Below are 144179 nucleotides of genomic sequence, written 5' to 3'. Positions count from 1 at the left end.
ATAATATAATGTGACATTAATTTGAGGAGAGAAATAATTATCGAGGAAAGACGGAGAATATTTTATAACCCTGTTATTGGTAACAGCTCGTATCCAAGGTGGGAATCAGGGGGCTCAAGCCCCCCTTCAGAAAATTTTCAGTTTACCCTAGATAAAATTAGGTTTTTGGCTTCTTGAATAATATGGTGATAATTTGAGAGAGATAATTATCTAGGCAAGACGGAGAATGTTCTATAAGCCTGTTATTGTTAATAGCGCGTATCCAAGGTAGGGATCAGGTGGTTCGAGCCCCCCCCCCCCGCTCCCCAAGGAAATTTTTCAGTTTACACTGATAAAATTAGGTTTTTGACTTCTTGAATAATGTGACGATAATTTAAGGAGAGGAATAATTATCGAGACAAGGCGGAGAATGTTCTATAACCCTGTTATTGTTAATAGTGCGTATTCAAGGTGGGCATTGCCACCACTGGCCTTAAACATACAATTGTGATACCCCTTTAAAAAATGGTGTTCATCCGCCGCCCCGAAAGGATTTCCTGGATACGTGTCTGCTGCTTCCAATAAAATATCACTGCAATCTCCGCGTTCTTCTTCTTCTGTCTTTTCTTTGGCGCCGTCAATAGATTCAACACGTTGTTTTTTTATATATATTTGTCACATATTTGTTTTAATTAGTATTCTGCTCGTTCCGACACCTGAACGCGGCAGCTACGGTTCAAAGGGCAGTGTTGTTACACCGGAAGAAGTCTCAGAAATGGCAGGCTTCAGAAGTTAACTCATCCAAATTAAATTAAACAGGTATGTACTATCTCTAAATTTAAATCATAGTTCACAAATAATTTGATTAAAAGTTTTAAAAGTATCTGTTTTATTTAATAGCGTATTAATTGGTGCATTCTTCTCCAGCATAGCCATAGGCAGTGACCACACTACGGGGGGGGGGGGGGGCAGGAACGCCCCCCAATTCTCGTTCGACAATTTCTCTCTCTCTCTCTATCTGCCCCCAGTAAAACGACAAAATAAATAAATGAATGAATGCTCTTTTATCCAAAATATGCATTTTTGTGTCGTATGTGACGGAATAATAAAAATGATTGCCCCGGGAAAATATGATTTACCCCTCCATCTTTTCTATTGCGCCGTCACTAGCTACAACATATTTTGATTTCTATTGTTCCCACATATTTATTTTAATTTTAGTATTGTGAATCATATTCCACTATGTTACCTCACCCCCACCCCACACACACGTACGACTTCAGTTGTAAGTTTTAGACTAAGCTTGTCAAATATCCACTTATATCTTTGTATTCTTGAGCCATTTTAAAAAAAATCATTTCGCCCCTTCTTCTGGACTATTTCATAGGAATGTTTTACCACTGAAAGTCCCTTTGCATATCGAGATCCGGGGCTATAGCCTTCCCAAGCCAGCGTCCCTTCCAAATACTCTCTTGGTCTAATGAAAGACAAATATATGTATTTCTACGAAATATTAATTTGACTTGGCAGTTTCTCTTTTCGAACAGGAATAAGTTTTAAATTTTAATAGCTTATAAATTTACACTAGCAATTTTTAGTAAAGGTTTTGCGTAAACCTAAAAGTACATTTAGAGACTGCAAGGTCAACTCCCGATATTTCAGATATATTAATAATTTTCATCACAACGTCTCGCATATTAAAACATAGATGCCAATTTCTGTTTATTTCCTTGTAATGCTGACCTCCGTGGCGAAGTGGTTAGCACAACGCTTTACGATGCGAAGTGCCCCCATGTTCGAATCCCCGCCCGGGCATGGGTCTACTCTCCTTTCTTCAATTTCATCATATGATCACGCATCCTCATCTTTGCGATTAGCCATATGTGACAGATAAGCGAAGTAAAATAAACTAAGTCTATTAATCAATTATTTTTTTAAACTCTTTAATTCTTCTTTAGCATGCCACGTTTTTGTTAAAATTATATTACGATTTGTAAAATGACGAAATTCTAAAGGAGAACACGCAACTTTCTTTGTAGCGTATCGGTCAGAAAGTTTCAGGAATATGGATTTTCAAAATACATTTTTTCACATGTACTTTGCCCTCTTTTAAAAGTAGCGCGTTTTCAATTATGTTACTAATCATTAAAAGGATGCCTCAATACCATCTTGGAGGATGACAATTATTATTTTCCCCCTCCTAAAAGTAATAATATACTTTCGCTCTCTGAATCTCCCATGTAAATGCTAGGGGCCGTCTGCTTCAGCCGAGCTCACTGCTTCTCCGGTGACGTCACGCGTTCGTGCAAGATCGGCAATCTTCGGATGGCTTTACCTAATCTCTATATTCCTTGGCCTTTGTATTCGAACTTCTTATAAATACGGAACTCGTATTGTTGGTAGTCAACGTTTGTGACCCTGGTCAGGGAACACCTTTTCTTATTCTGTGGTCACGGATTAATTTTCGGTTCTCTGGTCAGAGGCTGAAAAGAGAAAAGGAAGTTGGATACTTAACTGGATATCGACAGAACCTAGTGGGAAGAAGGATTGTCGATTGCTTGTAGAATCTTGGTCAAGATCTATAAGTAGATTGAGAACCTTTGACCCAGAATTACGAGGGACCTTTCATCGAGAACTGAAGCAGCCGGATTAACCCGAACTTTGAGCCGAGGAGACTCAAGCCCCGAAGAGATACTGAGCGTGAAGCCGAGGCTCAATAGACCCAAAAAACCAAGTACGATCCAGGGCGGATCGTGACATAGTGTATTTAGTAGTAGTACCTAACGAAGAATAGACCAAATACATTCATTTCTCACTCTAATCTTTATTTCGGAGCGTCTACTGTTCAATTGAGGTTTCTATTAAATTCTTATTTTCTCCTCCATTATTATATTAAAAAAACGTATTAGTATAAAAGTCACGACGCCGGGAGTCCCGGGTTTAAATCCGGCCTGAGCATGGGTGTTCTTTGTGAGTGTCCCTTTACCATGTCATCACTCATCCTCAATGTCTCGATCAGCCAAACGTGGCAGAATAGGGGAAGTAAAATAAAACCAGATTACTTTTGACGTCAAATTTTTTACCCGGTGGTCCAAATGTCCCAGAACAGTCACATATCGTGAGAAATACACATCAAATCGGAAAACGAAAAAATACATGTTTAATAAGTGAAAGAAAGCTATTCAACGATATCACACTTGATTCCTTTGAAATTTTAAATGGAAACCCCCATTTTGTATTATAGAATCGGAAAGAGGACTTCATTCCGAGTCCAACGAGCTATCAACCATCCTCCTTGCTCAATTAGGGACGGAAATATGGCGATTTTAAATTTTCGCAGAGAGAAAAAAAAAATCAGAGGCTCTGCCCCTAATTGAGCTAGAGTGAAAGTGATTGCAGATTCGGAATCTGCACGTCAAGACCTTTCAATAGAGTATATGGAAATACTACCATATACGAAAATTTAAAATCGATATATATCTCCGTTCCTAATTGAGCTAGGAGGATGGTTGATACTCGTTGGACTCGGAATGAAGTCCTCTTACCGATTCTACAATACAAAATGGGGGTTTCCCCCGCCTCACCCCCAGGGGGCGGGGGCGGGGGTGGGGAATCAAGTGTGATATCGTTGAATACCTTTCTTTCATTTATTAAACACGTATTTTTTCGTTTTCCGATTCGATGTGTATTTCTCACGATATGTGACTGTTCCGGGACTTTTGGACCACCCGGTATAAATTAGTTAACTGGCTGTTGACATCCACGTCATCTTCAAAAATTATATTTTAATACCAAGAAGGATATGTTACAGTTCAATCAACTTTCTTATTATGGCAAATACCATTCAACAATATATCAAATCCATGTGTGGTAAATTTCTGCATTAAACACGATGAAACAGTCAGAAATTGTAGAGACTTACTTTGATTTCTCAATGGCATTTAACCAGTTTCTGCCTTTAGTTCATCTCTACCAAGATGAGAACAACTGCAAACTCGCAAATTAAGGTGGACAGTCATTTGTTTTCTCCTTTACCTTTCCCTTCGTTTGAGCCCGAATGATCTCGATGTTGCCATGTGTCACTTGGTATTGAATGAAGGCGACGATGAAGTTTTAAGAGGTCCGCACATTTTGACAACGCAGGAACAAGATTGCATGGAAAGCAGCTGATTGCATTTCCCATGCTCCTTGCGTTCTCTTATGGTTGAAAATTCAACGATAGCTCCAGAGCGGGTTTCTCTCTTTGGCAGAACAGTAGGAATTAATTAGATGTATTAAATAATTATATTGGAGACTGTTGTGTATGTACACACACATACACACATATACTATATATATATATATATATATATATATATACATACATTCATTCATTCATACACACACACACACACACACACACACACACACACACACATATATATATATATATATATATATATATATATATATAAACTAACTCTAGTTTTCTTAAATCCGAAGGCTTATGGCTGCAGCAACACTAGCCTTCCATCTATCCCTATACTTGGCAAGATCAATTCAATCTTTTCCATCCTTATCGATATCCTTTAGGTCCATCTCAACGTTATCCCTCCATCTTCGTCTTGGCCTTCCTTCAGGTTTGCCAACAAGAATCCCGTGAACTCTTCTTTCCTCTCCCATTCGTGCCACCTGGCCTGCCAACCTAAGTCTTCTTGATTTAATTATTCTAATAATATCTGGTCATTAATGCAAATTACGTAGTTGAAAATTATGAAACTTTATTCACTCACCTGTCTCCTCATCCCTTATAGGTCCTAATATTTTTCTAAGGATTTTATTTTCAAATATTCTTAATTTATTTTCCTCTTTTAATGGTAGTTGGTAGATTAACAATTTTCTTTTATAATATAGGTATTAACGTTAAAACACTCCATGATTGTTTTTGGATGAAGAAGTATGACCACATATTTCACATATACTTACCTTCTTTTCGTTCTTTTCTTTACAGCCACATAGGATCTTTTGGAATAGTATACCCATATCTAATGGAATTCCTAACGAAGGAAAAGCAGGGGAAAATAGTACCTTCTACAAGGTTATTTTACGCTTCAGGAGAAATTATGGCTTGCGGTAAGATTCTTGTAAAGGATTCGAGAGGAACAGAAGTAAATCAATCGAAAAATCAAACAATCGAAGTTCAAGAAAAGCAATATGTTTAACCTTCTATATCTCAGAATTAAATAAAGCTGATATCATACATTTTAGTCCGAAAGATACGTATATAAGATATTAATTTAATTCTAGATTTCTTTCCCGATTGCTCGTGCAATTGACTACTTAGGTAGACAATGGAACCTTTTCATATTTAATATCTTTAGTCAAACCTTCGATCTTTCAGAATTAAATAATGCTAGAAACATGCAATTTAGTGTACCGAAATCTATATTAGGTAATCAAATTAATTCGCGCAAACAGTCAAACCATTCGATATTCAATATCTTTATTGATATCTGTCTGTCAATGGGAGTGAAATATCCACAAGTCTTATTCTTAACAAATAAAAGTAGGAATATAGTGTGGGTAAAATGCCTATAAGTTTTAAAACGCTAGTTATTTCGATTTCCTTATTTAGGAAACTTCAAATTTTTGTGAGATGAAATCCCATTCAAATGCTATTTAATTACAATATTCAAATTCCAATTTTTGTTATTATAGGAAGAGGTTCAGTCAGTAACTTTTCTCCCACTGAACCCAGTTTATACATGCAACTCGTGTACGTAATCGTACGATTCGCCTTGTAATCAAGGGAGGAGGTACATAGTGGTTGGGATCCCACTTTAAACTGTAGGTCCAGTCCCGATTAACCTTACTGTGCATAAGGTGGACTTAAAACAATCAATAAAAAAATGTGTACAATGAAAAGAACAAAGACTAAATAAAGAAAATGAAAACACCCACAAAAAGAAAAAAGAAAAGGTACAAACACACATACATACTAAACATTTCTGAGCAGGATATTCACACAAGGATGTTGAAATTGATATTCATACTTGTGAGGTAAGATAGAACAATGATAAATATAATATGTTAAATGATTTGTCAAGGATTGCCGAGGCTCGTATGCAGTTTAAGATGTATTGTGTTTTGCTATTCAAAGGAGTTTGAAAAGAGATATTGCTCATCTAACAGTATGTAACTCTAGTTCATTCATAAATATATTAGGATTGGGAGGGTTAGAGAGTAAATTCCATTTTTTGCCGCTGAAAATGTAAAAGACGATTTGAAAAGTTCCAGTGAGTGTTTGAAGAACTCAAGTTTCGCTTTTCTTCTTGTTTCCCCTTTGCATTTTCCTTCTGGTTTTTAGCTTCTCAAAGATTTTTTTTTGCAAAAGATTCTGCATAAAACAGCAGAAATGGACCTTAGCCCTTTCCGGACAAGCGACGGGTATAGCCCGTCCTTCACTATAAATTTCCATCGTAAATTCACTGCAGGCTATGATTGCACTGAGACTTTTCTGCACATGTGTTCTAACCACCTCTCTCAAACTCTTACCAATAAATGTCACAATTTCTTCGTTGCTGTACCGATTCGGATTTCGCAGTCAAAGATGGTTTCGATCCTAATAGAAAATTTTAAAGTCATTTTCATGAATTAATTTTATAACACCTATTCAAAATTAGTTGTCAGTAACTATTATGCAATATAATATATTCCTTCAAAAAATTATTACAGAAAAAAATGATCATAAATGTGAGAAAATTTTAATGAAATAAAACATATTATGTATCTGTGAAAAGATAAAGTGTTGTAGATTTTAGACAACATGCTAAATGATAACACACTAAACAACATATTTTTGATTTTTTGAAAAACTACAAAAAAAAAAGTCTCATGGGGAAATCTCGATATTCTACTTCCCTTCCGGCAAGGGCAGTTCGTGAACTGGAGGTATGTCTCGTACCAAAATTTCTGCATGCTAAACACACCTCCATTTTTTTTCAGGATTGGCGTGGCTCATAATACCTCAAACATGGAGATTCAGAATAGCAGACTTTTCCTTTAACTCTTGGAGGTTATTTCTCTTGGTTTCCGGGACCCCAAGCTTTGTTCTGTCGTGTGCGCTACTCACCCTGCCCGAGACCCCATGGTTTCTCTTCGATTCTGGGGAAGGCGACAAGGCTTTGGACGTGTTACGAAAGATGTACAGACTCAACACAGGGAAGAACGAGGAGACATATCCGGTTCGTATTTTTTTTTTTTTTTGCCTTTGTCGAACAAATCTACAATTAAGTGCAATATTAACTTATTTATTCCCATTGGTACAATCACAGACACTTTTGGATTGTAACGATTAGGATGCTGCAGGAAGAGCATTTCACTCAAGCGAATTGAGACCTTCTTCGCTCGAGCAAATATCGCTCGAACAGGCAAAACGAGCTACATACGCTCGAAGCTCAGTAGTACACGTATAACCGTAATTTGTCTGCGATAGTGGACCCACCAAATATGGCTCGCAAAAGACGCAGTGAAATTGAAACTTAAGTATCCATAGTCATTATGTTCATGCTAAAATATAGTTTAGACTATTTTATCAATACAGTGATAAATGAAAATGAAACAGATGGCTGTGGGCTGAAACTGGCAGGATGGTATTTAACATATATGTGTATACGATTATTAACGCATTGTAAACGCTCGAGCATGATAGAATCGAACAAGTGGAAGCGAACGAAAGTGGTTCTATGCAGTACTCTAGTAACGATTCTATTGAAATTAGATGTACACAAAATATATAAAAAATAAGCAACTGCCTTTTCTGAAGGTAATTGATGTACTGAGCGAGTTAGGGTAGTGTTTAGTGTGGTGGATCCGTATGCAAGAGACTGCGGTTTGAAACAAACTCCATTGTCAGAAGTTACCGTAAATTTACAATATTACACCGTCAAAATTTAATAGTCTACCTGCTAATTTACAAAGGTAACATTATCGTATGAGTGAAACGGATTCCTTCAAATTTACAGGAGAAAGTACTTACGGAAATCATTTTCTTTAGCGTTGTGGAAGTTCCTGAATGTAGATTTTTATCCATTTTAATGTGAATGCGTGTTGTTTTCTGCGAAAATCTCTGTCCGACACGCTGTTTCTGCTCCCGCCATTTGCTTTCTGCACGAGAGTGCAATGTTCCGTGTGTTAAGATGATGCAACCCCGTAGCCAGTGTTTCAGCCTCGCCGTGTTTTGACTAGAACATGACGTGTCGAGTATTTTTAATATATATTTTTTTAACTATGCTTGCCTAACCTAACTTAACGTAACCTAACCTTACGGAAAATGGTTTTTGGGGCTAACGTGAATGGTTTTTGGGGCTAAGGTGAATGGATTTTGGGGCTAACGTGAATGGTTTTTGGGGCTAACGTCAATGGTTTGTGGGGCTAACGTCAATGGTTTGTGAGGCTAACGTCAATGGTTTGCGACGTATTAGCATAATTTCAAATCCGGGCACGAAAGTAGATATTTTCCGGTGAACGAGGCTGCAACACTGCATAAATCGACAAAACACTCTCAGAACGCCCTCTAAACCAGTACGCTATCACGGCCATAATGTGTTACAGATTCGAAACAACAAGTAACAGTAAGTACTCGTAAATCTAAGAAATAGACATTGATATGCATTATTTCACTTTAGGAAATGTTCCACATTTCTAAAATAACACGTTAGCAATGTAAAGAAGTCCGAAATATATGATTCGTAGATGTTTCCCTCATACGATAATAGTACCTTTACAAAAACGGAACACGACCGTTTCTAATTAGCCTTGAATATTTTATCATGGATAAAGATAGATTATGATTTTAATTGCAGTTCCGTGTACCATAAATACATTTAAATAAATACATACATTTAAATACATAAATTACATGACACAAGATGTAATGTCATGTCCATGATATGATAATTGTGTTCAAGAAATCTGATATTTCTCTCCATTAGGTGAATATGCTACGTTTGAAAATACCAGAATCAAAATGTGATTCTTCTGATGAATTACGGGGAGTTAAAAGGTTCTTGAAACTCTCCAAGGAATTACTCACTTATAAATACCTGAGGATTGTCGTCATCATTTGCATAATATCATTTTCACTAACTGGAAGGTACGTGTTTTGGATATTAATTTATTGAAGATTTTTTACATATTATATGTGTAACGAATGTGAGTGTTTGAGGTTTTATATTTGTAATTAAGAATTTAAAATGTTTTGTTATTTCAAATAATGTTCAGAATATCACAGACAACTGTAGTTCGACAGGTAAAATTGTTGTTGGAACTTGATTTGAAATGCGTCATAATCTGTTGGTCATGACGTCATTCTTTCAACTTGCCAGAGGAAATGTATGAACCCGCCTGAATATTTTCAACTAACAACGTGTTGGGTTGGAGAAACAAAAGAAGGGGAGGAATCAACAAGAACTTGGTAACGATGAGAATTCAAGAACAGTTTTCGGTTTTCGAGTTTTCTTCTAGCCGATAACTTGAAAGTAAGAAACTATAGTTCAAATCACAAACCCTGACACCTTCTGTAAACAAAACCACCTGCATGCAGAAAGCATTGCAAACTCATAGAAGTAAAATAATCCACACGAAAATCCAGCGTTGTTACAGGATTCATTACGTAAGGTAAAACAATGGCAAATTTGTAGTATGGGATACGCTGCCGCAAATGACATCTCACTTTAAACCCAATGCTCTTTCTTTTGTACTTATTGCTTCACCTTTATGATTAACTCTTTGCACCAGTAATCAGTTCCCATAAATTTGGCTTCTTTCTTTGCATGCGAATTGAATATATTTTACTTGCATTTCTTTAGACAAAATGATATAACATGGTAATGTATATTTCTAAGGATGATATAGATAGGAGTGTATTTGAAATTTGTTTGTAGATTTTATGTAAATTGTATCTTATGTAAATAAAATATATACTGGGCATAAACAGCCATATGCATTGCTGTAAGTCCAATAAATATATTGATGATGATGACAAAGAAAGTTCGTAAATTTATTGCGGTTGGAAACTTTGACAAACATCCTAATAACGATTTTTGTTCCGCCATATATAGTGCACTTCGTAAAATAACTTGGTGACATGGCAAGGCAAGATAAGTGTGAACATTTTGTAGTAATATGCATTGTAACTTTCAATGAGCTTAGAGATTTGTGTACATAATGATATTTTATAACATTGGTTATTTTCTAAAAATAATCATGTGAACAGCAAGGAAGTAGTGAAACTTAGTATTATTGCCTGACTTATCCTTAGAAAAATAACATGCCGAGTTCTGTGCGTGCGGGAAAGTCTCAGTGTTCTCCGAGCTTGTTTTCAAAACACCAGCAAGGACAGCATTTGAAAAGGGGTGAGAAACAGATTCTACTCAATATTTATGTAACGTTCTGTCAGTGGTATCCTGAGAAACCAGTAAATGAAGTGGTTAAGTTGGTATCCTAGTGCAGTGGTGTGTCAGTGTCTGCAGTTTTAAGGGTTATGAAAGAGAGAATGACCGGGAGAGTAACAATGTATGCGGCTGCATATTCGTCTGATGTTTTGAGAACGGGTTCTCACATTCAGAGGCTCTCATATAAAATGAATAGGTCCGGCGAACTATGAGTGTAACAGCAGATGATTGCGGTCATGGATCAGCTGACGCGGAGAGAAACATCGAATCGGTGAGACCGTTTGTTTACAGAAGGTGTCAGGGTTTGTGATTTAGACCTTAATTATGTAATTAAACTTTCGCGACTTGTGAGTGAATTGCGCAACGTTAGTTTGAATGCTCTTGGGCTTTACAAATTAGTGTTTTGGAAATTTTATGAGAATTAGGCATCTTTTCTGGCTTCAAGAGCGACAGATTATCTAAGGTTTGTAAGCTTATATATCGAAGAATGCATATGCATGTGTGAACATACTACAGTGTCTAATTTCAGATATTAGTGTTGTGTTTCTTGTTACCCAGCAAGCCCTGATGAGTTAGAAAGAGTCTCATGTTCCCGACGCAAGGGGCAGCGGACTAACTTTGTGACGTGTTCAACTGGAGGACGTTGCACACGAGTGGAAAACAAATTGCAGGGCAGACTGTAAACAGTTCAAATTTACATAAGGCATGAACTGTTATTTACAAAACGACCTCAAGGCTGCAACAATAATCAAGTGAGCTTCAAAACGTCATTTTTGTTATTTTAAAGATGGCGCCTCCTATACACACTTGCACACTTGTCCTCTGTTAGCCTAAAACTTACAGACATTTATCGTCAAATGAAAATTCAATATTTCTGTGCACGCTTACGTCACCAGCAAGTTTAATAATGGAGGAGACAGGTCGACAATGGACTCAGTTCACAGGCAGATGAGTGGAAAGGCCTTCGCAGGGGCTCATAAGTGACTAAAATTTGAAAATATTTGTAGATCAGCAAAAAGTCTGTGCTAGAATGCAGCAAACTTGTGTATCCCGCATACAGAATCTACAAGAAACAAAAACGAATTGAGGCTTTCATTTGACTCTCCCGAGTGTGTCCAGGCTTTTGATGTCATCCCGCATAATAAAAGGTAAATTCGGTTGTTTAAGTTAACTAAATCTCTTCTCTTCATGTGCGGATATCAACCAATACATACACATCTTGTAATTTTAGCAACGACACCCTCAAGCAGTGGTATCCGGAATTTTTCGACCGAGTCTCGAAATACGAGGCAACTGACACCCACTCAGCGGTGGCGCTGTGCGATTTGATGGTTTCCGTGGCCAATGACAGCAATGCCTCTCCGTGTGGACACGAAATCAAAGACTCCACATTCGTCAATGTAATGTTGACATTGATAGCGAGTATACCCGGAAGTCTCTTCCTAATTCTAGGTGCAGTTAAGCTAGGAGTAAATCGACTACTAGGTGAGTACTCTGTTTCATTGTTGTTCTTCATTTCTCTTCAGTATGCGCTATATATAACACCTTCATTTTTGCAAATGAGATAACATCGAAAAAATGTAATTGCTGCAAGAAAATGCTTATGTATATGCAGTGGCATGTTTTGAACACATCTTTCATCACGAAATAAAGCGAATTTGGCTATCTAGAATTTCAACACATTTTCAGCTTAAAAACAGAATAATACCTTGAAAATCCATCATTCTATTATTTTAGACTACGCAAGTATAACGCGCATGTTTCCTATTTTTTTTCCAAAATAATACTATATAGCGTGTGCTAAAGATGAAATATTGCCAAAAGTAACATGAAACCACATGTAAATGTGTATCACACGATCTTTCATCTTCTATGGGAAAATTTTGCATCACCGAGGAAAGTGGTGGGGATCAGACGGGAGATCGAGTGCGCACCTACCGTCACACCGGAGCCGTAACGTCGGTAATTGTCGAACGGAAATGTTTTGCGTTACCGAGCAAAGTGGCGCGGTTCTTGCGGAGATCGAATGTGCATCTACCGTCATACTGGAGACATAATATTGGAATATTGCGATTGAAATTCCATGATTATATATATTATTTATTTTGCTATTGGATTTATTTTACCTATTGGGATGCAATATTTACAATGTGGAATATTGGCCTGAATGATTTCTTAAGGGTTGTTTACAATGAAATTTATACTTATTTTTTCAACAATAAGCAGGATTTAAAAGTAACGTAAGTTTTCAGAGACTAGTGGATAATCTACGAAAACTGTTATAATTTTGCATAATTGCTCCAGTCATATCGTTTGTGTGTGCGTAACACTTGTGATATTTCTTTAGAACATACATTCCATGTAAAAAAAAACACTTTGATCCTGCAATAAACATTCTGAAACAATGCCACATTTGTCTTTATTGTTGTTCATATTTGTGTAAGTTTTGTTTGTAAATAATTTTGTTTTCTCTCTGCCTCTCAGCCAAATAAATTACTATAATATTACCATACTTATCATCGTATGAAGGGAAGGAGAATGCTTATTTTGTTTATAGAGCACATACTTTAAAAAATGAGTACTGCATTTAAAAGTCTTTTTTAATTTACAGTTGTCTCTCTGCTGGGATGCAGTGCCGCCATATTGGGATTGACATTTGCATTTTCTACTGTAGGTATGGTGTTATCGGCATGCATCACTACGGCAATGCAAACAATAGCATTAGGAATCATGCCTTGTGTGATAGTTCAGCTCCTGCCACCTCAGTTATGGTAAGTTGGTTTTCCTTACTCTATTTCTACATGCAACCTGAACGTTCTGATGATTTTAACTCTCAAAAATCTGAAAAATATAAAAACATAGAGAACATATATAAATTAGCAAGTATTCTATCTAAAACGCATTTAAATAAATATTTGTGAATTCATGACAATACATTATCATGCAATGTTAATTGGGCAGTATCTATTGTCCAGTGCTTTATGCTATACTCATTCTAACACTTCATTTCAAGAGAGCACCTCGTCTCTCGTCTTCAGGTGAAATTTATTTTGCCGGTGGTGGGAATCGAACCTACGACAGACCTTTGATTTTACTACAAATCCGGTCCGCTAACAAACTACTCTTTAGCTTGGCCACACTGACCTGAGCGCTCGCATCTTAAAAGGTGATAAAGAAAAAAAAAAAAGGAAAAAAGGTTGACCCACGTGTCTCTGCCGCGCGCTGCTCAACACAACGCGAGAATCAATGTCACTAATGGAACAGACAGAAAAATCACTACAGTGTGCCGAGGCACAGCTGTTAGGTAGAAAAATGAAACTAGAGAGCTCTTTCTAACGTTGAGTCTTAAACGTCATGCATTATAACCAGGGCTGGGATTAATATATAATAACAAGTGGCGTTATGTACATACGAACTTAAACTTGTGATTACGTGGCCTAGGTTTCATCTTAATCGGCCCATTTTTCTTTCTTTTGTTGCAGAGTAAATATGCCCGCTCCATTGACATTGTGCACCAAGAAATGAAAAAGGACAGTGATCCGATTTCTCTGGTATGAAGGTGTGTTAGGGGCTGAATTTCATCGCAGGTTTTCAGATCAATACGCAGACAGCGCTCTATCGCGTAGAAGCGTGTATGAGTGGATCGAGATGTTTAAAAATGGCCGGACAAGCGTGAAGATTCAACAAACTCGAGAGATTTCATGACGAAATAAAGAGTGACCATCAATAAGGTGGCATGTTCTCTGCAAATTAGTCATTGATCTCCCGTGCATAGGAGGCTATGTTCTTCCTTGGTGCACACTGCCAGAACAGCAGCCATGTTTACTTTGCAACAAAAGAAAGAAAAATCGAGCGATTAAGATCAAACCTCGGCCACTTAACCACAAGGGTACCAGGCACGCAAGCGCTGAAGGCAGTGCGGCCAACCTAAAGAAAGTTATGGAGAAAATGCGGACAAATTTTTACCTTCCGTCGGGTGTGTGTATATATGTATACACACACACACACACACACACACACACATACATATATATATATATATATATATATATATATATATATATATACACACACACACACACTATACGTGTGTGTTTCTGTATGTTTATAAAATGATTTCTTTTGCCAAAAATGACGGATATACGTTGGATATAAAGTCAAAGGTGGCATATACATTTCACGAATTTTCTTCACATATTTAACATGAAGTTTGCAATTGCCATTCTGGCATTTCTTATCGGAACATGTTGTCAAAATGAACATTCATGTTTCAAGTGTATTCTAAACAGTTGTGAAAGTGTAATAATGTTTTATTCGAACAGTTATTTACGCTCATTATGCGCGTACATGCTTGCTAAGTGGTCAACACATTTATTTTTATTATTATTTATTTAGTGCCCTGGGAGTGTCTTTATACGTTGTAATCGGTCTGTTGGGTGCAGTTCTTGGTAACGTCGTCGTATCGATGCTCCTTGATCAATATTGCGAAGTTCCGTTCTGGATATTTTCTGCCCTTTTCTTGGGTAAGTTGGTGTACATGCAGGATACATTTTTCTTTGTAGCTGGTCAGTGGTGATTGATTCATATTGAATATTTAATAATAATAATAATAATAATAATAATAAACCAATCTTATTCCAGATTAATTATTATTAGTAGTATAATATTCTCGGAGAGACATGAGTGAATGAATATCCAGTAAAACTATTTATCATTATCCTTTTTATTTTCATACAGATATACTAGTCGCATTTACAGTTGGCGGCTGACCTTAATGGCTACTTCTGGCTCTCCGTCCCCCAATCGTCTTCGGGAATGTGTGGGGACAATTTCCCCTTTATCTAGAATCGATTTACGTCCAAGGTTGGGGGGAGCATTGCCCCTCCCGTGGTTGCGTCACTGAATAGCGACGCTTGAAAAAAGAGCGTTCTTGAATTATATAGCTACAGCTCAACCAAGGCGAGAAGAACCCCTACAACTCGCGAACTAAAGTCGACAGTCATTTGTTTTCTCATCTAGCTTTCCCTTCGTTTGGACCCGAGTGTCTCGTGTTGACATATTCGTATTTATATCCCTTCAGTGGCGACGATTAGGGCAGGATAGAACAGCGCGTCCACAGTTTTTGCCACTTTTGCGTCCGCAGTATTCTAAACCTTATCTATGAGGGAAAGTAAATTGTCTTTGCCCCAACCTCCACTGTGCCCCTTCCATTCTTCGTTGTCGGAAATTTCAAGAACGTTAGATAGTAGGCTATGTATGTCCCTGCTTCCGCAGGAAAGTTAAAAACAATATATATGTTGCTAACAAAATAAAATAAATTTCAGTACACTATGCTGGTCGAATTTCCAGCTGGCGGAAGCAGCGAAACAGCGATCAGTTGAATCTTCTTCGACTGACATCGGACATTTTCGAGTCACAAATCACCGAACGCTGTTCGCAGTTCGAAACAAATGAACGTTGGAACCACATGTTGCCAAACGTACTGAAAAGCGAGAGAGTTATCCGACAACGATATCGTCAACACCAGAAATCAACGTAGGTTAATGGTACGACTGCACACGTGGTCCTACAACAATGAAGTTTCCGGAACGACCACTCGCACGCCGGTATGGAACTGGCAAAAACAGAAGTAGGTGTGGCAACGTTGCTTCGGGAGTGCAATGTTACCACTACAGCTTTCCCTTCGCAACTGAGTTTGTTACCATCCCCCTCCATACAAATAAAAATGCACTTCGTAAAATTCTTTTGATCGCTTCGCTCCCAATGCTACTTTTCTTAACGATGATCCGTGATTCGACAACCCTGAAAGGGTCTTGACCTATCTCCCGACCGCCAGTCTCCCTCCCACAGTCCTTCCTAGAGGTGTGGAGATCTTCAACCGGTAATGGGGTGACGTGGGATCAACACTTCGAACCCTCAGCCGTTATAGGAGAGTTCCGAGACCGTGTTGCCCTACTCACTCGCAGCTCCCCAATTTCCTCACGATTGTGGGTTGCCACCGGTCCTATACACAGGCCTAGAACACAGAGACTGAACCCAGGCGGACTCGAATCATGCCGTCCCGCAGTCAAAGTCCAAAGCACAGCGCCTTAGACCGCAGGGCCACGGAGGAGAGCACCTACTTCCCTTAGTCTTATCAAGTTCAGAGCCATAGGTAGGGGGCTCTTTTTTCTAAACGAAATAAAGTTGGAAGAGAGAGAATGCCATGGCGACCCGTGAAATTATTTGCGCCATATTAAATAAATGTTGTTTCCAGTTTGTAAAAAATGTATATATATGTATATATAAATGTAATATATATATATTTAAAAATCTTCTATCATTGTTTTGTGGGATGGCAATTGATTTTGTCTTAAATGCATAAACAATTATTTTGAAGGAAAGGAGTGCGCACATTTGATAGACAATTTATATTATTTTTAATGTTGGTTTATTATGAGGTGAACAAATGGATTATGTAATGTAGTAAAATAATATATATGTGTGGCCGCGGTGGCTCAGTCGGAAAAAAAAAGTCGGTAACGCGTCTGACTACCATGCTCAAGGGCACGGGTTCGATCCCCGGCTGGTTCAAATCTGGGAAATTTTCTAACGTTGGAAGCGGCCCCGGCGACCACCCATCGTCGCGGTCAGGGGTGTGATGCTGATCATATTACCCCCACAGGGGAGCGTTTTATCTTTTTTTATATTGTATATGTATTAAAGAAAATTTAAATACGTACACAATTTAGTGTTATATGTATTTTCTTATTTAACGTCGCTCCATATTTCTTTAAAAAATACAGTTTGTGTTCTTGTTTTCCATTTTTAATGTGACATTGAACGTTTTGAAAAAAAATACTCCAAATCCTTTGTTCCAACACAAATGCTTTAGCTCCGCCTTCCACCTCTTTTTTTGCATAATTTACGAGGATAATTATGTCTTTGATACTACTACTAATATTTATTATTATAACATTATTATTGTTGTTGTTGGTACGTTTATTCTGGTACTTGCCCCACCCCAGACAAAAATTCGTGTTTGCTCCTCTGTCGCTTTTGTGCCGGAAATGTGACCTCTGAAACCCGGTAATAAACCTACACGAAACGACGATTCGAAAATGCATGAAATGCAATTTTCTCTCTAGCACAGCTAGGTTTCTTGACACACTTTCAACATCAAACGCTCTGTTTCTAGTTTTCGTCCCAACTGTTTTTTGAATCATTGTTTCCCCGTCGGTAAATATTTAATGAGAGAGAGAAAGCGAGAAAAAACGGGAGAGGCAGAGAGGGTAGGGGGGGGGGAGAAGAGAGCCCCAATTACAACTCCTTTTAAACAGAAATTTAATTATTCCCATGAAACATTTATTTGTGCGAAGGCCATGGAAATCTTCTGGTGTGGAAAAAAACGAATAACTGGAATATAAAACAAGCAGACCCAGTAAAAAGGCTGTTTGCTGTACACCATCGTATAGTATCAAATTACAGAATCACCTTCCTAATACATGATGGCACATATTGAATGCTCCCAGCTAACTCATTTTCATGTCCCCTTGTGTACATTAGGCAGCCGATCTCCGTGGCGGAGTGGTTATCACAGAGCGCTACAACGCCAGGAGTCTTGGGTTTGAATCCCTGCATGGGCATTGGTGTTCCTTGTAAATGTCTCTTCATTAATTTCATCATATCATCACTCATCGTAGCGATTAGTGGCTGAGAAGTGAAGTATAATATACCAAATCAATCAGCTAGTCAATACTGTACAGGAGTTTCAGATTTAATAATTGTGGTCCAAACTTTCTAACTAAATAAAGAGAAAAAAATACATTTGCGAGATATTTTACTTTAGTTATCTTGAACACACGCATGAAGAATTTCAAAACAAACATAGAACACTCAATGAAGACTTTGTTCTTTTGTAATTAATAGCATTTTTCTGTCTACTTGCAACGATACCATCAAAGATATACTCACATATAAATTAGTTGTTGTGGTGGCTTCTATGTCAAAAATTAGAACACCTAAATATAACAATAACACCTTGCGTTATGGACTTATAACTATGTAATATAATATAATATAATATAATATTATAAAACCATATTTCAACGTTTATGATGATTTATTTAACATAACATTAACAATTTTGAACAAATTATTGACCGAGTATAAATAGTCACGGCTTGGAGAATGGGATGGTTGGAGTGACCCCAATCCCTCTTTAACCCCTTAAGTGTGGATGGCGTATATGAAGTACATATATGCCAACATATTGTGTATTACTGTATGTTGGTATTATTGTATAAGTATTTGTGTATTATTGTATTTGTATTTGTGTATCATTTGTCGTGAAATATGAAAGCTCTTGTATAGATAAAAACTTTATAAAAGAAAAAGGCATGCAAATATTGGTGTATTATTTCAATAAACTTTGTTCAACTGAATTTGACGAAAAAACCCTATATTTTCCAGTAGGGACTTGTTCAACAAATTCCACACTTAAACTATAAATCCAGTCCGATTAGCCAAACTGAGTATAATGTGGACTTCAATCATAGTTTGCCAAATATTTAAATAGTCCATTCGCATGTGTTACTTTTGTATTTCATTTTTAAAACCATTAAATTTGTACCATAAAATTTGATTCCATTACAAACTTCTCTGATATTACAAATACATATATTTTATCTTACAGGCAGTGCAACCATAACCTTCGCTCTTCCTAAGACATATTCAGATAAATAAGTATTGTGAATTCAGAATAGTGTATTATTTTACTCTTTTTGTAAAAAAAAAGCTGTTAGGTTAGTAGTGACAAATTTAATGTGTAATTTTAATAAAATTGTATACGATTTTTTTTAGCTGCTCCATAATTAATTGTGCTTGCGTGAAAAATAATGTACATGAACTTTTGTATATATTTTAATCGTTCGGTTGTTATTTTTAAATATAATATAATATAACAATAATGATAATATTATAAGATAATAGTTCGAGAAATTAATGTGATGTTACATATTATTAGGATATACTTACTATTCCTAATATCCTTCATTTAAAGTACGGTTAAATATAAAAATAGTCTATTTTTAATCTTAATTATTTGAAATTATAACTTAACAAATATACGGCAAGAATAGTGTGTAAAGACAATAACAATAATATGGTTAACATGCCATACATATCAAAGGATAAATTTGCCTAGGGTATTCCTGAAACTTTTCTATGTAGGCTTGGTTTAAAATACGCAAAAGTATAATAAAATTTGATGATGAATCATCTAATTTTAAGACATTTTCGAACATACAAATAGTTAATTTGTCTGTTAACTTCATTTGTAAATAACGAAATAAATTTAATGCCGACACAAAATGTTTATGATCATTTCTTGATAAACCTATGTATTGAACGTATAATACGCAGTACAGTGCAAACAATAATTTGGTTTGTAAAGATAATATTTTAGATTATTTTATCTCGGTTTTCTATCATTCTCAAGACCTCCCAGATGGCGCAGTGGTAGCGTCGTCGCCTTTTAAGCAAGGGGTCCCGGGTTCGATTCCCGGTGGAGGCACATAGTGGTTCGGATCCCACTTTAAACTGTAGGTCCAGTGCATAAAGTGGACTTAAAACAACAAATCAATCCAATCAAATCAATATATCATTCTCATAGATTATCTCGAGGTTTGAAGAAATGGTTTCCACATAGAAGCATAATCATCTTTGTCTCAGGTTCTTAACCAAGGAACCATGATTGCTAATCATTAGAGCCCGGAAGTTTGGCAAAATGGCTCTTTTTATCTACTGCATATATTGATAAAATTTTTCCGGATATACGTTTTTTATGTTGTTTCGAATGTTTTAGAAGCCTTTTCATTTTGCCTATTTTGCCTATTTGGGACCCCACTGCCTATTTTTAATTATAATGCCTTTCTTTGCCTTTTTCAATGAAATTTGAACATTTTCTTTTAAAAAAAATGTGTAAAAAATTATTTTTCTCCCAAAAAACTTTGTTGGCATTTATTTTTCTTCCGTTTATTATGTGAATAATTTTCGCCTTATTTAAGTAATATTGAACTCACGTATGTTTCAACATTGCTGAAGGAGAAAAGTGTTTTTAAAAAAATAGTATTTCATGCTGAGTTAAGATATTGCCTTTCCGTTAACATGTCCTTGTGAATGATTGACTGCTGAAAACCTGTTGCAGAACACCTGCACAATTACGTCATCACGTCCAGCGTCCGTGTCAGGAGGTTATTGACAAGAAACAGCACTAATGCCCAAGGGCCTTTGCATGGATTTCAAAATCAAGTTCTCTATCTTTAGTTTAGTCCTGCACTTTGGAGGGAAAGGATCGTGTAGTTGTCATCATGCCTTTCTGGAAAGTGGAAAACAAGTCACTGAGGAAATTCCTGGAGAAATACACTAAAGAAACGGTGCCGTCGGAATCTACGCTGCGGAAAACATATTTAAACATCTGCTACGAAGAAGCTCTGCAAAGAATTCGTGCTGAAGTTGGTGGAAAGAAGGTTTGGATTTAAACAGATGAAAGTACTGACGCTATGGGACGCTGAATAGCCAACGTCATCATAGGAACTATGGAACCAACATGCGGAGAATCCTCGTCATTTCTTCTCACATCAGAACAAGTAGAGAGAGCCAATGGTTCGTCAATAGCTCAGTTATTCTCAAATTCCCTACTTCTGCTCTGGCCAGATGGTGTACATCATGATGACATGTTACTTTTATCAGTGATGCAGCTCCCTATATAAAGAAGACTGCCATAGCATTGAAAATACTCTTCCCGAACATGCTTCATATCACATTTGTAGCCCACGCAATGCACAGAATCGCCTAAAAAGTTAGAGTGTTGCACCCAGAAGTGGACAGGTTGATTTCGAACGCAAAGAAGATATCTGAAATCTCCCTCTCGAACCCGAACATTTCAGGAAGTTGCACCTGAGCTTAGTTTACCTCCGCAACCAGTCTTGACGAGATGGGGAACCTTGATATCAGCAGCTATATATTATGCTAACCACCTTGAAAAAATCAATGAGCTGATCGATGCTCTTCCAGAAAATGAAGCGGCTTCAATTCGTGAAGTGAAAAAACTCCTGTGCTATTCAGAACTGAAGAATGAACTGTCGTTTATTTTTGCACATTATGGTGCATTGCCAGAGACAATTACAAAGCTAGAAAAAAGAGGTGAGACTCTTGTAGCATCCATGAAAATCTTCGAGGAATCTATGCAGCAGATGATGGAAGTGTCAGGAGAAAAGGGGTCAGCTGTTGTGGAAAAGTGCAAATGGGTAGTCAGTGCAAATGATGACTTGAAACAATTGAAAACAATTTGTGATATTCTAAAAGGTGAAAATGCTGTTATCGAAATGAGTCCAGCTACATTTGCTTGTTTTATGTATGCTTCATTAACATTTTGCCAGAAATTATAGATAAAAGTAAGTGACTTTCAAATGTGCCTTTTTCAGTTTATTTGGCTTTTTTCCCATTTTTAGTGCCTATTTTCCACATTATAAATACCTTTTTGCCTGCCTATTTTGACGAAAATAAATGCCTGAACTTCCGGGCTCTACTAATCATATTAAAGTGATTCGGGGGAGATTCGGTCCTCCTCCGTGGCCGTGTGGTCTAAGGCTCTGTGCTTTGGGCTCCGACTGTGGGACAGCATGGGTTCGAGTCCGCCTGGGTTCTGTCTCTGGGTTCTCGGATTGTGTATAGGGCCGGTGGCAATCCACCATTATGATTATATTGGGGAGCTACGAGTGAGTAGCGTAACCCGGTGTTCGGAAATCTCCTACAACAGCTGGGTGTTCAACGTGCTGATCCCACGTCACCTCACTTCTTTATTGAAGATCTCCACACCTCTAGGTAGGATTGTGGGAGGGAGACTGGCAGTCAGGATATAGGCCAGGCCTTTTCGAGGGCTGTCGAGCCATGTGTTATTATTTATGGGGATATTAGCGTTTCAGCAATGAAATGAAAGTTTGCTAATCCATTGTATTGGTAACAAAAAAAAGGCGCATTTTGTACTTGTTCTTGAATTTTTACATTAATGTCATGCAAACATAATGCATTTTATTTAGGTAGGTAAGGCACGTCCCTATTTCATTCGTAAGCACATATTTTATTCCATATTTTAACAAATAATTTTATAGTGTATAGAAATTCGTTTCTGAAGATGACTTTAGAGGACATAAGTGAAAATCCGGAATGCTACTGACCGGAATCCTCGAGGTGGGGAGGGGGAGGGGAGAGCTGGACCCAACAAAGCAGTATGTAACAGTACATCATAATAATAATGTGCTGTGCACTGTACTGCCGTACGGTTCCAAAAGCTCCAAAGGTATTTCAGAGAGTATTTTCAAGTACAGAGTTCCGGATTGAAATCCAGGCCTGGACATGAGGGTTCTTTGTGGGTGTCCTTCCATGAATTTCATCATATCATCACTCATCCTCATCATCGCAATCAGCCAAAAGTGGCACAAAAGCGATGAAAAATAAACCCAATCAATCAAGCACGAGGAGGAAAACGGAAACTGAGCCTTGGAATCTAATTTTGGAAGACACGTTATTGGAAGTCGCAAGAATTCAAGACTTTAAAAGAAATTTTAGAAATCCACTTTAATAATAATAACCCATGGCTCGACAGCCCTCGAAAGGGCCTGACTGCCAGTCTCCCTCCCGCGATCCTGCCTAGAGGTGTGGAGATCTTCAATAAAGAAATGAGGTGACTTGGGGTCAGCACGTCGAACCCCCAGCCGTTGTAGAAGATTTCCGAGACCGGGTTACGCTACTCACTCGTAGCTCCCCAATTTCCTCACGATGGTGGGTTGCCACCGGCCCTATACACATCCCGAGAACTCAAGAAATCCACTTTGTTTCTTACATAATAGATTCATGTATAGTAATGTAATTAGTAATATAGAACGAAATTGTATAGACTTATACATTTCTGCTCCCCCCCCCTTCCCCCGATTCCTTACGCACTATTGCGTTGCAAATTGTCTCGGGGCACCGAGAAAAATGATACCATTCTGGGACTGTCCCGGAAAGTCCGGGACGTGCAGCAACCCTACGTTATCAGGCTGTGTATCTTGACAGTTTTTTCTACACTCAAGTGTTTCTATTAATTTTACAGTTTTCAGAAACTAAAAGCAAATAAGCATAAATTTAAAAGTACCTTTTACTAAAAGCTCAACCACACTGAAAAAAATGTGTGTAAATTGCTTAAAAATTAAGAAGGAAGGACCAGGATTCGATCACAAAATCACTGAGCATTTGAAGGAAAGAAAACTTGGCAACACAACGCTTTAACCAATTACTCCACGATTCACTACTTCCAATTGCGTTTGACAAACTTTGTAACGTTGGTAAATTTCCAATCTGCTGTTTGTTTACATCCTATAGTTTAGCTGTTATACCTGTATTTCTGCTACACTTGGGAAATAACAGTTTTTGAACATTTAAGAATTTCCAATTATCTGTAAATAACAAGGAATCTTAGTTCCATTACGTCAAAGTTGCAATGAAAACAGTACTGGAGAAGCAACGTTTAAATCGCATCCGTCATCTCTCTCTTACAATGTTACTTAAAACTAAATATCGACTTACTAACTATTTAGTAGAATTATCGGTAAACCCCGTACCATCTAACTGTAGACCAGGCGAACGAGAACAAGTCTCTGCGCAAGTTGTGACGCAAGTTGTGACGCGAGTTGGCTCCACCAATGAACACTTGATAGGAAATGGGATTGCGTAATGGGCGACGGGAGTTACCCGATTTCTTCGAGGAAATCTGTAAGCGTTGCAAACTTTTGAAAAGGATAATACCGTACGCACATGGCAAACGGACCGTATTTTTGTCTCCGGGTCCGTACGTTTTGTGTAAGAATTTCTTAGGGAAATATTAGGGACAAAATTGCAAGTGCAAATTTTGACAAGCTATTTAGCATACGGACTAAAGTCTGGGCCGTACGTCCGTACATGCCATGAAATTTCCGTACATGTACGGTCAGGGCCGTACGGTTGACAACGCTGCGCCTTCACCACTCGATTTCCCTCCTCCTCCTCTGCCGTTATGCGCTGCCCTACTCCACAGTTAGCTGGGACAGGCTATAGCTTGCAGTCAAATTTCAGCATAAAGTTAGTGATGCGTTCATGACTTGCCCATATAATGGATGTGTGTGCCATCTATACGCATTATTCTGAACTAAAACTAAACTTCAAGTAAACAGGGTACGAGAAATATATATATAAAAAAAATATCCAGAAGGGGAAAGGAAATGAAAGCTAGAAGAGAAAGTGCAGAAAATAGAGAAGACTGACAGAAAAGATAGATAATAAGACAGAAAAGAGAGCGAATAGGGAGGGAATAACAGAAAAGAAAGAAAATTAGAGAGAGAGAGAGAGAGAGAGAGAGAGAGAGAGAGAGTGAAAGGGCTGAAAATAAAAGAAGGAAATTGTTAAAGAACTAAACAAAGGAGAGAGAGAGGGGGCTAACATATTTCGACATGTTTCTGTCCATTGTTTACAAGTAATATAATTTCTTAATGCAAAATAATCTTATATTCCTTTTTCATTCTTTCATACTTTTTATTCTGCATCCTGTGTTATTTTAAGGAATGAAATTATGTTGGTGCGAAACAGGCAATGCCCTCTGCTTATTGACGTCTTTATTTCAATTCAATATCATCATATTGTGGTGATGGACAATTCGCCTACTGTTTCATTTGCCGTTGAGTTTATACCTACCTATCAATTCAATCAGAAGCACTGATGATGCGAGCCCACAGTTCTGTTAGATCACTCGGTAATGGAGGGAAGAAACACTAAATCCTGCACATTATCCCCCACCAAAAAAGTAACACGGAGCGTTGAGAGCATGACAGCAGTTGTTGATCATCATTTCCACAACGACTGATCCACTGGTTTGTTAGATGAATTACCGGACATCGCCGTGGAAGTGGGGCGGAGCACCATCCAACTGTCTTGTCTCCAACTGTGGCATGAGCCAATTTTCTAACATGTCAAAATACCCGTGTCCTGTAATGGTTTGTTCGCTGAAGAAGAAGGGGCTGTAAACTCTAAATTTTGAGATTGCAAAAATAAGCATTGAGTTTCGGAAAGTCACGAATATGTTCAACGACGCCATGGGAAACAGGAAGCCCCATAACTTGTGTCACAAAACTTGTTGAGAAATTCTTTCCTTCGTTGAAAATAACGTTTGAATAGCCATCCTATCGCGCTCTAGTGGAAAGCTTTGGGCAATCAGATGAATCCATATTCAAGGTAAAAGTCTACTGACTTATCATTTTAATTTGTAGGGTAAGTTTACGAGTGACGCAGGTGCTCGACTCCTTTGACACTTTTATTACTAACCATGGCCTTTATTATCCTATAAATATAGGAACAAACATTATATTCCATGAACTCTCAGAAAAGCCTCAAATTTCGCCTACATTGTTTTTTGAAGTAGAACTAGAGATAACGAAAAATATGCACACAATCTCTTTGAACGAGAGAAGTATATTATTTTGAAAATTATTTTAACAGATAGACTTGCATGCTTGATAGAAAGTACTCTTTCACCCGTGGCAAAATGCGTAACTACAGCAATCTCTTCAATAACAGGCTTCTAGGTAATTTTCCTTCGTGCACCCGATATCTCTACAGATTTTTGAGGCCACCCTTTTCCCTTAAAGAGGCACAGCAAAATAAGTAAATAATGATTGACTCCTGCAAATCGTCATATGAGGATCAGGGGAACGTATCTCCAAAAATGCGATTCTCGGTTTTATTTAAGTTATCTACTCTGAAAAGCTCTATTTGCAGTCAAACTTCACTTCTGATCCTTAGCATTAAGGAGGAGTGTCGTATCTCCAATTTCAGTCGGACATATTCGTAAGAATACAGCATTTCCTCTCTCCTGTAAAATTGATAGATTTGAGTGTGCGAATTAACAGGGGGATGCCGGAGATACCCGCTCCCCCACACAAAATGTTATCCCCTGCAAAAGGAAATTATTTATATCCCTGCCAGGGATGTTTTTTTTCTCCCTCAAAGAAACTGATATTGAAACCAAACATTATACCTTATAAGGGCCGAGAAAGCCTTGCGTTGAGTTTATGGTCCGTACAAGGGCCGAAAGAATCTTTGGTTGAATTTATGGTTCTTAGAAGGGCCGAAGGGTTCCTTGCAAGGAAGATGTTACCACGGTCCATTAATGGTCCAGTCATTAAAGATGTCCTTGCTGAAAAGTATGCAACCTTGTGAATTAAAGGCAGCATTCTGAAACTGACTAACCTTACCGAGTCCGCTAAGTTTTCATGGCATAGTGCTGATGTTTCACATACATTAAAGTGTTCACAAGAAACTTGTGAGTAGGTTTGATGGACATTACTTTTGATCTTGACAATATAAATTTGGTCAAGTATTCGGTGTTACTAGTTTGATAGTTCTTTTTGTGTTTACGTTTGGGTTCCCTTAGATATATAAATTACTTAGTGTTTCTAAATTACTTGTAAATGTTATCATAAGATTTAATGATCTAGGTTAAAACCAAGGCAATAATTTAGTTTACTTACTGTGATAATATACACAAATTTGCATACCCCAAAAAAAACCTACCTCTCGAAATGAAATCAGAAATACGCCACTGAATGGGTATCCACCCCTCCCCCCAAAGCAAAAAGTTAATTCGCACAGTCGGCTAGGTCTCGAAATGGACCGGATCGCAGTTCCGGTTCCTGAAAATCTGTAACCTTCTCGTTCCGTCTCGTCAGAAAAGGCAACAGACCGTTCCGTTGTTTATGTACCTATATATAGGTATTTCATTTTCACTACATTTGCGTTTTCAGTGTAAACTAAGTTGGTGATGCTCTTTAACTAATAGTAGTTACGACATGGCGTGGTGCATAGCACAAGGGAGCACTTTATTTTTTCCTTTAACTTTTTTATATAAGCTTCACTCTTCGTGCAGATGCGTTGTTGCCGATATGGAGCTAAGGGTTTATGAGCCTACGTTGTAAATTCACGGTTTACCCCTGCTACGCCACGAATTTATTTCCGCTCCTCCTCGCGGGCTCCCCTGTCACCCTCCGAGTTCCTCAACACTCATCCAGACCTTCCGTGGATTGTCGCACAACCATGGGAAAATGCGGCATAATAGCAAAGACAACAACAGCAGCATCAGTAATTATAATAATAATGTTGGCAGGCAAAGCACCTGGATGTGTCTGTCCATCAGTGCTAAATAAAATACAACTAATAACCACAGCATTTCTTACCTCCTGGCTGAACGAGCTGAGTTGTCGAAGAAAGAACTGGCTACGGAGGGTTCCAGGTTCGCATCCTGACCTAGAAATGAATGTTCTTTTGTGAAAAAAGTAAAAAAAAAAATACTCCCTCCGCAGGGAAATACCGCATTTCTTTCGAATATAAGACGCACTTTTGTTTCAGATTTTGCATGTTGCAATTTCAGCTGTCTTGGATACGCGTATGTGTGTATAAATGTACCACTGTATTACTGCGATATAGTATAGATTGGTGATGTTGCTCAAGTGGTAAATGCAATTCTAATGGCAATGGCAATGCTGGTACTGTTAACTGTAAATATTACAATATTGTAAATGTAATACAGTAAAGCCTGTCTATCCCGGAACATGATGGTTTCGAGCAAAATTTTCCGTCTTAACAGTTTTCCTTCTAATACAGGGTTGACTTTAAATACAGTATAGAGCACTGCAGGAAATAATGGAAAGATAGATTTACATTTCGCTGTAGCTCCATCAGCCCCTTCTGCGTATGCAAGTGATTCTTATAACTAGGGCCCGTACTTTTAGGATTTTATAGACATCATTTTAGGCTTTTTAAAAAGATGATTTAGCCCATTTTAGGATTTTTCTCTACCCGTATTTTTATTGAAATCAATCACAAATCATTGCATTTACATGAGCAACAATACTGCAAACACATTTCCCTTCACAAATTACGTGTTTACTAAACTTAAAGCATACAAAAAACACAGTTTTTAGAAAATACAGAAAATAATAAAAAAATTAAAACGTGTCATTGTTAAGCTATTTCTTTTGTAATGCCAACTTTGCTTCCCTTTTCTCTCTCATGCTCTTTCCCTTCTCTCATTCCCATTCCCCCTTCTGTGTGTGTGTGTGTGTGTGTGAGAGAGAGAGAGAGAGAGAGAGAGAATACGTTTTCATATTGCCGTACAGTTCACTCTGATGAAACAAAACAAGGTTTCAGCATTTTTAGATTTTCTTTTACATTTATTTAGCTGAAAAGTTTAATTTAGCCCTTTTTAGGATCTTAACTCCTTTTAGCCGTTTTTAGGACATATAGGATTCATGCATTTCATTAAGAAATGGCTAAAACGAAAATATACGTTACAATAGTGACGTTAACAAGTAGGAAAAAAAATAGGTTAAAACCTAAGAATTCTGGCCCTACTTATAAATGAGTTAAATTTACATTGCTAAGAAAGAAACACATTTATAACTATTCTTTTTTATACTGTGAACTTATTTTTATCGTACTTTTAACAAGAAATATACACACAATGTTCAGTTACTTTTTAGTGCAACATCTTGTAGCATTAAATTTAAAACAATACAACAGTAAGATGTGTTAATGGGACATTATGTATCAGTACCACTTTGTTACAGACTTCCACGATCCAGGGGTTAGCAGAGCTTACTCTCAAACTGGAGGTCCGGGGTTAATTTCATTTTATCACGAAATATATGCATTAATTTTTGACAGGGTGGGCGATGGCCCACTCTGCCCCCTCCCTTGACGCTGCATCTATTAGTTTCTGAGATTCAATTGTTTTTACCATTTCATACGGTTCTAGGTATTATGTTTGGCACAAATAGATACATGCCCATGAAGTTTAAGTTTTGAGGCACTATTCATGTCTCAGGTATGATATACTCGTACAATCTCAAAAGCATAAAAGAAGAACATATCAGAAACAGATGTCCAGAATTTATTTATTATTATTATTTTATTATTCTGACACAATTCATCCACAATATTGTTATTTTACAAATTTCACACACACTCACCTTCCAGAGGCGTCTCCTGAACGCGTCCGGTGCAGGCTGCGCATGCGTCAATTGTGGGAAAAAGGACAGCTTGCTCTGCGACGACATTAATGAGTATTTCTACATTCTAATTTCTTGATATAGGAGAAGTATTTATTTTACATGAGTGTTCAACTTAAGCTTATATTAATTTCTTGGATCTCAAGTAAAAGAAAGTAATAATTATTTTCCCACAATTGACGCATGCATCACTTCAGATCCAAGAAATGTAATATAATCTTAGTTGAGCGATCTCGTGTAAAATAAATGTTTCTCCTATATGTAGAAATTAGAATGTAGAAATGCTCATTAATGTCGTCGCAGAGCAAGCTGTCCTTTTTCCCACAATTGACGCATGCGTTCAGGAGACGCCTCTGTCACCTTCTTTTGTTAATCTTGCTTACACAGTCAGTAGTCAGTACTACAAGTAATTATGAAATATGGCCTCAATACACTACTTGGCGTAGACACCCGAGTCCAATTCTGAATACGGGCAAGCTATATTGAAGATCAAATCCAGTTTAGCTGAAATCTTTGCAAATGGCCCGCATAGCCACAACCATCTTATGAATTTTATTATAAATAATACATTTTGTTTCTTGAACGGCTGAAATTCTTTAATTTACTCAACGTTTCGATGTATTACACAATGCCGAAGTCACAAAATTTTCATAGGGTACAAGAAGTTTTTGAAGCGTTAAGTGAAGACCATATTTTCATTAGCTTTGTATTATGTTTCCATTAAATATACGAATGAAATCAATTTGCATAAAAAAGGCATGTAATGTTCAGTTTCAAAAATATGAAACTTGTATTTTAATGATTGCATTTCAATATAAAGACTACAGTCGCAGTGGCGGCGATTGGATTCCAAAACTAGGGGGGCCAGGTGCCAAAACTGACCGGGGGGGCAAAGACAGTTCACTTTCCGTCGTAGATTATGTTTTGCATAGTTCGGGGACAAAATTAACAAAAAGTGGGGGGCAAATGCCCTCCCTGGCCCCCCTAATCGCCGCCACTATAGTCATATGTGATAGGCTGCAGTACAGCATGTTACAGTATTTAATTTTCTAGTTGATATTACTTTAGTGAATTATCAGTTTGTATAGTGTTACCGGTAACAAAATTCATAATGCTGCTAATTACACTGAAATGAAAGACTTGGAAAAATACTTACATAAGAAATAAAAAAAGATCAGAAAAAGCAATGAATATATTTTTTCGTTCCTTCAGTGTTTTAAACTATACAACAGACTTCAATTGTTTAAGGGTAAGAACCTTCATAGTCCACGCCAATTGTTGCGGAAAAAATAAACAAGAACATTATTGAGACTTTGCATCGATACCCCGAAATTTCAAGTCAAGTCAAACATTAGTTTCGATAAGAAAAAGCAGATTAAACATTGCTCAAGACCTGCATAACTATGCTAAAGTTAAAGGCATGAAATTAGTCCACTCAAGGCCACGCCACCCACTTACAGTGTTGCCAATAAGCAACAATTTCAACTTTCAATAATAATTCCGAAAAAATGTTAGAAAATTGTACGTAACGTAAAGAACATTACGAGTTGTAGCAAAAGTTCTGCTAAAACTAACTGTACACATTTATACAAAATTATTATGTTCTGATCACGTGAAACCAGAAGTATTAATAAGCTCACTTAAGTAATGGTTAAATTACATACAGGGTGATTCTAAAGGTATAGTACAAACGAAAACCACAGATACCTCCCATGAAATAGAGACGAAAGTTCCCCTTCCACTTTGCCGAGAGATGCCTCCGTGAGGAGCTAGACAACGCCGAAAACGTGTGAAAATGAACTTCACACCTCTGTACAGCCAGTACCAGTGAAGATAGAAAGGCGGAACAAACGAAGTCAAAAGGAACACCAAAGTCGCCCATCCGAAAAACAATAGGCGGCAGCTGCGCAACGCATGCGCATGGGGTTCCACAAAGGCAATAGGAGTGTCCCGCAAGACAAGTGAAGGGAAAGGGTAGCGATCGACAACGGTAGGGAGAAAAGAAGCAATGAAGCATGAAGTAACAATTGCACAGCAGGAAACAAACTCATGCAGCGCGTGGGGAGTCCCCAAACACAGTGGGGAGACACCGCAGCAAGAACAAAACACGGTTCAACAAAAGAGAAAGAGGACAGGACGGGGAATGGTACCTGTCAAGGAGACAACAAATGCGGGACGAGGGATTCCCCGTAGCAGCACAGAGGGGATGTCACACAGAGGTCGTGCGCCAGCAGGACAAACACAGCAACTACGGGCACAGGAGGTTTATTGCCACGCAAAGGTGCACTTACAGATAGGAATAGTACGTAGTCGTACCCCGGACTGACGTTGTTACAAAAGTTGCTCAAATTGACGACCACCACATTCAATGCAGGCATTGCAGAGTCGCAGGAAATTCTGGCGAACCCTATCAAAAATCCCTGGCATGGTACACACCTCGGCCGATGCTGCAAGTATCCGCGCTACCAATGTTTCCTTGTCAGGCACCGGGGTCTCGTAGACGAGTGTTTTCACATGGCCCCACAAGAAGAAATCCATTGGTGTGAGGTCAGGCGAACGGGCGGGCCAGGGGACGGGGCCCTCTCTGCCGATCCAGCGCTGTGGGTAGGTACGGTGCAAAAGGGTTCGCACTGTGCCATCAAAATGTGCAGGCGCTCCATCCAATTGAAACCACATACGATGTCGCACGTTGAGGGGTACATCTTCTAGCAGCTCTGTAAGGACTGATGCAAGAAAGGTGCGATAGAGGCGGCCATTTAAAAGTGGTGGCAGCAGGTATGGACCGATAATCTGTTCATCGATGATACCTGCCCAGATATTTACTGCAAACTGGGTCTGATGGTGCACCTCGACTGCTGCATGTGGATTTTCATAATCCCACACATGGCTGTTTCGGCAATTGAAGATGCCCTCACGGGTGAATGTTGCCTCGTCCGTGAAAAGCACATGGCGCAAAAAACGGGGATCGTCGGTACAAAACTGCAACAGTCGTTGACAGAATTCCACACGTCGTGGGTAATCCCCAGCCTGCAACGCGTGGACTCGCTGTGGATGATAGGGATACAGCAGATCATCATGAAGGACACGCCACACTGTCGACTGTGATACTCCCACTGCACGTGCAATGCTACGGGTGCTAGTGGACGGTGTGTCGTCCACGCGAGCAAGTACGTCCTCCTCGACTGCCGCGGTGCGCACATGTCTTGGGTGACGGACATGATGGCCTGCACGTAACACACCCGATTCACCAAGGGTACGGTGCACGTTCGAAAACAATCTGCTGTCGGGGTGTCGCCTGTCCGGATACCGTCCGCGATAAAGGCGTGCAGCTGCTCGGCCATTGCCATCTGCAAGGCCGTAGACAAAATGCATGTCCCTCAGTTCTACAAATGTGTAGCGTTCCATGGTACGGTGAGGATAGTGCCAATTATGGAATACTGTACTGCAGTGCACAGGTGACACACACACACACACTGGTCACAACGGCTTCGAAACAACGTACTCAATTGTCGTACGTCAAGCACACCACCACCGCATCGGCTCTTTCACTGACACGCTCCCTGACGCTGCACTTCCAATCAGCCCACACGTCCGCACGGCGCTGTGGTAAATTCAGCTGACGTTCCTGAGCCACCCGTGCCTGTACTCTTCACTACCTGACCACTGCCGTCAGGTGGGGCTATGTACTCTGGGGCCTTGTCATCGTGGAACACATGTAGCGTCCTTCATTCTTGCCCCATTCACCCACAACACGTACTTCGTCCGTCTTGCTCGAGCCGACGGGGAGCACTACGTACGATCGTGTGGTGTTTGTGTACACCAATGTGGGGTAACCCAGCAGTTGAACAGACGTGCATACCCCCACGTAGCTTCATTACACGATTGTCCCACGCAGTTTATCTGTCCAGCCTTGCTCGGCCCGGTCTCACACCCACGCGGCAGTGTGCGGCTGCGGTGGTGTGAGGCCACGCTTGGTTTCGGAGCGGAAGGCTGCGGCCGAGGAGGGACTCGAGTTGTTCGGCTGGGGTTGCGGTCGGAAGTAAGCAGCCGCGTCAGGTCTGGGAACGGTGGACCTGGTGATCGGGATGGAAACATTCCGACCTCGTCCATTAGTGTCGTCCACCGTACGTAGTGGTGGGGTCCGTACGACACTCCAGCAGCCTTTCGCCCGCTCCCACCCAGCGATGTGCCTCCGGCTTCATTTCTAAGAGGCTGATTGGGCCCCATCACGACGTTTGTTACAACGTCAGTACGGGGTACGTGGTCCTATCTGTACGTGCACCTTTCATTAGCAATAACCTCCTGTGCCCGTAGTTGCTGTGTTTGTCCTCCTGGCACACGACCTCTGTGTGACATCCCCTCGGTGCTGCTACGGGGAATCCCTCGTCCCGCATTTGTTGTCTCCTTGGCAGGTACCATTTCCCGTCCGGTCCTCTTTCTCTTTTGTTGCACCGTGCTTTGTTCTTGCTGCGGTGTCTCCCCACTGTGTTTTGGGGACTCCCCTTGCGCTGCACCGCCAGCGCCGCCATTTCTGCCCCGAACCATGTACGCGTCTGTTGCCTGTCGAGTGTCACGGACCACTTTGCTTGCATTCTCGGTGTGTTTTTACATCCTACGTCGTTCTCCCGTGGTTCTGCAACCCCGCACTACTTTTCTCGACTGCACTGCTTCAGTCATGGTGTTTGTTTCCTGCTGTGCAATTGTTACTTCATGCTTCATTGCTTCTTTTCTCCCTACCGTTGTCGATCGCTACCCTTTCCCTTCACTTGTCTTGCGGGACACTCCTATTGCCTTTGTGGAACCCCATGCGCATGCGTTGCGCAGCTGCCGCCTATTGTTTTTCGGATGGGCGACTTTGGTGTTCCTTTTGACTTCGTTTGTTCCGCCTTTCTATCTTCACTGGTACTGGCTGTACAGAGGTGTGAAGTTCATTTTCACACGTTTTCGGCGTTGTCTAGCTCCTCACGGAGGCATCTCTCGGCAAAGTGGAAGGGGAACTTTCGTCTCTATTTCATGGGAGGTATCTGTGGTTTTCGTTTGTACTATACCTTTAGAATCACCCTGTATATGAACGAAACGAAAGTATTCGAATTGTAGAAGAAGGTATACGCAAATGAATGATGATAACCAGATGGTATAAGCCCACTACAGCCCTGGTATTGCACGTCATATCACTCTCAACACATGAAACTTAATCGAAAGATAATAGGTAACAATGTTACAACAAAGTTCAAGATAATACGTTTTTGAAAGAAGCCTGCAAACAACTTATAAATTATTATTGTATTGTATTTTGATTACCCATTATTATAGTTTGTAACTGAATTAGGTTTCATTTCAGGTGTTGAAAAAGATGTCTGTGTAAGGGAGCATTCAGATCAAAGCAACAAGCGACACACATCACTGGAATACAAGTCTTCATGCACCTTTTGTACCGGAATGACACGACAGGCTGCACGTGCCACTTGTCACTTTTGTGTCCCTCGGACTGCACAGTTCTGTCCATAGCCTGCATTCGTGCATCTTGTCAACTTGCTCTGTTGCGTAGTGAATGCTTTTCTACAGACCGGATGAGACTCGTGTCGCTTGTCGCCTCGGACTGAAGCTCCCTAATGCATCGAAACTTCGAGCGTAACGTGGACTAAACTCTGCGAGACTTAGTTGCTTGTGTATCTCAAATATGTTGGATACTTTTTATTATATATTTGAATTCTTCCTCTGAATAAAGAACTGATATTACACATGTTGTAAGTAGAAAGAGAAAGCTTATTTTAGTATTTCCTTTGTATTATTGCTACCTATTCACAAACATTGCAGCAACTACTCAATATTTACTAACTTTATGTGGTAGAATAGCATTTAATGCAAATTATGTATTGTGCGTAAATTGAAGATCGTGGTTTTTAGCTCTTCGAACATCAAGGATCAGAGTTTGTATAATTTTTATAGTACTTGTATTTCTGTATTTCCTCTTTCTGATCAACCAGATAATACTTACGTTCGAAGTAAATACGTTACTTGAGAGCCTAGTGGTCGCTGAACTTGGCACAAAACTAGAAACACACTAGCCCTCCGACTGGTTGGCGAAATACGTCGTGACCTTTCTCGATACCAGCGTCCTTACTCGAAGCTTCGATCACGTGACAAAGATGGCAGAAGTGGTATATCCTGCGCGATGGCCTATGGGAATAAACAAGTGTAACCTAATCAATGGACTATTTGGGGGATCATCATGCTTCACTGCCCCGAACTGTTCATAATTGAACTGCGTATATATGTTGAATAGCCACTTTTGCAAAAATAGTGCATAAAGAAGCGAACTGCTTGTGAACTAACTAGTACTTTGTACAACGAAAATTAGTAGTCGAGTGACATTTTGGGATCCAGTTGTGCGACCAGTAGGACATTTTAGTAGGAAATTTAGTTCTACGAATAAATAACCTTGCATTCACGGAAGTGAGTGTCGTTCTTCGAAATCTGACGCACAGTTAACACTCTGCAAACCACATTTGTCGAAGTATTAAAAGTCAAACTTTTTGCACATCAGACCCTACAATCCAGGTTGTCTTGTGGGCTACTGAGGTCCATGGTGTTGCTGCTGAGGACGCTGATATCACGTGTGAGATCTTGCATCTGGCTGCGTCGTCTGAACGATCTCCTTAGGCATTGTCCATCACGAGAAGAATCATGTGTGTATTCATATGTGAAAGCTCCAAGCACCCCTCCGAGAACAGGCCCCACCCAGTAAACCTGAAAAATAAGTTTGAATCAGTGTCAAAACGTAATGATTTGAATTAACTACACTGTAAAAAGCTCAATATGCTGACCATGGCAGATTTTTTTTAATTTTAAAAAACATAAACTAAACGTAAAGTTTCAACCTTCTAGCAAGGTCTTCATCAGACTCAGTACCAAATACAAATGAAACAAGGTACAAAACAGCAAGATATATATATACACAAAAATAACTCCCCTCCAGACATAAGATTATTAGAAAGTTGTTTATCTGGAACATTCCTTTCCAGGTGTTCCAGCAGGTGGCCTTCCCCTGTAAACTATTATTTCACCTGACAGGCGATTTAGATAAACATTTCCTTTCATCTGAAAAGTGATGTCCTGTCTTTCTTCATTCCTCTTCCTTCTTCTCTCCTCTTTCTCTCTTGTCCTTTCCACTCTTTCTAACACCTTCTTCCATTCTTTGTTTATCTTCAGTCCCCCATTTCCAGTTCACTATGCCTTCTTCACCTTTCTTCTCTATTTCCTTGGCCTCCTTCCATTTTCTCACTAGTACTCTCTTCTCCCTTCCTATCATCGCCTCTATGTCATGTCCTGTTTCTCTGCTGTGCTTAAATATCGCATTTCCCTCTATCTTAAGTCGTACATCATCCCTATGTTCTTTCAACCTGTCTTTCAGCCTGTTTTTCGTTTCTCCTATGTACACACTCTGACATTATTTACACTTCACTTCGTAAATAATCCCTTCCTCATGTTTTTAAAATAAAATAAATTCTGTCTTTGTCAGCATATTGAGTTTTTCATATCATGGAAACAAGGCTTAATGGTATTATATTGTGCGTGTATGTTTTGTTAAGCTGAGAGTTCACATCCCTGCCACTAGGCGACACTCAAATCACCCACATCACTCATTTGTTCAATGTTTTGGTTCTCAAGATCTCCGGGCCTTACACCGTGTGACTTCTTTTTGTGTGGTTTCATGAAAGACAGGGTATTCGTCTCACAGATGCCGCGTGATATCGCAGCCCTAAGGGAGGGAGCGTATCATCGCGGGGATAGATACTATCGACAGGCCAGTATTGATGCGAGTGTGGCAAGAACTAGACTATGGTGTCGATGTGTGCCGTGTCACCCGTGGTGCACACATTTGAACATGTCAAAAAAATACTGTTTGCGTTCCTCGTTCGTTCTGGACTGGTTTCGTTAACCTAAGATCAATTCTTTACTTGCAATAATTTTTTATAACCCCTCAATTATTTCTGAAGCACCCGGTATATGTAAAATATCCGTCCGAAGTTTCATGTATTTCATTTGCATATGTCACTGTGTATTGGCAAGATAGACTAAATTTCATTTTAAACATGGAGATGATGTTAACTTAAGTTTCAATTTAACTGCGTCTTTCACTTCACCATCCATATTTAAGAGCCCACTACCACAGACAAATTACGGTTGTACGTGTACTACTGGGCTTCGAGCGTATACCGCTCGTTTTGCATGTTCGAGCGTATACCGCTCGAGTGAAGAAGCCCTCAATTCCGTACGCTATCTAGCGTCGTGCGTGCGAACTATTTAGCGCTCGAGCGAAATGCTTTCCCTGCAGCAGGGTTCTCTTTTTTTGGAGGTGCCTAAAGTTGCAAAGATAGATATTACATAGCTGCGTTCTATGGGAGAGGGAGATGCTAATAAAACATTTCGAAATCACCATTTTAAACCTTCGTTCAAAAACAAAAATTGTAATCGGAAACATTTACCATTTGTTTTTTCTCGAGTTTATTATTGCTTTGAAAATGTTTACTTTTTTCACAATTTCAGGAATTCCTTCAGCTCCTGTGTATGGCAATGACCTCAAAGTGTTAGCGGTATTGTTAACCTAATGAATGTGATTTAATGATTCATTTTTTTTTTAAATAGCTGTATTTATGGTGCACACAAATGTAATTTACAAAAGTTATGTATCCTTATGTAAGATATAAAATGCAAATTTAAATTTCAAACTTGTTTCTTTTGTGTCGTCAATGTATTACCCGTACATCCAGTTGGGAGTTTTCTAGAGAGCGGATAGCGTCAGATAGTAAAATGCTTAAGTTGGTTAAGCAGGAGCTGCCTGGTAAGAAGCCATGCTGTGCTCTATTTATGTAGGAAGAAGTAAATTTGTAGAGGCGGTCTTTTATTATCTTTTCAGATGCGATAGAAAGTGGTGATATGAGAGAAATTGGTCTGTAAGAAGCAATAGCAAACGTGTCTCCAGATTTGTATAACGGCACCACATTAGCGTTTTTCCATGAATCTGGGAATGCACCCGCATTGAAGCATCTGTTTAATAAGATAGAGAAGGGGATAGCGAGAGAAGAAGCAGTGTTTTTGAGGAAACGTGAAGTGATTTCATCAGGACCGTTTGCGCGCTTTTCAGGCATTGAAGCTAGGATATATTTCACTTCTTGTGGAGACGTGGAGAGAGATGTCAGAGAGTGACAGCAAACTAGTGTGAGGTTGGGAAGAGTAGAAGCCGGTGTATTTGATGCTGTATTTTTAGTGCAATAGGAATTGAAAAGATCCGCTCTGCCAGCGCCCTCTGCGTATACCGAGTTGTGTTTAACTTTATAAGGTATTGAAGATTTTTGCCTCTTTGAGTTAATGAGTGACCAAAAGCGTTTGGGATTTAATTCAGTTTGTAATATTGCCAATGTATTCACTGTATTCCGTTTTAAACAGTCGTTTAGAATGGCGTCGTAAATCGGTGAAGGTTTTTAATGTGTTTTAATTTGATTTTTTTCTCCAGATATCCCAGGCCTTCTTTTCGTTGCGAAGGGCAAGTAGAAGTTCAGGGTCAAACCAAGAAGGGAATTTGCAGGGCTTATGTTTCTTCAGTGGCATTACAGAGGTACAGTCGGGCAGAATTAACTTGAGACAAATGGCTGCCGGCGCCGCTGCAGGAGTACCAACCTACAGCGAACGCTTGACTCTCACGCGAATTACGGGCAATCACCTGACAACGGGAGATGGGTGATTTGAAAAATTGTACATTGTGTAACGGAAATATCACTGTATTAAGAGGACATGCTAAGAAAATTATAAGCATTATAAGTATTCTATCTTACACAGTAAATGGAATTACCTTCAATCCGTAATTTTAAAACACGGAGGCTCTATGCACTGCCGCTTCGCTTGCTTCACCAGTCACTGCACGTGAATCCTTTCAACAGTTGGTAACATTTCGCGCGCCCGAACATTAGAGTTTCCGTTGGCCCGTTATAGCGGGAAGTCCCCCGCTCTAGTCAATTCGAGCGCAGTTGCATCACTCACAGAGCGGCCATTTCTCTCAAGTTAATTCTGCCGGACTGTAGTTTACTTCTAACCACATACCACAGCATAAGAAAGTAACTACATAAACGTGCCTACTTCTATCAAAGTAAATGCAATATCATGAATTTCAATTTGAATTTGAATTTTATTACTCCATATAAACCATACACATTGGTATTTGGAGGGTTCAGTACAGTTCAGATAAAAAAATGATTACAAAATTTCTATAATTTACAATCTAGATATTCACTAACGCTGTTAATATTCGTTATTAACTAATATATTTTTTTATTTGGTTTTGAACCTTGTCATATTTTCTGCTTGTATATAATTTGGAAGGTTATTGAATATTTTAATTGCCATCTGTTCGGGTTCTTCTTGAACTAATTTTAACCTGATGAAGTATGGTTTTAGAAGCTGTTTATTTCGGGTGTTATATGTATGTTCTATCGAGCTTCATGGCGTAATATTTTTTCTCGCATATAAAGAAAGGGTTAATATTTTGTATTTCTTAAACAAGGTTTTGCACGATTCCCTAGGCTTTATTCCTGCTATAATCCTAATGGCTTGCTTTTGTTTTTTTAAATGCTTCTAATTTGCCGGTGAGTTTCTCCAAAATTGTATTGCATAATTTATTAGTGAATGAAACATCGCAACTGTTCAAATGTAATGGTAGAAAGTTAGTAATCTTACGATAACATCTAATTGTGTACTTCTGTACATTGATTTTTAATAACGGCTGCATGACCGCAATGACTATTCATCCGTAATACAATACCGTAAAGAACTTGAAAGGCATTTCTTTGCAAAATAAACGAAAATAGTTTAACTGGGCACAAATGGCGGACTTACCCAATGGTGCTGCCATCTGTTAAGAATAAGTGCAGGACCCAAGGAACGTGCTGGGTTCATACTGGCTCCTGTGTACCTAAACTAAGAAAGAAAAAATATTTTTTGAAATGAAGGGTTACAGACTTGTCACCAAAAACTGAAAATAAATTAATCACACATTTTCTTCTGCAAATTAGGATATAAGAACATGGAACAAGGCCGCACATAACGGTAGAAAATGCGAGAAAGCGAGTGAGCGGAGAAAAACCAATGCATGCTGCTTCAACTGCCTTTTGCCCTCCATGCACTCACTTCTCTCGAGCGTTCATTGGTTGAGACCTCTCGAGTCACTACTTTGTTCTCGTTTCCTTGCTCCAGAAATTTCCGAGACAGAGTGTAGACGAGACAGAGCGAGATCGAGATTCTGCCACGTCTCGTCTCGTCTGAGGGCCTCCCCAATGGCGCAGTGGTATCGTCGTCGCCTTGTAATGACGGGGTCGATACCCGGTGGAGGCACATAGTGGTTCGGATCCCACTTTAAACTGTAGGCCCAGTTCCGATTAGTCTTACCGTGCATAAAGTGGACTTAAAACACCAATTACATCAATCAATAAATTGTCTCGTCTGGATTCCATACCTTAAATAACAAAAGGACTCTGCCCCAGTTAAAACATTACGACTTGCTTTACTCCACTAGATCCAAACTCTCCATGAAGGGATTGACGCGTCAACAGAGCTTTAGACAAGAAAACTGAAACTGGTGTTTCTCTAATTAAGAGGCTCGTGCCCACCCCACCCCTTCCTCCGCACGCCTCTCGCAAAGGAGGTTAATGACGGAGGATGCTATGGGAGCAACAGCATCGTCCTACACAGGATATTCTCCCGTGTTGCTGAGAAAATTAGTCAACTTGTTAATTAGCGTGCGTCACGTAAAATTAGGGGGAGAACAGAACAGCCGCCAATACAAGGATAATCTTGTACAAGTGCACGTAATCACCGTAAGAAAACATATTTTAAATGTTATACCCACTGTGCGAATTAAGCTTTTTGCTTTGGGGGGGGGGGGGTGCCCACTCAGTGGCGTATTTGTGACTTCATTTCGGGGGAAGTAAGCTTTTGGGGGGGATGTCACCAGTCAGTAAACTAATCTATTTGCCTTCCGGTTCTAAGTACCTTAGAGCAGTGATTCCAACCTAGGTAATTAAATCTTATGATTACAGTTACACGTAAGATGGAAACACTTAGTAGCACCTTCTAAGAAAACCCAACCCCACACACAAAAATAGCTATCGAACTAGTAACACCAAAAACTAGACAAAATTTATATTGTCAAGTTCAAACTTAATGTCCACCTAACGTATCTAACCTACACGTTTCTTCTGAACACTTGAAACCAAGTCTAAATCAGCAGTTTGCCCTTAAAACTTAAGTGGAAAACAGGCTGCTGTTGTCTCGGCTACGTGAGCTTGGTATGTTGAAGAATGGTGTCCTTCATTAACCCACAAGGCTGCATACCTTTCTACAGGGAAATCTTTGATGACTAGACCAACAATGGAAACGAATGACTTTTCAATTCTGTTTGTCCCATAGATAATAAATGGTATACTATGTACGGTACTTTCAATTCTATTCTTTATCCTTGGCGTGTATAAAAATAATTTTCTTTTACCGGGGATAATTCTTCTTGTGGAGCATATCCCTGGTACCCCTCCCCCGTTAATTCGCACACCCGTTATACCTGTTTACTTATAAAGTAACTAAGTTAAAGCTACTGTTATTCATTTTAAGAAGTAACTCAGTTACTGGTACTTGAAAAGTAATTTCCAAGGTGATATTTCATTTAACCATGCTTTACCCTACTCCCTCAGTGTCCATGGAAGTTTCAGTTTGTTTCACAGTATATGAAATGTTCGTCGTCTTCCTTTTGTAAATGCAAACTCGCTAAACAATATCCAACTGAGACAAGTCCTAGCAACTACTGTAAGTCTTCATAAAAGAGAAGCCGTTGTGTGCAGCGACAACTAGCTTTAAGCTGTTAAACTTTCAGTTATTTGCTTCTGTTCTGTGTTCTGTGTAAGTTGATTATTGTAATATACGGTCTCAGTCGTTGTGCAGCCATATTTCCTATCCTTATCCCAGCATGCATTATCTTATCAGTGTTGCTAACCTACGAGCACATAAAAGTTCCCAATGTGAAACTTTTTTGTATTTTATTCACACCAATTTGTCCTGCGTTAACCACACAGAGGTTGGTTTTTGGGTTTCTGCCCTTTATCCAAAACTGCATTTTCTGGCTTCCTACAGTTTTCATCTTATGGCTTATTCCTAGAACACTATAATTGCTATATTATAATATAAGGCACTATAATATTTTAATAGCTGCAATTTTGTTTCATTTTTTTTATTTGCGCTGCCTTTTCTTCAGAACGATAAGAATGGATAATGATGGGGCCTCGCCAAAAGCGTAGTGGTAACGTCTTTATCTTGTACTCAAGTGGTCGCGGATTCGATGCACATAGTGGTTCGGATCCCATTGTAAACTGTAGATCCAATGCCGATTAGCCTATCTGTGCATAAACTGGACTTAAAAATTCAGACGATGATTTCGATGGAAGTGAGAAACCATCATATAAGAGCAGCAATACCCAGGCGAGGAATCGAACCAAAAACCTTCAGTGGGAAAGACAAAATGTAATTTATTCAATTTTGTGACTCCCAGATTAGCCGACCTCCGTAGCAGGGTGGTTAGTACAGCGCGCTTAGACGCCAGGGGTTCCTGGGTTCGAATCCCTACCTTGGCAAGGCTTCTTTGTGAGTCTCCCTTCATCAATTTCATCATATCATCACTCATACTCATCGTCGCGATTAGCCAAAAAGTGACAGAAAAGCGGCGCCAAATGACAAAAATCAAACAGATTACACTTTTCCGTCTTGGAACTAGCACTGACCATGATGTTGCTGTGGGCGTCCATGTACACTCAACGTAAAAAGTAACTGTATTATTTCATTTCTGAAAAACTGAGCTAAACATGAGAATGAGATGAAAGATCCAAGTACTAAAGACACCCTCAGGAATATACACACGCGCCTAGACCGATACTCGAATCTGGAACCTTTGATGGCGAGATCATGAAACGACGCGGTATGTTATCAGCAACATTCTTCACCCTAACAATGTATGCAATCGCGTATCATGGTTGAATATCTACAAGGGTTCTTTCTTTTGCTGAGCTCAACCACTTTTTGACTTTGACTGTACAAGGAAATTGAATTGGAATGAATGCCAAAATTGTTATTCTTAAAATGTTCTCTTAGCCACCGTTGGAAGACATCCGCAAGACTTTAGGCGGGGTGGTGATAAAAATCGATTTTCCTTCCTGGCTGAAGATATCCCGAATGCGGTAGGATAACAAACGGGAGAAAAGAAAAACAATATTGAAGGGCTTTTAATCCGAAAACGGCCAGTAGAAACAAACGGTCGAGTCCAATGTTGCCAGGCACAGCATACAAAGTATCTCCTCTTTGGATCGTAAAACGGGAAGCATTTCTTCGGCAATTCCCATCCTTCGAGCAACAATGAAATTCACACATAATTTAATCTCGTTGTCTTTTTTTGTTTGTATGTTGAAGAAGACAGATCGACATCTTGAAAGCCTTTTTATCTACGAGACACGGTACTCGTCACTTGGGGGGGAAAGGCGGTGGTTTTAGTCTTAGACGACTCGTCTACCCACTCAGATATGCGAAAAGAGATAAACAAGTTGAGGGAAGAACTGAGAAAGAAACAAACAAAGGCAGAGCAGAATCACTTATAGTAGAGCAAGAATCACAAGCAGAGAGAAATATTGAGATAAAAATAATGAACATGGTGATAAGAGAGAGAGGGAGAGAGAGAGAGAGGATTTGAGGATGGAGGAGAGAAAGAAATAAAGAAGCAGATATAAAGAAAGTAATACAAGAGATAGAAAAGTTGAGGGAGAATAATATATCTGTTGTAGAAAAGAAAGAAAGAACTAAGGAGGCAGAAAATAAAGTGATAAAAGATGTACAGAATTTGTGAAGGAAGATAGGAAGAAACAGAAACAATTTAAGAAAGTAATAAAAGAGGTAGAGAAGTTGAGGGAGGAAGATATATCTGTTGTAAAAAAGAGAGAACAGATGCAGAAAATAAAGTGATAAAAGATGTAGATGAAAAAGAGATAGAAAGAGAAACAATTTAAGAAAGTGATAACAGTGATAGAGGAGTTGAGGAAGGAACAGAGAAAAAAACGGAGGAAGGCAGAGCAGGAACAAGAGCAAGAATCACAAGCGCAGAGATAAAGAGAGAGAGAGAGGAAGAAAGAAAGACACATATATAAGATAAGAGATAAAAGGAGATAAAGATGTGTAGTAAGGAAGAGCGAAAGAAGTATAGAAAACGGAACGGAATAATTTATAGTAGAACAAGTACCGCGGAAGTTTAAAAACATATAAAGGGAGAAAGTGACAGAAATAATGAAGAAAGAACGATAGAATGAAACAAAAAATGACAGATTGAGAGAGAGAGGGAGGGAGATAACAAAGAAGCAGACAGAAGGGAGAAAATAGAGGAGACGAAAGAGAGAAGAGGTAAGAAATAAGAAACAGGGAAATTAAAAGAGAGAAGCAGAGGAAGGAAAGTTGAAGCAGACATCTCAGTAGCCATGACGACAAAAGAAGGGTGAAAAGATTTCGGCCAATCTTGAGCCCATTCAAAAATAATTAGTTCAGGACAGTGGTTCTCATACGTTTTTTCTCATTGTACAGACGGGATCAAATGAAATGTACTTCCCTTTTCCTACCAACTCAGAAGCGAGTTGGAAACTCTTCATTGCTCCTGTATAGATAAGAAAGTGGGGGAGGGCAGTAGCAGTCAAGGCCAGCACGCAAACTTGTTTCCAGCAAGCTTTCTGTTGGAGTCTTGGCAGTTTATGGAAGGATTTTGTGTTCCTACCCCCCCCCCCGCCTCTCTCTCTCCTTGTGTTTGTTTGTGTATGCGTGTGTGTGTGCGCGCGCGCCAACACCCGTTTCATTTTAAGTTTGACGTATTTTATTGCATTGACTAATTGCTGTTGTGACTGGGTATGAACCAGGTTAGCAATGGAGACATAATGAAGGATCAAAAATACAAAAATTCATGGCATGAGTAGTTAGTAGTAGTAAAGGTAAGGCAAAGTTCGTCGTCCGTATAGAACCGTGCCATGAAGGCACATTTAGGGGATGTGGCAGTAGGGCGCCGCATATTCTCGAGTTCGGCCATTTTGGAGGTCAATGATCAGCATCACGCTCCAGTCGTTTTTACTCCCCAGTGATGTAGTTGAAACGAGAAAATAAAAATGTTTTACATATCGCGTATGTGACAGTATTCTTTGGATATTGTCTTGGAAGTGTCTGTTAACATCCTAACCCGCAATTTTGTTTAAGGATAAAACTGGCTGAAGGCTGCGAGTGTTCCTGAGAAGTAATGAGCATATCACATAATGCGCAATAGTTTGGCTCGCGTTTTTCGAATAATAATAATAATAATAAAAACAAAATATACAAATCAATTCTACGAATGCTTACGTCATTGTGACCATGGAGTGCATTTTGCACACTAACGAGGATCTGGCGTCTAGACATAAGGTCAGTATAATGGTCTGTGGGGTTTAGACTGTGTCCTATCCATCTACGTTAGTAGTTGTCCTTTCACAACTTTCATCTTAACACACCTTTCATTATCCAAAAGTGGAAGAAAAGCGAAATAAAATAAATAAATCAATCTGTTATTGTGTCCCTGCGTTTTTTCAATTTATCACCATGACCGAAAATTAATGTTTCGCTGATGTAATGCATCACTATAATCATGTGAATTAATTTCCGTCATCATCGTGTGCTTAATCATTCCTTAAAGCATAGACTCTAACGCTGTTGTCCTTAGTGTAATTGATCTTATTGTGTGGAAGTTTTGATGTAGGCAAAAGTATGGTTAAGAATAAATCTCAATTGATTGTTCGAAATTTAAAATATAATAATTCCGAGGAGTAGTGCAGGTGCCCCGGTTCAACGTCACCAAGTGGGGATAAAAAAAACCTCAAAAACTCACTTTCTCTCCACGTTCCGCGCCTCGTTTATTGCGCTGACGATGTTTCACAGCGCAGAAAACAGCACCAAAACCTCAAAAACTCACTTTGACCAATTGGGGATCACCAAAACCTCAAAAAACTCATTTTTATTAATTGAGGTTCACCAAAACCTCAAAACCTCACTTTCTCTCTACGTTCCACGTCTTCATTCGTTGCGATGACACAGCGTGATGAGTAAATAATGCACTCTCTTATTCTTGAAGGATGAATGCACCTTATCGTAATTTTCCAAGTCCCGGGACCAATGTTTATATATCGTGACCTTTGTAAACCTACCTCTTTCGGGAACGATGTGCCACACGCACATATTACGTTTTTGCCTGTGGATATCTAGAAAAACGACAATTTTGTTCCCTCTCTCTCTCTGCGTGTGCTATCAACGTTGACACAATGACACATATTCAACAATACGTAGGCCTTGGGATGACGGAAGTTATACTTCCTTGTTTTTTTTTTCAATAGCCGAACGATGGAATTCCCTACTGACGTATACAATTTGTTTGTTTATATTTTAATACACATGATGATTAGGTTACAACAGGTTGTTAACATCAGGTCTGACAACTGTTGAGAAATAGTGACGTCAGTTAACAGCAACGGGAGAGAACGGGACGGAGGGCTTGCCAATCCGGACACGGCTGTAGGGGAAGAATATTCTAGAGAAGATTGTCTCGGATTTCTATTGGTCCACGTTGCGTTGGCTGTCATTTCACTTTTGACCTCATTAGAAAACCATATAAAACTTATAGCGCTAGTGTAGAAAGTTCTCTTTCATTTTGAACGTCAGTGAAGAACATTTCCGCAGGATTTTCCAAAAGTAAGTAACTTTGTTTCTTAGCTTGCATGAGTTGGCTTTGATTTATAAGTATGGCATTGCTTTTGTGAGTTGATTCTTGAAACAAGCCTAACAGATATAAGAGATTGTGGAAGGAAGGTAACTTCCTGAAAAGCCAAACAGCTCTTATGTATTGTGGACGAAAATATACTCACAAAACATGCAAAAAGAGAGAGAATATAGAAGGTGTTTCATGTCTCTCTCTGCTTTTTATATATTTGAAGCATGCATCTTGGTAGCTGGAATATTTTTTTTCTTCTGTGTGCCGTTGTTGGTAGGTAGGAAATATGTGTGCGGGGCATATTTCAAAAAAAATAAATGTGTTAAATTGTTAGAGGAAGGCAAGAAAAAAAAATGGAGGAGAGTTGCGTGTTTTTGATATCTAGTGGAAGTACTGATTGATTGATTGATTTGATGTTTTTTTAAGTCCACTTTATGCACAGTAAGGCTAATCGGGGCTGGACCTACAGTTTCAAGAACCACTTGTGCCTCCACCGGGTATCGAACCCTTGATTACAAGACAACGACGTTATCGCTGCGCCATCGCAGAAGCTAGTGGAAGTACTGATTGATTTGATGTTTTAAGTCCACTTTATGCACAGTAAGGCTAATCGGGACTGGACCTACAGTTTCAAGAACCATTTGTGCCTCTACCGGGTATCGAACCCTTGATTACAAGGCTATCGCTGCGCCATCGCAGAGGCTAGTGGAAGTACCGATTGATTTGATGTTTTAAGTCCACTTTATGCACAGTAAGGCTAATCGGGACTGGACCTACAGTTTCAAGAACCACTTGTGAGGGTATCGAACCCGAGATTTTTTGATTACAAGGCTACCGCAGCGCCATCGCAAAGGCTAGTGGAAGTACATAGTTATTCGAATCTTATTTATTTAAAATATTTAGTTTTTTTTTCTTATGCACGCTTATTGATTTTAAACCTAAAATTAAATAAAATCCGGCAATTATATCCAATTATACTTATGGCTACAACGAGCATTCGCAAAAAAATATGGCTTGAGATTTTTTTTTGCTATGTAAACAAAATGGCCGACATGCCAAATATGAACAGTCTATATATATAAAAAAAAGTTAATTAAAATTTAATTTCATGATTGCAACACGGAACTTAATGATTGATTGATTGATTTAGTTTTATTTTAACTTCGCGTTTTGTACCTCTTGGCTAATTTGCGAAGATGGGGATGAGTGATGAAATGGATGAAAATGGACATTCACAAACAACCAAGCCCGACCGGGATTCGAACCCGGGACCCTTGGCGTCGCAGCTCGATGTGCTAACCACTCGACCACAGGGTCGGGCAAGTACTGGTATATACATAGATCAAAGTTACATGGTTCTAGGCCCCATAGGAGCCAAGAAAATCAATGTCTTGGAAAACGTCTTAAGACAAATATCTTAATCTTTAAGAAAGTCGACTTCCGGTATCTCAAGATGTTACTTCCGGTCTATCAAGAAAATTTTCTTAAGACAAAAATCTTAAGACGTTTTCCAAGACATTGATTTTCTCGGCTCCTAATTGAGCTAGGATGATGATTTTAGGTTTGTTGGATAGGATTCGACGAGAACTATTCGACTAGCAAATAAAATCGATTCCATCCCCTCGAAGTTTCGGAAATACAGATATTTTTTTTTTTGAGAAACTTGATTTGCTGGCTTAGTTTTTACTCTAATTCGAAAATTTTAATAGCATTCGATACAAAATTAGAAGTACTCTACAATTTATTGGAGGGATGATGACTACTGCCTGCTGTTTTCGAGTTATTTTGGATTAAAATTTCAAGATGTAATTTCTAAGATGATTTGTAATTCGTAAACTATGGGTTGTAGGAAAACGATTCTTGCTCTATCTACTATTGCTCGACGAATACTATAAACATAAATAATGCTTATGGTTTGATTTTAAAAATGGCGACCGGAAAATAACTATGTTTTTTTTCTGAAATTATGATTTATACTTCATACGCCAAGAGGGATAAGGGTTAGAAAAAAAAGATTGTTTGGTAGAATTATGTACACATAATATTTTTGTGTTTTCTACACACAAGCTTAATTATTTTTTTTCAATTATTTACAGGATTCATTAAGAAGCAAGAAGTAGCATATATATAAATAGCACACTCCCACCAAACCCAGCACCATCGTGAATTATTGCTCAGCATTTATTTTGTGACACTCTACTATATATATAAAATAACATATCCCACAAATATTTTCATTCTAGCGAATTAGCCTTCCAAGATTTTTTTTTATTGCAAAAGTATTTATTTTGTAGCACTCCACTATATATAAAATAACATACCCCACAAATATTTTCATTATAGCGAATTAGCCTTCCAAGATTTTTTATTGTAAAAGCATTTATTTTGTAACACTCCACTAAACATACTCACAAATATTATTTTCAACAAGATGCAATCGGTACAAATTTGCCCCACTTGTGAAACTGGTGTTTCAGCTAAACATTTCCAAAGGCACTGTCGTACCTGCGTACCTGGTAAGCATGTGACCGCTACAAAACCATGTCCCAGGTGCGACAAACATATTACTATTGGTCATCTGAAAAGGCATATAACAACATGCAAAGTTGTCGGAGCACCTGTTCCACAACCGTCGACCAGCTCGACCAAGAGGAAAGCGGAAGCCGACTCGCCACCATCCGCCAAACGTGTCAAGCCCGTGGCGAAAGCGAACCACTCTGCTTTCGAGCGTTTGTTAGAGGACTTTGTCCTCACTTCGGAGGGCTCATGCGACGTGCGTAGTTTTTTGGAGAACGTGCAAGCCAAAATTATTTCCATCCTCGGCGATGCGCTTGCAACGCACTCCACCAAATTCTACGCATCGCTACGTTGCCAGTACAAGAAGCCGTCTGACGAAATTTACAGCTTCTGCCACAACACCAAGGCGAAGACGCTGCATCTGGCGGATGTCGAAAACCTAGAGGTCATCTACAACAAGTTTGCCGAGGAGCTGGTGGCAAAGCAGGAGGAACATCAAGCTAAGGGCTCGGGGGGTTCGCTGTGTGGTGAGCCTCACGAACTGTGCGTCAAACTTTGCAAGTTTGTGCCTCTCTCCGCCTCCAGCTACGTCCCCTTACCACCTTCCATCGCGGCAAAGAAGGCCGTCCTGAATATTCAAAACAGTGACGCCAAGTGCTTTCTCTGGTCGGTGCTTGCAGCGTTGCACCCAGTTGAGCCAAAAAATAATCCAAAACGCGTTACCCACTACATGCAGTACGAGCCAGAGCTGGAAGATGCGATGGCTGGGATTGACTACCCGGTGGAGGTCCCGGACATTCGCAAGTTCGAGGCCCGTACACACAAGCCTCGGTTGGCCATCAACGTTTATGGCTTCACTGATAAAAATGTGGTGTACCCTATCCGGGTGAGCGACGTAGACGACGACGGTGCGCAGGAAATTCACCTTCTGCTCATCAAGGATGAAACTCACCATCACTACACCCTCATTCGCTCGCTCTCTCGGCTTGTTTCGAGCCAACGGAGCAGTGATAGTCACCACGTCGAGGTGTGTCGCAGGTGCTTGTCTACATTTCATAATCGAGAACAGCAGGATTATCAGCGCATCAGAGGCCCCAACATCGCTGCAGAGAAGCTCGCTCGCCACAAACATTATTGCAATGCCAACGAGCCTGGGGTGGCAGTCTTGCCCAAACCTGGCACCGTGGAGCGTTTCCACATGCACGGTGCCATGGTGGAGCACCCCGCTATCATCATCGCGGACTTCGAGGCCTTCCTCAAACCCCTGTCCACTTGCGATCCCGATCCCGAAGTTTCCTCAACCACCCCTTACCAACTCCACGAGGCCTCGAGTTTCGCCTACGTTGTGGTGCGGCGAGACCAACACATCGCCCCCGAGCCCTACGTGTACCGTGGTCCCAACGCAGCCAAGCACTTCCTCGAGAGGATGGTTGTCGAGGCCATCGAGATAGGGAAGGTACTGTTGGCCCCCAAGTCTATGCTCCCACTGTCCCCCGACGATCAACGTAGACACGACGAGGCCATCGCTTGCCCTGTCTGCGTCAAGGAGTACACCGCCAACAACCGTAAAGTCCAACACCACGATCACTTTAACGGTAGGTACGTTGGTCCTTGGTGCAACGGATGCAACCTCATGGCCCGGGACCCGCGATTTATCCCGATCTTCTTCCACAACGGCTCGGGGTACGACTTTCACCACCTGATCAAGCATCTTGGGTACGACAACGAGGGAATCAACGTTCTCGCCCAGAACGAGGAGCGTTACATCAGTGTGAGCAAACGAGTGTCGATCCCGGGATCACGCTCTACCGTCGAGCTTCGCTTCCTCGACTCCCTGAGGTTCCTCCCGGCAAGCCTCGATGCTCTCGCAGGGAAGCTTAGCGACGAGCAAATACTCATCACCTCTGCAAACTTTCCGAACTTGGACGCCGGTCTCTTCAGGCGTAAGGGGGTCTACCCCTACGAATACGTTACAGACCCTGCCAAGTTCGAAGAAAAGTCGCTACCTCCCCAGGCGAAGTTCTACAGTCAGCTACGAGGCTCGAACATCACCGACGAAGAATATCACCATGCCCAGTCCATGTGGCGCGAGCTGGGTTGTCGAACTCTCGGGGACTACCACGACGCCTACCTCAAACTTGATGTGACGCTCCTTGCCGACGTGTTCCAGACGTTCCGTGCGACCGCAATGAAGATCTACCAACTGGACCCCGCCTATTTTTATAGTCTCCCCGGACTGGCGTGGTCAGCTATGTTTCTGGTGACGAAAATCGAGCTGGAGCTTCTTTCCGATTATGACATGGTGCTGTTTGTGGAACGCGCTATCCGGGGTGGCATGGTCCAGGTGTCGCAACGGCACGCGCGCGCCAACAACCATCACATGGCTACTGGCTACGACTCCTCCCAACCGTCGAGCTACATCATGCACACGGACGTGAATAACTTGTACGGGCACTCCATGATGCAGCGACTTCCCTACGGAAGGTTCGAGTGGACTGATCCTTCCAAATTTGACGTTGAAGGTTTCGACGATTCGGAACATGGCTTCTTCGCAGAGGTTGATCTGCAATTCTCCAAGAAGCTGCAAGATTTGTTCTGCGATCTTCCCCCTGCACCCGAGTTCAAGTGTCCACCCGATTCCAACCAGACGAAGCTCATCATGGATTTCGAACCCAAGACGAATTACGTCCTGCACTACCAGAATCTCCGGTGGTTGATGCAGCGAGGGGTCACGGTCCACGCAGTTCACCGCATCCTCAAGTTCGAGCATTCTCCATGGTTGCGTCCATATATTGAAGTCAACACCAAACACCGCACCGCAGCCACGTCCGAGCTTGATAAGGATTTCTTCAAGCTCATGAATAATGCGGTGTTTGGCAAGACCATGGAGAATGTGCGGAATCGCGTGGACATAAAATTGGTGACGAGGAAAGAGCGATGTTGTCAGCTTGTCGCGAGTCCATTGTTCAAGTCTCGAACAATCTACAACGAGCAGCTGGCTCTGATTCACATGAAGCAAGGTGAGGTGAGGCTCACCAAGCCCATCTACGTTGGAGCCACGGTTCTGGATCTGAGCAAGCTTCACATGTTCGAGACGTACTACGACATATTACGTCCACACTACGGCCACAACATCTCGCTTCTCTACACGGACACGGACAGCTTGATGTACCACGTCCGCTCACCCAATGCATACAGGGATATAGCCACAGTTCCATCTTTGGTTAACCTCTTCGACACCTCGGGCTATCCCCAGCCGAACCAGTACGGAATCCTGGCCCGCAACAAGAAGGTGCCCGGCAAACTCAAAGACGAGAAGGACGGAGACGTGATTCTTGAGTTTGCAGGTCTTCGTGCCAAGGCCTATGCCATCAAAGCCGAGGGCAGCGTTACCAAGAAGGCCAAGGGTGTCGGCAGACAGGTGGTTCGGGAGCATCTCACATTCGAGGACTTCGTCGATTGCCTCAAGACCAGGTCGTCGGTTCTAAGAGCAGAACAGCGCATCCAGAGCGTCGACCATGTGTTGACCACCAACGAGGTGAGGAAGATTGCCCTGGATCCCAACGACGACAAGAGGTGCGTTCTCCAATGTGGAATCCACACACTCCCATGGGGACACAACCGTTTGAGAGATGGAAAAAAATGTTACAAATGTCCATAAAAAAAAAAGTGAACCTAACATCAAACCAAAAAAAAAACATTGAAAATGACAAAAAAAAGTAAACCTAACATCAAACCAAAAATTTGAAAAAAAGTATACCTAACATCAAACCAAAAATTTGAAAATGACAAAAAATCTTGCACGTATAAAAAAAATAACCAGCATGCCTATGAACTTGTTCGGATACAGAAAGCAGACCATCATGGAAACTGCACCACCAAATTCCAATAACCTCGTACCTTCCGTGTTATCTAAACTCAATGGTCTACTAATCGTTCACCTCAACAGTATTTGGACGAAATTAAATGATGAAATCGGCAAGACATTTTATGTCTTCAACAACAATTTACATTTTTACGAAATTCCGATCGACGGGAAACTTCAAATCACCGTGAATCCGGAAAACGTAGGCGAAATCAAAATATCTACCGGCAAGAACATTTTTCGAATCAAGCACGACAAGATGCTTTCAAACATTACGTACGATGTTTCTGCAGGAGATTGTTTATACGTGGAACTCCTAGGAGATTACGATAAACTCATTCCTCTCTTTGTAGAATTACGAATCGTGTATCCTATTATAAATAACCATTAACCAAAATGCCTAACGACATTTTCGGCCACACTAAGCGTGTAGACCACGCAGAAGAGATTCTCATGTTGGATGTCCGAATTAAAAAGTTGAGGAGCGATTTGATCGCTTTGCAGGAGACCTTAAACAAAAGTTTAGAGTCGGAGATCGCTACGCTCCAAACGCAATGTCTCGACCCCATTCTGAAAATCGATTCCGAACTGAAATCGCTCATAAAAAATTATGTCGACGTACCTTCTTACGACAACGTTCAAAATATACAGTTGAGCGTGGATTCGCTTCAAAATGATTTGGCCAAATTACAGCAATTTCAATCGAAAAATGAAGATTTGGAAAAATTGAAACTCGAAATCGAAGAACGAACTTCCGCAATCGAAAAAAATTTCTCTGAACTTCAAACCGTCGTGAACGATATTGATGCGGAACGCTTGCACGTCGTCGTTTCCAAATTACAAGAAGAATTCACCGGCACGTTGGAAGAAATTAAATCCAAGCTTCAGACTTTGGAAGATACCATGACGAACCTACCATCGTCGGACGAACTGCAGGTCATCGGTAAAAGCGTCGCGAACATAAAAATTCAATTGGAGGCCTATCAAGATTTCGAACACATTCAAACCACCATCGCCACGCTTCAGGCGTCTCTGGAGTTGATCAACGAAGAAATTAAAAATATTCGCGCTGAAGCAAGCGCGTTGACGAGCATTCATGACACGTTAAGCACGGTCCAGCAGAAGATCCAATATTTGGAAAATTTGAACGTCGAAACGAATCTTGCTCATTTTCATCACGTCCTCGACAACATACAGGCTGACTTGGAATCGTTACGGACGAGCGTACCTTCGAGCGAAGATTTGGAAAAATTGAAAACGGCGGTGACGGCACTATCCGAATCGAGCGACATCAAAAGTTCGTTGAGCGATCTCGAGAGTAGGGTGGTCAATCTACCCACCTCCAAAGAATTACACGCTTTGAAAAGGAACATATCTCGAATGCTGAAACGACTGGAAACGGAAACGGCGAACGTGGAACAGATTCGAGACGAAATCAGTTCGCTGGTGTCGACGTTGCCCACTTCGCAGAGCGTCGCCGACCTTCACACGCAGTTTACCGAGATGCGAAGCATCGTGAACGATCTTACCGAGAAAAGCTCGAAATTGAATCAAGTCGAGAACCTTCAGAGTATTGTCGTCAACATCAGAGATCAAGTTGGAGTGCTGGAATCCACGCAGGAATCGACGCTGGCCTCTTTCGGTGCCAAGTTGCAAGAACTCAACGAAAACTACAAGCAGTTGAACGTAGAAGTGAAAATCAAACCGTCGTTTTCTGCAGTAACGGATACCATAGTCGAATATTTGTCGCCCGTACAAAATACACTGGGACAGCTTCACAGCAACCTCGTTAGCGTCGATACTAAATTCGCCAAACTGCATTCTCTGCAAGCCATTGAAATCAACAGCATACCCAATCAACAGAGAATCTCCACGTTCGTCGAAGGTAACAAACTGTACATGTTGCATCCTTATCATCCGTACTACAAGTTTCTCCTCGATGGCACGATTCAGATAAATGAATTTTCGTACTGGTCTCACGGCAGAAAAGCTAGCGTTCCCACCATGACCTTGATATCGAATCGTGGTGTCCAGAAAGCAGGAAACATTCCTCTGGCACGTTGGAACGAAACGCACAACATATATGAAATACACGAAGACGAAGATCTTACCGTTTTCGACGTGAGTGCCGGCGATAAGCTGATCATTCAAAACACGAGCGAGGTGCCACCTTCTTTGAATCCCATCACGCTTGTGCTTCTCTTCAAACGTAATCTCTAAAAAAAAAAAAATGTCTAGGCAAGCCATCGTCGAAGAATTGCATAAACCTGCACGCCGCAACTACGAACGTTTGGCGGTGGTAACCAAGGGCATCGATGACCTCTGGCAAAGTGACCTCGTGGAGATGAGTAGCGGCAATTTGAAAAACGTACATAAATTGAACAAGGGCAACAAGTACCTCCTCACCGTCATAGACACATTTTCGAAATTCGCATGGGCTCTGCCGCTGAAAGCCAAAACGGGAACATGCGTCACGGAAGCATTCAAATTAATTTTTCGCGAAAGCAACAGACGACCTCGGTTTTTGCAAACGGACAACGGTAAAGAATTTTACAACGCCGTATTCCAAAAGTTTATTAAAAAACATGACATTCGACATTATTCGACCTTCAGTCACATCAAACCAGCATCGTGGAAAGATTTAATCGAACCTTGAAAACACACATGTGGAAACGATTCACGCTTCGGGGAAATTACAAATGGGTCGACATCCTGCCGGAACTCGTCGACACCTATAATGATACGGTACACAGAACGATAGGCATGAAGCCAGCTGACGTTTCGAAATCTGACGAGCATCGTTTAATTTCTACAGTTTACTGTCCAAAGTACACTCCCACGACTACCAAGAAATCAAAATTCAAAATTGGAGACCAGGTGAGAATCAGCAAATTCAAACGCACCTTCGAGAAGGGATTCACAAAAAATTGGAGCACGGAACTTTTTACGGTGATTCGAGTTTTACCCGGAAACCGACACACGTATATAATAAAAGATAGTAGCGGCGAGATTTTGAAAGGAAGATTTTACGAAGAGGAACTCTCTAAAACGAAACATCCTGACACGTACCTCATCGAGAAAGTATTGCGTAGGAAAGGTGACAAACTGTTTGTCAAATGGCTGGGACTTCCGGAAAAGAGTTGGATCGACGCGAACGAAGTGATCTTGTAAGTACGTGGAACGTGGTGAAGCGTCTACCGGATTCGGAAAGTCAAACAAAAAAAAAAGAACGGCAGGTTGCTTCCCGACAGCATCCGCTGTCTAATTGTAGGTCCTTCGGGGTGTGGGAAAACAACACTGCTCGTGGACAATTTTCTCCTCGCACCGAATTGGTTAGATTGGAAGAACAGGCACCTGTACGTGTTCTCGAAAAGTTTGGAGCAATCCAAATACCAGCAACTGATGAAACTGTACGATGGTCTGGACATTGCAACGTTCGCATCTGAAATCATTCCACTCGACGATTGCCGTGGAAATTCAGTTGTTGTGTTCGACGACGTCATCCTGGAAAATCAAAATGAAATTCGCAACTTTTTCACGCAAGGTCGTCACAAAGGAATGGATTGCTTCTACCTAGCTCAAACGTTTTCCAAAATTCCAAAACAGTTAGTACGCGACAACGCTAATTTCATATGTTTGTTTCGTCAAGATCACACCAACCTCAAGCACGCGTACGATGACTACGTAGGCGGAGACATGAACTACAATCAATTTTCGGAACGCTGCTGCTCTTCTTGCTGGAACAGTGACGATTTCGGATTCGCGACGATTGACATGACGAGGAAACCCAACGACGGAAAATACAGAAACAAAATCAACGACTTTCTAAACGTTGCAACGTTGTGAGAATCGACGTGTATAAATAAACGTTATGACGAAACGAAAAATCGAAGACGAAAATCTTAAGCTTCGCGATTACCTCGCGAAACGCTTCAAAGGTTGGAAATCCGAGAATCGCGGATTCTACGAAGAGAAGAAACGTCAAGATCAACCTGTGATCGACGCCATCAGCGATCTAGGTAAAGAAATTAAAGGTGTCACGGAACAAAATAAAAATTTGATCAACGAACTCGTACCGCTCGCAGCTAAAAATTACGCCGTACCCACGCCCATTTCGAGCATTCCTTCGACTCCGTTCGAACTGAAGGACGTACCGGCACGACGTCGAGCCATAGGTAGCACGTCGTCGTCTTCGGATAAGATCGAGTTGGGACCTTTGGCACGAGACTACCTGAGCACTGGGAAGTTCGACAAGGATGAAGTGTTCGGATTGTATCCGAGCATGGAGAGCAACGAAGGCGGCGGTGGTGTGGTGTGGAAGATTGGGAAATCGAAGGTGACCTTCGAAGGCAACGACATTAAAGTCAATTTAGGCGAGAAGGATAGTTGGACCAGGTATCCGGGTACGGTGGGACTGTGGGAACTCGTTGCCAAAAAGCAGCCGAAAGATTACACCGACGAAGATTACCAAAGTTACAAGGAAATTTTGATCATGACGGATGCCTTGTACCAGAACAACGACGCCTCGCAGAATAGGGTGAAATCGAGCAGCGGCGAGAAGTACAGGAATCTCATCAAACCGATTTGGAACCAGGTCAAAACAGGCAGCGGCGTCAAACGCTACAACACGTTACCCAAAGAATTCGTTTGGGTGGACGACGTGAGGAAGCTCGTGGACCGATTGTTGGTGATAGCCGGCGAAGAGAATGCAGGCAATCGTAATTTCTACAACGAGAAGGTTGGCATCGTGGACATGATCAGCACCAAACTTTCCAACTTCATCGTGAACGACGACAAGGGCATAGGTTACCTCATTAAAATTATCAACACGCTGCCTCCGAGATTCTGGAACGTGGCCGAAGGAAAGGGACTCGTGAACGACATCATCAACAAGTTACCTTTCGAGATGCATTTACCTGGCTACCAGTACTGCGGACCGGGTACGAAACTCGAGAAAAGATTGGAGAGAGGAGACAAGGGTGTGAATCCGTTGGACGCCGCATGCAAAGATCACGACATCGCCTACAACACCACGCAGACGGATCTGGATGCACGTCACGAAGCAGACAGAAAGTTAGAGCATGCCGCTTTCGAAAGATTCGTCAGCAGAGACGCATCGTTGGGAGAAAGAGTTGCAGCACTGGGCACCACCATCGCCATGAACACGAAACAAAAATTTGGGTGGGGTGTATAAATAAATAACATACAGTAAAAAAGAAATAATAACAACATGTCTTGCATAACCGACTTACCACCCGAACTGCTATGTAAAATATTCAAACACGCTTGCGAGAATGTAGGGAAACTTTTACACGTAGCAAGAACAACTCCGAAATTTCGTATCCATTGTGAAATGCTTATCAAGGACCATCTTCGGGAGATCAGTGGAATGGGGTGCGGTGATCTCGACACTCTTCTTTCGGCTGCAGGGGAAAAATTAAACAAGAGAATGGACGAACTGCACGGGGCGAGGCGGGGAAGAAGACGATATACTGATGATTGGCGTAAGTCCAAACAGGAAACTGAAGAAATCATCACGCACATCATCGCGTTTTCCGAAGCACGAACTTTCTTCCTCTAACGCACACAGACAAAAAAAAATATTCGATACAAAAAAAATCTCGTGAAAAAAAAAGAAGTATATATATATAACACACATCGTGAAAAAAAAATTAAATTTCTCTAACACACACACTGAAAATTTCTCTTCTTCGATATGACGACTGAAAAAATGAGTGACCTCCAAGCATTAAAACAAATGCTAAATTTGTCAGTAGAGTATGTAAAAATTCAGGAATTGGAAGTCGGCAAACCTTACACGATAACTTCCGGTTCAATTGTTTCTACCCAGTATGGTCCCAGGGTGCGTCTGTTGCTCAACGCACAATACAGTCTATTTTTACCAGATCGATATGCTGACATGTTATCCGACGAGAAGCTAGCTATTTTAATCGAGAACAAAACTCGAATCGTGTACAAGGGGACAAAGGAACTTCTTGGTAAGAAAACAAAGCACGTAATAGAATTTGTGTAACGGCTCTGCGCGGAGTATATCCTTGAAAAAGAAATTACACGTAACAACAAAAAATCTCGGAACATACATATATATAAATAACATACCGTGAAAAAAAAAATTACGCGAAACAAAAAAAATCTCGGAACATTTATATATATAAATAACATACCGTGAAAAAAAAAGAAACATGAAGCCCAAGGGTGTTGTGTACCAGATACCATACTCCAATCTAAAAAATCTAGGTGCCCTCGATGGGTTACTCACCAAGAAACAGCACGAGAAGAAACGTTCTTGCTTGACGAAAGGACACGGAATGAAATTGCTTCTCAGCACTCCACAATTGAAAAGATTGCAGCGTTCGCGGAAACAGCAAAAGATCGGAGGTTTCATATTCAGCATCCCGGCCATCCTGGCAGCATTGGGGGCCGTTGGAAGTTTGGCCGGCGGAAGCGCCGCCATCGCGAAAACCGTCATCGACTCGAAGAAGAACAAGGCCGAATTGGAAGAACAGAAACGTCACAACCTGGCCATGGAGAAGAAAGGGGGGAAGGGCGTCATGAAAAAGTTTAAAAAAAAGAAACAACAGCACTCACCAACCGAGACATTGAATCTCTGATCGAACCATTACGAATCAAACACTTCAGAGGCGTTTTCATGTCCGACTCGTTACCTTCAACCGTTAAAAAAAGAGAATGCGGCGTAGTCAACTTGGACAGTCAAGAAAATCCAGGCACGCATTGGATATGTTACCACAAAAACGATGACAATAACAAAACATTCGTTTTCGATTCTTTCGGAGGCGTTCCACCTACAAATTTAGTCCATTATCTGAAAACGAACAAAACTTCTATATACTACAACGACGAACGCATTCAAAATTTCGGAGACGAGAACTGCGGTCATCTCTGTCTCTCCATGCTCGCGTTTCTCTCTAAAATAAATAAGCCTACGATCGAAGATTTCCAGAAAGCATTGTGGAACCTGAAACACGATGGGCGTGTTCCATCTCACGAGCGAATCTTCGATCTTGAAACTCACGCTGCACGACGACATCGTCTATCCTAAATCCGTAGCTCTGCGTGCATTCTACAGCATGTACCTCATACCTAACGTCACGCAGCACAACAACAAAATTAGCGTCGGAAGCGAACACATCGTCGTCACGCCAGGTCAATACAATCTTTCCACTTTGCAAGCTCAGTTACCCAAAGGCACGTACCTTTCTCAAAATTCGGTCACGCACAGAGTGGAAATCCTATCCGCGACGGAGACGGTGGACCTGGGCACCATGGGTGAACTTTTAGGTTTCGAGAACGACACAAAACTCGAAGCTGGCATCAAGCACATAGCAGTCAACATTCCTAAATTTTTGGCCATAGAGACTCTGAACGTACACTGCAACGTGGCGGAAGGCATGATCACGAAATCCTCGGACGGATTACTGGGAAGTCACAAGCAGACGGGAATCATAGCCACTTTCAAACCCAGTTCCGAATTCATGGAACCGATCATCTACACGCCCTCTTCGCCGATCTATTTTCCAGTATGTCGCAACCGCATAGACGACATAGAGTTGGTGGTGACGAACGAGAAAGGAGAGGTGGTGGATTTCGCAGGTGCCACGACGACGGCCATCGTGGAGATCAACGTATAATAAATAACACGCATAGTGAAAAAAAAAAATGGAGCAAATCGAAAGTTACGAATTGCAATCTTTTCCTCCCAACCGTCGCACGTTCGCCAATCTCAACGAAGCGAACCGGGAGATCGAATACGACGTGGACGTAGGGGACGGGTTCGTGCATCCTCACAGAGCGGACCTCTACCTTCAATTCGACGTGGCGAAGAAGGAAAGCGGAGAAGCGTTTCCACCCAATGCCAATTTGAAACTCGTGGACAACTTCGTGCCTCACCTGTTCTCGCAGGTGGAGGTGAGGAAACACAACACCGTCATCGACAGAATAGATTATCCGGGCATCACGTCGACGGCAGTGGGAACATTGAAATTATCCAAAACGGACGCGACGTACTATCAGGCGGGAGGATTCGAAGCGGGGACCAAAATATCGACGAGAAATCACACGGTGCTCTTTCCCATGCGTCTGCCGGGATTCTTCTCGGACTACAAGGAGATCATGTGGAAGGGAGGATTGAGGGTCACGTTTCGTACAGCGGCCAACGACAACGACGCACTGATGCGATACACCAACTTGAACGCCGACGGCACGCCGATAGCCAACACTTTACCCGAAGCAGCCAAGTGCGTCATCCGGAGCATGGAGTTGAGAATGCCGATCGTGGAATACGAGTCGAACTACGCCCTCAAGTACAAAGCCGAGATATTGAAGAGTCCGCAGGTACCGATTCACTTTCACGGTTACCAGTGCGTGCAGAAGATGGCGTCGGGAAGTCACATGGAATTCGACGTGACGACGCAGTTCAACAACATACAGTTCGACATGCCAGATTTCGTCGTAGTGCTCTTTCAGACCGGGCGCGATAACAACCAGGAGAAAGATTCCAGCAAATTCGACGACTGCAAGATCAAAAACATTTATCTCAAGAACGGCAGGAACGAAGTCTTCCCGCGCGAGAATTACAACCTCGACATGACCAAAGACGATTACCTCAAACTTTACGAAGCGTACACCGCTTACAAGCGCGTGACCGAGGGAAGCGTGGACATGTACTACACGCCCAGCGAATTCAAAATCCACAGACCCATGTTCGTCATCAATACCTCAAAAAGGAAGCAGGTCGTGGTCAACGATCGCACCAACATCAAGGTCGTCAGTAGTATAAAACATGATAGGATGAGCACCACTTACAAGTGTAGAAAAGGCGAGGCTATTTGATTGAACAATCAGATTTACTTACACTTAAAACAATGGCAAGAGGGGCCTATGCCCCAATTTTTCAGGTGTGATATGCTCTGATTTTTAAGAAATTCTGAATTTATAGTGTAGAAAAGGCGAGGGCTCAACAGATAAATTTACCCATACTTAAAACAATGGCAAGAGGGGCCTATACCCCAATTTTTCAGGTGTGGAGGTTCGGGTTTAAGTCCTCATAAAATGTGAAGCCTCCCCTGATGGCAAAATGATAATATTGTTGCCTTGTAAACAAAAGGCTCGGGGTTCGAGTCCTGATAGATTGAAATACATGTGGCAAAATAATATCTCCACAAGTGAGATTTTGAGAATAATTACTACTAGTTGATAGCCCCCAGATCTTAAACCCTTCTTTCTCCTCTGCTCAGACAGATTCGGCCATGTGTGTAAAAGTTATATCTGTATGATTGTTGTTTATAAACTTGTCAAAAATATGGCTTTTTTGTATGAAAACATGCAATCCTGAATACAATTCTGGTTTTGTCTTGTTCTGTTAATATAAACACAAGTGAGACTTACAGAATATTTATTGTACAGTTCAAAATCCAATTTTGAATTGTATTTAGTTGATATAGAGATGAGGTTTTAAACCTGGTAAAGTGTGTTGTACAACAGCAAAACTATCACCAAAACCTAGTTACTGCTGTTGTTTGGGTATAAAAGTACCAGCTCAGCTATTAACTGCTGAACCCAACTGATATTTTTATTAAGTATAAAGTTTTGAATTGAAGCCCAGAAAATCTTATATAATAAACAACAAGAAAAAATGCCAAAACAAAAATATTGCAATCAGTGTAATAAAAATATATCTAGTTCTCATTGGGCTAGACATTGCCGTATTTGTAACTCTAAGAAATGCAGAAAAGCTACTAAATTGTGTCCAAGATGCCATAAAATATTAAGCAAGGCATATTACAAATGGCATAAGTGTAATTCTTATGCACAGTCATCAACATTGCCCCCACAAGCATCTACATCTGGTCTGAAAAGGAATCATGAAGCACCTCTTAATGCTTCACCGGCAAAGCAACCACGCTATGAACCCATCCATAGCAGTTTTAATGGCCAACTTAGGGATCACCGGTTTGTATCAGAGCCAAGATGTGGCATTGAGAATTTTTTGAACAGTATAAATTCTGATCTGCAGGCAATTCTTAATGCACAAAATGGCTCTTATAAGCTGTCCCTCAAATTGTTTGCACAATATAAGAAACCAAACGGCACAAAATTTACACAGCCCCACATAACAGAAACTGTACCGGTTTATTCAAATGCAAATTCAGACACAATAATAAGCAGTTTGATAGATCAATTGAATATTAAACACTCTGAATTTGCAGCAAAAGAGTCTGGATGGAGCCTATGCGGCTCTCCACACAGGTTATATGTTAATATTTCTGAATTCAGCCCATTACAAGGTTCTACATATTTGCCATTACCTGATAATATTAAAAACAGAAGAGCCGTGGTTAATATAGAAAATACCGACCAGAAATGCTTTTTGTGGTGTATATTAGCTGCTTTGTTTCCAGTTTCAAGAAATCCTCAGAGAATAAATTATTACAAACAACATGAACATGATTTTGACGATGCAATGGAGGGTTTAGAATATCCAATGTCTGTTCAGAATATTGATAAATTTGAAAAAAGGGCCAGGGATATGAATGGTAAACAAATATCTATTAATGTATTTACTTGCTCCACTGGCAATTGCTTGATAGCACCTCTCAGAATCAGTACAATTGATGATGATTCTGCTATTCCGATTGATTTACTCTTAATTGAAGGGGATGATACACACCATTATACTCTGATACATAATCTTCAAGCTTTAGTGAGAACACAACTAGACAAATCTAATAGAATATTTAAGTTGTGCAGAAGATGTTTAACTGTATTTGATGGTCAAAAAACGGTAAATAGGGTTCCTGAATGTAACACAGAAATTGTAAAAAACAAGTTAATTGAGCATCTGAAATACTGTGGCAACCATAAACCTGTTCATATGGTGATGCCCAATCCAAGTGAAAATTGCAAATTCAAAAAGTTTGAAGCCTTGTTGGAACACCCAGCATATATTGTCTATGATTTTGAATCGAACCTCAAACCTCTTGCATTCTGCAATCCAGATCCCGAAGAATCTTCAATTACACCATACCAGCTACATGAACCTTCCAGCTTTTGTTATATAGTTATGCGGGATGGTGTAGCTAGTGAGCCATACTTATACAAGGGACCAGATGCCATCAAAGAATTTGCAGATAGAATAGAAAATGAGTGCCGTGACATAGCATCTAAAATTTTATTAAAATCAAAGCCTATGTTGCCTTTAACAAAAGATCAGATTGAAGATTTCAACAATGCAGAAAAATGCCCGGTATGTGATTCTGAATTTTCAAATACAAATATCAAGGTGAAACACCATTCTCATACAGATGGTCGATATAAACAGGCCCTGTGTAATAGCTGTAATATTAAGATCAAGAGACCAAGATTTGTCCCCATATTTTGCCATGGAGCATCCAATTATGATTTTCATCATTTGATCAGGTACGAGGGGTTTGAGAAGCAGAATTTAAATATTTTAGCAGAAAATGATGAGAAATATATATCTATTAGCAAAACAATTAAAGTTAATGGTGTTCCTATTTACATGAGATTTCTTGATTCTTACAGATTTTTACCTGGTAGCCTGGATACACTGACAAATCAATTACCTGATGATCGATTCAAAATCACATGTGCCTCGTTTCCAAATCAGGACCCGAAATTAATTAGGCGAAAGGGTGTATATCCATATGACTATGTTACAGATTTTTCTAAATTTAATGAGCCTGCTCTGCCACCACAAGAAGCATTTTACAGCAAAGTCAGAGGATCTGGAATCACTGATGAAGATTATCACCATGCCCAATTGATGTTTAACAATTTAAAATGCCAGACATTTGGTGATTATCACATGGCATATTTGAAACTTGATGTGACCCTCTTAGCTGATATATTGCAGGAATTTAGAAAATCTTCAATGCAAAATTATGGACTGGACCCAGTGTATTTTTACAGTGCCCCGGGCCTAGCATGGTCTGCAATGTTTTTAAATACCAAAATGCAATTGGATCTGATCCAAGATCAAAATATGTATCTGTTTATGGAGGAAAATATAAGAGGAGGCATGGTGCAATGTTCTCAGAGATATGCCAGAGCAAATAACAAGCATATTCCCAATTATAATCCAGCACGGCCATCAAATTATATACTGTATGTAGATGCAAACAGCCTCTATGGTTATGCCATGATGCAAAAACTGCCATATGCAGGGCTTGAATGGGTTGAAGATTTTAATATTGAGGATCTTCAAGACTTTGATGACAGTGACTATGGCCTCTTCTTAGAGGTTGATCTGACAATTCCTGATGATTTACACAATAAATTTTCTGATCTGCCCCCAATTCCCGAGGTTGAGTGCTCACCTGGCTCTAAACAGAAGAAGCTCATGATGACTCTGGAGTCAAAACAGGATTATGTAATATATTACAAAAACCTCCAGTTCCTGATGCATCATGGTGTTCAAGTGACCAAAGTTGGCAAAGTTTTGAGGTTTAGGCACTCAGAATGGTTGAAGCCATACATTGATACAAACACAGAGCTTCGAACATCTGCAAAGAGCCAATTTGATAAGGGCTTGTTTAAATTGATGGTGAATTCAGTATATGGCAAAACAATTGAAAATGTCAGAAAACATACCGATGTTAAAATAATTACTGACCCCAGCCGGAGCAAAAAATTGGTTGCAAAGCCCAACTTCAATTATAGAAGAATTTATGATGAGCACATGGCACTTTTCAACATGAAAAAAACAAAGATTAAGTTTGATAAACCTATTTATGTAGGGGCTGTGATATTGGAATTGGCCAAATTACATATGTTAACATTGTATTATGATGTGTTGAAACCTTTTTATGGTGATCGTGTAAAATTGATGTACATGGACACGGATAGTTTTGTTCTTGATATTCAAACAGAAGATGTTTATCAAGATATGACCCAGCCTGAATTGTTTAAATATTTTGACACCAGTGAACATGCAAAGATTCAACCCCACAACAAAAAGGTGCCTGGCAAGTTAAAAGATGAGACACTTGGTGATGTTATTGTGGAATTTGCTGGGTCAAGTGCCAAGATGTACAGTTTTAAAACATGTGATGCTGTTGTCAAAAAAGCCAAGGGCATTGGCAGAGTGACTGTTGACAAAGAGCTCCAATTTGAAGATTATAAAAATTGCCTCAAATCCCAGAATTTAATCAAAACATCAGAATCCAGAATTCAGAGTGTGGATCACTTATTGACTTCAAATGTTGTAAGAAAAGTGGCCCTGGACCCACATGATGATAAGAGATGCATTTTGTCATGTGGCATACATACTTTACCATGGGGTCATTGTGATTTGAAAAATGGCAATCAATGCCCAATTACAGAGCATGATTTGAAATAAATAAACATGCCTATGAACTTATTTGGGTTTAAAAAACAAGGTATTATGGACCTGCCAACACCACAACCCTCTTCTGATATACTGTCTAAACTGAGTGGCTTGTTAATTATTCATCTGAACAGCATACTTACAGATGTTGATGATGAGACAGGCAAAATATTGTACATATTTAACAATAATTTAAATCATTACCAATTACCTGTAGGTGGGCAATTGCAATTTATTACAACTCCTGAGGGTGATGTTAAAATTTCAGTAGGGAGAAATATTTATAGAATTAAGCACTCAAACATGATTTCTGGCACTGTTTATACTGTTTCTGCTGGTGACTGCTTATATATTGAGGTCCCTGGATCTTATGACAAGCTTATACCCTTTTTTATAGAATTAAGAATCAGATATTCAATAATAAATAACCACTAAAACAAAAATGCCTAATGATATATTTGGCCATACAAGACATGAAGATCACAGTGATGAGATTTTGATGCTTGATGTCAGAGTCAAGAAATTAAGAAGTGATTTACAAGCTTTACAAACTACACTCAATGCCAGTCTTCAATTAGAAATTACAAATTTGCAATCACAATGCATGGACCCTCTTCTTAAAATTGATTCTGAACTCAAATTGTTGCTTCAGAAATATACTGATTTCTCCACATTGGATAATTTTCAAAGTTTAGAAGAAGCTGTAGCAGCTCTTCAAGCCAAATTTAAGACCCAGGCTAACAACTCTGAGCAATTGAAACAGCAATTGGAAGAGCAGATAAATAATGTCCAGACACAACTCCAAACAATTGTCAAAAGCATAAAATCACAAGAAGATTTTGATCTAGTGATTTCCACTCTAAAGGAACAGATTCAGTCACTCCAGATACCTAATCTCGACCCCTTGAACAATGCCATAGCCGAGGTTAAAGAAAAAATTGAGACACTTGAAAATTTTATGAACAACTTGCCATCTTCTGATGCTTTGAGTGCAATAACTCGGAGTGTTGCCAATATTAAGCTGCAACTTGAAACATATGAAGATTTTGGAAAAATTCAAAGTTCCATAACCCATCTTGAAGGTACAATAGCAGCAGTGCAAAGTGATTTGGCAAATGTACAAGAATCCAGATTGCCTGGGATTGTAGATACCCTTGTCAGTGTCCAGCAACAGATCACAAAGCTTGAAAACCTCAACACTGAATCTGAACTGTCTCATTTTCATCACTTGATAGATGATATCCAAACAAAACTTGAAATTTTACAACAATCAACACCCACTCAGGCTGATATAGCCCTGCTCCAAAATGCTATGCAAAATGTGGCTGATGCTTCTGAATTACACAATATGAAATTGGCACTTGAATTTTTACAAAATACTGTGTCAAATCTGCCTACATCACAGGAACTTAAAAATATTAAGAGAGCAGTGAATCGCATATTGAAATCAGAAGATATCAAGAATATCCAGACAGAGATCAAACATCTCACTCAGACAGTGGCCACTCTACCAACCAATCAACATATTAATGAACTGCATGCCCTGTTTGAGGATATCAGAAGGCAGGTCCATGATCTTACAGCTCAAAATTCAAAATTGGCAGTTGTTGAAAATTTGCAACAAATTGTAGCTAATATCAAGCAACAGCTAGGGACCATGGAATCCAATCAAGCAAATGCTCTGTCTGTTTTTGCCACCCAGCTACAAGAGATTGTGCAACAATACAAAAAACTTGTTGTGGACATAAAAATCAAGCCAGGCCATGATGATGTTGTTAGGACCATCAATGAGCACCTTGAATCTGTAACAAGTAGATTGCTTACAGCAGAAAAAGAAATAACAGGCATAATCGAGAATCCAAAACATACAGTAATTCTTGAATTGTACAGCATCCCCAACAAAGAATATGATTCACCATTTACACCAGGTGGCAAAATATATATGCTGTCCCCTGCACAATTTTATTACCAGTTTTTTGTTGGGGGCACACTGAGACCAATCAAGATCAAATATTGGCTTCAACCACAGGCACACCACTACCCCACCTTATCAATAACAAATGCTGATAACAAAATAAAAATCACCAGTGTAGAATTAGAGGATTTTACAGATCCCAATACATTAGAAACAGCCTATGTTGAAGATGATGGCTCTCTGGAATTTAAAATACAAATAGGAGACAAATTATATTTAGAAAATCCTGTAGTATCAGCTGCTGAACACCCCATAGTTGCAATATTCTTGTTTTCATATTATGTCTAGACAAATTATTGTTGATGAATTACACAGACAGGCCAGGCATAATTTTAAGAGACTCCCAGTGGTTACAAAAGGCATAGATGATTTATGGCAGAGGGACTTGATTGAGATGGCAAGTGGAGAGCTGAAAAACTTAGACAAAATCAACAAGGGCTACAAGTATCTACTTACTGTAATAGACACATTTTCAAAATTTGCCTGGGCTATGCCACTCAAATCCAAGACTGGAAAATGTGTTACAGAAGCCATCAGAACAATTATCAATCAGAGTGGAAGATCCCCTCTATATTTGCAAACAGATAATGGCAAAGAATTTTATAATTCAGTGTTTCAACAATTTATTAAAATCCAGGCAATAAAACATTATTCGAGTTACAGTGATCTCAAAGCCTCAATTGTAGAGAGATTCAACAGAACCTTAAAAAATCTTATGTATAAACAATTTACACTTCAAGGTAATTATAAATGGATTAATATTCTTCCAGAACTTCTACATAAATATAACAACTCGGTCCATTCCACAATCAACATGAAACCCTCTGAAGTAACTTCATCTGATGAGCAAAAATTGATCAGTACTGTTTATTATCCTAGATACAAGCCAACAACAAGAAAGGCCAAATACAAGGTATGGGAGCAAGTAAGAATCAGCAAATATAGGCACTTATTCAAAAGAGGGTTTACAAGAAACTGGAGCACTGAATTATTTACAGTGGTTCAAGTTAAACCTGGGACTCTTAACACATATATAATAAAAGACCACCGCGGAGAAATTCTCAAAGGCAGATTTTATGAACAAGAGCTCAGCAAAACTAAACAGCCTGACACATATCTCATAGAAAAAATCATCCGCAGAAAAGGCAACAAGTTATTTGTCAAATGGCTAGGACTTCCAGAACACAGCTGGATCGATGCAGACAAAATAATAATATGAGCACCTGGGATGTTATAGAGAGGCTGCCAGAACCTGAACAACAGAATAAGATAAATGGAGTGCTGCTGCCTGAAAATATTAGTTGTCTTATTGTTGGGCCATCTGCTTGTGGTAAAACTACACTAATGGTTGATAATTTTTTATTGGCACCCAACTGGTTAGACTGGAAAAACAGGCACTTGTATATCTTCTCTAAGAGCTTGGAACAATTAAAATATCAGCAGCTGATGAAGCTATATGATGGATTGGATATTGCCACTTTTGAACCAGATGTTAAGCCACTTCATGAATGTCTCGATAATTCTGTTGTTGTGTTTGATGACATTATATTGGATAATCAAAACAAGGTTAGGAATTTCTTTACACAGGGCCGACACAAAAACATTGATTGCTTCTACCTGGCACAGACTTTTTCAAAAATTCCGAAGCAGCTGATCCGAGACAACAGCAATTTTATATGTGTGTTTCATCAAGACCATACCAACCTCAAACACATACATGATGAATATGTAGGTGGGGACTTGAGCTACAATGATTTTTCTAAGATTTGCAGCAGGTACTGGAACCAGGACAGTTATGGGTTTGTCACAATTGATATAACAAGAACACCCAATAGTGGCAAATACAGAAATAAAATCAACAATTTTTTAGACATTGAAACATAAATAAATAACCATGAAAAGGCCAATAATTGATGATCTTAAATTAAGAGATTATCTTGTAAAAAGATTTAAGGGATGGAAATCAGAGAACCGTGGAATTTATGAAAAACACAAACAAACAGAACAGCCTGTAATTGATGCTATTAATAATTTAGGTAAGAATATCAAAACTGTTACAGAGCAAAATCAAAATTTGATCACAGAGCTTGTACCTGTAGCTGCAAGGAACATATTAGATTATCCATTCACCCCACTTTCAAGTATTCACACACCTAGTCCTGTTGCTCCTAGAAGAATTGAGGCTAGTCAGGATCCTATTGAATTGGGTCTTCTTGCTCAAAAATATTTAACAACACCTAAAGACAATAAAGATGAGGTTTTTGGCTTATATGCTGACACAGAGCTTGATGGCATTATCATACATAGAATTGGCAATTTCAGAGTAACATTTATGGGAGATGATATAATTGTATATTCAGAATCTCGTCTCGGAGAAAAAGGTGCTTTTGTTAAATATGCCGGAACACCTGGATTATGGGAACTGATGACCAGGAAAAGGCCTGGCAGCTATACAGATCAGGATTATGAGGATTACAAAGAAATATTAATAAAATCAGATGCTCTATACCAGAACAATGATCCCACACAAAAAAGAGTCAAGTCTAGCAGTGGGGCAAAATACAACAATTTAATCAAGCCCATATGGTCACAAATCAAGACTGGCAGTGGAATAAAACAATACAACACCCTGCCCAAAGAATTTGTCTGGGTTGATGATGTCAGGAAACTTGTAGATAGGTTATTGGTGATAGCTGGGGAGGAAAATGCTGGCAACCACAATTTTTACAATGAAAAAGTTGGAATTATGGACATGATAAGCACCAAATTGTCTAATTTTATAGTGAATGACACTAAGGGGATTGGATATCTTATAAAAATTATTAATACTCTACCACCTAAATTTTGGAATATTTCTGAGGGTCGGGGCCTTGTTAATGACATTATAAACAAGCTGCCATTTGAACTACACATTCCAGGCTATCAGTATTGTGGTCCAGGCACAAAATTGGATCATAGATTAAACAGAGGGGATCCTGGTGTAAATCCTTTAGATGCTGCTTGTAGAGACATAGCATACAACACACATTCTGATCTTGACAAGAGACATGTTGCAGACAAGAAATTAGAAGAGGCTGCATTTGGCAGATTTGTAAGCAAAGATGCTTCTTTGAGTGAAAGAATAGCAGCATTGGGAACCACCATAGCTATGAACACCAAACAAAAACTTAGGTGGGGGTTGTGAATATGTATATAATAAACCTAGGATGAAGGCCAAGGGTGTTATGTATCAAATACCTTATGCAGGTCTTAAATCTCTTAAAACTATTGATAGCCTTTTGACCAAAAAGCAGCGCAAGAAAAAAAATTCTTGTATTGCAAAGGGTCATGGTATGAAATTGTTGCTTAGCACCCCCCAATTAAAAAAATTACAGCAATCAAGAAAAAAATCACATGTGGGGGGGTTTCATATTTACCATCCCTGCCATCTTAGCTGCTCTCGGGGCAGTTGGGAGCTTGGCCGGGGGATCAGCCGCCATATCAAAAACAGTAATAGATGCCAAGAAGAATAAGGCAGAATTAGATGAGCAGAGGCGCCATAACCTGGCCATGGAGAAACAGGGCAAAGGTGTTAAGAGAGCCATGAATAAGTTTAAAAAAAACAAGAGCCGCTTACAAACCAAGATATTGAAGCTTTAATCAAGCCACTGGGCATCAAACATTTTAGAGGTGTGTACATGTCTGATTCTTTACCAGAACAACCACTCAACAAAGAGTGTGGCATTGTTAATTTGGATGAGTACAAAAATCAGGGCACTCACTGGATTTGTTATCTTAAATATTTAAACAATGAGGCATTTGTGTTTGATTCATTTGGAGGTGTTCCACCTGAAAATTTAATAAAATATCTAAAATCACCTAATCTTTATTACAATAATGCCCGTGTTCAAAACTTCAAAGATGTTAATTGCGGACATTTGTGTTTATCTGTTCTTAGATATATGTCTCAAATAAATAAACCATCAATTGAAAATTTTCAAAAAGCCTTGTGGTATCTGAAACATCATGGGGGTATTCCATCTCACCAGCCAAAATTCAATATTGAAACTCAAATTGCATGATGACATAGTGTATCCCAAAACAATAGCTCTCAGAGCATTTTATGGCATGTACCTGATCCCTAATATTACACACCACAACAACAAAATTGCAGTAGGGGATGAAAAAATTGTCATCACTCCAGGGCAATATAGTCTGTCCACTCTAAATGCTCAATTACCCAGAGGTGTAGTGTTAAGTCAAAATTCTGTCACTCACAGAGTAGAGATTGTATCTGCTACAGAAACAGTGGATCTGGGTACTATAGGAGAGCTGTTAGGCTTTGAGAACAACACAAAACTTGAACCAGCCATCAAACACACTGCTATGAATATACCTAAATTCTTAGCCATAGAAACTCTAAATATTCACTGTAATGTGGCTGAGGGTATGATCACCAAATCAAATGGCATAGGCACTCACAAACAAACTGGGATCATTGCAACATTCAAACCTAATTCTGAATTTATGGAGCCAATCATCTACAATCCATCCCCAACATTATATTTTCCTGTGTGCCATAATAGAATAGATTACATTGAATTGATGGTCACTAATGAAAAAGAAGAATTAGTTGATTTTGCTGGAGCCACAACAACTGCTATCATAGAGATTAACATTTAAATAAAAATACATACAATGGAAAATATTGAGAGTTATGAGCTTCAGTCATTCCCTCCAAACAGGAGGACATTTGCAAATTTAAATCAACCCAACACAGAGATTGAGGTTGATCTTGATGTAGGGGATGGATTTATACACCCCCACAGAGCAGATCTATACATCAAATTTGATGTTGTAAAGCTCGATGGAACAGATTATCCGGCAAATTCAAATATAAGACTTGTAGACAATTTTGTACCGCATCTGTTCTCTGAAATTGAGATCAGAAAGCATGGTGTTGTTATAAACAGAATAGATTATCCGGGTATTACCTCCACAGCTTTGGCCACACTAAAATTATCCAAAACCGAGGCTTCTTACTACAAAATAGGTGGATTTGAGGCTGGTGATAAGATATTATCTAAGAACCACACAGTGCTGTTCCCGATGCGCCTGTTGCCAGGATTCTTCTCAGATTACAAAGAAATTATGTGGAAGGGTGGGTTAAGAATCACATTTAGAAGAGCTGCCAATGATAATAATGCTTTGATGAGGTACAGTGCAATAAACTCTACAGGAGAAGCTCTGCCCAATACCCTACCAGATGCAGGCAAATGCATTATTCAGACTATGGAGCTAAGAATCCCGGTTGTTGAATATGAGGCCAATCATGGTCTTAAATACAAAGCTGATATAATAAAAAATCCACAGATTCCTCTGCAACTTTATACATATCAATGTGTACAGAAGCCCGCATCTGGTACATATTATGAGTTTGATGCCACAAATTCATTCTCCAGTATTCAATATGACATGCCGGATTTTGTGGTGGTACTGTTTCAGACTGGGAGACACAATAATCAGGAAAAAAATTCAAGTAGATTTGATAACTGCAACATCAAAAACATATATCTTAAAAATGGCAGAAATGAGGTATTTCCTAGAGAAAATTATAATTTAGACATGTCCAAGGATGATTTCCTCAAATTATATGAGGCATTTTCAGCATACAAAAGGGTTACTACTGGCAATACTGACATGTATTACACACCAGATGAATTCAAAGCACAGAGACCCATGTTTGTAATCAATGCTTCAAAAAGGAAACAAGTTGTGGTTAATGACAGGACAAACATTAAAATTATCTGTGAATTCCATGAGGCATTACCTGATGACACCATATGTAGTGTTATTCTCATAGGAGAAAAATCATATGTTTATGATGTAAGAAATGAGAGGGTCACAGAGCAATTCTAGAAGATATTTGCTCTATTATCCTGTTGTACATCACACAAACCTCAACTGTATATCAGCTAACAGTGAATATCTTATGTGTGGGCAGTTGTATATATTTCAATCTTATACAGGACTCGAACCCAAAGCCCCTGATTACAATGCCACAATATTAGCACATCTCCAAATGGAATATGCCCACATTTTACTGGCTTCTGAAGACCTTGATACAGACAAAATTGGATTTTGTTTCTGTCATAATATTTTCCAAGTCTTTGCCTAGGCTTATATTATCAGAACAGAATTGCTTTCAACATGAAGAGGGGCAGTTCATTGCCTCTATGTCAGAAAATGTGTATCTTTATCTCAAATAATCTTTGTTGCACTTTTACATGCTGCAGACATGTTACACGCACAGAAAGATTAATGGTCCCTTCAGTGAATCGCACAGAAAAATCATTATTATTCCCTTCTAGCGTGTAGATTTTATCTCTTGCGTGCCGGCAAGGCATGGAGGCAATTAATTATGCCTACCCACTATTCTTCTATTGTATTGAGCAAGTGGTTATAAAACATGAGAAAATAAGAAAATTGAGAAATTCAGTTTTTGTACAATATATTGTTGTAAAACATTTTTTTACCAGGTTTTCAGATCTGGGGGCTATCAACGAGCAGTAATTATTCTCAAAATCTCACTTGTGGAGATATTATTTTGCCACATGTATTTCAATCTATCAGGACTCGAACCCCGAGCCTTTTGTTTACAAGGCAACAATATTATCATTTTGCCATCAGGGGAGGCTTCACATTTTATGAGGACTTAAACCCGAACCTCCACACCTGAAAAATTGGGGTATAGGCCCCTCTTGCCATTGTTTTAAGTATGGGTAAATTTATCTGTTGAGCCCTCGCCTTTTCTACACTATAAATTCAGAATTTCTTAAAAATCAGAGCATATCACACCTGAAAAATTGGGGCATAGGCCCCTCTTGCCATTGTTTTAAGTGTAAGTAAATCTGATTGTTCAATCAAATAGCCTCGCCTTTTCTACACTTGTAAGTGGTGCTCATCCTATCATGTTTTATACTACTGTCGTCAGCGAGTTCAACAGTCCGTTGCCCGAGGACACCATATGCAGCGTCATCCTGGTCGCCGAGAAGTCCTTCGTCCACGACGTGAAGAACGAGAGGGTCACGGAGCAGTTTTAACAGGTTTTTTAACATTTTTTCTTGCACAATCAGTTACAATAAGAATTTTGTGCTAGCACAATAATAATACGAATTTCACTAGTTCAGATCAGTTACAATGTCAATTTCACCAGTTATCAGTTACAATATCAATTTCACCAGTTTTTTTTTTTTGCTGTTTTTTTTTTCATCAGTTTGCACGAGACAATCAGAATTTGCACAAAATTTTTGTTGTTTTTACACGAGAAAATTAACAATAAAATTCTTTTTTTTATCGTTTCAGATGCTGTCGAACATCAAAAACACATACACACACTAGAAGAAAAGAAAAGCATGCAACTTTATTTGTAACACACACATATTCTCCATCTTCATCAAGAAAATATTATAATAAACATAATTTTTTATCTATCTCACAATAAAACTCTATATCCAAAAAAATTACAACATCAAATAACACTAGAGTTGTTAGTACACGTTGCATGCATTACGGAGGTCCTCTGTAGAGTTTCATGGAAGTTTGAGAGAAAAAAAAAAACACGTGAAACTCTACAGAGGTGTGGTTATCTATAACCGCAGCCGTTAGAACCTTTACTTTTTTGGTTGGGCACCACGCACCCTGGCGAGGTTATAGGGGCCAGGAATCCTAAAAAAAAAACAATTATTATTTTGTTTGTTTGCTTGCGTCACAATACAGGCACGCGCGCATATGTGTGTGCGTGTGGCACATCGTTCCCGAAAGAGGTAGGTTTACAAAGGTCACGATATATAAACATTAGTCCCGGGACTTGGAAAATTACGATAAGGTGCATTCATCCTTCAAGAATAAGAGAGTGCATTATTTACTCATCACGCTGTGTCATCGCAACGAATGAAGACGTGGAACGTAGAGAGAAAGTGAGGTTTTGAGGTTTTGGTGAACCTCAATTAATAAAAGTGAGTTTTTTGAGGTTTTGGTGATCCCCAATTGGTCAAAGTGAGTTTTTGAGGTTTTGGTGCTGTTTTCTTCGCCGTGAAACATCGTCAGCGCAATAAACAAGGCACGGAACGTGGAGAGAAAGTGAGTTTTTAAGGTTTTTTTATCCCCACTTGGTGACGTTCAACCGGGGCACCTGCACTACTCCGAGGAGACGCATATTAACTGTTCTTAGTTCGATGTCAAAGAACGATTTTTCCTATACATTAAAAAGGATTCCGGCCTCCGTGGTAGAGTGGTTAGCACAGCTTGCTTAATGACCGGCCTTGGCATTGTGTTCATTCGGTGTCTCATTGTGAGTGTCGCTACATTAATTTCATCATTTCATCTACCATCCTCATCGTCGCGTTTAGCCAAAAGTGGCACCAGAAGCGAATTAAAATAAAGCAAATCAATCAATCAATAGAACATAGGGTCTCCGGTTTCACAGAGCAGTATACAAAGCACTCGGTCATGGAGGCCCTCAAAATTGAAATACGTAATAATTGCAACAGAAAACCTGATATTAGAGTATTTTAAGAGTTTAGGCATATTAAAAATTCACGTCAACCAACAACAATTTCACCTGTATTGTGTGATATATGGTTCTGCCCTAACAATTGATTGATTGATTTGCTTTAATTTCACTTCGCTTTTTGTGCCACTTTTGGCTAATTTGCGAAGATGGGGAAGTGATGATATAATGAAATTGATGAATGGACACTCAGAAACATCCATGCTCAGGCCGGGATTCAAACCTGGGACACCTGGTCTTGTGTATTGGACCGGTGGCCATCCACCGTCGTGAGGAAATTGGGGAGCTACAAATGAGTAGCGTGACGCGGTCAGTGAAACCTACAACGACTGAAGGCTTGTCTTGCTGACCACACGTCACCCCATAATTCCCACCTCGGCAGGTGGAAGTGAGGTCGGCAGTCGGTAGGTAGGACCTGGTCCTCACGGACTGTTGGGCCACGGGTTGTTTTTATTATTACAATCTTCAAATAAAGCTTTATCGTTATATATTACCGTATTTCATCGCATAATCGTCGCACCCTGTTTTTCAATCCAAAGAGAGAGAAAGAGAGAGAGAGAGAGAGAGAGAGAGAGAGAGAGAGAGGCGGGGGGGGGGGGGATGGTAGGAACACAAAATCCTTCCACAAACTGCCAAGACTCCAACAGAAAGCTTGCTGGAAACAAGTTTGCGTGCTGGCCTTGACTGCTACTGCCCTCCCCCACTTTCTTATCTATACAGGAGCAATGAAGAGTTTCCAACTCGCTTCTGAGTTGGTAGGAAAAGGGAAGTACATTTCATTTGATCCCGTCTGTACTCTTTAGTCGTAACTAAACGTCTAATGTACCCCCACCATAGATTTTCTCCAAATAGTGAGTTTTGGGATTTGGGGGGGACTGCCTGATTGGTGGGGCAGCCGTTTTTGCTATGTTGGAGGCTTGTATCTGCAATAGAGCAAAATGGCATTCGGGCTGTATGTGGAAAGATGAACAAATAAACATTAGAATCTTACGTTTATTATTTTAATGAGTCTTCCTACGCTTACAATATTTTATGATTAGTTACAAAAATAACACATTTAGTCCATTTCGGCACTTGTCTTTTAGGTACACCATGGATGAAAAACCACTCTCACATAAGTATGTAGTGGAGAGAGGGATCAAAAACTTTATTGCGCGGTCAGCTATATGAGGAACGAGAGATTTCGAACGAGTATTTTATTTCAAAACACATGAAACAAAGATAAGAGTGTCAGTGACAAAATCAGCCTTATTTTTTCTGTTGAGTGTTAAAGCTATGAAGTCTGAAACAATTAAGTTTGCTCTACACACCTGCAGCAAAAATGCCGTGTGGGTATTCTCGACATTTCTCTTCCGAGCTGATCGTGTACCCCCTTCGAGTCGTTCATGTAGCCCCGGGGGCACGCGTACCACAGTTTGAGAACCAATGGTCTAGCGTCATCTAGCGAATTTAATTTAATTCCTCGCCTTCGTTCAATTCTTACATGCACGACTACAGCAATCGATGCTACATGATTTCTAGATAGGGCATTGAATTTCTCTGTGAGATCTTTTATAAAAATCGGTGTTATTGTGTTAATTCTTTTAGTTGGACGGGTGAAAGTTACAGTGGTGTAAGTCACTTTGTAAAAAAAATACCTAGACACAGAAACCAGATCGCGATAAGTCAATCTGTGAATAGAAAATGTGAAGTACCTCAGAAATCCATCCAACTGGCTTCGGATGACATTTGAAGTTCTAGCGAAAGATGAAACAGCTGTTGTGTTGATCAGCAAATTGCTGTGAGTCAGACTCTTTGCTTTATTTACAAAAGTGACTTACACCACTGTAACTTTAAGCCGTCCAGTTCATGTTTTCAGAAAATAAGCCGTACTCTTCATGCAAAATAATATTTAATTTCACAATTCATACTTATGATTCTTAGCTTTTTATTCAGTACGGATCTCGAGTAACAGATATCCCAAATTAATCAACATAATAAATTATTTGAACTTCAGAAAGCTTTATTAATTAGCAAACTACCAAAAATATTAAAAAACTACTTCGATATAAAACCGGAAGTACCTAGGTATAGTTCTTATTTAACACTAAGTGAGAAACGTAACATTGAAAGATTAGTGGCTATGAAAATGCACAGTTCGCTAACTGAATATTGTAAAACTGGATTCGCAAGTACATTTTTATTGTAAACCATCAACTAAAAGGAAAGAAAATGGTTATTCAACCATCCAATATCATTTGAAAATTTAGCATTTATCGTATAGTGGACTTAAAACAAACTTTCTTTTATATCAGCGCATGTAGTACTCTTCGAACTTCAAGGACGTCGTGGGAAACAAGCTCTAAGCGGCAGTGGTGCTGGAGAAGTCTTCCTCGTGAGGGCGCTACCGTCGCAGGCGAACGTTGGTGTTCGACTTCTAGAAGCACTTCGAATATCTCGAAGAGTGGAATCAACTTGGACAGAACGTAAAGAGAAACTACAACCATAGCACTTGCAGAAAAGAACAAGGTATGTTACTGTATTCATTTCCTAGAGTATTTTCGTTAATTTCCTTAGATTTCTAGTGAGAAATTCTAGCAAAAAAATATGAAATTCACGCCCAACTTCAGCTCGGAACACTGCGTGACGTTAAACCACATGGAATCGTAGTCATCATATTGTCTTGCTTCAAATTTTTATCGTTAATAGTAGACGTTATTTTCATTGCTGCATATGTAGCTAACTGATTGTCTGAAAAGCTGTGCTGGTGACTTTCCGTTCATACACTCGCGAGAAGTTAAAGAAGTTTTCATTGTTTATGAAAACTGTGAAATATGAACGTTTTTCTGCTGTTTCTAGATCGGGGTGGTTTCAAGTGGAACCATTTCTCACTTCATGCTGATTTCAAGTTTTTGTTGCGTTAGGGCTGTTACGTTTAATGCTGTTTGAATTTCCACGTGTGTACATTTAACGATGTTGTTAAAATGTGATTAGGATACAACAAATTGATTAAACGCTGGTTACACTGATGCTCAATTGTTCACGAATGTAGCATATGCTTTTCGCCCTGCAACTACGTACTTGTCAGAAATGCTTATTTTTAAAGTACTGTATGTTTGTGTATTTCATGACGATCGTTTTCTTTTAGATGTGATTAGCTTTATTTCGCTAGGATTGTTAGATTGAATGATAGTAATTTTGTTAGAGTAGGAGTGTTAGGTTTGATATCGATCGGAATTTTTCATTTTGTTAAGTTAGTGTTGGAGGGGTCCCTTGTCCGACTGTACTCCCTCGAGGTTTACATCGATTTTTTATTAATCTGTAACTTTCGATGATTTATGTAATATAATATGTGTTTTAGAGCGCGGAAACCATAAATAAGAGATTTGATCCCAAAGTAAGACCCAGTAAAGAACCCATGTTGGAGTACTTTTAGTTTTTTTATTCCTAATATGCACACTCAAATAGCAAAGAGAAATATGTGCAAATGATAATACCTCCAAACTTAGCAATCCTAACGTATGAAGCGGTAGGCAACGTCCCGTGTGTTGTTGTTTTGGCTTGTCGTGTTGGGTGCTATATTCATTTACGTGAAGCCTTCATAAATACATAAAGACCATGCGATTTCTGCATCTTGAAATAAATTGTGTCACATACAACACTGAAATCTGTCGCTAAAATAAAGAGAAGTCCAAATTTTCGAGGATGTGCGGTTGGTCACTGCCCGACCTCCATTGTGTTTGTGTCACCCATTTCCTAAATTCACCATTCATCTTTATCATCGACATTAAACAACGAAATTACAATATCAATGCATTTATACAAGCACATTAGGCCAGATGATTTTTATATACTTCCGTAAAATCTATTGAGAATCATTTTACTATCAAACTTAAAGTTAAAAATAAAACTAGGCATGTTAGAACTGATTGACTCATAATTTCAGAAACTTTCTCATTATTATGACAAGGTTGTGTGTTGTGTTGAAGAAAGTTATCAGATGTTAGCATTGTTCTGAAAACACATTCCTTGTTTTGAAGAGACTCCAAAATGACTCGTTATTTATACATTGTGTTGTAAACTTAAATACGATTGAATACGTCGAAGCAGTACCAACATTCTAGTAGAATTATTTTCACTCTTAGAAATACTAAAACTGTATATTGAGAGCAGTACTTCTTAGCGTAAAATAACAATGCTTTTCTCTTATTTATTCACCTTAAACTTAACAGTACATTTCTGGAACTTAATTATTAGCAAATTCATTGGCATGTAGACGAATATCACTGGAAAGGCTTATGATGTCATTATTTACTGGTTAGTGCTATGTGCAGCCATCTCTTATTTTCTTTGGCGTTTTTTAAAAACAAAAGTTGAGCAAAAGGAGAGGGGATATCGCCCCATATAAATCCCTGGTAACGTCAGTAAAAAAATTCTCTTTTTAAGTCATACCACAATATTAAATTCGCTCAGTCAAATATATAATAATTCCCTGCGACGTTTGCGAAAAATAATAACTTTATTCGCCAATCAACAGGCTTTTGTGATTGGTAGATTTTCCGCACACACCCAACAACCGCTAAAGGTTATCTCAAAGCACAATTTATGGTAATTTTGGCTCGAAATTTTCGTAAATACAAACTTCGATCCCCAAATAGATTTAAAAAAAAGAAAAAAAAAGAAACTGCATTTTAATATATTTGTATAACAAGTACTACTTTTTGCCGGCCCCTGTGACGAAGTAGTTAGCACATCGCGCTACGACGCTAGGGGTCCCGGGTTCGAATCCTGGTCTGGGCATGGATGTTTCTGAGTGTTCATCAATTTCATCATATCATCCCTCATTCCCATCTTCGCAAATTAGCCAAAAGTGGCACAAAAAGCGAAGTAAAATAAAGCAAATCAAATCGAAGTACTACTTTCTACTTGTGTTTTTTGACACTGCAGGAATTATAATCCATTAAATTACTTGTAAGTGTAAGCCGCAAACTGCGTGTCATGTGGTTAGGTGCTTTAGCAGAAAGTCAACATATTGTAGGGCTGTGTAGAAATATGATAAGATTTATTACCCTAATTTGCCTTCGAGCTTGTAATATGAGAAAATAGTGCATAAAGCACACACAAGATGGAGAATGTTTCATGTTCTCTTGAAAGCAAACTTGAAAGTTTTGGTTTGCGTAATGAGATAAGTTTGTGTTTTTGTGACAGTTGGGAATATTTGTCGTGTCGGAAGATTTGTGGCACAACGGGAGAAACTTAGAGCATTGTAAATTAGGAGTTCATCCCTGCAAGATCTTGCGTATAATAAACAAAGAATCAAGGATTTTACAAGCAAGATCTCAAGTTAGGTTCTCGGTCGGGACATATTTCAGAGGTTCGGATCCTACCGTAAACTACGTATAGTGGCGCACGAATGTGGGGATGAACTTAATTTGGCAACCCTGGTTCCAACTGTGTCTTCGCTGAATGCTAAGGTGAAAGTATTTTCGTGGAATCGACTATGGCAAGGAAATTAGGTTTCTTTGTCTACGAAATTTAGAACATCGACTGTTTACTCTAATTGATTTCTGTTGCCCTTGAATACGTTAGTGTTTGTCCCATCATATTTTTGGGGTTGAAATATTAATATATGAAGACTTAGATTATCTATATTATAATTAATTATCAATAACTGTGTGCAATTTGCAAATATATACGTCGGAAAGTGATGAAAATTAAGCAAAATTCGAAATACATAATGATTTGCTCCAGCCTGCGTGGCGGAGTGATTAGTGTGAAGGCATGAGTTGCTCTGGTTTCCAATCATTAAGGCGTAATTTTCATTTGCTTATTCTTCCATCATCTGGTTTATTAATTCATAATTCTTTCTGGTAGTTGCAAAAATGTAATCGAAGGTAGTAATTTCTTTAGTCAGGAACACAGTATGTCTTCACGATTGATGGTTTGGTTTATTTTACTATGCTTTTCTGTCACTCTAGGCTATTCGCAAAGATCAGGATGAGTGATAGGACAGTCACAAAGAACACCCATGACGGGATTCGAACCAGAGATTCCAGGTATCGTACTTGTATGTCGTCACGAGTCTGAAATTAAATCTTCAACTAAACGCACTGTCATGAAATTAGGCGGGTGGCAGAAGTTTGCGCTGTTGCCACGTCGGAGCACAGCTCCGTGTGTTCGAAGGTTTAAGAGAATGAAAGATCTCGTTGTAGAGTTGGTATTTGTAATCCGTGCGATACGAACTGACAGTATTTGCTCAAAAGGTCAGGGATGACACAAAAGTGCCCCAGAGAGAGGTCGTTCTGACGCTCGAACTAGGCAACGCAGCCCGGTTGACGTTGCCACTTAGTGCGCGGGAACCAGCGACTTTTGTCCCGCTCTCGCTTTGCTATTCCCATATGTGACAACAGCGCAATTCTGCCCAGCCCCCTATCAGGGTGTAAGGGATGACCCTTTCTGAAGACTAACAAACTTCTCTTCCAAGTAGTGCACATTAGACTGCATCCTTTCGTCTGTAGTGGCAGCCAGTATAATTCTCTTTGAACTTACGTTGTGTGTATGGTTCGAAATGGAAATTTTCACGAAACTGAGCGCTTTACTTTCCTTAACACGATGATGTCCTTTCTTTCTCTCATTACCACAGCGGCGAGTTCGACTAGTGAAATTACGCGATGGGCGTCTGGAAATGAGGGGGGGGGGGGGACGCCAATCTCCATAGAAAATGAATGTCAACATAAAATTATTATTTCGCACATATAATTTCATTTCGGTCACAGTAAAGTGTTAATGATAACTTCAAACTTAAGAGTTCTTTTTTGAGGGATCAACCTATCATGGAGGACAATATGTCTAGCTTTCAGACCCGTAGCCAGGATTTTATTTCGGGGAGGTTCATCCCTTATCAGCATTAGGCGTCGCCAGAAATATTTGTTGAGGGGCACAGGCCACTGATAAAACTTGATTAGTAGAAATAAGAATGACAATTATAATTATTACCACGGTTATTATTGTCACTTTACAATTATAACTATTATAAGTTATTAAAAATAAACTATTCTAATCCAAATCTATTTATTGTTATTATTAGAAGAGACTTTGCTACTCGAACCGCAGTATGAGTGATTGACTGATTGATTGATTTCGTGTTTTCAGTTCACGTTATGCACAGTAAGGCTAATCGGGACTGGACCTACAGTTTAAAGTGGGATCTGAACCACTATGTGCCTGCACCACGTATTGAACCCGGGACCTCTTGATTACCAGGCGACGACACAGTATGATTGAATATCCAACACAAGTGTTGTCCATTATTTTATTACATTTTGTACAGTTAGTGTACTGAAATTCATAGTTATTGTATTTTGTTATTAACTTTTGCACATTCCGTTAAAAAGGCTTTAAAAGTTAGGGTCAAATTTTACTCATGAAGTTTATATTGTGTGACCACTCGCAGAGAAAAGAGGTTGAGAGCTGTGGATCCATTTATTTAATGGTAGAATATAAAACTATAACCTAGTTCCTTTGTTATACACTAAACATTTTTCGATCTAACGTTTAATCCTGTTAAGAAAGTAAAATTAATTACCAATATACACTATTTAAATTAGATATTTTGTGGGATTTCGGGGGGGGGGGGGCATTTGCCCCTTAGCCCCCCAGCTATAGATCCACCAACCCATCTGAAACCCTAGCGCGGGAGCAGTGGCGCTAGTGTCGCTAGTTAAAGTTACAGGGAAGCCTGTAGTTCGCATATTTTCCGAGGTTTCAGAAAGCTTGGTGGATCTATACACTTGGACTTCATATACTGTTATATACATTGGTTACTGCAATTGTAAAGTTAATGCATTTGTTTCTCAGGACAATGGGTTTTTGTAGCGTCAAAATGAAGCGTCAAATAAAAAAAGGTTAGACTAAACGTTGTTTCCCCTAATGATTCATGTACGCTGTGAAAGTTTCCATGGTGTTTATGCTACCTTATTTAAAGACGAGATCGAGGAGGGGGGAGGGGGGGTATTAACAATTCAATACGAGAGGAGATACTCTCCCTAGCACTCATAAACTCTCTTGAGTATCGATCCCGCTTCCGAAATTCTCTGGTCCAAATCCAGGCGTGGGCATAGTAGTTATTTTCTGAGAGTTCATTCATCCTCATCGTGGCGATTAGCCAAAAGTAGCAGAAAAGTCACGCTAAATAACATAAATTCAAATCATTGACCTTGTCTTGGTTGTCATAAAAATTAGAAAACCATCGGGCACTGATTGAATTTAGGCCACTCATTACCAACGCGACTTTATTAAGGATATGATTAAGTGCAATATTAACACGAAGTACATAAATCTGAGAATTCTCAGTGCCTAGAGGGAAAATTTGATTTATCAGAGTACCGCAGAATATAATTTCAATTCATTTCGGTTTTAGATATCACTCAGTAAAAATGTTCCAAGAAATTTTCCCAAAAAACTCAAGTTAAACCCACAAGAGCCATCTAGTGACATTTCCTAAGATTAATCTAAAATTTTAGTAATAAAAACTGTCATTAAGGCCAAAAGTTTCGAAGAAAAATAATTTGAATTTGGCCGACGAAGACCTTCTTTGACACATAATTAATGACGAAAGAAACCGAACTTCACCAGCCTCTGCCGCCCCATCTGATCGTGACAGAGTTTGATAACTTCATTAAAACGTCACTATTGCAAAAGGGAAAACAAAAGAAAGCTAATTTGTATGCGTAATGGCCACAGGAAGTTCGGGGCTACGATGAGCTCGTTATTGGAAAGACCAGATGCATCAAAGTCTAATGGAGAACCTTCCACCAAAAAGATTACAAGGCCGGGATGGGATATTTTTGGAATTTTGCGCCAAAAAGTGGGCTCAATACACAAGAGCAAATGAAGCAGTGTGTGAGCTTCTATGCAAATTAAATGTTGGATTTACAAAGCGTAATTGGTAACAATAATAATGGTAGTTATTAAAATAAGGTCGAGTTTCGGTCTTACAACCAACCCCTGTTAAGGAACGAGAGAGAAAAAACACACGAACAAATAATAAATAAAGCTAAAGCCATGAAAATAGTCCATTCACGTTCACGCCGCCCAACTACAGTGTTGCCAATAGGCAACAATTTCAACCGACGAAATTAGCCGCATACGTGCACTCACCTCGATTAGTAATCCGGCAGCTTGTATCTTTATACACCATATTTGCAGAAGATACAACTCAACTTACAAGTGCATCAAAATACGCTGTATACAACAGACCATATTACGAACTTCGATAACCCTGTACAAAGCGCGAAGTGTCGACTGGGCAACTTAGAAGATGTGTGGCAACCCTGGAGGGCCAGGGGGGTGGGGGAAGTAGGCAATGGGAAGCTCCGATTTTGACTTGTTTTCGTGGAGAGAACAATACAAGTGGTGACCAGAGGTGGCCATACCCCCCCCCCCTCCTCCCGAAGGTCAGTGGCGCGTCCCGCCCAGATCGTCAAAATTCCCACAAAGTATTTAATTACGACAGCGTGTCTACTGAAAGTCACTTTTTTTAGCTTTACTGAATATTTTTACTTGATCTCTCCCTCGCCCTTATCTAACGGATTGCTAAAATGTCCACCCTTCTCCAAAGATAGTCAAACTAACGTACACCAATGTACGTGAAATTGAAATTAAGGCTGTGCTAATAATTGTAGTTATTTTATACATATTTCAGCACATTTCCAGATTCATAGCGATCATATTAATGAAATAATCTTAAAGCCGGAACCAGAGGCGTATCGAAAGAGGCGTTAGTGGAACAGAACCCCCCTCCCCTTTCCCCCGCTCCTCAGTCCATTTGGACTTCTATCTGAAGAAAATTGCACAATCCTGAAAACACTGAAAAACGTTCATTGCTTTTAAGCAGAGTTGTTAAAGGTCCAGGAATATTAAATAAATTCAATTCCGGTCCAGGAGAGAAAATCAGAAAGCGGAAATTGGTTCTGGACCGTAAAGAATCTTTTTATCTGTAAAGTATTTCATTTAGATCCAGGAACCTTTTTAAGATCAATTTAAATACGGTCCAGGAACCTTTTTCCGGATGAATTTAAATACGGTCCGGGAACCTTCTTTCCGAAAAAATTTAAATTCGGTCCAGGAACCTTTATTCCAGGATCAATTTAAATTTGGTCCAGAAACCTTCTTTTCCGAATCAGTTTAAATAGGGTCCAAGTTCCGTATTGAAATGAAACAATACGCAACTTTAATCGAATACGGACCTAACGATAAACAATATCCAATTGTGAGCATGAAAGACTATTCCAGGTGCTGGCGCTCTCGAGAATCTAAGGTACAAGATAGAAAAATTGCCAGATAGCTATTCAGATATTGTGGTTCTTACCCTAATGGAACCGTGCCATTGTGGTGTAAACAGCGGCATGCAAGGATTTGTGGTTCTTTCAGAAAGTGTGGAAAGGGAGTGCACTGTGGGAGTTAAGAATTCATGGCAAAGGAGAGAAAAAACAGAAGACGCAAACGCTGCAGTCACGTTACCCCTCTCCATGTAGTCCCATTCTATCGCGCGCGTCCCTTCCCTTGGTTTTAGCAGCACTGTCCTGCCCGTCCATGTTGTGATATCTGCTGGGAACACAGCAGCCTCACGTTACCTCATCGACGGCTCCTATTGGCTGCGGTTCCTGGATCGGATGCCAGAGCAACACGTGACGGGTTTGTTTGAACTCAATATGACGCCACACTAATATAGTCCATTGCCCGGGTTCGATACCCATTGGAGGCACACAGTGGTTCGGATCCCACTTTAAACTGTAGGTCCAGTCCCAATTAGCCTTATTATGCATAAGTGGACCTAAAACACCAATTCAACCAACCAACCAATTCCATTGCGTTATTTACGGTAACTCTTCGACAAGGGAGTTTTTGAACGTGGCCCACGAGAGAACAACAGCATTTTGATATATTTGCTGTGCTACGTTTTCTACAACCGCAGTGTGTGTGACATTCCAATGTGAAACTAGCAGGAATTGTAAATAAATTCAATCCCGGACTGGGAGAGAAAAACAGCAAACGTAAATGAGTTCTAGACAGTGTATAAACCTTTTCATATTTATATCATTTCAATTCGGTCCAGGAACCTTTTTCCGGATTAATTTAAATATGTTCCAGGAACAGTTTTTCCGGATTAATTTAAATTCGGTCCAGGAACCTTTCTCCGGATGAATTTAAATTCGCTCCAGGAACCTTTTTTCCGGATGAATTCCAATTCGCTCCAGGAACCTTTTTTCCGGATGAATTTAAATTCGCTCCAGGAACCTTTTTTCCGGATGAATTCCAATTCGGTCCAGGAACCTTTTATCAGGAACTATTAAAATACGGTCCAGGATCCTTTCTCCAATGTAACAAAACGCAACTTAGACCGAATTTAAATTGTGCGAGAAAAAAGGTTCCGGTCCTGCAGCGGAACCCTATAGAACCCATTACAATTTATGGGTTCTTGGACCTTTAACAACCCTGCTTTTTAGTGAATAAAATGTTTTAGAAATTTGCCATGGATACTAAATCACGAAATAATATAATGTTAGTATTTTATATGGTTTTTAGTGTTTTTCATGAATTTTACCACATTTTATGCAAATTCTGCAAAAAAATACGTATAAAAATCATACAATTCCTGCTGTTTGAGTCAATATGTTCAGTAAGATTATGGCAAAAGCGTTAATTTATGAATATAGAATCATAATACACATAGTGACAGATAAATTGCAGGTTTTCAATACTATTCACCCCAAAGGCTGAATCCCAGTCAAAAAGAAATATTGGATACTCCCCTGATCAATACATTTCAAATTAAGCCTACAACTCTTTAACATGCATGGAAGAAACTAGATTAGTACTTACAGCAAACAGATGCCCCGCAGTGTAGGCAAGTCCAATGGACAGAGCCTTGCAACCATGATCCGTTCTGTTGGGATCGAGCACTGCCAACACTGTCAGCACCACAAGAAAGGACGTCATGAATTCAACCCCGAAGGCCTGCGTGGTCGTCACAGACGGATGCAGCGACGTTACACCTAGACCTCCTGGCACGAGTCCGTACAAGATGGCGGCTCCTATCACGGCACCGAGGCACTGGGCCATGATGTACGTCAGAGTTCTCAAGGGCGAGATGTGTCCACTCACCAGCATGGCGATCGACACGGCTGGGTTCAGATGGGCACCACTGATGTTCCCGACGCACTGTATCAATGTCGCTATCACTAGACCAAACACTAAAGACACTTTCACCTCCCTCAGTTCCTGTCTGACGTTTCTGGTGACGTCAACCACTGGGTGCTGGGTGTTGTTCCTCTGCACCGTCGACACTGTGACGCCTTCCCCTTCTGCCAATTCGGTGGCCATTTGGTACAGCGGCGGGTGCCCCACCACGTGATAGTGGTTCGTGGTGTGGTGAGCTGGTGTTGAACCAGATTCGGGTGCCGGGTCGAAGCTGGCTGCACCACAACCTACAACGACAAGGAGAAGTGTTGCCAGAAGCTCCGACCTAACAGCTTTCCAAAACCTGAAACTCCTCACTTCCTCCCTCATCGAGTAGTCCTGAGGTAATGACTCCAGGTAACGCCTCATTCTTTCGATGGTCGTTTTCCTACTTGTCCCTTCGAAAGTGGACATAGCAAGTGCTCTGGGAGATGTTCCCCACCAGATGTTGTCTACGGCTTTTAAGACTTACTTCATTGTCACTTCTGAGTCGTCACGGTTGCAGCTGTCCAGATGTTGACTCCGCTTCCTCAAACTATAACTTGATTGAGCTACAACCACCATGCCAAGCAGTCACAAATATTTCTTTACAGCCTTCAAAATATGATTGGTGTTATTTCCACCTATCGACTTGTTCAATGTATTCTTTAAGTGTCTATCAAGTGCTGTCAGTTCTCAGTTGATTTTACCTACTGAAAACTTCACGACTATTACGTTCGGTACTTCCTATTAACGAAACCAAAGGCCCTCACCCAAGACAAACACGTTTATTGTGCAGTATACCATTACTATGTTGTAGTACTGGAGTGAAAGATTGTAATTTCTTCAGCTCCTTCAAAGTAAGATTGGCGTTAATCCATCCTACCAATTTGTACAGTGTTCTCTTCAGTACCTGTCAAGCGGGGTCATTTCCCAGAGTTCAGTTTACTTACACTTTCTGTTAACAAAGCTAGAGTCCCCTCACAAAGGCAAAACCTATTACCATTATTGAGTTGTAATATTAGAGTACAATATCGTTTATTAATTCATTAAAAAGCACAGGTTTGAATGATCAGTTAATGATGCTTTTGTAAACGAAATGACGTAAAATTATTTGAACCAATGAAAGAGCATGACAGTGTTATTGACCTTGCCTGGAACAAACTATACAAATCCATGATTGAAACAAGGGTTCTTCAAAAATATTCTGTATGTTGGGCGTAAACAGCCACATGTAAAACTGCAAGTCCAATAAAATTTTGTTGAGTTGTGTCGAGGATATTTTGCAAAAGCTTCTGCCACAAATTACGAATAACCATGTTTCCAGAAAGTAGTCACAGATTCCTCACTGAATGGTAAGAACCGCACAGTTAAAACGCCACATCTAAACAGGTTTACGTGAGTGTTGAAGGACGAAGTCGAGGAAATATTGATCTTTTTTTTAGAAAGGGGGGAAAACGGATGGTGATGCTACATTGGAAAACAAGTTTAACTCTTCAGAGATTTTCTTCTTCTACGGCAAGGTCTCTGGTTCGCCTTTCAGCGGGAACTCGATCCACTTCCATCTTACTTCTATTTCACGAGACGAGGGGCTTACGGTGATCGAAAGCAAGCCGAGGATTGGAACAATGCTCTCTTAGGATCGAAGGAAAATGCTTTTCCAGAAGAGATCATGCGCTGAACTCCCTTCTCGTAGCCTCTCCTACAGGAAAGTTTGCAGGTGGATGAAGAATGTGACTGGAAGGAAGACGCTTTTGAGTCCAAGGTCTCGTGTTGCCTGCAAAAAGAGAAAAGAAAGCTGCAATATCACGACTGGAGACGTACGAATGCGAAAAAAAGGCATATGTTGTTAAACAAACTGTTCGTCCATTAAATAAAATGGGACATTCTCCATGCAATCTTGTATGGAATAACCAAAATATTGTTTCTGGTTAACATATATTTGTTAAAATAGTTGACGATTATTCACGATTAACAAATTCTTTTAGTGATGGGACACATTTGTTTAGTTAACCAAAAATTTGGTCAAAATCAACAAATTTAGTGACGTCTACCAATTGTTTTATGTCTACCAAAAAGCTTTACCAATTGTGGTTTCTTAATTCAAACAAATCGTTTTTTCTTCTGCACGGTCTTTCCTGTGTATCGTTAGAGAACCTGTTGAAGGTTGTTTGAGTCCACTTTATGCACAGATATGTTAAGCGAGACTCTATTTATATTTTAACCCGGGATCCAAACCAGCATGTGCTTCGACAGGTATCGAACCTGGGACCCCTTCGTTATAAGGCGACTACGTCACTATTACGTCATCAGGAAGACCACACTCTTCTATCATTTTACAGAAAATATCTATACCTCTGGAAAATTTAAATTTCTAGAACAATAATAAAGAAAGTGCGTAACTGGAGGTAACTCTGGAAATTATACTCAGTCGAATCTCTGCTTTGCGTTGTAAGAAATGTTAAAAGAAATAAGAGACAGGCTATTCGACTTTCCTGTAAAGTTGCTTCGGCGCATTTCTTAACAAGAATTCCAGCTCTCTAAACAGCAATAAAATTACCGTATTGCATTATACAGTGCGTTCACTTTGGCTCTGTGCCGAGATAGCGCGTGAACAATGTAAATATAATTGTATACATGCTAAAGATATGTGCGTAAATAAGGGGGACGTTACGAGACGAAAATGCCGGTATCTGCGCCATGTCAAACTTTATCTCGGCCTAGAGCCAAAACGAATGCACTATATTATATTCTACAAGGCATTATACACCACGATCTACGGGTAACCAATAAATCACAACTAAATTTAAAGTCTGCAAATAAGATATATTAAGAACAAGCAATAAATAGCATGACATTAATATCTATCTGCCTCTGCAATTTATGCAGTGACTTCAATTTCCAGGGACGCTTCTTAATATAGTACTACCAGAGGAAAGAGAACATTTTGTGCTCATTTTTAAAAACTTGTTCATTTTCGTTATCTCCATAACTCTTCCCCTTTTTATTTTCTCTAATTGCTACCTTCCGGCTGTGCAGTCTGGCTAGCTCATAATTCATTCTGCTCAGACACTTGCTATTACAAGGGACCCCCCTCCCCCCTTCCTCAACGTTTTAGAGAGCTCGCCACAAGATTAATTAGGAATCAATTTAATTTCCCGTCCGTCCTATGAAAAAAAAAACTTTTTTTTCCCGGTCTTCTCAGTGCCAAATTTTCCTGTTTTTGTACAATCTCGGACGCTTCTTTGTTGTAATGATTCCATTGAAAGTGGTGGTGGTTGTTACAAAACCATACGTATCCGTAACTGTACCTAAACAGTTAAAACCGACATATTGTGTTTCTCATAACAGCGTACGTTGCTTAAGAAAAGCATTAATTTTGTTTGATTTTACGTACCTTTTCTGCCACTCTTGGCTAATCGCGAAGGTGAGGATGAAAAGCTATAAGTAGTGCTGGGCGATATATCATCCAGACGATATATCACGATATTGGAAAAATATCATCCAGCCGATATCAACTGGACGATATATCGTCACTATATTTAGGCGATAATTTCGTGTCTGCGATATATCGTCACTATATTTAGGCGATAATTTCGTGTCTGCGATATATCGTCACTATATTTTGGCGATACATATCGTGTTGGCGATATATCGTTACGATATGTTGGCTATATATAACGTGTCACGATATTTGGGGATGTATATCGTGGAAACGATATATCGTTACAATCCATAAATAATAGGAAAATATCAGTTTGAAAAAACTCCAAAACCCAGACACCAGCCGTTGTATTCCAGACAGTAAATATCTAAGGAATGCCTTGTCAGACATTACCTATGCGTATATCATCATCGATATCACGATACGGAAATTTATCGTCTGTGACAATATTTTCTTGACGATATATCGCGATATCAAATTTCCGATATCGTCCATCCCTAGATAAGGCAAAGTTAGTGAAATGAAAATCAACAAAAATACATGTATAGGACAACACGAGCCCCAATGGCTGTAAGTCTAGACGCCAGATCCTCGTTAGTCTGTAAAATACAGTTCAGGGTTGTTCCCTTCCTCCACTGTATTTTCCCTCTGCTCCTGTAGTAGGGAACATGGAGACCCTAAGGGTCTACACTGAAACCTTCTCGAAGGGTTTGAAGGAAAATTCGGACCACCGGGTTGAATTTGAAATTCATTTATTATTCAAAAGCCAGTGTGAGTACATCTGGGTCGAAGCAGCACGAGTTCTGGAATCCGGGTATTTATGGACTCTTGTGTGATCGAGTACGTAAAGAATTTTAGTTTATAAAGACTGGTATGTAGTACTTTAGTCTGTGGGACTTTTGGTATCCAACAATACTAACTTTTTACCTGGGGGACTTATGCAGAGCTTCCCGCAGCGCTGGGGTCACAACACCAGACAAACTCGAGCTGCGGATAAAATAAACGTGTTCTGCACTCTCGTGCCATGTTCTGGCGTGTCTTACGACATAATATTTTGTTCAGTTACAATAAAAATTGTTGAATATACATTGATAAGTTTTCATAAATTATTTAAAATGTCTGGACATTTATTTTTGAGTTAACAAATCTCTATACATCAAAAAATATACTCATCACCAAAGGTTTGGAATATTGTTACGTTAGACAATAGGTGATAGACAACACATGGTATCTGTCTGGTGGACGTTCTCGTCTTTTCGCTGACATATGCCACTGTGCCTATCACCTATTGCTTAATACAGGGTGTCCGGGCTGGAGGTATACAAAAATATATGCTTATAAAGAAAGAACTATACATTTTATGTTGTTGGGTAAATGCTCGATAGAAAATCTCCCCTAATTTGAACTCTGCTAAGCATAGCACACACTGAACTTTTCGTTGTGTCGTCCACATGTTGACTGTCACATTGAACATTTGTGCGCATGCGCGATCTATACGACTCTGTCCTGACCTTGAAATGATGGGAGATTTTTATCGATTGAGCATTTACCCAACAACATAAAATGTATAGTTCTTTCTTTATAAGCATATATTTTTTTGTACCCTGTACAATAATATTCCAAACTTGTTGTGGCTAACATAACAATATTCCAAACTTTTTGTGAGGAGTGTATAAATTTTAAACATTCCACCATCAGTTAGATACATAAAGGTTAGTACTTCATAACATAATAATGGTTAGTATATTGGAACAATCGATTGATTGTTTTTATTTATTTTACTTCGCTTTTTGTGCCACTTTTGGCTAATTTGGGAAGATGGGAATAAGTGATGATATGATGAAAATGATGAATGGACGGACACTCGCAAACATCCATGCCCAGGGCGGGATTCGAACCCTGGACCCGTGACGTCGTAGCGTGATGTGCTAACCACTCCGCCACGGTGGCCGGCTGGTGCAATCGAATATCTACTTTTTTGGTCATGTGTAATGTTTTAATTATCAACCTTTATATTTTGTACCATATATATATATTTATTCTTGTTGTTTTATTAACTTTTATTAAATAATGTAAGGAATTAACAGAGTGCACTACATAGAACAAAGGTTGATATGGGTGTCTTTAGAAAAAAATGTACATAGGTGTGGTCATGAATTTCCCCAACAATCTACCTTATGAGTGTTTTCCATTACTTAATAAAGAAAACTATCTCAAACTTAAATTGTCTTTGCATGTTTCCTTTTTCCTAGGAAAACTTTCCGAATTGGGAGCATTACACAGACACACGAGTCTCACTTTAAATTTTATGTTCAATACAGAAAAAATACTGAAATAAACCCTTTTCCAGTGCAACTTTTCTTAGATTTCAAGTTCATGAAACTAATTAATATTATCAGTATGGCCTCAATAGGTAGTCTCCACAGCTAATACTGTTTGCCGAAGAAGGGTAGACATGTTATCAGATGAGATATTTCTAATGATAGCTAAGCATATTCTGATTTTACTACAAAAGCTTGACTGACATGTTAAGCGTTGTATGACACCTTTAAAATACTTTCATGTCAGGCCCGTACCCAGGATTTTTTTAGGGTAAGGGGGGCAAGTCTGAAAACTTGGCTATGTTATATAAAATTGTCATGACATAATTAAAATAATAATGTAATTATTTAATTAATTAATATATATATATTTATAAACATATATAAACAAATTAATTTACTACATTTATAAACTTGAAAATTAATTCCTTTAACGACTGTTTCATAATGTCAAGAAATTAGAAGATAGGTGAAATGTTTTTAATAAGTGTTAGATATTATTTAATTATTGCTTTTTATTAAAAATTATAATTACATTTTCATACTTTTATTGTGTTATGTTTTTATAATGGTCTCTCGAAAGGAAATATTTCCTTATCGGAGTTGTAGCTCGAGATTACAGCGCCCAGGACGAGAATGATTTTCGCACCCCACCCCTACCTAGATGTAGCTCGCATATTTAGGCATTGTAGAAATTTTATGTACCTACTTTGTCGGCTGTGCATCCCACACCATCTTCACTGAAGCAGTGTGTGTTATTGTTAACATCTGAAAAATCGATTGTAAATTATAGATAACTAGGTGGAGGGACAAACAAAAAATGAGAAACTTTAAGAAGATATTGGTTTCCTATTAAATTAACATGTAAGTGCTATGTTTTATTCCCGATAAAGGTGGTCAGAAATGGAGGAGAAATGACAGGTCGATCAAATTTCTATGTTCCAAGGGCCTAGGGTGACAATGACAACCACCTTCGCAGCTACGGCTCCATTTCTTACTAGTCCAATTTGATATAATTTTGAAATCTTATTTATGACTGTGGAAGTACGTTTTTACCCCATGCTGTTACCAGCCCGAGAGAGAGAGAGAGAGAGAGAGCAAAGGATGCAACATTCACACACAGGCAGACATCATTCTTTGTATGTGTTTATGATGTTATTCTTAGTAAAGTTTGAAGTCCAAACTAATTGATTATCTTTGTTGTTATAACACAGACTCTTACCCTCGAAAAATTTTAATTGGGGAAGCATTTTAATAGAACAAGATCATTGGTGGGAAAGTGGGAGATCCTCCTTCCGCCATTGGAATTCGTACCCTGAATGTGACCACCAACGCTATGTAATTATCCTTATAATGAAGAACATGTCTGAATGTGAATTAACCACAAAAAGAGAACATTTTCTCATCAAGACTGCAGTTCGAAGAAAGTCAAAACTGAGTTAATATGGTGAACTGTCCCGACCAAATTGGAACATTTAGTAGCTTCGCATAAATAGTTATAAAACAAAAATTCCTAAATATAGTAGACTGCAGACTTCTGGAGTCTGCCTCTCTCCAGTGACAAACCATTCATTTATACATGAAGAAAAATCTAAATTCTTGCAAAATCTTAAAAATTATCCATGTTATTTTTGTAGGTTTGCATCACAATATTTAATGACTGGAGGGGGGGCATGGCCCCCTTGGCACCCCCCTGGGTACGGGCTTGTATCATGTCATTTTAAAACTAATTCCCCGCGCATTCTTATTGCATACATATCAAAGACGACAGGATCGCCCTTTGTGTGCCCTTTGAGTAGCAAAAAGGGCACCGTCGAACAAAGGAAGACTTCGTTCCATTCGCTTTCCAGGCCATCACAACCGATCGATAACATAATATCCCCCCAGCTGGAGAAATATCTCAAGAAAAGGTGTTGTTTTGTTATTCTTTTTAACTTTCGCCTGGTTCAAAGCTCTCTCTCGTTCAACTTAGGATGTTTTTGTTTTTCTGCTGTTGCTCGGATTCAAGACGCAGAGGATGGGGGGTGAAATATTAAAGTATGCAGTCTGAAGTTATGTGCTGTTGCAACGAAATTTTACATTACAGTTAGGCGGAGAGAGTGCATTTGAAAGGGTGGGAGAAATCACTGCTCTGTACAACAAATAAAACGTAAACCGTTCAAGTAACAATAATAATAAATGTTTGAAAAACAATTTTCTTGCACACATATTACACAGAATCAGTGATAATTAATTGTAAGACAATTAACATATAAAGACTTACATATGTTACTTGTCTTCATATATTAATATTAATACAATACAAAAACAAGATTGAACACTAAAGTCTTCAACTGAAATTAGAAATTGCGAATTTCAATAAAGCTTGGATTTTCTAAATTTTGCATGCAGCGAAGCCAAATTTCCTTGCCTTAAACAGTCACATAAATTATTTCAGCCTAGCATCCAGAGAAGACACGAAATTGGGAACAAGAGTTGCTAAATTTAGCTCTTCCACCATGCTGCAAATTTTCAAGTTAGCAATTTATGTCGTAAAGTTATTGTAAAAGTAACTGTTCATAACGGTACTATTGCAAGAAAGTAACTGTTAGTTACAGCTACTTACTTATAAAAGTACAGTACAACTTCGTTAATCCGGACTCCGATAAACCGGACTTAGCTTCATCCGGATAGGCAAAAAAAAAATTAAAAAATAGCACAATGCAAGGTTTAAAAAATGTGGCCACAACTCAACAAGAGAACTTCCCAAAATATAGGCAGTCAACCACTGATGAAATTCTGTTTCCCGCAGACTTTATACTGTACTCTATAGCGTATTTAGGCCTATGCCCTTTAAATACACCATAATTAACGTGTTTTGTTGCTTTAAACTGAGTTTTAATGCACTTTCTACTGTTCTTTTAGGGTTTTTCAGTTAATCAGGACTTTCGTTAAACCGGTCAACTTATTACCTCCATTAGTTCGGATTAACGAGGTTTTACTGTATTTAGTTAGAATCTCCAAAAAGTAATTGTTACTTATATCTGCGTTACAAGCAGTAGCGGTGATTGAGTGCCAACACTGTGGTGGGGGTGGGGGGGAATGACAGCTTGTTTTCTATTGGTGGAGAACACTTAGTATTAAGAGACCATACTGCGAAGGGCAAAAGTGGTAAAAAGTGGGGGTCAACTGCCTCCCACGACCCCTCCTAATCACCCCCACTGGTTACAAGTAAGTAATTCCTTCCAAACTCAGAGAGAAATACGCGTCCAGAATGTCGCCATATAGGAGACAGTGCCGTGGAGATAGAGAACGGGAAAGTGAATTACCGTTTTCCTCTTGGTCAACTGTGGAGTGGCAAAAATCTTCTTCCAACATACATCTTCCGAACCCACCTCCGTGGACAATATGGAAGCGAAGTTCGCAATAACTGCCTGCTATTTTAATTAAAGCTATATGTGACTTGTAGAGGTGAACAAAAAGCACAGAAGTCGGGAGGAAGATGTTTCTCGGAACACCGAAGGAGATAATCAACTGGGACTCACAAAACGGTGGGGAAAACTTAAAGAATACCGATGTGTCCAATGGAAATATCTCATTTTACTTTTATCTGAATCAGTTGTGTACAGTCATTGCAGAACTTTATATCTCTCTCTCTTTCTCTCTCTCTCTCTTTCTCTCTCTCTCTATCACTCCCTCTCTATCTCACTCTCCCTCTCTATCTCCCTCTCTCTCTCTATCTCTCCCTCTCACTCTCTCTCCCTCTCACTCTCTATCTCTCCCTCTCACTCTCTATCTCTCCCTCTCACTCTCTATTTCTCCCTCTCCCTCTCTCACTCTCCATCTCTCCCTCTCTCTCTCTATCTCTCCCCCTCGCTCTATATCTCCCCCTCGCTCTATATCTCCCCCTCGCTCTACATCTCCCCCTCGCTCTATAACTCCCCCTCGCTCTATATCTCCCCCTCGCTCTATATCTCCCCCTCCCTCTAAATCTCTCCCTCTCTCACTCTCTTATATCTCACTCTCACTCTCTTATATCTCACTCTCACTCTCTTATCTCTGTCTCCCTCTCTATCACTCCCCCTCACTCTCTCTATCTCACTATATTTATCTCTCCCTCTCACTATATCTATCTCACTCTCTATCTCTCCCTCTCACTCTCTCTATCTCACTATATTTATCTCTCCCTCTCACTATATCTATCTCACTCTCTATCTCTTCCTCTCACTATCTCTATCTCCCTCCCCTTTCTATATCTCCCTCTCTATCTCTCTCTCCACCTCTCCCCTTCCCTCTCTGCATATCATTTCCCATCTATTTCTGTCTCCCTTTCTCTTCCCTTCCCTCTCTCTCTCTCTCTCTCTCTGTCCTCTGGAACTTTCGCTCTTTTCGTCTCCCTATTTCCCTCTCTGTCTTCCCCCTCTCTCTATCTTTCTCCCCACCCCACCCCCCCTCTCTCACTCTCTCACTCTCTCTCTCTCTCACACTCTCTCTCTCACACTCTCTCTCTCTCTCTCTCTCTCTCTCTCTATACACACACAAACACACACACCTCCTTATCACTCCCACTTTCTGTCTCGAACTCTCCCCCCCCCCTCGCTCTCACACCATGTCTGGGGACACATTTCAGTAGTACAACTAAATTCTACAACCTAACTATTTTCAAGAATTAGCAGGACAAACTTAAATTAAAACCGCCATGAAAGTATATTCAATTTCTTTTCGTGTGTGATACCTTGCAGACGTTTTTCGAGATTTGCTGGGTTTTGATGCACTTGCTCACTCTACATTCTTCTTAAATTTTGTACTCAAAATAAAGAATTTATCAGTCTTAACCAGTATTCACGTAAAATATATCGGTTCGTGGCCAAGTGGATAGTTCAGGGTGCTACGACTCGGGGATCACGGATTCGAATCCCGGTCTGGCTGTGTGTGTTCCTTGTGAGTGCCCCTTTATCAATTTCATAATATCACTCATCCTCTCGATTAGCCAAAAGTGGAAGAAAAGCGACGCTAAAGATCAAATGTTCAAATACGTAATATGATATTAACAAAATGTTATAAATATGCAGATACATAAATGTAAATTATTCTAATTATATGTAAATTCTAAATATATGTAAATTTATTCTAAATACATGCAAATTAATTCTAAATACTAAACACCAACATCCGGTATCTCAAATTGCTACTACTAATGAGGAGAAAGCGAACAAGGGAAGAAGAAAGAATTAGAGATTGAGAAAAGGGAAGTGAGAGAATAAAGTATGAAGAAATAACCAGAAAGAGTGAGCGTAGAACAAGTGAGGAGAAAGCGATAGTTTGTATATTTGTTTTCATTCTGAAGCGCCCGTTGACTTTAATACATAATACGCTCTGCTTATTCTCAGGTTAAATAAATATTTTCATTGTCCCGGAGTAATTGTGTTTACGTTGGATTCGACGGTTTTCAGGTTACGAAAGCGGATTCTGCCTTTCTTCTAAAAAAATGAATACTTCATGCGTGGACTAATATTTTTAAAATAGCTGTCTTCAATTTCATCTTCTCAAATATGTCGTAGCCGTGAAAACACACGTATATGTATATTTCCGCAGCATAAAAAGTACCATACAATTTTTCATAGAGCGGAACGAAGCTCCTTCAGAAGACCTTCGTGGCGGAGTGGTTATTACAGCGTGCTACGATGCCAGGGAGGCTCATTCTCATCTTCGCGATTAGCCAAAATGGGCAGAAAAGCGAAGTAAAATGAACCAAATCAATCAACGACCGTTACATAAACAGGTGTACAAATATTTTTTTGAAAAAATCCCCATTTCATTGTTGAAACGTGCTAAAACAGCTTTGAAATTCTAAAACCATAAATCCCAAATAACCCAACCTCCAGGTCAGGCCCTTAGCCAGAACTTTATTTCGGGGGAGGGGGTGCTCATGCCTAATCAGCAGCCGCCATCTAAAGGCGTAAAAGTGTGGGGGTACAAGCCCTGAAGATGAATCTGCCACTATATTACTAGCTTTGCGCGATTAATTTGCTTTATTTTACTTCGCTTTGTGCCACTTTTGGATTATTTTCGAAGATGGGGATGAGTGATGATCAGGGTTAGGATTTTTGATCTAAAAATCACCAAAATATGCAAAATAAAATATGCTCTTATGACCTAAAATTTTACAAAATATGCACTATAATTTGAAAAATATGCCCTTATAACCGGATTGTTTCAAACATCAATATCTAACTTATGCTGAGATATTTTCACATACCTACTATTTTTATTTCACTTTATGGACCCTAAGTTCCAATGCACAATGAATACTTTCCGTAAATTTTCAAATAAAAATGAACAAAGATTTTGCTGCAATCAAAAAAAAATCCTGGAGTGAAGATTCGAGTAAGAACGAATTCAGTTCGAAAATGACTGCATATTTCTTGAAAAAGCGAAAATATGCAGAATTTGACCGAATATCCATCAAAATATGATCTCTCATGCAAAAATGGCCAAATATGCCAAAATATGCCCTTAAAAAGTACCTTAATTTAGTTTCTTCATAATACGAATTTCTATATGTTTGAGGAACACATCACCCTTACCAAAAAAAAATATGCCAGGTCATGAAAATCCTAGGCCTAGTGATGATATTATGAAATTGATGATTGGACACTCACAAACATCCATTCTCAGGCCGGGTTTCGAATCCGGGCCCCTGGTGTCTTAGCGTGATGTGCTAACAACTCCGCCACGGGGACAGGCTATTATTAGTTATTATGCAAGATGTTTAATCCTGCTAAGGAAGTAAAATTAATTACCACTGTACACTATTTAAATTTGCATTTGTAAGATTTTTTGAGGGGGGGCTTCAGTCCCCCGAGCCCTCCCCCAGCCTATGTGTCTGTTCCAGGTGTTTTACAATCATCTGTGATGAAAGTCTTTGAGGGGTGAGGCGTAGGGGGTAGGGCCAGACAGGATAGAAGAATTCCTACCCCACGAATGTACTTCCCGTAAATATTAGAGGCATTTGACCCCCAATACGGTTTCCGACTGCGAAATTCAACGCTTTGAAAGCAGTTGGCGTACATAGTTTTGTCCCCGCCCTTTCATTTGTGGAATGTGCCGATGCTGGCTTTACGCAAAAGCTAAACAACTTCGGTTCATGGCAGAATTTCGCGTCTCCCCCTCCCTGCTGGCCCATTGTCCCATAACCGCATTTACCCCTTAACATTGGAAGGGTCGGGTGGAAGTATTTAAACTCTTCACCCGGAATGCTCAGATGGCGGTTCCATATAAACGCGGGAAATTCTTATTGGTGCATAGTTCCTCTTCCGGTATCTTGTACGCCGTTATTGATTTAGCTCGTTGACAGGTGTAATTAATTTCAGAACATCGCAGAGAATTATCTCTTGGATGCCTGGCCAGAGCGAGACTCGTGAAGCGGCGTATGATTTCTCGTTGCGGGTTTAACACTTTGCTCTCTCTCGGGGGAAGCGAGTTCGAAGTCTGGGAAGATCTGGTTGCATTTATTTCAAGAATCGTAGAGAAAGTGTAAAGAGGCGAAAAGGTAACAAAGAGGGGAAAAAATAATGATATAGAGTAGCGAGAAACAAAGAGGCAAAGCCAGAGATGGGAAGCAAGGAAGCCGAAGCGAGAAATGTAAAGCGAGAGGCAGACAAAGTGATGGACAGGAAGCGAGAGGCAGACAAAGTGATGGACAGGAAGCGAGAGACAAAGTGATGGACAGGAAGCGAGAGACAAAGTGATGGACAGGAAGCGAGAGACAGACACAAAGTGACGGACAGGAAGCGAGAGACAGACAAAGTGATGGACAGGAAGCGAGAGACAGACAAAGTGATGGACAGGAAGCGAGAGACAGACAAAGTGATGGACAGGAAGCGAGAGACAGACAAAGTGATGGACAGGAAGCGAGAGACAGACAAAGTGATGGACAGGAAGCGAGAGACAGACAAAGTGATGGACAGGAAGCGAGAGACAGACAGTGATGGACAGGAAGCGAGAGAGACAGACAAAGTGATGGACAGGAAGCGAGAGAGACAGACAAAGTGATGGACAGGAAGCGAGAGAGACAGACAAAGTGATGGACAGGAAGCGAGAGAGACAGACAAAGTGATGGACAGGAAGCGAGAGAGACAGACAAAGTGATGGACAGGAAGCGAGAGAGACAGACAAAGTGATGGACAGGAAGCGAGAGAGACAGACAAAGTGATGGACAGGAAGCGAGAGAGACAGACAAAGTGATGGACAGGAAGCGAGAGAGACAGACAAAGTGATGGACAGGAAGCGAGAGAGACAGACAAAGTGATGGACAGGAAGCGAGAGAGACAGACAATGTGATGGACAGGAAGCCAGAGAGACAGACAATGTGATGGACAGGAAGCCAGAGAGACAGACAATGTGATGGACAGGAAGCCAGAGAGACAGACAAAGCAATGGACAGAAAGCGAGAGAGACAGACAAAGCAATGGACAGAAAGCGAGAGAGACAGACAAAGCAATGGGCAGAAAGCGAGAGAGACAGACAAAGCAATGGACAGAAAGCGAGAGAGACAGACAAAGCAATGGACAGAAAGCGAGAGAGACAGACAAAGCAATGGACAGAAAGCGAGAGAGACAGACAAAGCAACGGACAGAAAGCGAGAGAGACAGACAAAGCAACGGACAGAAAGCGAGAGAGACAGACAAAGCAATAGGCAGAAAGCTATACAGACAGGCAAAGCGACGGACAGGAAGCGAGAGAGGCAGACAAAGCGATAGGACAGGAAGCTAGAGGCAGACAAGGCTAGATATATAGATAGATAAAGCGACATATGCACACCAAAACACACACACATGTCACATTACATATGGCAGGGGAAGATATAAATATGCTCGAAGGAACGTGAAAGATATGAAAACATTTGAAAGAAAAATTAAAGGTCATATAGTGTAATAAACGCGAAAGAATAGAACTACAAAAGAAAGAGTGGTGAACATTTCAACTTAATTGAAAACCAATATTTTGCCGAGAGAGTAAATAGACAAAATATATCTCCCGCGCAATTATGCATATACTGCAATATAGAACAAATTAAAATTAATGAATTCAGTAATTTTTAGTGTTGTATTTGTTTTTAAAAAGAATGTTGAAGTAATTAATACAATTACATAATTCTAGTGCTTAATTTCTCAAAAAGTTATAAATGTTAGAAACTACATAAATATGTCTCAATGAAAGGAAAATAAATAAGCTTTTCTCTAGAACGAAGAGTATTGTGTCGAGACATATTGCAGTCGATATTTAAGACGCAGTCGACTGGAAATGGTCGAATATCGCTCACTGGAGCTTGACAGAAGTAAAGACGGCGCTGAATCCATTGTTGCTTCGAATCCCTCTAGAGAGCTGAATATTGCAAATCTGCCATTGATTCGCTTGTCCCATACATTGAAAGGCATCGCCTGTCTCGCCCAGACGTTGCACCCATTTCACGAAGCACTCTGTCGCTCTTGATTTCGGTGTTCGAGGCGCTTGGCTTTTCCTTCTGCTGGCGGATTTCCACGGGAATGGGCGTGTGCTTTGAGAAGTGGCTGTTGCATCTGATGTCTCTTTTCTTCAGTTCTTGGATTTATTTCTTAGGTTCCCGTCGCTGAAACTGTTTTTGTCTACGTGAAGGGGCATAAAACATGGCTGTTGACTCTTGGAGCGAGCCTCAATGGATGATGCTAGTCATTTCGTTCCTCCGTGCAATCCGTTCCGTGACAGATAGGCTGGATTTTCCAACGTCGCTCTTTGCGGAATCAAAAGTCACATGTGGGTAAACATATTCGTCATATGCCGTTGCTTCTTCGGGCAGCAGTGAAGTGGGACGTGGGGGATACATGCCAGTTGCACAATTACAAGGGGGGGCAGGGACGCATTACCCCCCAACCTTTTATTTATTTATTATCCTGCGCACAACAGGCATCTGCCCTTTTACAGTGCACAGTAAATGTCTTACATAGGATTTATACACATCAAAATAATATTTATACACATTTCAGATATAAAAAAAATACTTATAGAGGTTATATATATCGTCCTTAAACATTACCATGGATAAAAAATGAATCAAACCTTATCAAATATGTATGGGTATATATATACACATAAAGAAGGTAAAAATAATAATAATAATAATAATAATAATTATAATAAAAAACTAAAAAAATAAGTAAGAATGTTGTCCATTAAATAGCGTTTATACTCAGAAAATTTAGCAAATATGTCCAAGTGTATGCCCCTCTCTAACCATTCATTATGCAAGCTACACATTCTTCGCAGGGGAGCCATTTCTGCGGATTTTGTACGGGTGCGAGAAATTGCAAAAAGTTGCTTTCTTGATCTTTACTTTGGATGGGGGACATAGAAAGCTATTTTTGAAAGCAGAGAGGAAGAATCCAATTTGTCGTTAAGAAGGTTGAAAAGAAAAAGGAGCTGATGTATGGTTCTTCTGTTTGCAAGGGAGGTAATGTGTAATTTAATTAGTAATTCGTTATAAGGTGTCATCTTTGGATATGCACCATATTTGTTTACTGGTTTGTGGACTCCACACTATAGATGCGTCTTCTAATTTGGGCCTAACATATAGGTTAAATAATGATAACAACCCTTTATTTTCATTGAATTCTTTTGCAGTTCTCATAATGAACCCCAGTTTTCTATGCGCGTCCTTCCCATCTTTGTGTTATGTAACTGAAACGATAATTTATCATCAAACACTACACCAAGATCTGTTATTGAGTTTGCCCTGTCTATTTGTGTGTGTGCTATTTCGTAGTTATAGTGGATTGGGGATTTCAATCGGGTAAATGTTACGGCCCTGCATTTCTTATGGTTTAGATTAACTTTATTTGCTTTACACCATGCGTTGAACGGAAATCAATTCTAGGGGTCAAGGGGGGCAAACATTAATGGCCAAGGGCACCTGCAGGGGGTCACAGAAGCGCATTTGCACCTCTCGATTTCAAATTTTATGCAAATAAAAATACATTTCGTAAAATGTTCTGGCTCGCTCTGCTCGCAATACCTGTGCTTTTCTTAGTCTCATAAAGTTCAGAGCCAGTAGCTAGGGGGCGGCGGAAGTCGGCCCTGACCGCCGAACGATCTAAATGAAAAAGTAGTAAAAGAAAGAATACCATGGTGCCCGTGAAATTATTCTCTCCTTATTTAATCAATATTTTATTTCAGTTTGAAACAAATTGGATCTAAAAATGTTCTTGCTCGCCTTGCTCGCAATATATGATAGTTTTCTGTAATGCATTGTAAATTACCAGAGAGAGAAGTAAAACTTCTCTTAATTGATTTTGTCGTAAATGCATGAACAATTGTTTCGAGGAAAAGGACCGTGCACATTTGAGACAATGTATATAATTTTTGCTGTTGGTTTATTATGAGATGGATGAATTGATTATGTAATGTATTTAAATAATATATGTTGTATATATATGTATTCAAGAAACTTTGAATACGTATACAATTTAGTGTTGCATGTTGCATATGTATTTTCTTATTTTATGTCGCTCCATGTTCCATATGTGTAAAACATATGTTGCACATGGAAGTTATACATGTCATATGTAAAGAAAATAATTATATTCGGAATGCATTTATCCTGCATTTTCTGTCTTCAAAAATACAGTTTGTGTGCTTGTTTTCCATTATTAATGTGAAATTGAACGTTTTGAAAATAAATATTTCAAATTGTTTGTTCCAACACAAATGCTCTAGCCTCGACTTCTACCGCATTTTCTGCGTAATTTACGAGGATAATAACCTCTTCGATACTACTACTACTACTACTACTAAATAACAATAATAATAATAATATTAACAACAACATTATTATTATTTGTCCGTTTATCCTGGTACTTGCCCCCCCCCAGACAAAAAATCGTGGTTGCGCCTCTTGTTAAATGCCCCTCACCCCCTGCATTTTCTCCATGTTGATCCATACAAGCACTCACTTTTCCCGAAGTTGGAAAAGTATTCCCCCTCCCCAGCTAGAAATTTCCACTTCCGAGCACTGTATAGCACACCATGTCCTTCAGTCATAAAAACTCATATTTCACATTTGATTATTATTATTTTGAATCATAAAACTGAAATTCAATTGTCAAGTTTAGACAAGAGTCCACTATTTAGATATACCCTGTCCCGGATATCTCTGGAACAAGGCCGCGCATAACGGCAGAGAGGAGGGAAAATCGAGTGGGCAGAGCGAAGCAGTACACTGTGCTGGGAAGGTTGGTAACTGCACTTTCCCTCCCTACACACAATCCCGTTCCTCTCACGTGTTCATTGGTGGGGCCGACTGACGTCACTACTTCCACAGAGACTTGGTTTCTTTCGCTTGCTCTAGAGTTAAATGGGACAGAGTGTAGAAACTGGATTCCATTTGCTTCCTTTCCATAAACATCTGAACAGTGTTGTATTTTTTTCACGGTGACACAGATATCAAACAGAAACCACATTATTTGTTTTCTTTCATGCACCCATCACGCTACAATTGCACCATTGGAACTATGTGAGGTACTTCTGGTATCTCAAGGGGGGCAAGTGTCCCCCTTGGCCCTCCTCTGCGGGCACCCTTGGTTGAAGCCCTTAGGCAAGAAAAGTTGGATGAACAAATATTGCCCGGCAAATTGGTAAATTGTTCATGACTTCAATGCATTCTAAATGATGTTTTACGTTTACTGGTGCAGAGGTTTCCAGCAGCTCGTTGCAAATTCATGAAGCTTTAATTGTGTAAATATATAAAACAGTTTGGCATAATCACAAACTTAAATTTCAGTTGGTCAAGTTAAATTCACACTGTTGTTTAGTAGAATACTTCTTTTTGTTGACAGTTAAACTTGACTGCAAATACCATACACTGTCTCTTTATACATTGTTTGAATGTAGACGAATGCCTAAAATTCCTCACTTTCTTTCTCTATTACAAGAATAGTCGTATATTTTTCTTAAAAAATGTCTTAAACAATAAGTGTTTTGGATTTATTTTGCTCAATATGATCAATATTCCCACTTACTTCAAGGACTGTGAGTAATTCGTTTTCTACCACCAGAGAGAGACACCAGTCCAGTCGTTTAAATAGATATAACCTCGAGACGTTTGCATTTACAAGTCCACGAGAATTTATACTTTAATAGTCAATATTATGTTTTGTTATTATTTGTCAAATCATGAATAAGCAATTCGTTTTATAGACGCTGAGGTGCTGTATTTTTAATGTCCGCAAAATAGCATCTGATCATTTAATTTTATATTTAAAATCTTTTAAGTACAATTTCAAGTTTGGTTCAATCTCTTCTTTTCTATCTGTCATCTATTAATCGTCATTCTAATTCGGTAGTAGCGAAAATTCTGGCACACAATGACTAGTACTCAAATTAAAGCAACTAGGTTCACTTCGTAAATTATAATTACATTTTTCGACCCGTTTTGAATAATTAATGTTGTCTTCTAAATATTAGCTCTTGTATATTGTTTATTTTATTGTATAATTAATGCAAAATGTTTACTAAATCAATGTTTGGGGTTTGGGAAATTTCTTAACCCTTCCCCCTTTAATTACGATCACGATTTGTTCTTTCCGAGTCACTTGCGCCGTGAGTTTCTTTGTAGCATTGTCTTTTCTTCCGTCTCTGAAGGCAAGTCCCACCGCCTTCATTAAAACTTTACACTCCGTGCAACAGCATTGGTTTCCCAGTGCAGGAGTACGGATCTGAGAATCAATTAGACCCGAAGGAAAGGTTTCCTCTGAAAGAGAAGAATGGATGGGCATTAAAGGGGAACTCCAGGAATTACTTCTGCGGTTTATCTTCCATTTTCTAATCGGGTACTTGAGATCAAACAGGATAGCCCGCAGGGTGGTTCTGTATTAGATGAAATTAGTATTCATCCGTTCCTGTTTGTATTTTCAGATCTCCTTTCTTCTTGAGACTTATTTTCAGCTTATCGTCTTTCTTTCCAATTCTTAGCTGCTTCATTCTTAATATTTATCTTCTTCCCTTCCTTTCTGTCTCTTCTTTCTCTTTCTTTCGATCTTGATTCTTAATATTTCTCTTCCTTTCGCACTTATTATCTTATTTCCCTTCATTTCAATCTTGTATTCTTTCCTCTTTATTCTTAATACGCGTATTTCTCTTTCTTTTGCCTTCTCTCTATTTTCCCTTCATTCTCTCTTTGTCTCTTCTTTCTCTTCTTTCGGTCTTGTATTCTTTCTTCTTGATTCTGAATATTTTCTTCCTTTTTCCTTCTTTCCCTCTTATTCTCTTCTTTCTCTTTCTTTCGATCTTGAGTTCTCTTTCTTCTTGATTCTTAATATTTATCTTCCTTTTTCATTTATTGTCTCTTATTTCTCCTTCTTTCGATCACGTATTCTCTTCCTTATCTTTTCTGTTGTTTTCTCCCCACCTTGTATTACTCTTGTTTCTCCTTTTTCTGTTTTGCTTTCATTTCTTTCATTCCTCTTCTTGAATTTTCTCTATGTGGACCTTGAATTTCTTCTCTCTCGCACTGCTTGTATTTCGCTTAGTTTCTCTCTAACTTATTTCTCTTCCCTCTTTTTTTTATTTATATTCTTGTCTCTCATTCTCTACCACTTCTCTCATTATTGCAATATGATGACACACAAACATGTCAATATATCCTGCTCAATAATATATTTCTCAATGCTACTGTGTTATAATTAATACATCTTTCTCACAACAAATGTTCAGTTCAATGTGTCCTCCTCTCTTCATCATAGTGGTCTCGGGTTCGAATCCTAGTCTGGGCATGGTTGTTCTTTGTGAGTGGCCCTTCATCAATTTCATCATATCACTCATCCTCATCGTCGCGGTTAGCCAAATGTGGCAGAAAAGCAGCATAAAATAAACGTATTTCAATCAACCTTCTCTTCATAAAAAGAAAACTATTGTGTCATGCGTTGCTCGATAAAGCATTTCTATATCGCGTACTCTCATTGTTGGACAGGGATGGCATTGGATAGCTTAATTTAGAATCGTTCCTGACTAAGAATACTTGAATGTTAACCTTGAGTTCAAGGAAAAGTGACGTTTGTACTGACGTCACGTGAAAGATGGGCTCAACAAAAAGTTCTCGGAACTATTGATTCATATAAAAGACAACGTCAGAGAATAACGTGGAACCCTTGAGAACCGCTTTAGAAGGATGCATTTCCTTTTAAAATTTTTGCAAAAATCTTATACCATTTTTATAGAAGACAATACTTTACACTGAAGCATTTCACACTAATATTGTGGGTACATTTGCAACTGCAATGCGATGAATGTTAGATAATATAGCACGAAAGGCATAAGTTACGCGTTTTACATTTAATAACTAACTTAAAGAAGAAATGTAATTTAAGTGAGGAAATGGTTATTTAATTGACGATATACTGTGTAAAGAAACAACTCTACGCATTCACCTATATATTGAATTATTTCTGCCTCTGAACCAGTTCCCAGTGTTTACAATTGAAACAACTACTTTATTCTTCCATGCGTGTACTGTATGCGCTATAAAGTATGTATTTAAGCAGTGCCATTGATTTATAACTAATAGCTGCTTAGGGGAAATGTTATTCCTCTCGGTTGAATAGATATCGGCTTTTAAACACGTGAAGTGATACATTGCTTACATCTCACTCGGCCGCCATTTCAACTGCACTCGTGACCTAGAGGTCGCTTCTGATTGGTTATGCTACGCGTAATGCTAAGAAAATTAGGAACGATTCTGTGAAATATGCCATGGAATAGGTTATGACATCAGAATGTTACTCGTATAAGATTTCTTCACTTTACGCGGTAGGATTCGATCGTAGTAGATAGGCTATGTTAAGAAAAGTACCAAGGAAAATGCTTTCTTCTAAAGCTGACCTAATCGTACTTCCCAATCAAAATGGCGAACTGAGCAACTCTTTAAGACCATCGTTCTCAACCCACTGGAATCTATTACAGCCAGATATTCCGTTATCTGGGCCCGCCTTCTCCCTCGACGAACTTCATTAGCAACTTCTACGGCTTAGATAACGTAGCCGAGAGGAGAAATAAGAGGCTTTTAAGTCAGGATTGCGCTACTAACAGTGCTTATAGACGCACTTAAATTTCCCAGCAGGTGCAGAAAATGAGACTGCGCGTGGCTAATAGCTCCATTCTCTCCCCCTTTGGCGGAATGTTGGTTGCAGCCCTTAAGATAACCTCAAAGCCACTTACAACGACGTGCACTTAATGTCAAGAGTACGTTACTGCAGCACCCTTATCGTCAAGGAACACGTGATTAGCTGCAAATCTTGAAAAAGGCTGCCTCGTAAAACGGAAAATTTCGGGTCAATTAGTACAAAGGGTTGCTTACCGAGCCAAATTTGATGCTTGAACTCGCTACTGGACGCTTAACTGGGTATTAAACTTGATTCCAACTACCTGATCGATGATTTGGTCAGTTTTACGCTGGCTTCTGACTCCATTGTCGACAATGGCCAGTCAAATGTTGCCCTTATTAAGTTACGACTAAAATTGATGACAATCTCACCATAATCAGCCCCCGTGGCGGAGTGGTTAGCACATCGCGCTGCGACGCCAGGAATACAGGGTTCGAATCTCGGCCTGGGCATGGATGCTTGTGAGTGTTCATCAATTTCATCATGTCATCACTCATTCCCATCTTCGCAAATTAGCCAATAGTGGCACAAAAAGCGAAGTAAAATAAAGCAAATCAATCACACACACACACAAACAAGTCTCACAGATGTTTGCTGTGGGTCTAGGCACCAGAGCCTCGTTAGTCTGCAAGTCCAGGGTGTATTATTAAATCAGGTCACTTCTTAAACCCAGTGTGCGAATTTACTGGTGGAGGTATGCCGGAGATTCCCCCCGCCACAAATAATTTTAATCTCCGGGAAAATGTAATTATTCTCATCCCTGCCATGTACGTATAATTTTATCCCTCTCAGGGAATACGATTGCATACGATTGCCCAACTATGTAAAAAATCATACTGAAAAATAATCAGTGTCCATTAATGGCCCAGGTCATCAAAGATTTCCCTACCGAAAAGTGTGCAGCCTTGGGGAATAAAGGACGACACCATTCTCCAACTGACGTCACTGAACCTGCATTAAAGTGTATGTTCACTGACTGACGTATCTAGAAATATGTTTCGGGGAGGGGGGGGGGTCCGAACCAAGTGTCTCCGGAATAATAATAATAATAATGTTTAAATTAAAATAATTGTTAAATCAAATTAATACTAATTACAACACATAAATTAATATTATATAATTATTACACGAATAGGTAAAAAAACTCTATAAGAATAAAAATAACAGCACATATTCATTACATATCTTACCTGTAGTTAAGATCGGAATAATATACATAAAAACAAGTGCCCTGGCAATGAAATTAATGTCAAAGAGATGAATAATAGAATATTAATCGAAAAATAAAAATCATGTTACATGTAGTTGGAGAAAAGAAAGCTTCTGATTAATATTTTATGCATATTATTTTGAGAAGTAGTGTACATAAATCTTCTTTGCAATGTCCTTCAAAGCCGTATGATCCCAATATAATCCTTGTCTTCCAATAAGTTCTGAGGATATTATACAACAAGTGCTAAACAAGTATATTTTCATTTAATTTTCGTACTTAATAAGTCTTTCGGGTTTGGGGAAGAGGTCCTGACCCTCCAAATACGTTTTTCAGGTCCTTCAAAGCCGTATGATCCCAATATAATCCTTATCTTCCAATAAACGAATATATTTTCATTATTCAATTTAAGTACTTGATAAATCTTTCGGGGGGCCCGAACCCCCTGGATCCCCTCTAAATACGTCCTTGGTTAGATGGACCTTAAGTTTGAACCTGGCAAGAGAATGTTGGTCAAGTTTTCGTTGTTTCTAGTTAGATAGGTCTTGTGAGTGTGTTTGGGTTTTTAGAATATAAATATACTAAGAGTTTCTAAATTATGTGGAAATGTTTATCATAAGCTTTAATGATCTAGGTTAGAGCCTAGGTACTTAGAATTGCGAGGCAATAGATTAGTTTACTGGCTGAAACAAATTTAGTGACCCCCCCCCCCCAAAGCAAAAAAGGCTTAATTGGTACAGTGCTTCACCCCTTAATTACTATTGTTTGCAGAAACACTAATATCTTTTTCAGGTCTCTCTTTGTTTTTACCTGTGTGTCATTTCCTCACAACCTCCAAAATATTTGAACTTGGCACTACTGCTTTGACATTACTTTCGACACTCTCTCGCTCCTCATAATATGTTCTAAATGCACCACTACTGCTTTGATATTGCTTTGACACTCTCACGTTCCTCATATTATGCTCTAAATGCACCACTATTGCTTTTGACACTCTCTCGTTCCTCATCTTATGCTCTAAATGCACCACTACTGCTTAGACATTGCTTTTGACACTCTCTTGTTCCTCCTATTATGCTGTAAATGTACCACAACTGCCTTGACATTGCTTTTGACACTATCTCGTTCCTCATAATATGCTCTAAATGCACCACTACTGCTTTGACATTGCTTTTGACACTCTCTCGTTCCTCATATTATGCTCTAAATGCTTCACTACTGCTTTGACATTGCTTCTGACACTCTCTCGTTCCTCATATTATGCTCTAAATGCACCGTTGCTTCTTTGACATTGCTTTTGACACACTCTTGTTCCTCATATTATGCTCTAAATGCACCGCTACTGCTTTGACTTTGCTTTTGACACTCTCTTGTTCCTCATATTATGCTCTAAATGCACCGCTACTGCTTTGACATTGCTTTTGACACTCTCGTTCCTCATATTTTGCTCTAAATGCACCACTACTGCTTTGGCATTGCTTTTGACACTCTCTCGTTCTACATATTATGCTCTAAATGCACGACTACTGCCTTGACATTGCTTGTGACACTCTCTCGTTCCTCATATTATGCTCTAAATGCACCACTACTGCTTTGACATTGCTATTGACACTCTCTCGTTCCTCATAATATGCTCTAAATGCACCACTACTGCTTTGACATTGCTTTTGACACTCTCGTTCCTCATAATATACTCAACATACACGGATACAAGCAAGGGATGAGCTCTTACCCACAACGCCCTTTGAAACATGAAGAGAAACAAGGAAAAAGGGCTTAAACAGCGAGGAGTTCCCTTGAATGCAAGAGTGAGCGCTGGGGAACGAACAAGCGACTACGATAATGACGGGGAAAATTTCATTTCGACACCTCAGGCCCAAAATGGCTCCCCAGGCATGGGGTACAGCAAGCACAATGCGAGTCTACAAAAGAGGGATCCGTGGTAATCCTCGCAGACTTGTCTGCAGTCGGCTTCACAAAGGCCTCATTCTGGAACTGGCGGCTTCCTCTGCATTAATTATTAACTTCATCATTAACTTCGAAGCACGGAGGGGGAATGTATCATTCAGATTCGAGCCATGTTGCTGCTTTGTCCCTTGCAACCACTGTCGCTTAAGCATTTCGCGACGATTGGAAGTGTGCCTAAATTGAAAGGTTTTACATGGTTTCAATTCAGTAAAGCTCAGTGTGACGTCACTGAGCACGATTGAGTCCAAACAAACTTTTCATGTGGTTTTACCCTATCTGATATCTAGACCTCGGATTTTTAGTTTCTAAAAAGTGTGCTTTTTAGGTTCCTAAAATAGGCTCTAGAAATCCTAAAATAGTTTCGAAAAACTCTAAAATAGGTTCAAAAAATCCCCAAAATATGTTCGAAAAATCCCTAACATAGGTTCGAAAAATCCCTAACATAGGTTCGAAAAATCCCTAACATAGGTTCGAAAAATCCCTAACATAGGTTCGAAAAATCCCTAACATAAGTTCGAAAAATCCCTGACATAGGTTCGAAAATTCCCTAACATAGGTTCCAAAAATCCCTAACATAGGTTCCAAAAATCCCTAACATAGGTTCCAAAAATCCCTAACATAGGTTCCAAAAATCCCTAACATAGGTTCGAAAAAAATCCCTAACATAGGTTCGAAAAAAATCCCTAACATAGGTTCGAAAAAAATCCCTAACATAGGTTCGAAAAAATCCCTAACATAGGTTCGAAAAAATCCCTAACATAGGTTCGAAAAAATCCCTAACATAGGTTCGAAAAAATCCATAACATAGTTTCGAAAAAATTACTAACATGGGTTCGAAAAAATCCCTAACATGGGTTCGAAAAAATCCCTAACATAGGTTCGAAAAAATCCCTAACATAGGTTCGAAAAATCCTGAAATAGGTTCTAAAATTTTGAAGTTGGCTCGAAAAATCCTGAAGTAGGTTCAAAAAAACTTTAAATAGTTCAAAATTCCTCCACACCTATATATACGCACTATCTTGCATAACGTTATGTGTGTTGCCTAATCCTACGGCGATGGCAGAACTTACCATTGGAAATTGGCTATTAAAATCCACTCTTCACAGTATAGTTAGGCAACAATCTTTTTTCATGTTTACCACAGTCAAACTCCGCAATTTTGTCTGCGAGGATCATCTTACATGCTGAAAATAATCTTTCAACAAAAACATAGTCAGTGGTGCAAACTTCAATGCTGAAAAGTTAGTTTGCAAGGCGTGAAAAACACAAAACACCTAAGTGACGCGAAAGTGAGCAAGACCACGCAGATCAGACCACTTTGGATTGTACAGGCAACAGTGGCACCAGACATTTTGCTTTGTTTAGAGCTTTGAAAAATCACCATGGACTTGGAGGAAGGGAAATCGACAGAGAGTACTTTTCAAACACGTTCGTCATTGAATATTTTTTGTGACCAAACAAAGCAAATGCCTCTGAGTGACACAAAAATCCTGCAAAACCTTTACAAACATATGAAAATCTAAAAAAAAGACTTGATCTAGGCACATAAACTAAAATAGGTTCTAAGAAGCAAAATAGTTTTTTTAGGCACTATAAAACTTCATCATTGTTGCTTTTTTTTAACGAAACGCTGACATAACTTATTATTTCTTACATACCTGTAAAGGGAAAAATAGATTAAAAACCTAAAATCTGAGGTCTACTGACAGCATAGGATTTTCCATCGCAAAAAATAGCTTTTAAAATTGTGTGCAGTCATGAAACAAAATTATGCTGGGTATCGTAAAGAGGAGATTTTGGATTTTGTTCCAAATTCCACAGCAATAGAGAGAAGGAATTATTTTTCATACACATAAGTCGAAGGAGTATGAAGTTTGTAAAAAACATCACGACACTTCCACGTGTTTAGTTTGTAGGAAATAAATCACCACTTCACGTAAGCCCCTGCGGTGACACGAATTTACACATCAGGTCACACATCCCCACTGTTCCGAGATGTGATTTCTCTTATCCCCATATTCGAACGTTATGCTTATTTACTGTTCCAGAATCATGAAATGTGGACTCGCCTGAAAACATATTGGAGGGGACCTGGACGGAAATCAAGTGCAGACTACACATCTTTCGTGTCAGCACACGGACTTAACGTGAAAGTGGTGTGATTTTTTTTTCTAGAGACTAAACACGTGGGAGTCTTGTGATGTTGTTTTTACAAATTCCATACCGCTAAGACTTATGTGTGTGAATACCATTTCCTTATCTTTATTGCTGTGAAATTGGGAACAAAATAAAATTAGGACATTTTGGTGTAGACACCCTGTATATTACACATACCTTGCAGAGGATAAGGTAAATAATAACTGCAATAAGAAATCGAATGAAGGGAATGCTCCTATCGGAACCTCAGTCAATAGGTGGCGCCGCTACAGTCACGTGAATGGGTTTGGTGCGGAGCACACGCAGCTTCCACCAAACGCCAAAATTAAATGCTAAAACCTGGCCTTCCTAACCTATAATTCCGCTTAAGTGTGGGCAGGGTTTAGAGTGATTCCAAATAGCTAGACTTTCTTTAAAAATGCATAACTTCCTTTCTCCAACTGATTGACTTCAGGTTAAATACAATCCTAAATAGTCCCTACAGAAAATTAGCAGTGTTTTGGGTTTCAGTTTTTAAGTCCACTTCATGCAAATCAAGGATCTGAACCCCTTTGTACAGTCACGAACAGTTCTGAGTTGTAATGATTCCATTGAAAATCGATGGGTTAGTTACCACCCAGAAGTGTCCGTGACTGTACCACCACCATGAAACCCGGGGTCTCTTGATCGGTTGAGTTGGTGTTTTAAGTCCACTTTAAGGACAGTAAGGCTATTCGGAACTGAACATACAGTTTAAAGTGGAATCCGAACCATTATACGTGCCTCCACCGGGTACAGAACCTGGGGCATCTTGATTGATTGGCAACTGTGTAAAAGCTGATTTTAAAAAAAAAAGCTACAATTTTTACTTTGATTTAAACCAGTTCTGTTCACGACTGACACAATTTGTCGGTAAACAATTGTTGTCGTAAATCCAGAACATGGACGGCGGCTTCATGGCTTTCGTTACAAGCACTTCCTGTCCAGGACGGCAAAACCCCATTGGTCGAATGGAAACCACAGAGTGTGGCCTCAATATGGCCAGATGAGCATTCCTGTTGCAGAGCTATGGGATTTCACAAGGACCACGAATGATGCGGATTTCAAGTATTGAGGAGAGAGGAAGGGAAAAAAGCGACGCAAAAAATCGATGGAGAACTCACTTCCAAACTTTGACTGCAGCTGACGACAGATTTCATATCGGAGTAAATATAAAAAGGGAACATAAAAGTTTCAGGTCATAGTTCTTTCACTGTGTGTCAGGATGGAGAGGAAAGAAAGGGTTCCGCCATTGACGATGCAAAACGAAGAGGATGAAGTCAAAAAGTATTGGTATCCTTGCCTGAAAGTGATCCGAGAAAGTTGAAATAAACGCAAAAAGTACGTATCGGCTCGAAAAACGAGAGAAAATTCCTAAATAGATTTCGAATGATTCGGTAATATTCAGTAGCCGTTTCCTACATTATTGCCGATTCCGACATTATTGCCGTTTCCGACATTATTGCCGTTTCCGACATTATTGCCGATTCCGACATTATTGCCGATTCCGACATTATTGCCGTTTCCGACATTAGGCTACTGCCGTTTCCGACATTAGGCTACTGCCGTTTCCGACATTAGGCTACTGCCGTTTCCGACATTAGGCTACTGCCGTTTCCGACATTACTGCCGATTCCGACATTATTGCCGATTCCTACATTATTGCCGTTTCCGACATTAGGCTACTGCCGTTTCCGACATTATTGCCGATTCCGACATTATTGCCGTTTCCGACTTTATTGCCGATTCCGACTTTGTTGCCGATTCCGACTTTGTTGCCGATTCCGACATTGTTGCCGATTCCGACATTGTTGCCGTTTCCGACATTGTTGCCGTTTCTGATTCGAGTGTTACAGGCAAATTTCTAACTTCCTTCCACATATACGCACATACTACCGTGCGTCCATTTCGATCTGCAGCCGAGAGATCGGGAGAAGCGTGGCGGGCGGCACTGACGGAGATGCCGACATTTGCGGCCTGAAATGCCCGCTTATTTTTATAGACATATGCAGACATTTATATAAATATTGCAAAACGAGCACTAACCTGTGTTATAAGAGTATGGTTTTAATTTTAGTAGCTTAGTGACTGTATGTGCCGATGATTTTGACACGCCCACCTCTTGTGAAACACGGCGTAGAGGTTTGTTTGGAGAACGTTCTAACGCTGCACCAATTTCATCGAGTTTTGCTTCGGTTAGAATCCGTCGTTTTTGCTTAGGTGTTTTAAAATTTAACGATACAGTTTCTCGTAATTTAAGGACAAGATATCTAACCGTATCTCTGTGTGGAGTTGAAACGCATGGGAATTTCTGTACAAATTGCCTACACACGTCTCGACACGAGTTTGTTTTCACGTAGGTACGTGTCATACATAAAAAATCTTTGTTGTAACGTGATCTTGCGGCTGGCATTCCAATCGTCTCACTGACACGTCACACATACACACTACAATAACACAAACAAGTAACTGCAAGTAACCAAGAATAACACTCTTGCGCACAGTACGAAATTAACACGCTCTTGGTTTACATTACTCGCCACTATATTTACAACTCTGTCTTCATCTAGTCGCGAAGGAACAAAAAACTCGAGCTCGGATATTTCGGATTGCGAGGAAGCTCACGAAAACCATTCACTTTTATCGGTTTCGTCTGCAGTGTAATCCTGATACAGTGTTGCACATTCGAAACCTCCAAACGATTCCCATCGCCACAAAACTCTTTCAAGGATATAAACTTAAGCAGGACGTTACTAATCAAAACCATGATTAAAATGCTTTTTTATCTGTGGCTCTTAACATCGTTTCTATAGCGTATTTATTTGTGTATATAAGAGCAGAACTTGGATGAATTACAGAAGAACTTTTGCGTGTTATAACACAGGTTAGTGATCGTTTTGCAATATTTATATAAATGTCTGCATATGTCTATAAAAATAAGCGGGCATTACAGGCCGCAAATGTCGGCATCTCCGTCAGCGCCGCCCGCCACGCTTCTCCCGATCTCTTGGCTGCAGATCGAAATGGACGCACGGTATATACTCCTATATTCGATGGTTTAATAATATAAAGGGGTGATCTCCTCGGGAGGACACCCAAATATCATCTCTCTTGCGCGTATAACCCTCCCCTCCCCTGGGGTCCCGGGTTCGATACCCGGTGAAGATGCATAGTCATCCGATTCTACTTTAAACTCTAGGTCTAGTGCATAAAGTTGACTTAAAAAGGAAAACTCAAAAACGTGTTGCACTACGATAAAGTGCAACTTACCCCTCAGGTGAGTAAGTTTCTCGTACGGCATGGGTAAGCTAGGGTGAATTAGCATATTTCGAAAGGAAGTTGAAGAAAACTCCTATTAGGATTCGAATCAGGACCCACACGTTTCTGATCTTGAAGAAATCTTCCTATCTACGGGCAGCCACAAATCCTTCCGAAGGATGAATTATTGTTGATGTGTTCTACGGAATTGGTAATGTATGTTCAGATGAAACCGACCATTTCTTCTTGGGCTAGCTCGCTGGGGGAATATGAAACCCAAAGGAGCAATCTGAGACCAGGGAGAAGGAAGAGAGGGGAAGGGAAAGGGGAGGAGGGGGAGAAGTTAACGGTTACCCGGTACCTAACGACGGAGAGCTTTATCACGGGCCGGAGTCCGAAAGCGAGCTAACGTGCGCTGTGTTGCTCTATCGATTGCGGTTTCGGGTTTACACTTGAGGGAAGCATCCGCCTCTGTTACGGAGAACTTTCTGTCGAGCAGCACGAGAAAGATCTTTGAGATTTCTTACTTCTGTGCTTCAAACTAGGTTGCATCTATGGTCTCTCAAAAGGAGGGGAAAATTTCATCGTTTGAAAGCAGTAGCGGCGATTGCGTGCCCAAACGGCGGGTAGACAAGGCTTATCGTTAGGGAAAGGATTTTAAGGTGCAAAATTTTGGTCGGGAAAAGTAAAAAAAATCTGAATGTTTTCAAAAAGGTTCAAAAAAAGCTGCTGATAAAATGCCTTTATTCAATGCTCTCTTTATCTGCGTCTTCTGTATACAGGGTGATTCAGAATTCCTATTACACACTTCTAGAGGTTATAGAGGGGGCTTAGTAGATCAAGTTTTGATAAAGAACCCATGTCCGGAAACTTATAGTTTCCCATAATGTCTTATCTCCCGCTTCACGGTAGGCAACCCATATTGGCGGAGGGCGACGTCTTCAGTCACCTGATGTCATGTGTGTTGCTTCCAACGTCCTCTGTTTACAATCCGGTGTGTTTCGACCACGTTATTTGCTATTCAGTCGTTGCGGAAGACAGTACAGTATGGTTGAATACACATTTGCCGAGAACAGACATGTTGTTATTTACGGCGAAGCTGGACGTAATGGTAGAACTGCGCAACGTCTGTATGCAGAGCGTTTTCCGCATCATGTCACTCCATCACATACTATTTTTGCCCGATTAGATTATTATATAGATGTGAAATTGTGATCTTGTCTTCTGTGTAGTACCAATACATTACGTTTCCGGACATGGGTTCCTTATCAAAACTTGATCTACTAAGTCCCCTCTACAACCCCTAGAAGTGTGTAATAGGAATTCTGAATCACCCTGTATATTGAGCGCGGACCTCATAGAGAACTGTAGTTCTGCCGAATAGATTTTGTTGAAGTTTGTGTTTTCTCTCGCGGGTTTTGCTACATTATCTTGGGAGCTATTGGGGCTGCAATGATTATATTATACCATTATATAGCTCCCGTTCTGCTCTACAAAATGAAACTATAGGATTTTATGTAGCTGTTCAAGAAGAGTGAGAAACATTTATTTTTCTGTCCAATTTTTTTAACAAAACATGAAAGGAAGGAAAAAGGTGTTCAAGGGGTGGGGGTAAGAAGGGGATAAATGTGATAATCTCACGAAAAGGTGCAAAAAGGTGCAACAAACTCTGATAATTTTACTTGATTCCATGTCCTAAAATACATATTTCAAATGAGCGGTATAAAAGCAAGCTATATTTTTTGGAAAATTCGTTCCCTACTTATGATTTGCAACTAGTGGCAAAAATGGGTCTGCTGGGGGGGGGGGGGAGGGAAAAATTCCTCCAGGAGGAACCATAGTTGTGTGTGTCAAGGGGAGGTCCGCCATATTGGTGGTGGCCGCCATATTGAATTCAACTCAAAAATTTTAAATGGAAAGAGGGTGACGTGATATATCAAATCAAGCTAGAATCTGACACACAATTATGATTCCCCCTCGACCTAACCTGTTCCTATCATGACCAATTATATCCACTATAACTCGTTTACATTTTATAGAGGGTGTTAAGAGACTTTTGACTCACGCTATAGTTTAATCATAAATATTTAACAATAAGTCTTAAAATGTTTCATTCTTGTCGGTACCAGGACAAAATGTATGACTTTCAAGATTTTTTTAAATTTGTATGTACTTTCGCGCATGAAAATATTAATAATTAAAAAAAAACTGACAAATTTCGACATTTACAGCTTTAAGTGGCAATTGTTTAATATCTAAAGTCAATTTTACTGGTTGGAGTGAGGTTATACGAAACATTATCTTGTGGCATTGCAAGGATGACGTAAATTCATCCTGTCATGTTTTTCTTTCATTCCTGATGCGACGAGCTCGCTTAAGAGGAGAGTCGAGGCTTGGCCAATTAAGGTTGTTGGTTGTCGTGCTACACAGAAAATATGAGGGAATCTAGTACGTGAAAGTACTTGAACATAAAATAATAAGTGGTAAGAGAAATGTAAATGTGTTCGCACTGTGCAAATTATTATTTTTTTTGCTTTGGGGGGACTCAGTGCCGTATTTGTGATTTTATGTGGGGGGTAGGTTTTCTTGGGTATGCAAATTTGTATGTTACCAGTCAGTAAACTAAACTACTGTCTTACGGTTGTAAGTACCTTAGAACATTGGTTCTATCCAAGATCATTAAATCTTATGATAACATTAAAGGTAGGGGGCCAAATATCGTCTCCCAGTCACTTTTGCGTACCTGAAAACCATATGAAATGACATAAGAGCTCCAAACTTTTATATTACCTTCGTCAATTATCCCTTTACCTAGAAACCAAGGCAAAGCGCCTGTATAGTCAATTGTTAGTACCAAAATAAATTAATTTCAAAAGTACTCGCATGTCGCAAAACAAAAAAAAAGCGTGCCTAATTTCGTCCCCCTAAACAAGTTCTGAAAAAAGAAAGTAATAATTTATTGCCAAGGTATTCATGTTACAAAATGTCATTAGAAAAAATGTCATTAGTCGAATGTGGTGAACTGAAAACAAATTTAGCGCAACTAAGAAACAATATTATGTTTACTTGAAATAAAAAAGGCAATGAATTTATTTCTTGTCTGAACGATGAGCCTTTAGCCTTCTAAGCAAGTATCACAAATAAATTGCACACAGTTTATGGCGCCGCAGCCTGTTTCATGGAACCATATGAAACATTTGTTCAGTGGATCCCGTGGACGAAATTGGGAACACGATAGCCGACGAAATTAGGAACATTATAGCGGACGAAATTAGGAACATTATAGCGGACGAAATTAGGAACATGATAGGGGACAAAATGAGGAAGAACCCTCAAACTAACATGGCGGTTCCTACCTTTTCAGCAAGTGACTTTGACGGAACACAACGCACACACCCTTCTATATTGACAACGTACCTCCGCCAGTGGCATGAAGCGAACATAAAAACCTAGACTCATACTGGGCGTAAATGTCTGCTAACAAAGATATAGCAAGAACTCACCTTACCACGAAACCGAAACTTCTTTATTAGAGTGCATCACACATATCTTTGCCGTTGCGCACATACCAAATTCGTTTCGTCTTCCTCTCTCTTAGCAACACGTGCTCTACGCTGCTCGCCAACCTTCGCCATTGTTGCCATATTGTCATTCCATTCCTGGACACACTCGCACAAACATCATTGTAAACAATTGAATAGCGCTCCAGCTCGCGGTTCACACCGTTCGGCAGGGACAATATAGCATGACGAAGTGGTTGCTTCTTTTATGCAGTGTATGTTCATTGGTTAGCTAGTAACTAGTGTTGCCAACTGTAAAAATGAAGCACTATTTCTGTCACGGAAGGAGAAAGGCAGTTAAAGTGACGGTGAGTTTTGTTGGATTCGAAGCACCATATTTTCATTTCATACTAAGTATTTGATCGGTTTGACGTTGTGTGCGTGTATTCCGTGTGTATGTGAAAGTGTGTGTTTGTTAATGAACGTTAAATTCCATAATGCCTCCAGTTCTGTCAAAGTTGAAATCAAAAACCTTGCATAGCCAAGCTCGGGAAATTCACAAATTGTTCATATTTTATAATTTTGGAATTGTTCAAAAGAAATTATGTGGCTCCATGAGCATTTCAACTCTTGGCTCCGGCACGTGTTCTTGTAGAAATTGCATAGAGGAGGCTGTCATTTTTGCTGCTTAATGCGATGCATATTGTGTTAAAATTGCCATGCTTCGATGGGTGACAAGTTCATAGCCCGTCCCGTCCCCCCCTCAAAAAAAAAGACGCGCAGCTTATCGTCTAGTGGCAGTATATGTACTTGTTATTGTTGTGGAAGCCGACATCGTTTGTAAATTTACAACAAAGGCAACCGACTGTCGCCGATCACAGAGAGGCAATAATACTGCTTGAGGAGGAGTGTTGTGGTCCAATTGTTGCGGTTTAACACGTTCGCATATATTACTTCTCAAAGCAGTGTATTATCTGTCGTTGCAGTTCCATACCAGTATAGACGGGTTTTGGGAGTGAACAGTTTGAACGCCACCAGTGCATTAATGCAATGAAAAATAATAGTGCTTATTTTGTTTGAAATCACTCAAATAAGGAATCACTATGAAGAAGTCTTCTTTGCAGCATTTTTGGTAATTTTACTTATGTGTTAGTCCATATTTTGCGAATTTTTAGTCCATATGTATGTAGCTACATACAAAGCCACTTTTAGTACATATTAATCCTAGTCCTGGTATAATGCACGACGTTTAAAACTCAACGTTAGATAGACCTGAATTCTCTAATTTTCTTGTTGTACGTAACAGCTGTGCATCGCCGCACTCCAGCGGTTTTTCTATCTGCTCCATTAGCAACACTGCTTCTTGAGTGTGTCGCGCATCGCACGGCAGAAATATACGTGTCGGGCTCTACACCGGACCATAAATTGTCAATAGCCCAACATTTTCACAACTGGCTCTGTTTTCCTTCCTCAATCCTGGAGTGCTGACGCCGATTGCACTTCTAGCTACAGGGCCGAGTTGCCAAGGGGGATGAAATCCGGACCCCCTACTGGTAATTTAGAAACCAGTGTATTTGCATTCTAAGAAAAGCCAAACTCCTACACAAAAGAGCTATCGAACTAGTAACACCGAAAATGTATCTAAATTTCCATTACCAGGTTCAAATTTAACGTCCATCTAACTTCTACTTATACGTTTCTTTAATGCATATAAAATATCAACACTATGCCATGAAAACTTTACTGACAAACAGCCTTCTGCTGTCTCGGTTTGTGAGGTTGGTCAGTTTCAGAATGGAGTTCTATCTTAATCCGCAAGGCTGCATACTTTTAAGCAAGGAAATCTTTGATGATTGAACCACTAATGGACACGAACAGTGCCGGCGATTGGGTTCCGAAACTGAGGGAGCAAGGTGCCAAAACTGGGGGAGCAAAGACAGTATATTTCCCTTGTAGATAAGGTTTAGCATAGTGCGGTTGCAAACGTGGCGAAAAGGCGGGGCCGGGGAGCAACTGCCTCCTAATCGCCACCACTGGACATGAATGATTTTTGTATTTGTTACATAGTTATGAGGTATGCATTCAACTCCATTTTTTTCAGGGGGATACATCCCTGGCAGGGATAACGTTTATTGTCTTATGCCGGGGATAACATTATTTGTGGGGGAATCCCCAGCACCTCCCCCTTCCGTTAATTCGCACACTGCGTGTACCTTAAATTGACTGTTTATTAAAATTTAATCAAGTTAAAATAAAAAAAGGTTGTTATAAATCCAATGCATTACAGACATTATCATAATTAATGTGTTTTTACACTGGATGCGATGAAGAGGATACGGAAAATATTCTAACACCTATTCAGAATATCACCAGGGGTGCCCATCCCTCCAAGGCCAATGGCGCAATCCCCCCAAAATCATGTCATGCGTCCAGCCCCCCAAATCATATCATATTTCTCTCCACACACCCCAAAAATCATATCATTCGTGCCCTCAAACAACATCGTAATCCCCACAGAGTATTTAATTACGACAGCGTGTCTACCGAAAGTGACTTTTCTCTCAGCTTTACTGAACACACTTGATCTGCCCCTTCTCCATAAACTGGGGTGCCCATCATTCAAGACCGCCCCTAAAATCATTCATCGTAATCCCCACACAATATTTTTGTTGAATACAAAATAAATTATGTTTATTTGAATGAGATACCATTTAAACTGTCCATATTTTTTTATTGTTCGATTTTCGAAAATAAGTTAAAGCTAGTGCATTGGTTGGTTAAATGTAATAAATTACGTAAATATCCATATAAATAATGTTTGTGAGTGGGTTTATAAAACTCACAATTTGAGTATTTAACGGAAGATGTTCCACAACTTAAGATAAAGATAGAAAATTCAACCTTGACAAACCAAATAACATGATCCAGCCGCATGACCGATTCTGTTTCGCGAGACATTACAGAAAACTAGCTAGAAATTCTTACGCTCAGGGCAAAAACATAATACGGTTGTTCTTTCAAAGAACTCATCCCCCTACCCCCGCGCCCACGTTTTCTTGTGGTAAATATATTTTAGTAACTCATAACAATAATTAAATGAATTTTATCTTCAGTGCAAATGTTACTTGTTAAAGTAACATTTTCCTGTGACATGAAGTTAGAAATGCGGATTCGATATATTTTTGTTCCAAACGATGCACCTGCTTTCAATTAAGCAGTATACTAACCAAAGCATTATATCTTAAGAAGAATATCGCATATATCTTGTAATGCAGTTATAGCAGTGGTTCACAACGCGTGTGCCGCGAGAATCTCCAGGTGTGCCGCAAAACTTCGTAGACTTCGTGATATTGCTGGTAGAAATTATTAAAATAATTTCACTCAATAACACAAGATTTATTGTTACGCAAAGAACAAGTGAATAATATTCAATATAAATTTACATAATGTTCAAGAAATTAACTTCTTTTACAGGTGATGTACTTGCTAAAGCCATAAGAAAAACACTTGAATTATTAATGAGACACTTAAGCTTGTTGTTTCTTACACAAAAGTTCAATTCGTGGTGGAATTGAAGACACACACACACACGCATTTCCTGTTCAACTGAGAGATCTCTCCCGGTTTTTGTTTTTGATGTCTGTTAGTGCCGAAAAGCCCAGTTCGCACAAGTAGGTGGTTGAAAAATGTAACAGGGTATTAACTGCTTGCGCTGCTATTGATGGGTACTCAAAACTTGGTAAGTGGTAGTACACCATGTTTCAGTTGAAGCGTTCTGTCTGTCTGAAGTTCTGCGAGCTGCTCTTCTTTCTCCAGAGAAAGTTCCGTGGTTGATTCTGGGGGCATAGCATAAGGATTCCGCACCCAATCATAATTGTCGACAGTGATGGAGGGGAAATATTGTGCTATGTTATTCTGAAGAGCAACAACTGACTTGTGAAGGCAAGCTGTGCTGTTGCCAAGTCGAACGTCAGTCACCACTCCCACTGTGGCCAACTCGTACGTTAGTGTGCCGCGGGATCTCACTATATAGTATAGTGCGTCGTGAGCAAGAAAAGGTTGGGAACCACTGAGTTATAGTATACAACTTCACATTCACTTCAGTAATGCCCCAGACACGCATTCACGCAACAGAATATTGCGAGCGAAGCGAGCAAGAAAATTGTCACATCCATTTCTTTGCAGGCTTTCAAGAATATTAATTTAATGGGAAGTCAATACTTTCTTAGGATCCCAAGATATTTAGTCTTTTCCAGCTTCTCTTTTGGTACGTTCCGGGTCGAAAACATGTGGATACCATATCGCTAAATACAGTCTCCAAAATTTAATGTTCGAACTCTCTCCACTACAGAAATATCTTGACAATCTAAGATTTAACACTTTATCAAGAGTTTCCTATCTCCCCTTTTAAATTAAATACTCAATCCTGCCACAAAAATTTCTATGTCAATTTTAGATTAACTGTTGATATTGAAGAGTGGATATTGCCTCCTCCAAAAATTCATTCTCAATCTCCACAACAAAATTTTCCCAACAGTATAAGACAATAGTAATAGGTACACAAGAATTGGATATCCCCTCAATTTAATGCTCAATCACCTCTAACTAAAATACCCGCCATAATCTAGGACCTATAATTAGATACTGTCCCCCCCACCCAAAGTTTACTTCAGACCCCCCCCCGCAGAACCCACTTGTCAATTAAGGCTTAATATGTAAGTGTTGGATATTTCTCCCTCCACCCATTCGATAATACCCTTGAACACTTTCTCTTATGCATCTAATGGATTAAATATGGTGCATTTAAGGTGTACAGTACAATTTATACTTGGAAAAATATACATATAAATGTTGAATTTTATATTATTTGAAGGTATAAACCCCCCCCCCCCTTCAAATCTTGATGGCGCAACCTGAGCCATAATCCCACCCTGTGGGCACCCCCGAATATTACTGCAGTAACTAATTTTATTAAAAATATGCATTAACTAGTTGCAAGTTGACGTTTATTGATACATGAATATGTATGAACAAATGCAATTGTAGTGCACACAAACCGTTTTGTCAGCTGCAGCTTATTGTGACTATGCACATGTCGAATTTCTTGAATACAAATGAATGAACAAATAATATTTCACAAGTTGCTTCCCTTGTTTGAATTTCAATTGAGGTCAGAGGTGGCAGTAACTGCTAATCAATATTTTCTTTGCCAATTGTCGCTTGAAATGAGTGTCTGATAAACGACGAGCTGAATTTAAATTAATTTCCCTCTTGCTGTTAATTGCCAATCCGAACTTTGTAAATGGGATTGATCAGCTAGGATTATGGTTTGTTTATGTACGAATGCTAGTAATTATTTTGTCGTAGAATTGGAATGTATAGGCCTCGCCGATGTAGTGTAGCGTTAACTTCCTTGCCATGTACTCAAGTGATAACTGTTGGAGGCAGACAGTAGTTCGGATTCTACTGTAAAGTGCAGGAGATCCAGTCCCGATTAGCCTATCTGTGCGTAAAGTGGAGTTAAAAATTTTTGATTGGAAATGCCTCCTTGTTATAGGTTTACCCGTATTAAAATCCTATGGGGGAAGTATTTCATTCGACTACCGTACACTTATCCAAAAGCTATCTGGCAAAATATTATTAATATATTAATATTTAATTATCTTTTTATTATTTAATGATAAAAACAAATAAGTAATTTATATATTATTTAATAATTAATAGAATATAGCTGAAGGTAGCCAATTGTATGACACGTCCCTTTGCCAGACATGATGTAAGATTTTCATTATTATATATAATATGACGAAAAATATGGAACAGTATTATAATACAAACAGAAAACTTTAATGTAGGAATAATGTTAGGTAACATTGTCCGACAGTGAAAGATGAGACTAGCTCGAGAGGATGAGTCTACACGTGATAGGGGACATGGGTAGAAACATGCACGATTTTTAGCCGTGTTTTGTTCGTGTGTGTTCGGTTGTTTTCTCTATTGACGCTCGCTTTGGCGTGTTTGTGATTTGCAACGCCTGTTACAACTGGTAACATCTTTCCTTGGAGTTTTATGTCGTCGACGTTACTGTGTGAAACTTCAAAGAAGCAGACAGTCTTCACGAAATCTACTTCTCGTATTAGTTCCGCTTGCAGCAATCACCCCTTTTTGGACAGTGGACTCGTCCAGTTAGCGCATGCGCGATTGCGTCAAGGCTTGAGACTAATGCAGACGGAGGCCTCCTCGATAGCATTGAGGTAACATCATCGCCTACTAATCCAGGCTTCCCAGGTTCAGTTCCCGGTTTGGGGCACTTACTGGTTCAAATTCCACTTTAAACTGAAGTTCCAGTCCCGATTAACCTACCTGTGCAGAAAGTAACTTAAAAGCAAACTCAAACTTATAACGTAGACGAACTGTATTTACGGTTTTGAATTCAAATTGAAAGCAGATAAATTATTGAGAGTTTGAAACACTGTACTAGGTCCACCTGGAGGAAATCGCCTTTAACTTTGAACTCAGAATGACATAATTTGCGAATAGATCAGGCGAGATTGAATTTGCATTTTTCAAACATCCTGCGAGGACAGCAATACAGCATATGAATGATATCAAAACATGACGGAGAAGGTTTTGAGTGGTTGTCGGTTTTGCGGGCTAAGGATGCTCTGGCGCCTGAAACCACGGCCTCTAGAAAACAAAAATACTCGCTCAATAACCAATGTACTTTTCCTGTGCTTCCTTCATTTGCGTTCACATGGCGAAACAAGCATCCCGGAAAGAGTTAGTTACAAAATCTCTAGCCAGATGTCATATTAGATGGCTTGAATCGCGTTTACAGAACCATACTTGTACGCTGTTACTTCCATACATAATCACTAGAGACCGGATGTTAGGCAAAATGCCTATTCTTTCCTGTTAGAGATATGATGAAAACGAATGTTGCGAAGGCCAGGGGGTAGGGATTAGCTTCATTTAAAGGCAATTTAATTTTGCCTATTTCATACGATATTGCCTATATTATTTCATAAATGCCAGATATTGCCTATTTTAGGCATTTTCTTTAAAATTGGGACATGACTGAACTCGGTGCATACAATTTCCTGTTCCCAGGATTAGTTTCCGAAGATTCCAAGAAATTTAAAAATAACAGTTAGCGAGTTATTGCAGATAATAAAGACTTGGACAAATTAAGGGCAATTCAACAAGTTCTGAAAGGTGAAAATATACAAACTGAGTTAGATCCATATGTTCTCGCGTGCTTTAAGTATGCTCCGGTAACATCTGTGGAGGTTGAAAGATCTTTTTCAATTCTAAAAAATGTGTTGTCCGATCGCAGACATAGCTTGTCGGTTGAAGAAATACCTTGTTGTGATGTGCAACCACAATTAGTGCTTCTTATTCAGAGACTGCCAAACCGTAGAGTACAAACTTGAAATTCATTTAAACAGATTCTTAGTTCGAACTGCTGTGTGGAATATATAGTGTATATTTTTTTAACTGAAATAACCCTGTGTGCAGTGCTAAAGTGTATATTTAAATAATTTGCGTACTGGTTGGAAGTAGCCAACAATTTCTTTTGTCAGACTATTGTGTGTAGCCATTATACAATGGAAAATTTTGGACTGACGTGACTCCTGTTTGCAGTGATTTATTAAGTACAATATTGGACTGCTGTCTCTAATGATGAGCTCCTGGTTTATTTTAAGCAAATATAAAGAATGTATAGGTGTGTTTCTATATTTTTTAAACACTTATTTCTTTTTGTATGTCTATCTTCATTATTTTGAGTTAAATTGAATTGCCTTTTTATTGCCTATTTGTATTTAATGCCTATTTTACTGCCTATTTTGAAAATTATAGGTGCTTATTTGCCTGCCTATTTTATATGTTGTTAGTGCCTAAACATCCGGTCTCTAATAATCACACATCGCAAGTTCCTGAATCTTTTATAGCAATCTTGCGGATTTTGAATCGAGAAAAAGGAGAATGTTTTTTCTCATCTCCTGGAAATATCCGTGAATGCGATCAGACCCCATAAATCCTATGCAGGAAATGAATATGGCATTTCGCAGGAACTTAATTTGGTATCGCTTATTGATCCGTTTCTGTTCGGAACAGGAAGCAAATATTCTTTTTTCCCTTCCATCTAGCGTGTAAAAAAAGAAGAAGAAAAATAGAGGTTTCGTTTGTGCAATGCAACTAGTAATTTACTGCACCCTGTGAAGCGAACGCAATTTACAATCCACGATAGGGAATTTATGGATGGAACTGGGAGGGCGTAGAGGGGGAGGAGAGGGGGGCTATGCATGTTCATGCAGACTTTGCGAACAAACGAAATTGATTTTCGTTCATATGCACGTCCCTCGTGTGCAATGAGATTAGGCTCCCTTACAAATTCGTAATTGCCTTATGCGAAGCCAATCATGTGTGGGACCTGAAAAGTACATTAAAAAAAAAGAAAAACGTCCACCTATGTCAGATCAGGGTATATGTTACGCATGCGCCATTGGTAGTTTTCTCTTTTTTGGCGTCAAAGTCTAAATTCTCTCCAGTTAATGTTCACAAATCTTATTTTATTCCTCTGTCATCAAAGTTTAACCGTAATCATAGACGTAACTTGACGGGGCCAAGTGGGGGGGAAAACCTCTAAATTTTCAGGTTTAGTAAAATTGACAAGTTACAACTTTTGTTAACCTCCTGAGAGCCGAGAACCAAATGTAACATTTAGCAAAATAGCTTTGGACGCTATTTTTATGGGATGGGAAAACTTTTCGATTCTGCCCCCCACCCGAAATCAAGTCCCAGGTTCGATTCGCCCCCACCCAAAGTTAGGGCCAAGGTTAAGCCCATCGCCGTAATAACGAGGACAGTTGCTGCAAATTTTCCGATTCATCCACAGTTAATAATATAGGAACTCTGGTTCAGGACAATGGGCCTGGTCAAAACAAACTATTGTAGGTGGCAGCACCCTTGTTGTGTCCCCATGCTTTTGATGGGCATTTGTTCTGCAATTTAAATACATGGGAAATTTGATGCTGAACGTGCTGCTATTATATTAAATTGGAAGTTAAATTAAATCTTAACCTCAGAAATTATTTCGGAACATGATAGATAAATTCAATGCTGTGAAACTAAGAATTTTAATAAGACGTGTGTCGCCCCTGTCAACACATGTCTTTTAAGCACTAAACTATTCAGTCTATGTTATAAAAATCTATGTTAAGAATTAGTGTTGAATCTTTTTTCTAAAGATTGTTAGATTTCTTTCCATAAAAATGTTATTGTTAATGTTACAATAGGTAATGAATTGTTTAACTTAAATCAGGAAAAAATGCTGAAACTATGGAAATATAAAACAACTATGTAGTAACCATGGTAAATTGTAAACAAAATTATGATATAAAAGAGCTAGACTTTTGTAAGCCTACGGGACATTCTCCTGGATGCCGAAAGGCTGATGGTTCGGGGGACGTTGGGTAATACCTTGCTACAATCTTCCGATTGGCTGGTGTACTTGTGCTCCATTTCGCAGATGTTCCACAAACCCAACTCTGAATAAGGCGTTCTCCTGCATCATCAAAAGACCCGGGTTATAAACTTCGGTATAACTAATAGGTTTAGGCCTACAAGTTGTATCGGGTGAATTGTATATCATCGGAAGTTTAAATAAATCTTCGAGTAAAAGATCTTCAGGTTTAATTTCAAACCTACATAGGTGATAATTTAAAATAAATCCTGCACCACAGACCTCGCAAGGGATTGGTCCTACTAACCCTTGGAAGCCTTTGAGAAGTCCGATAAAAGGGTTGTAACCAGACTAACATAAAGCCCTAAAGGGAGAAGGTGCGTGTCAGACGATCGGCAACAACAGAAAATATATCGTAAAGATGACGAACGAAATTCTTTAGAAACACAACAGGGGAAAGGTTTGGCGATGAACTGCCCCATTATGGAGATCCACCAATACCTCTCGAACTATATTGCCAGAAGGCACCCGTAAAACATCGCGATTCTTTTAGATTTTATGCCGTAAGCCGTGCGGTAGCGGTATCGGTTCAGGAATGAAGTATTTCGTTAAATTATGAATTTTCCACGGGCATTATTGGCAGGCTAGCAAAGCTCTGGAGCCTGGAACCACAGCTTCAAACAGAAGCGCAAATGCGCGCCTCTTGACAAAAAATTGTTGGATCCAGTAACACTAAAGTGCATAAACTACTAATTATGCATCAAAATACATACAGAAATGCATAAAAATTCAATTTTATCAGAAGATCAGACATAATGATTTTAAAGAAACCAACATTAACACGATGCCGAGTGGTGACCACATCGCGCTACAACACTAGGGGTGCTGGGTTCGAATCCTGGCCTAGGCATGGATGTTCTTTGTGAGTGTTCCTTCATCAATTTAATCACATCACTCATCCTCATCTTCGCGATTAGCCAAAAGTGGCAGAAAAGAAGTAAAATCAATCACAAGTTTAACTGTCATGAATCAAATATCATTTCAATGCAACAATAATCGTAGAAATATGTGTGTAAAAATCCGCTCAGGCAGTTTCAGCCCATAATCATCTATTCACTTTCAAATATTGCCATGCATTGGTAAGATAAACTACATTTTAACATGGAGATGATGACTATGCTCACTTAAGTTTATATTTCACTGCGTCTTTGTCTTCACGATGCATATTTGAGGGTCCACTACCCCAGACAAATTACGGTTATACGTGTACTACTGGGCTACGTGTACTACTGGGCTTCGAGTGTATACCGCTCGTTTTGCCTGTTCGAGCGTTATTCGATGGAGCGAAGAAGCTTTCGGTTCCGTATGCCATCTACCGTCACCCGTGCGAACTATTAAACGCTCGAGCAAAAAAGCCTCGATGCAGCACACTAGTCTCCATATACAGAGTGTCTCCAAAGTAATAGCGCAAACTGACACAGGTGAAAGTACACGATAATAGAAGCAAAAAAGTCTCAGTAAACATGGGTCCGCAAACGAGCCGTTTTCGAGATAATTGCGAATGGGTGACTACAAGCCTCCACTGACTTCATTGTTTGTAAACGTCTTCCTAGTTGGTAAAATGCTAATAATATGTGTGAATGTGTGGTTAGAAGCCGGCACTGATTGCATTTTGTAATCACAGAGTGCTTTATACATCCAGTTTGATTCCCACGCTATCTCTCGTAAATGTTCTGTTTTGTAAACAAAGAGCAAACCTCGGAACACGCAAGGAGTAAAGCACTCGGTGTTTACAAAATGCAATCAGTGAAGGCTTCCAACCACACATTCGCACACATTACTAGCATTTTACGAACTAGGACGACGTTTACAAACAATGAAGTCAGTGGCGGCTTGTAATCATACATTCGCGATTATCTCGAAAACGGCTCGTTTGCGGACCCATGTTCACTGAGACTTTTTTGCTTCTATTATCATGTACTTTCACCTGTGTCAGTTTGCGGTATTACTTATGAGACACCCTGTATACGTTTTTCTTCTCGTTGGTCTCTCGTGTGAATAAAATATCTGTGGTTTCCCTTCTGCTAACATATTGTCTATGCTAAGTGCCTCCTCCTGGTATTAAACGACAGGCGTAAATAGATTAAGTGATCTTTTGTGACGTTAGAATCAATATATCCGTCATTCCTCGTCTCGAAAGTCCTGCATGGGATCACTTTCGTTCGCTCGTACACCAAATTATGGTCGCAGGCCTAGCAACGTAATACCAACTGGTATCTGCACATTGCTTATATCTTTGACTGCATTAAAATTTGTATTTGTCAACAACTCTATATGACCCGTTCTGTAATCTAATATACACCCATCGGCAATAAAAATTGGAAACCTAGATCACTTAGCTGCAAGGCATTTTGTGTGTTGCCTAACTGTACCGTGATAAGTGGATTTTAATAGCAACTTTTCAATGTCAACTGCAAACCCGCTGTATAATTAAGCAACACACACAACCCTTTATAGGGAAGCGATCTAGGTTTCCAATTTTTATTGCCGCTGGGTGTACAATATTCTTGGACAAGCGTCCTGATATCGATTCTTGGTGGAGGCACATTGCACAGTGATTTGGTTCACACTTTAAATTGTGGGACCAGTCCCGATTAGTCTTAATCTGTGCATAATGTAGGACTTACTTTTTTCTGCATTTTCTCCTCTGAAAGTTAATCCGGTAGACCCTTTGTGTTTCCATTATCATTCATCCACATAGCCGGAATTAACCTAAGGAGATAGATTGAGATTCATTTGCTTTATTTTACTTCGCTTCTTGTGCCACTTTTGGCTAATTTGCGAAGATGGGGATGAGTGATGATATGATGAAATTGATGAATAGACACTCACAAACATCCATATCCAGCCAGGTTTCGAACCCATAGCGCGATGTGCTAACCACTCCGCCACTGGGGCTGTCTAAAGAGATAGTACTTCGATGTTTAAAGCCAGGTTCAAATAAACGAAATATTATGTGCAAGAATACGTAAACATTTAATATGAATTAGATCATAAGCTTGTAGGAATGTCTCCCGATAGCGCAGTGGTGGCGTCGTCTCCTTGTAATCAAGGGGTCCCGAGTTTGATACCCGGTGGAGGCACATAGTGGTTCGGATCCCACTTTAAACTGTAGGTCCAGTCCCGATTAGACTTACTGTGCATAAAGTGGACTTAAAACACCAACTCAATCAATCATTAACCTTGTAAAAACAAATTTAAGTGACCACTTTATAAGTTAGTTCCTCAACGTGGCCGTAATTCTTTGGCCTCCGGCTACGGGACGCGCGCAGGTTCGAGCCTCCTGGGGGAAGCGTAACAATCTTTCTCCTGAGACTTCGGCCCGTGTATGGGGCGGGTGGCCACCCACCATCGTGAGGAAATTCGGGAGCTACGAACGAGTGGAGTAACTCGGTCATGGAAAACCTGCAACAACGACTGGGGGTTCGTCGTGCTGACCACACTCACCCCGCAACTGGTTTCATGTCTCTCGCCTCTGGTTGGAGTGAATCCGGCAGTCGGTAGGTAGGTAGTCACTGGCCCTCACGGGCTGTTGCGCAACGGGTTATTTATTATATTAATTTGCAACTCAAGCTAATGGAGGCAGATATGCCGAGTATGGTATGAACACGTCGATGCCTTGATACCAACAATTTTACCCATAAACATAATTATAATTTTTCTGAACATAATCATAAAGAGTAATACTTCGATTATGTCTATGCTTGTTGAAAAATATATAAATTAGTTGTCAACTAGTGGATTTAATGAAATGTTTGTTTCCTCAAGCCAAAATCATTAAATTCGCTAAGTGCTAATTTTGATTAGAATGTTGCATTTTAAACATCAAAGAATCCAAATTAATACTAACTGTGAAAAGATGACTAATTATATTCTGGATAGCTCCATATTAATTATTAATTATACTTAACAAACATAAGAGGAGGCAATTTGTCCATCACCATGTTAATTAATTCCATTTTACGCAAAGTGAGGTTTAAGAATTGATACAAAAAGTACAAATGACAGGAGTGGCGTTAAGGGTGTGCCACAGTGGGCTATACCCCATTCAAATCGGGCTGTCATATCCTGTCAAAATGTAATAGTAAAAAATTCGTGATAAAAATGAGCGTATGGATGTAATAATTTATATAATGCAAATCTTCCTTGCCTGTTCCGCGTAATAGCAATATGTACACGAGGATAAATTTTTATCGCTCACCCTAGGGAGGGCCCACTCCACCGTGGACCCGTATTTCCGGGGGGACCGTGTCAGATTAAAATAATTGTTTGTACGGTTTATTACGGGTAAAACGCTGGTGCTTCTAATTAAGCAACTCATCTGAATTTTCCTTACTTCATACACTGTCTTGACACTTAAAAGTATCCAAAATTACTGATGCAATATTCTAAACAAATGTATAACTACATAAAAATCGTGTTCAAATATTTCAATATACAATAGTTAATATACATTATTCGTTTAATTACTGAATGGAATGAATCATGATTTGAAAATATTATTTTACGTTAAACAATGTAAATTCCCTTCAGCTCAAAGAAAATAAGCAAAAGAGAAATATGATCATTATTAGATATGATTGCCACTTTGGTAGATAAAATACTAGCTTGATATTGAACACGCCTAATTTTGTTATTAATTATTATAACAATGTCGCAAAAGTAGCACATTTTTAGGACCTTGAAAAATCTTTGTTGTAGGCCCCGCGAATAATGTACGTCCCTGGTCCCACACCCACACAAGGCCACCCGCACCAGAATGTATGGTGGCACCCAGTCGCGGCGATTGGGTTCCAAAACCGGGGGACAAGGTGCCAAAACTGGGGGGGGGGGGGCAAAGACAGTACATTTCCCTTTGTAGATAGGGTATAGCATGGTGCGGGGGCAAAAGTGGGGAAAAGTGGAGGGGGCAACTGCTCCCCCTCGCCCCTCCAAATCGCCGCCACTGGTGCCACCTCACCACTGACGAATAAACAGAAGACAGCTGCTTCAGCCCAACTACAATATCATTCCCTAAAATTCACACAATTAACAGAAAAAAATGAACGTGGACAATGTGCCTACTGTTATTTTCGCGACTGTACCTCACCATAACTTAAATACAAATGAACAATTTTATTTTCAATGTACATGAAATTTGGAGGCAAAGCTGGAATTCTACTAAAAGTAACCTGCAACAATGGCAATGCAATGCAATTTACCATCCATTGTTGAACTGTCTCATTTCAACAATGTTAAAAAAGAGACCGAAAGTAGCCCAAGAAGAGTATGTTTAACTAGCTTCATTCGTTTTTAAAATTTTTGTGCATTGAGCTCTCTTACACAAGAACACTATATTTTGAAAATATGCCCAAAACCATGAGGAAACGTGAATAATATTTCCTTGTGAATATACACTGATTCTGTAAATTGTATGCTTTTGGAGACAATGCCTAAAAATAATGTTTTACTTTATTAAAATTTGTTTCTACCAAGTATAACTTTTTGCACTTTTCAGACGAATTTAAAGGCGGTACAGAGGGTACGATTTCGATTAGTTTAGGGGGTATTTTCCCCCCTTCTAAAACTTTGAGGGGGTTCAATACAGTGGTTCTGATAATCCATCTCGTTTCTTGTTTTCTTTCTGCTGTTTCGGTATGATACACGGAGTAGGCACATCGTACTGCACGTCCAGTCCCGATTAGCTTGTCTATGCATAAAGTGGACTCAGAACAAAAGCTCGTCTTTGCTCTTAATATTATTTTAGGAAATTTGTAGTCAGCTGGGTAATTGTTGTACTTTTATTTGTTTGATATATTCTGTCAATTTATGGTTGCTATTAAATCCCTTATGATAACTTAATCTTTAACTATAACTTTCTCTAATTGCGTCAAATGTAACGGGCACAGTTTTCGTCCCTTAAGAATATCACTGCATATTATGACATCACGCTTTATTTTAAAAATTAAGACTGAAATTGGAGTAAATTTAAAGTGGTACTTACGTATCGAATGTCAGGAATTGAAGCGCCGTGTCTCTTCTCACTCGAGTTCCCATCGACTCTTCTCTGGACGATCTCTGAGCTCAACGCATCTTGCAGTAGCGAGATCAACTGACAAAAACGCCGCGAGTCGACGCCGAAATCGACATGGAGCTCCGGCGTGACATCTAGCGGTCGACCGGAGAGTTTGCATGACAAGCAAAAACTCCTTAGTTCACTGCATTGGCCAAGAAAACGAACAGCAAGAAGTTCTCTGTTGCTTTATCATTTCTGCAATCTCTATTCTTGGAAGGTCGCTGAAGATGTAACGTAAATGGATGTTGCTTATGAAAGTCCTATCTGTCTACATACATACATACATACATACATACATATATATATATATAATAATATATATATTTTCTTTAGCATGCATTTTTCTGCTGTTGTCTACTAAACAGCACAGCTTTAGCACAGCCCCCTACGACGCCAGGGGTCCCAGGTTCGAACCCCGGCTGGGTGTTCTTTGTGAGTGTCCCTTCATCAATTTCATCATATCACCACCCATCTTCATCTTTGCGAGTACTCAAAAGTGGCAGAAAAGTGAAATAAAATAAACCAAATCAATCAATCATATAACTCATCCTCAAATCACTCTGACAAGCAGACTTGATATTAGGGTGGGGCTAAACGAGTTATTTGAAGCATGGTAAAAATATTAGTAATATAACAAACCGTATAACATATTGTTCTGGCAGTCTGTGAACGCGAATGTGTAAAAGAAAGAAAAACTAAAATAACAGTGCCATCTCTTGGTGTAAATACAGGGTGTTTCCGGGCTGATGATACAAACTTTCAGGGATGATGGAGAAGGGCACATGTATCAATTTGAGATAAGGAACCCTGGTCGGTGTATGAAGATGTAATACTTTTATTACCTGCACAAGTTTCACAAGCTGCTACATTCATAAAAGTTGTTCAAAGTAGCGTCCCCCGGCTTCTCTTCAGGCATGACATCGTCGCACAAAGTTTTGGCGTACCCAGGCAGCGAGAATTCTTGTGAGGAGATCCTCTGCAGTCTCGCTTCCCGTGACATTGTTCGAAAGACCCCGGGGTTGTTACAACGGGTACGCCAGGACTTTGTGCGACCATGTCATGCCAGCAAGGAAGCCGGGGGACGCTACTTTGAACAACTTTTATGAATGTAGCAGCTTGTGAAACTTGTGCAGGTAATAAAAGTATTACATCTTCATACACCGATTATCGCCTATAACTTTCGACTAAGTCGTTTCCGGACTAGGGTTCCTTATCTCAAATTGATACATGTGCCCTTCTCCATCATCCCTGAAAGTTTGTATCATCAGCCCTGAAACACCCTGTATAATCACAAAAATATTGAGTGTCGTCGGGCGATCGAGCTGAGACACCCAGCTTCTGAGAAAGATCGTCGTTCGTATCGTTGTTTCATTTTATGTGTAGTGTACAATTCACTTACGTTTATATGTAATAAATCGACATATAATCATTACCCGTGTGTTTCCTTATCACAATATCAGCGGTGAAGAATTCACAACCATCTGAAGCCGCAACACACATCTTTGACGAACAGTTAAAAACTACACTGTATATCAGAAGTCTGTAGAGGGACCCCCACCATGTCATCGCCGGGCCTCCACCAGGGGTTCCCAAAGAGGGGGATAATGATTGGATAAAAAAAAAAGTTTAATATTTTGGCACCATTCTGCAATATGTTTTATAAGGTGGGGAATAATTCCTTAGTAATTCATTTAATGTAGCTGCTTCCAATTATTTTTAGCTAGTAGGTGCACCATATTTAATACATGACATAAAGAAAAGGAATAATTTGTGGGGGGAGGGGGGCAGGCAACTCAAGTAAAGTGTTCTGTAAAGCTTTAAAAGGTGGATACTGTACAAACAGGTATGGGCCGTAGTGCGTGCGGAGCCGTCATTTTGTTATATTTCTGTTTCATTTGTGCCAGATTGATGGAATCATTATTAATTTTGCCACCAGAGGTCAATAGAATCGGTTACGCAATGACGTAATAAGGAAGCCTCGGTGCAGCCCTTCAGGCAGCGCATTTTGGATTCTGACTCAGAGAGAGGAAGTTGTTTTCCTCAAGCTAGACAGTTTGTGAAGGTGTCCGAGGAACCACGATATGGAGGAGAAGGAGAAGTACTTTCCGTAATGTTTTAAGTTCCGATCTTGCACTCAATCACTCAATTATATTTTGTTCGTCATCTTTCTCGTCAATACTACGTGAAGAAGTGACTTGACAGTCAAAAGACAGATTTACTTCATTATTATTAATCAGTTGAACTAATATCCATCAAACTGGCCCAAGTTATAAGACAATGTTTATTTCAGCGAGTTTATCATCGAACAATCTTTCTGTATGTAGTCTAATTGTGCTTGCACATTATGTCAATAAACTCTCATAATTTGGAACAGTGTTGTATCTGTACATTCCAATAGCATAGCTGCCCCATAGCTAATAAGTAGACCTTTATGGCGGAAATCTTCCACTGCGCGCTTACTTCAAGGTTTGTATGCATTAAACAAGCCAGTTTAACGTGCATACAGGATAATAGCAGATACGCTGTCGTAGTTAAATGCTTTATGGAAATTATGACATGATCTGGGGGCATGTGCCATTGGCCTTGGTGGGAGGAATGGGAACCCCTGGTTCCTATATGCACAGTGTGTACGTACATTTACTGCCAGTAACGAATTGAAATATTTCTGAAACAAATGTTGCTCACTTAATTTTGATTTTCTATCGAGGAAACTCATCAGGTTTCAGTAGATCTATACTGTGTGCCGGGGATCTCTGGAGCACGCGAACGAGAACAAGTCTCCGAGCAAGTACTGTCGCGCGACGGCTCGACCAATGAACACGCGAGAGGGAACGGGATTGCATGGATGGGGAAGCGACTGCAGTTACCAGCCTTACCCAGCAGCGTGCACTGCTTCGGTCTGCCCACTCGATTCCCCTCCCCCTTTTTGTCTGCAACTATGCGCAACCTTGCTCCAAACATTCCAGGGACAGAGTATAGACATGTGGCCCAAGAAATACTCGGTACTCTATCTCTTGCCAATATTTTTGCATCATTTCTGATTAATAAGCGTCGATTGTTCTTTGTTGAGGGGTTACGTAAACGTCTGGAGTGGCGTCGATTGGGGGGGGGCGAAGAGTGGGCAATTTCCCCTCACTTTTTGCCACTTTTGCCCTTGCACTATGCTAAACCATATGTACCAAAGGAAAGCAAACCGTCCTTGCCCCCACAGTTTTGACACCTTAGTAGTGTAATTGGATAGTTTCAAAGTCACACTTTGTAGGTATGCATTTGTAGCCTCTGTTTTTTACCAATCGAACATCAGTTTTTGACATATTTTGACAATTTTTTGTCGATGTTTTTGCGTTTAGCGATGTTTTAGTAAAATTTCCCTTTTTTCCCACTCGTTTCTAACTCACACTTAGTAGGTATTGTCTTTTAGCCTCTTTTTTTTTATCAATTGAATATCAGTTTTTGACATATTTTGACAATTTTTTGTCGATGTTTTAGCGTTTAGCGATGTTTTAGTAAAATTTCCCTTTTTTCCCACCTCACACTTGCCACGATCTTACGTGATATAACTTAACCTATTTTTTTTATCTTGAGATAAATATTTTTGATCTTGCAGTCGTCGAATTCGCAAACAGATTTTTCCTAAGTCTTAGCGTTTCCAAGATAACCCCACTTCTGGTCGCTATTTTGGATTTCCCAGCATAGGTTCTATTCATATTTTACTTACATATAGGTGTACATGATGAATCACCAAACAGATTTTTCCTAAGTCTTACCGTTTCCAAGATAACCCCACTTCCGGTCGCCATTTTGGATTTCCGATCATAGGTTCTATTCATACTTTTTCTCACATATAGGTGTACATGATGAATCACCAAACAGATTTTTCCTAAGTCTTACCGTTTCCAAGATAACCCCACTTCCGGTCGCCATTTTGGATTTCCGATCATAGGTTCTATTTATACTTTTTCTCACATATAGGCGTACGTGATGAATCACCAAACAGATTTTTCCTAAGTCCTACCGTTTCCAAGATAACCCCACTTCCGGTCGCCATTTTGGATTTCCGATCATACGTTCTATTTATACTTTTTCTCACATATAGGCGTACGTGATGAATCACCAAACAGATTTTTCCTAAGTCTTACCGTTTCCAAGATAACCCCACTTCCGGTCGCCATTTTGGATTTCCGAGCATAGGTTCTATTCATACTTTTTCTCACTTATAGGCGTACGTGACGAATCCGCAAACAGATTACTCCTAAGTCTTACCGTTTCCAAGATAACCCCACTTCCGGTCGCCATTTTGGATTTCCGAGCATAGGTTCTATTCATACTTTTTCTCACTTATGGGCGTACGTGACGAATCCGCAAACAGATTTTTTCTAAGTCTTACCGTTTCCAAGATAACCCCATTTCCGGTCGCCATTTTGGATTTCCGAACATAAGTTCTATTCATATTTTTTCTCACGTATAGGTGTACATGACGAATCCGCAAACAGATTTTTCCTAAGTCTTACCGTTTCCAAGATAACCCCACTTCCGGTCGCCATTTTCGATTTCCGAACATAGGTTAGTAGTATCACAAATGTGACTCCCACGACAACCCTGATTTCTTGACCAAACGACCACAAAAACCTCAAAAACTCACTTTCTCTCCACGTTCCGCGCCTCATTTATTGCGCTGACG

General features: G+C 39.6%; 1 pseudogene across 1 annotated transcript; it reads right to left on the bottom strand.

Moving 5' to 3' along the window:
- Positions 1-36070: 36070 nt before the first annotated feature.
- LOC146001375 (aquaporin AQPcic pseudogene) lies at positions 36071-90774 on the bottom strand (annotated as a pseudogene). Its single transcript, XR_014443573.1, has 3 exons — positions 89536-90774; positions 40421-40501; positions 36071-36277 (listed from the first exon to the last, which is right to left on the bottom strand). The product of XR_014443573.1 is annotated as an aquaporin AQPcic pseudogene (transcript).
- Positions 90775-144179: the final 53405 nt, after the last annotated feature.

Source organism: Lepisma saccharinum, chromosome 17, assembly GCF_977018435.1.
Source record: "Lepisma saccharinum chromosome 17, izLepSacc3.1, whole genome shotgun sequence".
Classification (NCBI taxonomy): Eukaryota; Metazoa; Arthropoda; class Insecta; order Zygentoma; family Lepismatidae; genus Lepisma; species Lepisma saccharinum.
Note: the sequence above shows the minus strand (reverse complement) of the source record. Positions and strands in the feature narration are given on the sequence as shown.